Genomic DNA, 144,179 nt, shown 5'->3' with positions numbered 1-144,179 from the left:
ATGTTTTACAGCATGCTGTATTGGAAACATTGATCTGTTGAACTGCTCTGGTTATAAAGGGAGCAGCCAATGTAGCTCAGCTGCTCTGAAAAGGATGGAGGGATCTACAGCTGTCACTGTCATCTCAAGTATGGTCAGAATACTTCGTGAATTGATAGCCATGAGTCCCAAATGAATAAAAAAAAAAGGTGAATCCATATGACTTCAGTGAACAGATCTCATAGCATCCAAATGTGTGTGTTTGAAAACAAGCATTAAGAAGCCTTCTCCAATTGAACTTTGGAAAGAAGGAAGATTCTTCACCCACACATTAAAAAAAAAATTCCCAAGCTACATCAGTATTTTTAACACTTGTTAGTTAGTAGTCATCCATGCTCGTAAGTTTAGAACAGGGCACCAGCACAGAGAGCCTAAAATACACGAGTGGGAGTTGTGCCTTTGGGACAAACAGAATGGCAATTGTGCTGCTCGACACAGCAAGCTCAGGTTTCCCCGGTGTGCCCGTGCGCAGGCCTCCTGCTCATCTGCTCCTGATGCTTCTCTGTCTTTCCTCTCCAACTATCTCCACATGGGAAGGGCCTTTTGAGTGTAAAGAGCACCGTGTTTGATTCAAGCCAATATTGATCCGACGCTTCATATCCAATGGGCTAGTTAATAGTTGTAGACACTTTTTTTTTGAAACTATAGCTTCAAACGTATTTTAAAGACTTCTCTTATATTAGCCCCAATCCCACTCACTTTCCTCCAGCGTGGCTTCTTTGAGAGAGGAAACGATGTTTCCAGTTGGCAAGTTGGAAACTGCATTCTGGGTAGGATGATGGGACTGGTTCTCAACTGGCAGCTGCCAATTTGGGGGGAGAAAAAAACTACGCTGTGTGCTAATCACTAATAACTAGACTCCCAATAATTTATTTTATCTTATTTTATACATATGGGTGTTTCTTTTGCATGTGGATCTGAGCACCAGGTACATGCCTGCTGCCTGTGTAGGTAAGAAAAAGGTGTTAGATACCCTGGGTCTGAGAGCCACCATTTGGGTGCTGGGAGTCAAACCTGTGTCCTCGGAAAAGCAGCCAGTGCTCTTAATGGCTGAGCTATCGTTTCTTTCTTCAGAATAATTTTTACTAAGTAAAGAACTAATCACAGCTGTCCCTTCTAAAAGCCATTCTGTGACTCATTTTTGTCCAAGGGTATGGGCTTAGCAATGTACTTTGGGAGAACATTCTTATTTTCTTGGTCTTTGCTGAGAGACCCTCACCTCGTCTCCACAATGCTTCCTTAGCTTAAAGATGGGTGAATCCTTCTTGTTACAACAACAATTTTCACACACACAACCCTCTCTCTTCTTGGAAACATTTTTTTTTCATTTCTTTTCTTTCATGTCTTTCTTTCCAGCGTCATCCATTTAGCAAGCTCTGAAGATTTGCCCCGACCACCTAAAAGCCAAGTCACTTGGCACACAGTACTATAGATCCTCTCTCCTCTAGACGCACAAGGATGCCACGAGAATCCACCACATGAAGGGTGCTTGCAGGGATATTTCTGAAATCGTCAACTGCTTTGGGCCTGTGTTGGCATTATTGCCAGGAAGAGTCTGACAACAGTGGCCATAGGACTCAACTTGCTTGTCTTTTCTCCCGCTGGCATGGAGGTAAGGCCCTGTCACATTGAGCTATCACTATTTATTTAATTCTGTCCTTGCCGCACCTCCTCCATTTTACTCAATCTCTGTGAAAGCAAAAGGCGAACTGCTAGTCAGAAGAGTCCCAGCTGGGCTGGAAGTGTGAGTGTGGGTGCCGAACGAAGTATTATTAACACTGTGGGCAGCAGCAAAGGATCAGAGCGGCACCAGGAATAGCTTCCCGGCTCTCCTTTCCTCGCTTTGTCCCTCCAGTAAGGTGTTGTTTTAACCCGGAGACACAGGAACAAACCCTCTTTCACTGTTCCTGTCTCGTCATGTGCCTGAGCTTAGCCACATCAGTGTGTTCTATGCAGGCTTCCCCACGGGAAGCAAGTCACCTTGGGGTGGATGAGAAGGAAACCCAACCGAATGGCCAAATAGGACAAATTTTATAGCATGAGTGGGCATAACAAGCTTCCGGGGTTACCAGAAAGGAAGAGATCAAAACCTGACTTCCCTAATAAAGAAAACAACAACCCATAGTTGTTAGCGTACTTCTAGAAATGTCCAGTGCAAACTTCTTGATATGTTTGCTGAATTCGCCACTTGACTAACTAGAACTAGCTTGCAGTCTTGGGGGAAAAGCCACAACATGGTGTAGATCACCAACAAACTTTCCCCTTCCTGTTCTTGCCCTCTATCTTGTCCAAATCTCAGTGTTTTAGTTGTCAGCACCATCTCTGGAGCCCCTGCCTAAGTCTTAAATAAACTTGATGTTCAGGAAAATAAACCTTGACTGTATTTTTAAGTATGACTTCGCATATTGCTTTTCTTGCAAAGAAGTTTGACAGTCTAATAGTTTCAATTCTATGGCATTCAGTGGCAAAGTTAATTATGAATTAAATGTATTCTAATTGTAATTTACTTCCTATGCCATTATTTTCATTACTGTGTATTTAAAATTTGTTAATTTTATGGTCTTATGAAAAATAAAGATTTTTTTAATGAAGACAAGAGGTGACCTTAAGTCTCATTCTCATACTTAGTATAGCTATTACAGACACATATTGCAAAGTTGCAGATAGATTCTGAAGGCGGCACGAAACCCTGATACGAGAAACATCTGTTGAACAGTTTTGACCAGATTGCATAAGGTACCTATATTTCAAAGACTTTTTAAGAAGCCTCTTCCCTCCTTCCCCTTCCTTCATTCCATCTTCTCTTCCTCTTTCCTTTTTTGTTTTTATGAGGCAAGGCCTGGTTATGCAGCAAGCCCACCTTCTTCAAGGCTTGGATTATAAGCACAGGACATGGCAACTGGCCACAGAAGCTTCCATCTTTGAAGCAGATGCGACAGAAACAGTTTGTCTCCCGTGGCAGGTTAGCAAGCCTCATAGAGAAGGAGCAGGTAGGATATCGAACTCAGCTGCTGCTCGGAAGTACTTCTTAGAGTTAATGGGACAAGCCTGCGTGGGGAACTAAAAACCTGGAAAAAAAATCCTCAGAAAGGTAAAAATGACTCCCATCTTCTTGCTTTCTTTTAGTTGGTCTTTGGGGACACCCATATGAGCTCCATGGGTGAAAGTATTCTGATCTGTTTTGACATGAAAAAAAAAAAAACGCACGCTGATTTTCTTTGAACTTTATCACCAACAAAATTGCCCAACCCTCTTCAGTGGGGTCTACACTGGCCCAGCATCAACTAGTGGGAAACATGAGAAAGCAGGGTGGCTAAAAACAGAAAGGGAGGCAGCAATCCCAGTGCGTCTCCCAGGGTGAAGAAGTAATTTAATGCTGCTCTTTTATAACGGGCACAAGCAAATAGTTTTCATTCATGCTTTAATTAATCAGATTAATGTAAGCACTAGTTGCAGGGAATGAGTGTTTGTCTTTTCAATTTGCCTGGGTTATGAGTTGCTTATTGGGAAGTCAGCTCCATTTCAGATGGCTTAAAGGAACAATCCTGCTTATTCAAGCATACGGACAGAGCTGGTTCCAGTAAGTAATATCTCTGCGTCTCAGACTATGGCTCAGAGGTATCTGTAGAGAAAATACCATTTCTGTCAAATCAGGCAGGAACATTTGTCCCACAGAGATGAAGCAAAAAGACAATTTCCTTTGAGGCCCAGCTGGATGAACTTAGTGAGTATATCCTTACGCCACATTAGTCTTTGTGCTAAGATGCCCCATTCCCACCTGCCTCTTCTCTTTCTGGTCCTATTCCTGACTATCTTACTACATATTGCTTTTCTTAGCTATACAATACATTTTACCTGATGAAGGTTAATATTCAGGAGGATGCCTATATGTTTTTCTTTGGGTTCACCTTCTTATTTAGCTTCTCTACGATCGCGAATTATAGGCTCAATGTCCTTTATTTATGGCTAGAAACAAAATATGAGTGAGTACATCCCATGTTCCTCTTTTTGGGTCTGGCTTACCTCACTCAGGATAGTGTTTTCTATTTCCATCCATTTGTATGCAAAATTCAAGAAGTCCTTGTTTTTTAAAGGAGACAGAGACAGAGACCCACATTGGAGCACCGGACTGAAATCTCAAGGTCCAAATCAGGAGCAGAAGGAGAGAGAGCACGAGCAAGTAACTCAGGACCGCGAGGGGTGCACCCACACACTGAGACAATGGGGATGTTCTATCGGGAACCCACCAAGGCCAGCTGGCCTGGGTCTGAAAAAGCATGGGATAAAACCGGACTTGCTGAACATAGCGGACAATGAGGACTACTGAGAACTCAATAACAATGGCAATGGGTTTTTGATCCTACTGCACATACTGGCTTTGGGAGAGCCTAGGCAGTTTGGATGCTCACCTTACTAGATAGACCTGGATGGAGGTGGGTGGTCCTTGGACTTCCCACAGGTCAGGGAACCCTGATTGCTCTTCGAGCTGATGAGGGAAGGGGACTTGATCAGGGGAAGGGGAGGGAAATGGGAGGCGGTGGCGGGGAGGAGGCAGAAATCTTTAATAAATAAATAAATTAAAAAAATAAACTGTTACATTAAACTGTGAAAAAAACCAAAAAAAACCCTCATTTTACCTTGATTCTGACACGTACAGAATAGACTAATGCTTTAATGTGTGTGTAGACTAGGAGAGAATGAATTAGGAACAGGAGAAATCTTGGCCCAGATATGTACTAGTTCTGTTCCTCGGAGAGCTTTGATTCATATTCCTCATGTTAGGTGACATGGCAGGGACATGTGACAATCTCCAGTTGTGAAGAACTGGTGAAGGATGAAGTAGAGTGCCCAGAGCAGATGGACATTGACCAAGTGTGGCATGGAAGCTCTGTGGAAGATAGCCTAGATTGAAGCGCCATTAACAAAAACTCAGAGAGAGAAACTGGGGTTCAACCCAAAGACCAGGAAAGCAAAGTAGCCAGTCACTGCCTCTAACCTTGACCTCAGTCCAAAAAAGGCAATCCTGCCTGCAGGAAATCTTAGAATGAGACTGTGTTTGAGATCTGTCTTCTCTCTCCAGCTTTATAATCCTCTCTAGTTCTGGATTAAACGTGTGCCCCGCTGGGATTAAAGGTAGGGGTAATCTATATACATTCACTCCAACATATGCATACAGATACAGATATAAATGTAGTCTGTCTTTCTACACGTATGTTTTTGTGCACACACGCTCATGCACAGACACACACACACACACACACACACACACACACACACAGACAAAAAAAAACCCAACAATAAGGTCTTTAACTAAATCAGAGACAAAAGAATGTTTGCGGTAGATAGGCTGTAGACACACTGTTTCTATCCATCTGCCTCGCTTTATAGTGTGAAATTCTCATCCTGGACATGGGATCTTTGAAGACAGAGCACTCATTGATACCTTTATGAAAGAGACATCAGAGACCTCACACACCACTAATGTCATGTAAAGTCAGACAAGATGATGGCTGTCTGTGAACCAGAAGGTGGACCCTCCCTAGGCAAATACTTCCACTTCTTGCTCTTGGACTTCCAGTGTTCTGGCGTCAGGAACAAATTCCTGTAGCATACGTGATTCCTGCTGTTACTATTACAGCACACTCCAAGCACAGTTGGAGAAATGATTCTTTTCCACAAAGGTGGCTTTTTATATGAGACTTGAAAGAGCAAAGTCAGCTCCTACCTCTATGAAGAAACACTGAAGCGAGACCACAGACCTCAATAGAAGAACTGAAGTTCAACAACGGACAGAAGAAGACACAGCAAACATCTGTTAACTACTTTCCTAGATGGAACAATACACTCACAAGTGGCAAAAGAAAAATAGATTGATTAGATTTTGTGAGAATGGGACCCCTTTGTCCTTCAAAGAAGGACAAAGAAAGTAAATAGGGCACCCAGAGGAGGACGGCCTTCAGAAACTAAAGAACTGACCAGAGATTTGTGTTCAGAACAAATAAAAAGTTTCTACATATAATTTTAAAAACAGCTTAATTATTTAAAATGGGCAAATTGAAGTATTTCAATAGATATTTATTTGAGGAAAATATAAAAGTGACCGTTAAATGTAAGAAGAAGGACAATGTTAATCATTAGATGTTGGAGTTTGAAAAAGGCATTCTCCATATTCTAGGACATTTGAATGCTCCTCGGGCTCTATGTGGTGGTGCTGTTTGGGAGGGAGAGGTGGTGTGACCTTGGGGAAGAAGTGGTCACTGGATTAGGCTTGAGGCTTCAAACTTCCTACCATCCCCCGTTTGATCTCTCTGCTTCATGTTTGTGTTCCAGATGTGAGCTCTCAAGCTTCCAGCCCTAGCCACCGTGCCTCTGCATGGCCATGCTTCTCCATCACGAGGGCTTTGGACTCTCATCCTTCTGGAACCAGAAGCCCAAATACAACCTTTCTTCTAGAGGTTGTCGTGGCCATTGAAATGTAACTAATACATTATAAAATGCCCAACTAAAAGGCTAAACTACCCCCGCACACACTAAGATGTTTGTAATTATAAAGCTTAAACAATATATGAAAACAAGTATTAGTAATGATATGGAGAAATTGTAATAAACCTGTGTGACCTTGTTGAAAAATTAGGCAACTTTTCCAAAAGGCTAAGCATAGAGTTAATACGTGACACAGCAATCCCACTCCTAGCTGTATGCCCACGAGGACTAGAAGAACTTGTAAACAAATACTGGCAGTCGTATTCAGAATAGACAAGAAGACGTAGTCTAAGTGTTAATCAACTGATAAATGAGAAAGTGGAATCTGGTATGTCTACACAATGGAATATCATTCAATGGTTTTTAAAGGGGGTCAGAGGGGATGGACAAGTGGGTAAAGTACTTGCTACATAGCCATGAAAACCTGAGTTCAGATCGTCAACATCCACATAAACAAACAAGCCAACAACAACAAACGGGGTGCCGTGGCAGCCTGACTATATTCCTAGTTCTCTGGGGGCAGAGAGAGGGGATCCTTGGAACAAACCAGCTAACTAGATTAACCGGGCTTGCTAGAGTAGTTAAATCAGTAAGGTTCAGTCAGAGACTCTCCCTCAGTAAATAAAGTGGACAAAGAAAAACTTTTGGCATTCATCAGGCATGTATACATGCATGGGCTGACACATGAACACCCCCCCCCCCATACATACACAATATGGACGAATTATCACATCACATTATGAATGAACTTGAAATTATTTTGCTAAGTAGAAGAAGCTATTCACAAAATACCACAACGTATGAAATTGATTCAACTCATTTGAAACATGCAGAAGAGATAAACTGACTGAGATACAAAGTAAATGGATGGTTGTTAGGGCTGAGCTAGAGAAGAAAGCTGGGGAAATGGAAAAGAACTTAAAACAATTAACAAGGGGTTTTCTCACTCGGGAGATTAAAATGTGAAGTGGATGGTAGTGATGACCACAACAAAATCCATGAATGGATAAAGAATTTCAGTGTATACTTTAAAAATGAGTGAATTTCGTGCTATCATAATCATATCAAATTAAAGTTGTCAAAAATAAAATCAAGTAGCTGACTGGTGGCAGTGCATGCCTTTAATCCTAGCACTCAGGAGGCGGAGGAAAGGCAGATCTCTGTGAGTTTGAGGCCAGTCTAGTCTGTAGAGTGAGTTCCAGGACAGCCAAGGTTACACAGAGAAACCCTGTCTAGAAATAAATAATTAAATATGTTTAGAAAGTAAAACATGTAAGCACTAAATTTTAACTTCTGGAGTGGGTGATAAGATCTGAAAATGAAAGATCATAGGAACAGGAGAAAAATCATTGTCTTTGGTTTCTATTGCTATGACTAAAAGAAACTTGGGGAGGAAATGGTTGATTTCACTATACAGCTTTTAAGTCCATCTCTGATGGAAGCCATGGGTGGTACCAGGAATCAGGAACGGAAACACAAGCAATAACGCTGCCTACAGGCTTGTTCCTCGTGGCTCTCTGAACTTGCTTTTTTAAAGCACTCAAGACCACCAGCCGAGAGGTGGCACCCCCATAAGAGGCTGAGCTCCCCCACATCAATAACTAATTGAGAAAATGTCCTACAAGCTTCCCTCCAGCCCAATCTTATGTAAGCATTTTCTTAATTGAGGTTCTCTCTATCAGGTAACTCTATCTTGTGTCAAGTTGACATAAAACACAGTCATTAAGATGAACGGAATCACCAAAGCCATCAGGGAGGAGAATTACATAGAACAATGAGTCAAGGGCACAAAATAATACAGCAATGTCATCTAACATAAGGGTAAAAATATGACCTTGTGCTTGGTAACTGTAGCACTTTGGCAACGCAAGGGAAATTGGTTTCTGGAGACAGGAGAGATGGGATCAAATTGCAATAATCAAGGATTAAGCAAGAGCTATATCAATGACTCATTTTGCTTTGCGTCCCCTGGCAATTTGTCTAGGTACTCAGGCCAAAGACAACATCTGTCTAATGGTCTAACATTTTGACATTGGGATATGACCTTGTTAGATACAAAAGTCATATTCCAGATTCATTCAAAGTTACAGAACAACGCAAAAAACTTCTCTTGATAATTTTTGTGTTGGACTACATTTTTAGCTAACTTGGAGTACATGCAATCCTTGTGCTACAGGGTTGACGACACCTTTGAGTCTGAACAACTTTTACTTTTCTTTCCATTGTTCCTAAGCTTAATAATATTGTGCCCTTCCTGTACCACACAGTTCCCTAGTGGCAAGAATTCAAAGGTCTCTTACTATGTTAGCTCCCAGTTCCTATTCACCATCCTCAAACTGGAACTGATCTTAAATCTTGGATCTAAATGGCCCCATATTATACATTTTTAATACTATACCTAAGAAAGTTATTACACAGAAGACTTTCAAATTCTGGTAAGTAAAGCACACAGATTTTGTCTGTCTCCACTATGTAAACTTTCAATGGGAAATGAACCTGCTGATTTTTCAATGGACTATCAAATACCCCATAAGTACTGTTCACTTTTTTGTGTTACTTGAAATAAAGGAAATAAAGGCATTGTGTTAAAAACAATCATTTGACCAAAAGCATGTGGTTATATTTCTGGGCTCCAAACTCTATTTTTTTTCGAATGTAACTTTTTATTGATTCTTTTTGGATTTCACATCATGTATCTCAATCACACTCATTTCCCTGTCCCTTCTATCCTTTCAGCCCTCCCCAGGTTAAATAAAAAAATAAATAAAATTTAAAAGAAAAGAAACATCTCGTGGAACTTCTAATGTGACACAGTCCTTTAGTGCATATATTGTTATTTGCAAGTGTTAGTTGCATTGAGTCACTGGTTTGGTTTGAGGTTTCTGACTTTTGCTAAATCATCAATACTGGGCTGTTGTAGAATATTAGTTGAAGATGTGTTACATTAGTTTATGCTGTGGAACATTTGTTTAATGATGCAGAGATGTGTTGCATTTTCTTGTTGTTATTGCATTTGTTTAACTCTGTGAAGCTGTGTTACTTTGCCTGTCTTTAACATCTGATTGGTCTAATAAGGAGCTGAACAGCCAATAGCTAGGCAAGAGAAAGAATATGTGGGGCTGGCAGGCAGAGAGAATAAATAGGAAAAATCTTGGAAGGAACAAAAAAGGAGGAACAAGAGAGATCAAGGAGCGAGAAAATAAAGGGCCAGCCATGAAATTAGAATGAAAATAATGTTATAGAAGTAAGAAAAGGAAAAAGCCCAGAAGCAAAAAGTAGATGGCATAAGTTTTTTTTAAGTTAAAAAAAAAGCTGGCTAGAAACAAGCCAAGCTAAGGCTGGGCATTTATAAGTAATTATAAAACTCTGTGTATTTATTTGGGAACTAGGTGGTGGGCCTACCCAAAAAGCTAAAGAGAGCAAAACAGCCAACTACACTGGGCCCTCACTGGGTCTCCTCTTGGATCCTGTTGCTGACCTGTGTTGTGAAGATCTATAACTTTGGGTCTTCAGGACCAACCTTTTCAAGTGCTCCAACAGATCACAGATTGGGTGGATGATGGGATGGGGCAACACACCTCGCTCAGGGTCAGGTTGGTTGCTTCTATTTTATTGACACATTCATCTTTCCTTCTGCCAGCTGCCATTCTGTCTTGATTACTATAGCTTACTGGTAAATCCTAAAAACAGAAAAACCCAATAAGACTTGGTTTAAAGTTTTGATGGAAACAAAAGAGCCTTGGATATTTTGCCCTTTAGCCATTTGCTCATTTATTAACTTTTTGACTTTGTTTTTGTTTTTTTTTTTTGTTTTTTAGGTTTTTTTTCGAGACAGGGTTTCTCTGTATCTTTGGAGTCTGTATCTTTGGAGTCTGTCGTGAAACTAGCTCTTGTAGATCAGGCTGGTCTCAAACTCGCAGAGATCCACCTGCCTCTGCCTACCACGGACCAGCCCAAGCACCGGCCCAACCATTTGTTTATTTATTACTTTTTCATGTGTATGATGTCTTGTTTTAACCTCAGAAAATGCAATATGCAGTGAAGAAAATTTCACAACAGAATAGACTTCAAAATATTTCAGTTGCTGGGGACAAAGAGTCAACTTTTTTTTTTTTAAATGAAGAGATGACAACACAATGGTTTAAATATAGGCCTATGGCTTTGAGTAAAATATTTCATTTGAGTAAAATAAAACATTCAATTTAAAATGGGGTGACTTAGCCAGGCAGTGGTGGTGCACACCTTTAATTCAAGCACTCAGGGGGCAGAGGCAGGCAGATTTGTGAGTTTAAGGCCAATCTGGTCTACAGTGCAAGTTCCAGGACAGCTAGGGCTGTCCACAGAAAAGCCCTGTCTTAAACAACAATGACAAAAAAGCTGGCACGAATTAGGTTTAATAAAATTACATCATAAAAATAAAATATATGGTTATGGATAATTAACACAAATATCAACTAAGACTTTTACAGACCATCCCCTATCCACTCACTATTCATGCAAAGTTAATTTTCCTTGGTTGATGAGATGGGAGTTACTGGGGAATATTCTAGATGAAAGAATAAATGGGAAACGATCACAAAAAAAAAACTATAAATTCTGGTAAGATACCTGAGTAGGTAGAAGTGCTTGCTCCCAAACCTGATGATCTGAATTTGACATACAAAGTTCATTTCATAGGAAGAAGAGAGCAGACCCCACAAGTTGTCCTCTGACTTCTACATGCATGGTGTAGTATGTACAAGTCCACACAAACAAACAAACAATAAATAAATGTACAAAATTAGAAATTACACGTTCTAGAAATTTCTATTGAAATTTTAAACGCAAGTATTGTAAGACATTGGAAAACTCATTATGTGAGAGCATCATTACTGATATTGCCTGAACTTGGGATAAAGGGAGGCATTTTCACTTCCCCTGCACATTTAACATCCATAGACACTTTTATTATGGCCACAATCCTTTTAGGAAGCCATTTCTAGGAAGGGCATTTCCTGAGGACTTCCAATGTCATCCTAAGATGCCATGTCTTCATCACTGTCTCCTTCAGGATTGTCTTATGGCATTTGATAACCTTGAAGCCTTGTGGTCATCCCCTCACCTTCTAATGTCAAGTCCATAGTAATTCTTTAAAGAATTTCATCAAGTTCTCAGTTTCTACCATAGGAGTGATGTTCATTCACACTGTCTCCGATTTCAGACAACTCATGAGTAACTTCCACTTGGTCAGAATCTATTTCCTTTGTTTGCCTGGATTGATTCACGATTGGACATAAATCCCAACCCAAGACAAAGGGTCAGAAAAGCAGCCCATTGGCACAGCTCCAGTGAGGTGTGCTCTCCTTTCAATGGACTAGGCCTAAAAAGACTTGAACTTGAAGCTCCTGGCAACCACCTTGAGTCAGAGAGGCGGGCATGTCTAGGATGCTTTCAGCAGTAGTGAAAGGAAGCAGGACAGATAGAAAAGCCCTGACTTGTTGATGTCAGGAGTCAAATGTCAAGGCCTGGATGGCATTCTAATTCTATGCCATTGTTCCTGAGACATATGCCTCTGGATAACCAGGAATAGAGTGGGCAGTCTTTTCAACAAAAAGCCACAGCCCCGTATATAAATTAATAAATCATAAGTTGAGGTTGGCTAACAAATGTCTTTTCATTCCAAGTGATGTGGATTATTAATGTAATTGATCAGACTTTGAGGAAACCACATAAACGAAACAGCATAATATTAAACACACACACACACACACACACACACACACACACACACACACACTCCTTTTATTCTCCAAGTGCTCAGGGAAACACTAGCAGATCAGTGATGACAATGGGAAGGCAGTTTCAATCTTAGCACCTGAGATTCTTTTCAGTTACAAATAAGGCTTATTAATCATGTCAATCATGCCTAATTTTATTTTAATTTTTCTGATCCACATGGGGCTTTGCTTCTGGTGTTTCCTAAGTCACACCATAGCAGATGAACCAGGCTTCTAGAAAAATGACTTCAATCTTACTTCTCGCTGTTTTGCATATTTACAGCATCATGGAAGCATCCTGCAGGTACAATGTGCAGCCTAATTACAACGCCCTGAATGTGTGAAAGGGACACCGTCGAAATCTCTGCTTTTCACCCCATGCTTTTCCTTCATGTTTAGGATTTGAACCGGGGTTCTGTGAGGCTAAGTGCATGCGCCCACCTGATTGGACCTCAGGGTGCCCGGTGTTGGGTTGAGCATTATTTGTGAGTGTGTCTGTGAGTGAGGATAACTCTGGATAGCATTAGCATTTGAACAGGGAGAGCAAAGCAGTTGTCCTTTCTTATGCAGGTGCCCCCCCCCCCCCCCGTTCATTAATGACTGTGTTAAACAGAAACTGAGTAAGCAAGATTTTGACTTTGCCTAAATATCTAAGGGGTGGGGCTCCTTTCCTGTTTCTGGACTAGAATCTGTGGGATTCCTGAGTATCCAGCTTGTCCACTGCTGTCCCTCTGGAGCTTCAGCCTCCATAATTGCACAAACTAGTTCCTGCTGGTAAGTATATCGTCTGTTCTTCTGTCTCTCTGTTTTTTGACCTTTTGATCTATTTTTTTCTATTATTTCTATTATTACCCATTATCTATCTGTCTATCTATCTATCTATCTATCTATCTATCTATCATCTATCCCTTTATCTATCCATATATCCCTATATCTATCGGTCTTTTCCACGATGTAAGTTCAATTTTCTGGAAGCGATAGACTAGTATAACCTCTCTCTGCGTCCCAAGCAGAGTTGTTGACTTCAAATATGCATCGGAAATCTCTTTTAACAAATCACTAAATCAATAGTTTCTCAGAGTAGCTGAGGAAGTTCGAGTAAGTTGGCAGTTTTTTTTTTAACAAGAGAAATAGATTTGACCTTTAAAAAAGTTATATGAGTGCACCGTGATCTTAAATCAAAAGTATTATTTAAGATAAACCCATGAGGCACTATTCAATAAATACTCTCACATAAGAAGAGTTTCCCAGTCCCAACAGGTTCCTGACTGTCTATCTGCATGTAGGACACCTGGTCAGGTGAGCAGATTCTGTTCCTTTCTCTGAAATAGTCACATGACCCAGGCTTGGCCATCTGAAGCCAGTCTCACATTATCTAAGCCTCTGAGACTGACTCAGCTGGAGTCTTTCCTGGGGCTGTAGTTGCCATGTGGCAGTAAATTGTAGGATTTTTCACTGTTTTTCAATCTTGCTGGATATCAGTCATGATTTTTAGAATATTCCATGCCCAGAAAGTTAAGGAAGCATGGGAGAAAATGTAGTCAGCTGTGGGGAGAAATGGATATCTATTTTTGTGACAGAGTCTGAAACTCACTTTGTAGACAAATAGACCAGGCTGGCCTTGAACTTATAAAGATCCACCTGCATGTGCCTTCCGAGAGCTGGGGTTAAAGGCTTGTGCCTTCATAAACTCTTGATGCCAGCATTTGGAGAGTAGGACATGAATGTGTCCAAGGTACATCCCCTCCCTCTCATTTTTAATTCCATGAGGATTTTCTAACTTTTCCTCTTTCTTCCTTTTGCATCCAGGTTCAGCCAGTTACAGTCCACAAAGCCACCAAATACAACAGATACAAAAATAGACGCATGCAATTTCTTTAAGCGGTTTTTGTAGAAGTGCACATTATTATGCCTTAGAGACACCATCCTTTGCGGTGTCTCGGACTTCAGGACATTTACATTTTCTAAGTCTGCTCTCCCAGTTTGGAGGCTGTTCCTGTAACACATGGGGAGGAGCAGTCCCAATCTGGGGTCCCGAAACACCTGTGCATACACCACCTTCCCACACACAGCATGTTGAAAGTCTGGCTGGCTAGGCTGACAACCCGCTTCTGTGTGCAGCAAGCTCCCTGGGACCAGGGAACTTGCCACTCTTACTCCTGTGCCACCATCTTGTACTTATTTGATCTTTTTTTTTTTTTTTTTTTTGAGGAAATGAATGCCTCAAAAATTATGTTCAAGGCATCCACCTCGCTGTCTGAAATTATTCCCTGGCATTTTAAAAGAATTTTCTTGACTTGGTATAGCCTTTCCCAGTGATTTTATACATGATTTCGTTTGCCCACAAAACACACTGAAAAGATCCCTTTGATTTCTCCTGATAATCAAACCTCAGATATGAAAGACAATTCTTCCCGTTTTCCATAGGGAAGCTATAGAGCTGGTCAGGCTATCTCCTTTTACTGGTATTTCCAAGCCTACACAGACCACGTGGGCCATAAATCTTCCTTTACCTCTTGCTACTACCTTCTCAGCTGCAATCTTACCAGGAAATAAATAAAGAAATAAAGAAGGGGCTGGACAGAGTCAATTAGTGAACTCACCATGAAGGCTGGAAACCGACACTCTTACAACAGCAAGAATAAATCAGCAACCAATGCTTATCCAAGTGCTTACAATCGTCCGGCCAAGATGGAGCACCTGCCTTGGTGTTAACCAGCATTTAACTACTGGGTCTTAATTCCAGGAATTATTTCTGACTCTAAAGTCTCTGTTTGCATTATCTGTGCTTCTGTTTGGCTCCCTCCTGAGCCTCCCTTAGTCCTTGCCCGCCCACCCACTCAGTCAGGCTGCTGGGAGTGGGGGCAGGAGCAAACCACAGCTCCAAGTCCATTCCGTTGCTGCATGACAGCTCCGTGTCACCCTACCCCTCCAGCTGCGGCTGAACAATTGAGTCCAGGTGTGCAGAGACACACACCAACAAGGACCAAAGCCAGGCCACCTGTCTTTGTCGGTGACAGAGGAAAGGGTTTTTTCTAGAAGGCTAACCATTGCCAATTTGGCACGAAATCTGTCCGTAGCTTGGCGAATCTTTTAAGGAATGGTAAAGGTACTACTTTTTCCTTCCAAGTAGCTTTGAAGAATTGTTTTTGAGAATTGAGTATATGAGTCTTGCCCTTACATCATTTCCTTCCTTCATCTCCTCCCTTCAACTACTCCAGTGCAGTGTCCTGTAGCGTACCTACCCTCTCAAGTTCATGGCCTCTTTTTCTTGATTATTGTTGCAGACATGTATGTACACATACTTATAAATGCAACCTGCTGATTTCGTCTCTTGTTGCCCTTATACATGTTTTTAAGGCTAGCCATATGGTGCAGGACACCTATTTAGGAGTTTTGCCCTTGGGGGAAGATTGATTCTCCCTGGGTCTACAGTCATTAGTTGTATATGAGTGCTTCATCTAGGGTAGGGCCTTCTGAGGTTTCCTTCATCTACACTGACATGTAAACTGGTCTTGCCAGTGTTCAGGTCTTGTTTAGGCATTACGCTGTTGAGATTTCACAGGCACAGCTTTCCTGTCATATGTAGAAGATACAGTCCTGCAGCAGATGTCTTGGTCCTCTGCTCTTCCAATTTTTCCACTTTGTCTTCCTTCCTGGATGTTCTGTGAGCCTGGGGTGTAGAGACTGTATTGTAAGTGTATCAATTGTCATTGGACATATGGGGTCAGTTGTTCTTTATATTTCGACCAGGAGTAGATTTCTATAATGGTCTTTGTTGCAAAAGGGAGCTTGTTGGATGAGGAATATCTATGGGTATAAGGATGCATATTTCGAAAGCAGTTAGCAGTTAGACTGGCTTAGGATAATTGGTAGTAGTAGATTTTCTTCTAGGTGCCCTGGCCTTTCCAGACATAGATAGTTGGCTATCCTTATATAATGGGCACAAATCCCCTACTATAAAATAGGCCTTAAGTTCAATTACATGGCTGTTGCTTATCCCCCAAATAAAAGTGCCGCTACTGCAACATCAAGATTATCTTGCATTTATGGTCTTTGTTGAAGTTCATTGGCATCACAGCTGCATAGGACTATTACTTTTCTCCCTTGTCAGTTTGCACAGCACCTTCTAGAATGTACTATGGGAACTAGTTCTCAGACAGGTAGCTGAGAAGCTTCACCAGCTATATATTTGATAGAGAATTGACATTCAGAATATGCAAAGAACAGAGTTAAAAAAAAAAAAGAAACCACAAAATACAAAGGACCCAATTAAAAATAGGCTATGGACCATAGCTATGCAAACTGAACTCAAGTCCTGCTCGGTCAGAATGTCTCAGATAAGAAAGCAACTGACAGTATATGTGGATGAGGATGTATGAAAAGGGTAACCCTATTCACTGTTGCTGGAGCTGCAAAATGGTGCAGACACTCTGGAAATCAGTGCGGATAATCAAAAAGCTAAAACTGGATCTACCATATAACCCATTAATATCTCTCCTTGGCATATCACTAAAGGTCTTGACACCCTACGTGCAGATACGGATGTAGGCATGCCCATTGCTGCCCCATTCACAATAGCTGGGAAGTGGAAACAACTTCACGTCCTTCAAAGGATGAATGGGTAAAGAAAGGTGTGCTGCGTCCACAGCGGAGGTCTACTCAGCTAAGAACGTCAAATCAAGGTATTTCCTGGTGAACAGATGGAACTAGTCAGGGAGGTAACCCAGACCCAGAAAGACAAACACCATGTGTTCTTGCAGTTCCTAGCTCCAAATGTTCAGATGTGAGGATGGAACATGGAGTAACCACAGAAGCCAGCAGAGCGAGAAGGGATCATGGCATGTGGAAGGGAGGCACTAGACAGTAGAATGTATGCTGCAAATACTGGTGCTACAAATGGAAAAATGGAGAAGGGCCAGTTAGTTTGGGAAGGAAGGAAAGAAGGAAGAAAAAGAGGAAGGAAGGAAGGAAGGAAGGAAGGAAAGAAGAAAGGAAAGAAGGAAGGAGGGAAGGAAAGAAAGGAAAGAAGGAAGGAAGGAGGGAAGGAAAGAAAGGAAAGAAGGAAGGAAGCAAAGAAGAAAGAAAGGAGGAAGGAAGAGGCAAAATACAGAGAGGGAAGAAGGACAGATAAATGACACCACGGATGTTTGTAGAAAACATGTTATTGTTAACTTAAATTTTCACACACACACACACACCATTATGTCATTTGTGTTGGCACTGCTACCCAAGAGTTATAGATTTTTTTTTATCAAAATCCCAGTTTTAGGCATAAGTAACCCCCTCCTTGTAAGTTTTTAATTCAGGGAGTCCAAGGGACATGGCCTTCTGCAAAAACAAAACAAACAGAAAACCCAAAACTATACACTATTGCCCTGGGTTGCTTTCCAGAATTTTAAGGTAGTCTCTATTGTTGAAGACAGCACATGCTTCAACACAGGACTCTCAGAGGGATCGAGCTAGATATTACCTGGAAGCTAAACAGTCATCTTAAAAAAAATCACTCATGTTGCCAGATATCAACTACAAGTAAAACAAATACACCGTTGTGCTCTAAAATATTTTTAAAGCTGTTTGATACCAATTACCAAGGGAGAAAGAAGAATTATTTGAACCTATCCAAGTGGATAAGACCTATGGTAAATTGCTGGTCATTTTCCAGGGAGCCAGATTTTGCATGTGTACAATTACTTCTAGGTTCCTTCTGTCCTCGACCCTTAAAATGCATTTGCTCTTTCACTAGAGGCTCCTTCTCCCTCAACAGCTGCTGCCCCCTTCCTGGGGGCAAATTTTGAGAGCCTTTATCCATAAACCCTTTATTCTTCATTTCAAAAGTAATTGTCTCTATTTACAGCCATTAAAGCTTCTAGAATTGGAACTCTGCTGACAGTGGTTCATAGTTTTACCCCATCCAACCCTGTCACTTCCTTCACTAGGTCTTGGTTTTTAAGATGCTGCAGGATTACAGTGAGCGTTCCTTCTTTGTGAGAAAAGAATCCTTTCCTGGGTGATCGTCATGGAATTCAGTGGATTGCAATGTTCATATCCATAATTATTTACCATATGCTGTGTACACAAGTGGACAATTCAGTGATTAAAAAGATCACTAGGACACTAAAACTTTCAGATATTTATAAGCTATCAAAATGATCTAACAAATCTAAAAATCACTTTACATGTGTATACACAATAAATCGTAAGAAGGAGGATGTGTTTAAGAATTGTGGGGAAGAATGTTCTTAATCAAATGTCAAATGTAGCATAGGCAACGGGTCTTCCAATTCATTATCTTTTATTCCCTAATTTATTATACAAACTATACATTCAAAAACAGAGAAAGGAGTCTAGAGCCTTTATCATCACATACAGTCATTACTGAGACTTCTTTTTTAATCAAAATTGTTTAGTCAGTCTTCTTATTTCTGCCATTTTAGAACAAATTTCCAATTTTATGATATTATTTTCCTACATCAAATATGCAGTTATTTTTTTGTGAAACCCAATACTCATGGTAAAATAAAGTATCTTACATTCACTTAGAGACTTACTCATGATAAAAATCCCCTTATTGCTCTAAAAGCAGCTTTCCACATCTGGTTAATTAGATGGGAACTGTGGCTACAGGGCACAGGGACTTGGTTCAGAGCGCTGAGGCTGACTTGACTTACTAAAGCAGGAGATGAGAGTCTCTTAAAGACTCGATGAGCCAAAGAGCTTGCTGATTGTGGTGTGCCAGCTAGCATGCCAGCCAAATGGCGGGCTTCCTTTGGGCTGGGCCGACAACGAGGGAATGATTTTAGAATCTGTAAGGACAAGTCAGGAGGCCCTCAGGGATGCTAAAGCAGTGATAAGCTGATTGATAAACGGAGGGGCCTGTGGTGAGAAGTTAAACACAAAAAAGCAAGGAAACAAAGATATCTCCCAGTTTCACATTGCTGCACAACTACGGGGCCATAATTAAAATAATAATAATATATGATTGAAAATGGAATGCCAATATTTATTGGGGCAATGACTGTCCTGTGTTAAGTAGGTCACATCCTTTTTCTCTTTTTTAACCCACACAAGAGTTTGAGCTAGGTTGCAGTATTGTCTTTATTTTAACGATACCAGAATTACATCTTCAAGAAGTTGAACAACTTGTTCCTGATCACACACGAGCAAATTTAGGATAAGAATGTTGCGGTCTACTGAGATTTCATTACTGAAGAAAGAATTGGGTTGAAGAGGCAGTTTGGAGGAAAAAAATGGCATATTAATTATTTATGCCTTTGGCAGTCAAGGAGAGATAAGCCTTGAAAATAATATTTTGAGTCTTTTCCTACTCAGTGGAGTAGGGCATCAAAATTGAAGTAAAGCATGTTTGTATAATAAAAGCAAATATTTACTTCTTGCTTAGGTAGGTTGCAGACTGAACATAAGGCCCATATGCACAGTCAAGATTAATGCCAAGGAAGCAATCTCTCAAGGTACTCGGCTGCACCGTGTGGCCACTAAGGAAGGGAAGTCCTTATCTTGAATTATACTGCTTGCTTCGACTCCCAAAGAAAAATACCCAATCCAGGTGTTTCATCAACCAAGAGAAAACAAGGGCAAAACAAAGGACATTAATGACAGCTCAGAGAATATGCAGAAAATATGCATCATTCATAGCAAGTCCAAGTTCACGTCTGGGTTAGACCACCAGGACCCGCCTCTCTTTCCAAATTACATCTTCATTAATAAAGTGAGTTTATGGAGGCTGAGGAATTTTCTGGTGTTGTAGCAGTGAAATTCATGTTTGAAAAATAAAAAATAAAAATGTATCTTCCATAAAATGAAGGCCTACCCAAGCATGCACTGAGTTACGATTACTTTATAATGAATGAATATAAAACATGGTAAAAGTACAAAGCCAGTTCAAATGATGAGGCAAGTCGATAGTCAACAACAAAACACAGAACATACAGAATTAAACTCTTAGTGTTTCACCTAGTAAATTAATCACATGTAGATCGGGCATAGTTTCTTATGTGCACTAAATATTAAATGATGGAATGAGAGACTGTCTACCTGGATTATGTGCTTTCTTGTTATTGTTAGCAATGGATGCAAAGCCTCATGGGAGAAATAATAGTGTTTTTTTTTTCCCCCTTTAGCTTGGATGATCTGACAGTGTGACACTGTCATCCTAACAAAGTCTGTGTAGGAAAAATGAAAGGGCCTGTTGCTTAGTCACAAAACCCAAGAGTGGTGAGTGTGCACATGGGGAAACAGATTATCCGGCAGCCTTTCCCGAAAGCGGCAGAGGTGTACAGCTCCGGCACCACGGACCTGCCCTTCTCACACCTGCCTCTCCTTGATGAAACCCCGCCATAAGCCATGGGCACTTACAGGCACCTGCAAGTACTTAGTCATTTGAACGGATGACTCATTTCCACACCTAATGCATGCAGATCTGGGAAATGCAGCCCTTGAGCGGACGCTTTGCACTGAAGTACAGACTGTTGTGCGTGACTGGTGAGGGAGTCATCTTGTCTGTCTCTTCAAAACAAGACGGTGCTTGTTCTAACCCGTCTCGGGCAGCCAGGCTTTGCTACTGTCTCTCTAAATGGGTGAGGCCTATAACACATGAGGAGCATCATGGTGCTGTCCTAGAAGGTGCCTGCCGTGTTCTCGGCACCATGCAAAACACGTCAAAAAGGAAGAAAAACTGCTCTGAGAAGCTGCGGTGTTTGTGTTCGAGGAACCCGTAGTCTTGGGAAGGAACGTGGTGGTGACGGCTGGGAAGAGCTCAGTATTTACAGTGTTGGGGGGGGGGGGGGGGGAAGGAAAATGCTGCTGAAGTGGTCTCTAGGGGATAAAGAAAAGGTTTCCTAAGTCATTTACGGGAAGCGCAACGGGATATCAAGTTCATTACCCTAACCGGAGTAACTGGAGTAATTAGCAGTTGCCCAGGTGTTAGAGGGAAGTTGTGATAATCATGACAGTAAAGGGAAGCAATTTCACATGGAAGCAACAGAACCAACCGCCAGGGCATAGTCGCTCAAGATAACACTGCAGTCGTGGGGCTGTTCAGCCATTAGAAGCCACATGGAAACTGAATAAGTTCTACTGTATTCCTCCTTCCCAATGAAAGTTAAAATATATTAATGGTGCCTCATTAAAATATACCTAATTCATATATTATGCTTCTTTAGCAATTAAGCCTGGAATATTCAAGTCCTTGATATACACCCATTTTATGGAATAGGTGAATTACTTTTAGTTTGTGGAGCACAGTGTGGTTGTTATATACTTACTCAGCATCAGTGAGTGTGTGTGCATGCGCACGTGTGAGCGTGTGTGTGTGTGTGTGTGTGTGTGTAAATGCACATACATATGGGTGCACACATATGTGGAGGTCAAAGGTCAATGTTGAGTGTTTTTTCTAGTTCTATTGTTCCACATTTTCATGTTTCAAAGATCATTGACTCAACTAGGCTGGCTGACTATGAGCTTCAGGCATCCCCTTATGTCTGTACCCACAGAGTGGACTTAGAGGTCCGTGCATCATGCCTGGCTTCTTATGTGGATTCTGAGGGTATGGACTCAAGGACCTTATGCTTGTTTCCGAGACAATTCACGGTGTGAACCATTTCTCAGTCGCTCTAGTGAGAAGATTTTAAAGTGGCAGTTATCACGGTTTTAAAATCAATTCTACCATCATTTAATAGTTGCTTAGTGTATCAGTTTTTCTAACAGAAAAATGTGACCATTATCTATGCTTCTCAATTTTTAAAGACGCTTCAGAGAAAAGGGGTGTACTTATCTAAGAAAGTCTTTGATTGTCTTTCCAGGAGAGAACCATTCGTTCCTCTAATTATGAGATATTATTTATCAGGCATTGACTAAACTGTGCTCCTCTCGGGTTTGTCTTTCGATTGATCTTCAGAGACTGCAATGCAGAGCTGACTCCGGGGCTGGAAAGTCATGGGCAGCAAGAGATCTGTTAACGTGTGTTTGTTTCCCACAAAGGAAAATGCATGGGAGAAAACTTTGTTTTCAAGGACAGAAGCCAAGGAACTGAATAAAAAGGAATTTGGGGACACACCCTAAATAGCAGACGGAATCATTCTACATCTGACAGAAAGAGGGAATGACCTAGGGGTGTATGAGTAGAGTGGACACGTCTTTAATGTATCTTGGCACTTAATACTTATATTTTAAAGGACACTGTTCTAGGTGAGGTGTGCTGCTCCGTGCCTCAGGAGGCCGGAGCAAGAGGGTCATGAGTTTTAGCCCAGTCTGGAATCGCAACACTCTTCTCTAGAAAATTTCACATGAATGAAATACAAACATAAATGTGGAACTTTAAGGAGAAGAGAAACAGAAGCAGGAAGCCCCGAAAGTCCCATCCATCTTTCCTTTATCTCCCTTTCCTTCTGAAGGCGTGAGAAGCATCCGACCGCCAATGTGTACATGTAATTGGAAACACAGCCCGTGTAATGACCCCTTGCAGCCAAGCTTGCCTGTCTTACCTCAAGACAAACCAGTATTCTTTACTTCTGGTATTAGAATTCATTTACCCTGATTTGAATTTAATAACAAAACCACAGTGTTTTGACTATGGGTGCCAACCTTCTTTCTCTACAGCTGGGTATTTGTGAGAGACAGCTTGCGTCTCTGGGAACCTGAAATTCCTTTATTTTGTTTATGTTGCCCTGACGGATCCAGGATATGCCTCCACTCCTTGACCCATTCTCCTGTTGGTGAGTCCTTATGGGTTCACGTCCCAGTTGTGTTTTTCTCAGTCATGTGGTCATGAGTATTCTTGTCCCCACACATATTTTGACCACATATTTGCCAGAAGCATCCCTCGCTCCAAAGCTACACCTGTGTTTGGCTGTGGCACCCACATAGTTACATGCAATTGTCCCATCAATATCTGCTCTTCGTGAAGCCAGATTATTTTGACCACAGACTTGTTTGGCTGGGTGGATGACATCAGGAGTAGCTGAAATCCATCTTTAGAAAGGTACATCAAGGATGTTTGAGGTAGATAGTTGGTAGGGTACCAGCCTAGCAAGCTTGACCTCAATTAAAGTCTCCGGTACCCAAGAAAGTACCCAAGAAAAAAGCCTGGCTCAGAGGCGGTGCTATAATCTGGCAATAAGCACAGAGTCTGGCAGACCCTGGGAACTCACTGGCCTGTCAAATGCCAGGTTCATTGAGATAAATATTCTCTAAATGGGAAAAGTAGCAGCTGAAGAAAACCCTCATTTTACAAACATGTTTTCACTTTGATTATGTAATCCTGTGTTTCAATGCTTGGCAAGCATTTGCTTTCTTAAGTGTTTGTTTATTTATTTATTAATTATTCCCTTCCCTTTTCCCATTCCCTTCACCTACTCCACCCCCCCACAACACTTCCCATTCCCTCCTCAGAGAGCACATTGCTTTGGGGGAAGGTCCAAGGCCCTCCCTACTACATCTAGGCTGAGCAAGCTATCCCTCCAAAGAGAATGGGTTCCAAAACAGCCAGTACAAGCAGTGGCCCCGGAGTCTGCCCCAGTCATACAACTGTCATCCATATTCAGACGGACTAGTTTAGACCTATGCTGTTTCCTTCCCGGTCCAGCTGGAGTTGGTGAGCTCTCTCATTAGGTCAGGCAAATTGTTTCAGTGGGTGTCCCCATCATGGTCTTGATCTCTTTGCTCATGTTCTTACTCCTCCCACTCTTCAACTGGACTTTGGGAGCTCAGCCCAGTGCTCTGATGCAGGACTCCGCCTCTGTTTCCATCAGTTGCTGGTTGAAGGTGATAGTTAAGATATTCATTAGTCTGACTACAGGGCAAAGTCAGTTCAGGCCCCCTCTCCTCTATTGCTTAGGATCTTTATGGTTTATCCTTGTGGATTCCTGGGGATTTCTCTAGTGCCAAGTTTCTTGCTAGCCCCAGAATGGCTCCCTCAATCAAAATATACTAAGAAAAGCATACTTAGATCCACCTGGAAAGGGGAAATAGACAAGATCACCTGACAAAATTGGAAGCATGGGGGTGGGGGGAGTAGGGAGGGCAGAAGAGGAAGACAGGGGGAGAAGAGAAGAGGGGAGGAAAACTTGAGGGAACGGGATCATCAAGATGGAGAAAGGACAGAGACAAGAGCAAGGAAAGAGATATTCTTAAGTGTTTTGGAGGACTTGTGCATTCAAATAGACAATTGATTTGAATTATTTCTATTTATTTCTTGTGTGTGTAGCATATTTATGGGTCTGTGCAGTAGTGTGCATGTATTCATGAAGGGTCGGGGGTATGGGGTGATGTTGGATGTCTCCCAAGATCTACCCCACCACTTTTGAGATGGGTGGGGCCCGAAGGGGGGTGGGGCAGGGGAGGGGTTGTCCACATACCCAAACTATCCAACGGTCAAAACTAGTGATCTTCATTGAGATACAGAAATTTTGCACATTCATATATTACTTTTGGCATTTTACAAAAATAAAAACAAAACAAAATAAACAACAACATGAAAAAAAATTATGCCTGATACATATTACACTATTCTCTAAGAGGCCAGATTTTCCATGTTGAAAAAAAAAAAACGCATCTCAAAAGAACAGACTTAGGGGAGACTTTCTAAAAACCTATTTTCAATATAGTAGACAGCCTAAACATCTAATTTTGAATAAGAATTGCTAGGTTTTAAAATATTTATGATTTCTACTCAAACAACTAGAAATTTGGAAAAAATAGCGTCGAGGAGGATTGTCTGTGCACACTCGCGAGGTAGCTAGGTACCCTCACCTCACTGCTGTCACCGTGGGGACCTGTCGTGATTCATAATGTTTCCATACAGGTTTACCCCCTGCTTTCCGAAGAAATGTGGAATAATAGGAATGTTTTGTCGTTTGCGCAATTGCGTGTGTCTGCCAGTAGATGGCGGTAACACGTTGGGTGCTGCCAGCTTTTTTTTTTTTTTTTTTGCCTTCCAGGGCCGTTTTCTGATATATGTTGGGTACCATAGAGTGAATCTCAGAACAGGAAGCGGAGGCATAAGCAGAGAGGATTCTGGAAAGGTCCCTTTGTTTTCATGTCCACAGAGAACGCCAGATAAAAAAAAAAATTAAATTGAATTTGCAAATCCCTGTGGCCCAAGTCTGAAGAACTGCAGGGGGTGGCATGCTCCGTCCTAACCTTCTTGGAATGCTGGCCTTTGTTGAGCTGTGATTCCTAAGGCTCTCCATCAGGTAAGCTGACAACACATTCAATTATATGCCCGGCAGAATCTAGCTGCCGGGTCATCTTTTCATTTGAAAATCCTCTCTATGCTGCCATATTTGAGCCTAATGTTTAAATGTAAATTATTAGAACCAAAGGCATCACTTGATTTGTAAACTGCTTGCCAGTCCTTTATCTTTCAAAGGAAGCAGAGCTTCTGTCTGGAAATGGTGACTTACAATACAGACTGGAGGTTAAGGAGTGTGTGTGTGTGTGTGTGTGTGTGTGTGTTTGTGAAACAAGCAGATGTTTGGGGCTCATTTTATGGAGAGAACATCTGTTTTGTTAGACTTAATGCCAAGCTACTGGATTTCACAGCTACACATCACCTATATAAGTGTTCAGCATGTCCAGCATCTTTAAACTGTGATTGTGTAGTGATATTAGAACTATCTTTCCTGTGTTTTAGGGGTTTTTTTTGTCTGGCAGCTTTGGAAAGGCCATACATACAGGCAGTGGCAACAATGCAAAGGTGTTTGGCTATTTAGACATCATCATTTTCCTTCAAAATCTAGCAGCAAATAGGGAGGGGTTTACCAAGAGTAATATTAAAACACCTATGATTTGCTAAAAATACCCCCAAAGATTCCTATATGTTCTACAACCCTCTGTTTTGGTGTCTTTTCACGTCCCATAATCTTGATAGATGGCTACTGTTTGTGTTCTTCCTGGAACATTTTACGATTGGTTTTTATTATTAGCCCGATTACTACCAATTACCCCGAAAATCCATTTGAGACTGAATGAGAATAATTTCTATTGTGTAGAAGCTGTGGTTGTCACTAAAATATTTCACACCATACTCATAACGTTTCATTCAGCTGGCAATCACACCATTACCGTGGCACCAGAAAACCTCCAGGCAATAGTGGAAAGACAAGTTTTTAAGATTAGAAAGCTTTGCATATACATATGCGTGTGTGTGCAATTGTGTGTGTGTGTGTGTGTGTGTGTGTGTATACACATACAATGGATAGTGCAATGTCCCTTGTGAGGACAAAGATGAAGGCATTAGTGTTCGTGAGAATGTGCATGGAAATATTTCATCCCATCCATTCTGAACAGTGTGTGCCCTGCGAGAAATAAAGACCTGTGATTTCAACCCAGGCTTTGGTCTATGCTACACAAAGGGCTTAAAGAACCAGACCTGGAGGTACCTGAAGTATATTTTTCTCATCAGGACCTGAACAAACCAAGGGATCTTACTTAGTAATTTATGTTGAGTGGCAATAATACATCCCCTTAAACCATTTCAGAATAGTGTCTGCCTCAGAGAAAAGCCCTGGTCTCGCGTGTTTCAGAGAAACTCTGACTATAGGAAATAAAGAAAAGTGTTCTTTTGGAAAGGGTTTTCAGAAGGAAATGTTAATTGGCTCAGATGTAAGCATTGTACCATACACACCATGCCTTTCTGCAGGTGACTGGATGTGAGTAACTTTGTTCTTTGGAAATGCGGGCGCTGGTAGATTGGGCTGGGTTATATTCATGAATGGATGTTTGTATTTGGACCCTGAATGTTACCTTTGCTTTGTTTAGTTTCTAAAGTCACAGTGGTGCCTCAGTTGTTCATTTAGCTTAGTTGCTCACTTCTCTTAGTCGTTTGCCTCTTTTACTTCCTCTCCTATTCCTAAATGTGAAAAGCCCTTGTACACACATCTCTTCACCTTGCGAGACAGGCTCTTGGACGTCTTTGGAAAGGAAACGCTTTGATTCCATGCCATCCAAAACAAACTAGAGTATCTCATCCTTTACAAAAATGCAGTGGTGATTTCATTTCTACAATCCAGACACGTATTATTTTTTTTCCCATGTACTAGATTCAAGTACGTTCAGCTCTGAGCTGGAAATGGGAGCAGGGTTCAGGCTCCACTAACTAAGACTTTGTAGGCTCCAAAAGGACACCACCTACTACAGAAGTGCATATTCCTTGTCTCTCACAGTTGGGAAGTGGAGTCAAAGACCAAATCTAACTCATTCAGACTTCTTCCTGGTGATTTGGAACGATTTACATGGGTGGCATCCCTGGTTCTCCCAACTTGTATCTGACTATGGTTCTCTAAGAATAAGGGTAGAAAAACAGAGAAGGGGAGAGATTTTCGTGGTCCTTGGCCAGTTCCTTCTTTGGTAGAAACACCAAGGAGCGGATAGAGAAGTGGTGAGGAGGTTGGCAGGCAGAAACAGTTGCCCTGTTTCCTAAGAAAGCAAACTTCTGGAGTTTCTGTTACACTGTCAACAAGACAAGGATGAACCTACTTAGAAAACCCAAGAAAAGAAATAAGGTCTGCTCAGGGCTTGGTGCAGATGCTAGACTGTCATTGCCTCCTCTCCTCCTTCCTCTCTTCACCTGCCACCCCAGTGCCCACAGAAAGGAACAGGTATCGTTGCTATTATTAGTGCCAGTGATGAAATACCTTCTACTGCCTCAGGAAGGGAGGATGAAACCACAAGGAATTCTGTAGCTTAATAGTGGCAACTGGCGTCTTGTAAGAGGGCCAGGGCTGAACATCAGCAGGACAAATGTGTTATCCAAGGCATTGTCAGTTAGTGGTGACACTGCGGGTACTTTTCTGGAGAGTTCCTAGAACTCCTAGGAGATGGTTCTTCCTGTCCCTTGATGTCATTATGGACTGCGTTGTGTTTGTTTGTTTGTTTGCTTGCTTCCTTTCATCCTTTGGGCAAAATCAAATCCAAGGACTTTATTTCATTTTACTTGAATAGGGCTTGCTTTGCAGACAAAGGACCTCTGGGAGGATTCACACAGGCAGCCTATGTTTCATGACACATCACATTTTAAAAACAAGTAATTTCTGTGCTACTTTGATAAGCCGATTACAGCATCTAAACCTCAGAAAATGTCCTGAGTCACGAACTCTCTGGGCTTAAGGGTACAGTGAAAGGTGGGAAGGCAAAATGTGCCTGATGAAACTGTTGACAGGCTACAAGGGCCCTCCTTCTCCCCAAAGACTCCCTAAGTGCAGCTTCAGACTCCTGACAGCTGTGTGCTCCGGGGATCTCTGGGAGCTAGAGCTGGGGTGGCCTTTCAGCACCCCAGGCCTCCTAATCCTTCCCTTCAACCACCCTGGGCCTCTTTAAACTGACTCCGGTAACTGCCCTGTCAGCCTCATCTTCATGGCAGCCAGGATGACTTAATGGACTCAGGATAGCACAGAGCCGATGGATGGCCAAGAGCAGGGAGGCTTAGCAACTGGAGGGTAAGATTTCTCAGCAGGACCCACACTGAGCTGGCTGTTGCTAGTCATGTCTCTTGGCTCCGGCTTCTTCCTAGCTCCTGTGAGTTCTAAATTGCCAGGGTGAAGTTTATCTGAAACCATCTGTAACTGCAAGTAAGTAATGAGGTAATTTTTTTTTTTCCAAACAAAATGATCATCTGATGAGATAGTGGCCTTTCCTCCCCAGAGTGGCTGGGTGCATTGTTGTTTCTTCTTCTCTTCCACGCATAGAAACTTTGTGAACTTAGCTCTGTGCAATGTCTCACTTGTCATCTGAAGAGATATTCTTCATTCCTGCGCTTGTATAATGGGCCATGTTATTCAGTCTACAAATCAGAAAACAATTTGTTTTTCTGCTTTTAGGTTCCGTTTGATAAACTTCAGTTCGAGTTTGTCTTTACCCCCATTTGCATGTTATCCCGTGGGTGCTTTTCACAGGCAACCAGAATGCACCAAGATATCTGAATTCCTACCTGGTCACGTGTTCAGCAATTTGGGGAGGAGAAGCATCAGAAGGGCCTTTACTGCGTCTTGTGCCTCTGACTGGCAACTTTTATAGGTCGCCTTTCCCCAACAGTGTGTTTCACTTTGGGGTGAAGTTAGCATTTTCTTCGGTTGTGCTTTAACGTGATGGAACAAATGGTCATTGTAGCCACCAAGGTCAGGGCCAAAGAATCCTGATTTTCACTTTGTCAACTGTGCAGCAATAATAAAAGTTCTCTTGCTTGTAAGGCAGAGAAGTGCTTTGTTCTATGAACTGTCACCTCCGCTCTGGTTCTCCGGGTCTCTGAAGTTTCAGTTTTTGTCTGAATATATAATTAACCTCAGTAGAAGTCTCTAAAATTTAATATGAATACCTAATCAACTGGACACCTAAGTTTCAATGTGCCAACTATTGATAGATCTTTATTTTAGGTCCCTATCTCTTTCACTCTTTTTGAAGTTGAAGAAGTTTAAAGAAAGAAAATTCTGCCCAAAATATATGACTAAAGAAAACTTACAAAGAAAATATTCAAATGAGTTCAGATCAGCATGGATGTGACTATACCTGGGCATCTTCAAGGACTGCCAAAGTTCAAAAAAAGGTTTAAACGTCTCTTTTATTTCTATAATAATTGAATTAGGCTTTCATCCTTTTGAAGATTGCAAACAGGAAGTCCTTCATGTGATCCAGCTCCATGCTGGAGCTGAGTAAGAAAAATGATGGTGCCTACATTATTAAAGAGTGATTTAGTATTGTTTTAGTCAGTGGGTGAATTCAAAGACGGAAGTCACTCTTTAAATAACTTTGGCCGTTTTCTGCCCAAAAGTTCCCTTTAGGGACTTTTAATCTCCTGGTAGTCAGAATATTCTTTATTCTTGAGTTATGTAGAACATTTTGTACTTTCACTTTTCTGGGAGTTTGAGTTGAAGTAATTAATTAAATCCCAGTTCTTGCTCCTAAGTGGCATTGTGACTGACATGTTCTTGCAAAAGGTTCAAGGGTGCACACGATGTGGGCTTAAGTCTCTGAGAACTGGTCACTTGTTTGTTAGTTTTCTTTGGACTTCCCGATGTCTGTGTGTGACATTTACTTTTATGAAATTTCTTCTGTCTAACTTACAGTGTTCCAAAGTGTTCTAGGAAACCATGGTGGGAATGACCTTAGAAACTGAAGCCAAAGGAAAGGAATTCAAATGTCTGTACAGACAAAGTGGGTTTGAGGAATTAGTGAAGCTGTTCACTATGATCCCTGTGAGACTAGCGAGCCTGGAAGTTCCTGTCCAGTCACTCTAGAATGAGAGAACGCCATGTTCTGGTTAGGGAATCGTTGGATTGAGTGGTTTCTCTGAAAAGCAAAAAATCCTAGAGTTTAAAGAGAATTCCTCTCTCCTTATCGGTATCATCTTACGATAAAGAACCCAGTCAGCAGAAAACACCTACTGGAAGAATCTAGTGTTTTCTGTGTCATCCCTTTCCGCAATCCAACCAGGGTTTTTGCCAGGGACAAAACAAACCTGGTAGAGAAGAAACAATGGCCTGTATGTAGAAGCCACGCCGTGTTGACACTCAGACTCCTTTTGGGCAGCCGCAGCCCCTGCCCATTGCCCACTGTTGCTCCATCTCCTCCCGGATTTCTGCTTCTCCTAATGATGCTCCTACCACCATATCTCTTTCATGAGAGTCATGGCCACTCTTTCCCCCTTTGGTTGTTGTTGGTCCTTCCCACGCTGTTTACATCCCGCGCCTGGTGAGCTGGTTGGTGCCTTATAGTAAACCCGTTTCTACTCTGTGCTAAAGCTATTGAGATGTGTCTTTTAAAGCTTTAAATACAGGGAATGTGCTCGCCTTTTAGCTGTGTATTTTACAATGTCATTGCTAGTATTTATACACATCCTGAATAATATATAGTCCCAAAGTCCTAAAAGTATCTTTAATATTAGTAATTACTTAATTAATTTGTTAGTAACTATTTAGTTAAGGTAAATCACTCATATGTGTGTGTGTGTGTATGTATATATGTATGTGCGTGTGTATTACTAGAACTTGAATCTAGTGTCTCCCTCATGCTAAGCATGTGCTCTGCCACTTAGCCCCATTCCAGCCCAGGAAATTCTTGTGTTCTTCTGTACCATCAGCTTCCAAGGGCTGCACTAGGCTCTCCCACCAGTCTCTACCTGCTTATACCAAAAACTGATATAAATTAAATCAGTATAGGAGGCAAACACAAAAGGCGACTTCACCATCACTCTGTATGCTCTCGCACAGCCCAAGTAATACTGGGTTACAATTCATGTCTTTACGATGAGAATCTAGCCGGTAATGAAAAGTAAGAAAGAAAAAGCAAAGAAAGAAGGTATGGATTTGTGAGACCTCATTAGCTAAAATGTCAGCAACAGCAAGGAGTACCTTAAAGGAAAAAGATGCAGAAACATGCTGGGTGCCAGGGCCTTAGCCAGCACAGCCCCCAGCTGTGAATACTTCAGATGGAAGAGCAATGGTTGCCTGCTCCTTTGGCCAATTTGGTTGGATTTTCTGGGGTCAAGTCTAGGCTTCAAAGTATGTTTAAAAGCGCTGTAAACATGCTTGAAATATGCAGCCAGATTTTAATATCATTTTAATTAGAAGAAGGCAGGGAAAATTAAGTAAAGCTGAAGAAATGTGTGGCTTGAGAGAACTTAAAGAGAGCTGAACGCAATGACTTTCAAAACAATTTGGAGATGCTGATGACTGGGCATGTGTTATAGAAAGGCAGAGATTACTAAGGAAATAACAAACAATACACTTACATCTATTCCTATAAGGAAAATAATGGGAATAAATGAGTTGATATTTATTTCAGATAGACAAGTTCTTACCCTTACCTTTACTAGTTGACCTAACCTAAATGCTGGTTGTTGAATAGTTTTCAAAGTAGCTGTATAGACAGTTGTATACACAACAGGGAACTTTAACTCACTTGACCACAGATTCTCTGGCCTCATTATTCTGTTCTTTATGAATCTCTGCCTTGAGAATTAAGTCTTAAATAATCAGAAAGGAGTGGCTCTATTGACTGCGTTTTAACCATCCAGCTCCCAATGAGACACTTTGACATCCAAGGTTTTGAAACTGTAATTCTTGGAAGGTTTAGAAGAAAGTCAGGTTCTGTGGAACAACAAAAAAGTTAAAGTCAAACCACTTTGTTAAATTTCTTTTTTTTTCAGAAAGTGGTGTTTCCAAGAAGAGAGCAAGTTGATCTAATCGCTAAGTAGGTTAATAATTCAATGCCTTTCTAAAAAGGCATTCCGTTCTTCAGGTGACTCAGCTTTGCAGCTCCTTAAAGAGACACTTCCAGGTTAACACCTTAGGTGCTTCTCTCTGTTGGTTTGTCCCAGGCATCTCTAAGGGGACAGTACTCTCCCCTCTCTAGAGCAGTTTACATCCTGGTCTTTCTCCTACTGGGGTCCTCATTGTTCAACACTACTACTTAATGGGGCTACATAACCAGTCCCTAGCATTCTATCAATCAAGTTAGTAACGTGATGATATATAACAAAAGGTGTGCTGAGTCTTAGGTTGAGAATATCTATATTTTGACCCAGGTAGATGATGTTTCTGTGAGATGCACAAGTAATGCATTATCACAGTGTTCAAAGTCCGATTAATGATGGAAGTCTACTCCATGCTACTTGGATTTGCATGCTGGGACTGGATTACTGACTTTAGAAGGTGTCTCTTTCTATTACACACAAAATAATATAGTAGGGGCAATCTAGAGTGAAACTATAAGCAGTAAGTCAGTAAGGTATTAACAATAATGAAAGGCCAAAGAAGGGCCAACTTAAACTAGTTGTATAGTATAGAAAGTAAATTTGTTGTTCATTTACCCATACCCCTCTACCAACATGGTGTCAGCTACAAAAACGAATTTGATTTGGGTGGGCTGAGCCTTCCAACTTTATAGTCAATATCATTTCTACATTTTGAAAAAGAAAGTTCAGGAGTCAATGGAAAGTGGCAGAATGCATGCAAATCAGGATGTGACTATTTATGCAAACTGACATCGAAAAATCAAGGCGTATCACCAGAAGAAACAGGACAACCTCTTATGCACCTGTAAGGCACAATTTTTGCTTGGCACCTCGAAGCGATCTTAAATCATTGCAATATGCACTTCTTTAATGCAATGTAATGATGATGGTGTTAGACAATATGAGATCAATCTAATAAGAGGGAAAAGCTATTTTTTGACAGTCAACATCACACAAGAAAGCAATCAGGGAAGTTTTATGCACACAGAAATTATTACTGATTATTTTCTCAATTTCTTTCTTATTAAAAACCCTAAGCACTAAATATTTAAGAAACAAGAAGGGGCACTTGATGTGGGAACTTTCCACACTTTCCAATCAATTTTCTACAAATCTGAAATAGCTCTAAGAAAGAACCCATGAATTTTTAAAATGTGGAGTAGGGTGGGCACTTGAAAAATGAGTGACCGCAATGTCCCATTCAGAATTCAGTCAGAATTCTGAATCACCCACATCTTCTATGAGATACCTGGCACGTGGTAAAAACCCCACCTTCCTTCATTTCTGATCTTTTTAGGTTTCTCCCTAGGCTTCCTGCCTGCTCCAACCAGCTTCTTGCTCACTGGAGTCTTTGTCTTTAGAGGGGTGAAGACAGAGAGACCATCTCATGTCCTTGGCTCTCCTGAGAGCACTTTGCCATTGTAGCTACTATCTAAGACAAAATCTCACTTACCGGTGGCATGTTGGCTCTTCTTTGTCTGCCAAAGATGAACAGACTGGCATCTGTCCCGTCTTTCCATGCGGAGCCCTTCTTCTCTGGCTTTCCCACTGCAGTAAGTGGCATCATCCACACCTAAATCAGGCCAGCGCACAGAGTCTCTTTGCTCTATTTTAGTGTCCCTGCTATGCTCCATGACAAGAAAAAAAAGTTGCAGACTTTTTTGGTCCTTAATTCTGATCCTTGCAGAGATATGCCATTTTTACACTTTCTTTGGGTCAAAGGGTCATCTTTTAAGGGGATTTAACCAAGTCATTATTAATATTTCACTGAAAAGTAGACTTAATGTTTTATAAGTTTTCTTTTTTTTTAAAAAAAAAACCTGGCATTTGTATAAAGTTCCTGAGAAGAGGATTTGATAAGATAATTTCATGAAAAATCATTTCTACAGAATTGGATCTTCATTGGCAGATAATCAATGCCTACATCTAGAAAGCATTCAAAACTGTGTTTTCCAAAAGGCTTTCATAGTATTTATTCACCAACAAGCAGATTTAAGTAGAGATAAAGAGGACCCTGGCAAGTACCCAGTTCACCAAAATCATCTCAAAACCACCACACACACACCCTTTACTAGGATAGCACTCTTGTCTCAGGAGAATGTTTTGCAGCAGGGTTCAGTGACCTCTGTTGAGAATACCAGTTAATGCTGTATTCGCTAGCTCTAATATCAAAAGGGATGGACACAGACCTAGTGTTTTCTTGGGTAAAAGGGACCATCCAAATTAAAGTCAATGTCCTCTCTCTTCCTTTTTATCTGACTATAGACACTAAGTACCTGAGCTCTTGGGTCCTTAGTATATATCCTAGCAAGTGAGTGCAGAGAATAGCCTAACAGTCTAGAACATAGGTTGCTTGAATCATAGCCTATGTATGTTCTCAACTCCCCTAACCCCTGCATTGATCTCCTTAAATGTTGTCTTAGGGGTGGGGCGTGAGGCAGGGGTATCTATTCTGTCATTCTGCTTGGCCTTCTGTGTACCACCACTAGGTGATCTGGCCCTGGGATGTGAGAACCATGTACTGTCAGGACATTCTTGTCAGTGAAGGCCTCCTTATGTGCGTGGCCTTGGCTTGATCAAGAATCACACAGCACACAATTCGCAACTTCTCAAACCATTCTTCTCAAACCATCCTGTTCCTAAGCAGGGTTTACCACTTGCACCGATCTGAAGGAAATGATCAAAGCCTTGCCACTTGGGAGTAGAGAAAACCCCCCTCTTCTATATCACAAACCTCAAAATGGTGGCTGAATGGTGGTGGGGTGGTTGGCATTGCCATCTCAAAGTGACGCAAACAAGTTGTACCTCCAGATCCCAGATCCAAAGTTTCCTCAGGTTGCCAAGCAGAAAAGGCAATCGACTCCCAGCAGTCCGTTGTGAAAACAGTGTGCTGTCACTTTGATTACAGTCAGTAAACAGTCTGTGTTTGCCTGGAAAGAAGCTGCCTAAAGCACACAGTACCAGGAACAGTAGAGGAAAGACAGCTAAGGGCAACTCCCAAGGCTGTCAATACGGCTGATGTTATGGGTGGGTGTAAGGATGGAGGACTGGCTGTTTGTATGAATATACAGTTTGCTTTTTTGGCCAATTTATTTCAGCACAGAAAGCTTCCCATAATTCTGCTGTGTTCAGATTTAAATGTGGGTTTTGCTCCCTTGCACGCACACCCAGAATGTCTGCTGAGGGCAAAGTCATTTTGTCCACTCGAGTATTTCTTCATACAAAAATCTTATGCCCTAAGGACAAAAGCAACACACTGATGGGAAGGAAGAGAAAACTGTCAATCTAGAGGGAAAGACACTCTTTTTTCACACTTCTCAGAACAGGAGATTTCTGCAGTAATGCCTTTTTTTCATGTGCACTTAGCATGTTCTATGTGATGCTCCGGGAACAAGGGATGGATAGAGGTTTGCAGGAGGGTGATGAAGCAGGAGACAGTTTCTTACAAGGCAGCCATTCGCCAGTGGAAATGGAACAAGGCCCACACATGCGCCTTTACATTTTCTAGATGCTAACGCAAAAATCGAAAAAGGAGGAAAAGTCAAAATAATTTTTATGGATGATATGTTTTATTTAAGGCCACGAAGCAGTATATTATTATTATTATTATTTTAAAATTTGGCACCATAATTCCAGTGCTGAATCTTTTTATGTGATCGGTGGATGTATACTAAACAGACATCTTCAGAATTCAAGTTAGGCAATTGTGTTCGGTGGGTATTTATTTATTGAACCGTTTTCTGGTTACTGTAAGCATCACTGAGCCTTCTCCTCAAGGAATCTGTTAGCACCTGAGAAAGACACCTTCACAGGCAAACAGGAGATGACCTTTTAATCAATGTAGGAATCCAAACACAGTCTGAGTGTCCTCTGAGAGGCCAAAGGAAGGCACAGATGACTTTTGATTTGGATTCAGTGTGCTATGCCCCCCAAGGCAGGACTCGAACCAAGCAGAATGAGAGTATTAGAAAGCCCAAACCCGACTCGAGGAGCTTTTGGGAGAAGGGAAAGTAGATCACTTTTACTGGTGAAGCAGATGGGCTAAGGCTTTCAGAGAAGCTGGTCATTTGTCTAAATAGAAGTTCATTGATCTCAGTGGGAAGTGTGCACTCCTCAGCTTGCTTTATTGTGAAGAGAATCTAGTAAACTTAGCCTGGCTATGGTTTTATCTTTGGGGTACACAGGGTTGTAATGTGTGTTTTGTCTGGATTGAATAGGACTACATAATGAGAGCATCCTGAACCTGGAGGGAATGGCCTTGTTATTGTCATATGTCCTTTTCCTGTTTTGTCACCCTGATGGATGGACAAACTGCCTTATTTACTTAACCAACTCTACCTCAGCGCACACTTCCTTTCCCCCCTGGTGTTGTTATAAAATGTCTGCATACTTTCAAAAGCTTGGGGTGAATTGCCCAAAACTAACTCTAAATGCAAAGCCATGAAATGTTTTTAAGGAAAATAATTTCAATATGTAGTGATTCAAATAAAATCCATTGAGCACTCAGCTTGTGCCATTTGCATTGTTCCAAAAACATGGGATGGATGGCGAACTGAGTGGTTTCCCGAAAAGAGCAAATAGTCCAGTTATTTTTATTTTTTTGGTTGGGGGGAAATACATGCCACTTCAGTGGGCAGAAAAGGAGTATTTGGCATTACAAATTAGGTATGGCTCACATGCTAAGGGGATAGAGCCTTTGGAGAGGGTGGGAACTGAGGGAATTGATGAGGTGAGCGATTCTCTTTAACGCAGCACATTTTGGTCAGTATTGAAGTGAGTACCCCGGTTTTCAGCTTCCTAAGGGAGACACATTCAGGGAAACACAGCCTGTATCCCTACAGGTAGGAAGGGCAGCCAGAAGCTGGTTTGGAGGCAGCATGAGAGCTTCCTACATTTTCTATGCAGCTGCTGTAGTGTTCTGTGCAGAGCGATGTGATTAAATTTCTGTTCTCCCCAGATCGCTCTGGCTGGTAGGACTAAAATAGGCTGTATGGCAATCAGGCTGGAGGCAGGGAGACAGAGAGCTCGGTGGCTTCGGTGAAGCACCGCCATCAATCACTTCAAGGCTTCAGGTTTGGTGGAATCACACTGCGGGGCATTAAGTAGATAAGTGAGACAGAGGAAACTATGATTATCCTCTCGGAGAAGTCATTAAAGCGAGAGACACATTACGTATACGCACAGAACATTTTGTGTGTGTGTTTCTCGTTTTAAACAATACAAACAAAGTATCGCTGGCTGTGTGGATGCATGTCTGTAACCCCAGAACTCGTGGGGAAGAGGCAGGAGAATCAAACGTTCAAGGTCATCCTCAGCTGAACTAGACAGAAGCCTGTGCTCTGTGAGATCATTTCTCCAAGCAACCGTGTGTACCCCTGTCCAAATTTGTATTCTGGGTTTGTGGGGTCTTTGTTCCTCTTTTTTCCCTGCTTTTACACCATGGTCCCCTTTCCTTGCTTTGTCTCCTTTCTTGTGCCACCGATTCAATAAATGAAGCACTGTCATGGGACCTGTGATTTCCGCCCGACAGTGCCGTCGCCAGTTGCGTGCGTGCTAGCAATGCAGAACAGGCCTCACCCAGCTCAGCTGCTGCAGCAGCTTTGGGGTGGGGCTGGGAGCGCTGTGTTTTAACAAGCAGTTCTCTAGGTGATTCTGATGCTATGTCGTAAGTGCCCTGCTATCAGCTAGATGAGAGGAACTAGGTGGCCAGAAAGGGCCTTTCCAATCCCTAGTTGTTCTACTGATAAATCCAATATTTACTTTTGGTATAACATTAAGGAATAATACTCGAGGAAAAAATGGGTTATTCTCAAGAAGTGCAGATTCATGCTTAAGAATCAGTCATTTTTGTTTTTCAATACAGAGTTTCTCTATGTAGTACTGGCTGTCCTGGAGCTTGTTCTGTAGACCAGGTTGGTCTCAAACTCAGAGATTCATCTGCCTCCACCTCCCAAGTGGTAGGATTAAAGACCTATGCCACCACTGCCAGCAAAAATAAATAAAGCTTTTAAAGGAAATACTTAGATGAATTTAAGTTTTAATTATTATATATCACTTTTTAACCCATGGTATAAACTGATGGGTTTGTTATTGTTGTTGATAATGCTATTGGTTTTTTTTTGGGGGGGGGTTGTCTTTTTCTTTTTTTTTTGCTATTGTTGGTTTCTAGATCACAATCAATAGAAAGGTCAAGACAGGGAGAGTCTTTTACATATGTACCTGATATACCACAAGCTAGGACTCATGGGTTAATGAGCTGCTCTTTTAGGATGTACATTTAGTTGTGATTCTCCTGACTACAGCAAGCTGGGAGCAAAGCAGGAAATAAAATTCTATACGACTAAAAGAAGCTTCAGCTTTTAAGTGACCACAGACCACCATGAAGGGAGTCAAGTGTGCTCCAAGGCGAATGGCAGGGACACCGGCGGCCAGCTGTGTGGCTGACTGCCTAGGCGCTGCTCAGGAGTTCACGTCCCGTCATCTCGAGAGGTCATTTGGCCTTTTAAAGCCATCTTCGTGATAACCATCTCAAGGCTCAGAATCAACTGAGCAGGTGCAGATGGAGCCGTTACCTGGTTACAGAAGGAGAATAGGTGTGTCCCTTCCTCATGCAAACACTGCTCAGGAGTCCTGTGAGCAGCGTTAAGCCTGGTCAGTTCCTCTACAAAGTACCCAGGGGGCCAGGTTTTCCAGGCCATTGAGTCAGGGCGATTTTGAACAGGGAGGTTCTGAAGCAGTGTTACGTTTAAACACTGTGTTGAAAGAAAAGAAGACAGCATGAATGGTAGAAATGAAAGGACAAAACAAAGAGGCAGAAGTATGGTCAACTCACAAAGATCTAGTACAATAGAGATATTAAAGCCCGGGGAGGGGACCTGAGAGACAGCGTAGTCGGTAAAGGACTTACTGTGTAAGCATGCAAGACCTCAGCTCGGGTCCCAGCGCCTACATAAGAAGCTGGGCATAACAGGGTTTGGGTGTCACCCCAGTGCTGGAGCCCTGGGGTAGGAAGGGAGACAGGTGGATTCCCAGCAGCAGGTGGCCAGCCAGTTTAGCTGATTTGCTTTTAGCTCCGGGCTCACTAGAAGAGCCTGTCTTTAAAGATTACATGGTGAACTGCTACACTCTGCAGGACTCCAGGGACTGAACTAACTAAGGAGGTGAGGGGATGAAGGAAGGAAAAGCACATGGTCCCCTAGAAAAGCTGGGATCAGGTAGGCTGGGCTCTCACATAGAGAAGCTGCAGTACCCCCGAAGTTCAGTGTGTTTATTTTATACAGTTGAACATGGAGGTGTGGTTATTGCATAGAGCTAAACAAGGAGGAGGGGCTATTGCATGCAGATAAATATGGATGCACAGTTGTTGTACCCCGCTGAACAAGGAGGGGGTTATTACAGATAAACAGGGATGCAGGGTTGCTATTTACAGCTGAACAAGGAGGAGGGGCTATTACATACAGATACACACAGAAGCAAGGTTATATACAATTGAACAAGGAGGGGGTTATTACAGATAAACAGGGTTGCAGGGTTGCTATATGCAGCTGAACAAGGAGGAGGGGCTATTGCATACAGATACACACAGAAGCAAGGTTATATACAATTGAACAAGGAGGAGGGGCTGTTACATACAGATATACATGGAAGCAGAGTTTTTGTATACAGTTGAACAAGGAGACAGCTTTAGCTAATCGTGGTAGGAGCAATCTGTAGGGAAGCAGCCTTCAGGCTGTAAAGACAAGGGGGAGAAAACTAAGGTAGACATGCGCACACGCTGATGCCATTGGCACATGGACCCGAGGAAGACAGCCATTTCTCATGGGTCTGAGGCATTGGGGTCCCCGACATGGCCATGCCCATGAAAAACCACATACATTCACACAAGACTTCAGTCACTCTCTGTACATACCTGTTCACATACGTAAGTAAGAAGTAAGAACACAGTCATAGAGTCCCTAACCACAGAACTCTGGGAATTAGGACATTATAAAAATTTAATAAGCTGCCAAATTACACTGAAGGGAATTTAAAAAGTTCAACTTTCTAGAATATTTACCTCTTGATGTTAATGGCATCAAATGTAAAATTAAGAATTGGTTAAGAAAAAATAAATTTATGGTATATATGTCTCGGGCTCTACAGCTGGTACTATTGACCAGTTTCAGGGTAAAATTCCCATCATGCTGTTTGAACTACTACTTCCTCATTTGTGTCTTGGGGTCTCTCCCCACAGTGTCTAGAGTGCTGAAATTCTAATAAGATTGGGCTGAAGGTAGGCTCACCATTTAGGAAGGCTTTCTCGGTTCAGTGTGCGGCTGGGTTCACATGAGAGCGATGGGTAGGAACCACTGTACCACTTCCTAAATGAGATTCACTGGGCTGCACTCCTTTCCTCCAATAGCAGACTGACTTGATTAGGGCTTAGACGAACATCTGCTAAATTGGCTTTGGATACCCATCGAGTACACTACTTAATTGTTTCTTAGGCTCAATGCTAAGCAAACTTTCATCACTCCAGTTTAGTTCTTAGACCACGTTTGTCTTTTTACACAGAAATTTCCGGAATTGCTTCTGTTTTGGCGAAAAAGATCAAAATCTTGAGATCCATGGTCCATTCCTGTTTTCTTGACTGCTGGGTTAATTTGAGCTGGATTCTATCCTGTATTAAATAATGAACGCATATCAGATTCCTCATAGACATCGTTCTTTCAACTTCTCAATTTGATGCCTGTGTTTCTAGGTCAAATGTACCTAAAATATTTGTTTAAAATAATAGATACCCGGATCCTGCCTGACCCCAACTTACCTCTGGAAATCTGTATGGGGGTGGGAGAAGGGGGAGGGAGGGAAGGAAAGAAAGGGGGAAAAAGGAGAGAGAGAGAACATGAAGTTGGGTGTATAGAGAGATGGAGAGGATATGGAAGGCGGTGAAAGGGGTAAGGATATGATCAAAATATATTGTACAAAATTCTTTTCTAAATAAAACAGGAATTAAAAAAGTTATTTTTTAAAAAGTAGCCTAGGGACTGGAACAATGACTTAATGACACAGCACGCTCATAGCACACAGATATACATGCAGGCAAACCACCAGAAACCACAAGATAATAAATGCAATAAAATGTTTGTGAAGTAGCTTCATGGAGCTGGTGATGTGGGTCAGCAGGTAAAAGGCACAGAGCCTGACTTCCTGCATTTGAATCACAGTCCACACGGGGGAAGAATGCCAACTCCAGCCTGCTGACCTCACTTCCCATGTGCATGGCTTTGTGGCCAGCAGCCTCTTGTATTGTGCACATGTGCACACAGTAAATGTTTCACAAAAATAAAAATCAGCCTAAGTCATTCTTACACTGCAGTTCAGAACTGTTTTAAGGTATCAAATGTTAGATCACAGTCAGTCTGTAAAACACAGCTCACTGTTAAAGGCAAGTGAGGAGGAAGCCACGTTAGGATACAATGTAGTCAGGGTTGGTGGTACAGGCCTGCCTCAACCCAAATACTTTGGGAGCCTGAGACTGATCACAAGTCCAAGGCCAGCCTGGGCTACACAATGACTTTAGAGCCATCTGAATCTGATCATTGGTTGATATTTTGTCTCAAGAAGTAAAAAAGAGACAGGTGTGGCTACACATGCTTATTGTCCCAGAACATTAAGAAGTTGGGGGATGGGGGGCCTGGAGTTCTCAGTCAGATTCAGCTACAAAGTGAGTTTGAAACAGTCTGGGTTACACGAGACCCTGTCTTAAAATACTAAATTATAAAAAGAAAGAAAGAAAATATACAATGCAGACTGGCGTGGGAGGCTGCCTCCAGAAATCCCTGCACTCTCCAGTGGGCACTTGGAATTGGAAAACTCGTCCTCCTACTTGAAGCCTAAGCTATCAGATACGTTTCCTCCTGTTGGTAAATACAGCTTTGCAGAGGTGGGGAGGAGAGAGACCGCAGATGAGTTAGAGCCTTCTGGACTGGGAGGTTGGTGAGACTCACCTCTCCTCCTCACCTTATACCCCACCTCCGCCCCGTCCCCGGGGAAGCCCTCACAAATACTTAGGCAATATGACTAAATCGATTTCTTGGTTATTTAAAGTCGTTCTCATTACATGTCCAACTAGAGGCCCGAGTATTTAAAATCTAATTACTTGTGAGCTGTGAAGGCGAGGGAAGCCATGTTCAGCAGGATTGTTTCTGGGACAATGAAAACACTAGTGGTCATTGGAGGACTCGTAATTTCAGCGTGAAGCCTAAGTTCAGATACGTAAGCTGCTGTATGGTAGCGCCTGTCACACTTCCGACATTTGACTATGATACCTGAGAAAACCGATTTAAGGGATCGCATTTGTAGTTTTGGCTCATGTCTCTGACGTCCATGTTTGGATAACCCTGTTAGTGAATTTGGGCCTGTGATGGCAGAGTTCAATTTGTTCAAATTTTGGAACAAATGCTGGTTCACCTCATGATGGCCAGAAACAGAGACAGGAAGAAGAAAGATCAGGGTCCCAATAACTCCTACGTAGCTGTGACCCTAGTAACTTAAGTTCCTCCTAGTAGGCCCTGTCCAATGGCCCCAGGGCCAAGGCCCAAGCTTTCTGTACATCCATCTTTGGTGGATATTCCAGATCTGGTCTATAACACATGGAAATTGTTAAAAAAAATAATATCTGTGATACTATTAGTGAAGCTAATATATTAAAAAGTTCCAGCTTTTGTGGAAAACCTACTTTACATAAATTCACATACGTGTATACTTATGTATGAACATATGCACATATGCTAATTTAAAATCCTATTCTAAAAAAAAACAATTTTCTGGATACAATCTTCACTTATATGTAAGAAACTGACATCTGGATTGGTGACATGTGATGTCACACACCCAGAGACTGGGAGAGCTGTGCTGTTGCCACCATAGAGGAAGAGGCTGGAGAGCTAGGTGCAGGCCTGGTCACAAGGTCGTTGTCAATCTCTGCTAACGTGACTGTAAATCACTGAGCGCCCCTGACAGGGTTTAATAATATTCTGTGTCTGGTGACAGGACAGGACGAAAGATTGGTGACTTGGGAGAGAGTTCATCTAAAGACAGAAATTTTAATTAGGTGTTATGAAATTTTAAAACAAGGACCTACTTTTTTTTGCCAGAAAATGGAAAATGAGGATTTCTTGATTTGGTGAACATTGTGGAGGGGGATTAAAGCACATATTGTTTTAAGAAGCAGCTTCTGAGTTTAGACTAGCTACCTTGTTCTGGGAAACCACGTTTATTGAGTTAACCTGTGATTAGTCATTGATATGAGAGAGAGAGGGAGAGTGAGGGGGAGGGAGAGAGAGAGAGAGAGAGAGAGAGAGATCGATCAGATAGTTTAAGTTATTATAGCACTCTGGTTTAACAGGCTTGTCTACCATTTACCTTCGGAAGCCATTGAATGACGTTTGTCTTATCTTAATATCTTAATGAGTCAATTAAACCACCTTTCAGAAGGGGAGAAAAGTGAGGGATTAGAATCTCTTAGCTCCTGCTGTGGTTTTTGAGGTATTGGAGGGGAAAAAAGCCAAGGGGAAGACGTAGAAGGGGCGAGGGGACAAGAAAGTAGCAGGTAGGACAGATGCCTCCACGAGCCAGCGCGTCTCTAGAAAGACCAAATGAACCAGGGCAGCTGGGGCAGAGAGCCCCACCCCCGCCCTGGGATCCTGGCAGCGGTTCCTGGCCCTGTTTCCTGCAGCATGCCAGGGCATGTTGTCTAACAGGATCAAAGGGCCTGCTTTGCATCAAGCTGCTTTTCTGATCAAAAGCCATAGGTAAACCCAGTCCCCAGGTCAGGACCCAGAGCCAGCTGAGGGCCCAGCGCGCCCAGCTAACACCATTGTGTTCTCTTTCCACGCAGACTGTGGAGCGAGAGAGCTGAAGTCAAGCACACCAGAGTTAGTCAGCAGTGACATAACTGTCACGGATTCGTGGAGGAGTGACTTACTGGGGAAAGACCACAGAATCCCTTCTAGGGATATTGTAAGAACAGAGGAGATAACTCCCAGAGGGGCCTGGAGCTTTTCCAAACAGAGGTGCTGTGTCTCTCAAAGGTATCGAACCTACTCCTTTAGAATAACTTTGTGTTTGTGCAAGGCGAGCTGAACTTTCTATTGCTGGCCAGGGCAGCTGTGCTCCGACAAAAAGGAGGCAGAAAGGGGCACCCCCTCCCATTAGTGTGTTTCTCCCAATGGATAAGCAAATGGAAGAGGCCTGGCAGGGATGGCCTTGGGGCATGGAATGACGCCAAATGCCAGGAAGAGAAATTAGCCCATCTCGATTTCTTTTTCTTTTAAGAGGGACCTTTGTGTTGGGCATTTTATAAATTGCCTGGCATTGTGTTTATTTTGAATTTTATTATATTTATTTGGTAATTAGACCCAGCGCTCACCTGTTTCTTCTGGGTAGAGGACATTCGAACGTGTGGTTAGCATTTGATGCGAGCTGGCTTCTGGACTGGCTAAGGTTTTGAACTGACCAGAAGTACTTGTCTATTTGGTATATCAGCAGCCGCTAACTAGGGAAACTGTCTAGAATGATTGTAGTCAGGAAAAAGGTTTATTAGACATAACAAGCAGTGCAGAGGTTGTTTGGGTCCAAGAGCTGAGCCGTCCATCAAGAGCCCAAGGGTAAACATGTCTCTGTGATCGGCCACACTCACTGTGTCAGCTTTGCCCTCAGAGTGGCATCCGCTGTGGTTGGAGGCAAGCTGAGCGAGTGTTAGGGATACTACTCTGATGTAAATCAAAAGGGGGGGGCATGCAAGGCAGAAAACACGCCTTTCTCTTCTTTTCTAACCAGCATAAAACACTTTAACAGACTGCACCCTGACAAATCTTCCTGACATTACGTTGGCCAGGACAGGGTCACCTCTCATTTCCTTAAGCACTGATTGCAAAAGAGCTTAGAAGAGGTATCCAGGGTGGAGTGCGCACAGGGGCTCACAGAAAACCTACTGCAGTTTGCAAACATTCAGGAAGAAATGTCAAGAGCTATTAAAGCCAGTAAGGCTGATGCCTGTAGAACAAGGTTGGCTTAATTGTTGTCATTAGTTGGTGCTTGTCTCCTCGGTTTATAAGCCATCAGAGGAGGACAAAGTCACAGTCAACATCAGCCCCTATGAGCTAATTATGATTTCCTAGATAATCATAGCAAAGACAGAGTTGGACTTGGGCTTTCTTCCTGTAACCAGTTCTCCCCACATGATATGAGTCTGTGGAAGAAAAAGACAATAATAAATCCACTTGTTAAGTAGGAAATAAATGAATAGCATCATGTGCTGACAAGTTACGTGCTTATCAGTAGACAGAGAGGGAGCATCAGTAAAAGAAAGTCAGGGTTGCTTTGGTATTCAACAATGGCCTGGTACCTTTGCCACAGAATCACTTTTCTTGATGAGTTTATTCAGACTAAGAGAGGTGCCAACGCCCTTGATTAGACACTGAAAGACACATGCCCAAGAAGAGCATGCCTCGGGCTAGCATGCCATTTAAGACAGCTCAGAAGTTCCCTGCATATATATGAACATGTTGGTTACATATGTGACTACTATATCTTATCATGCATCTGGAACATCTGTATCTAATGTTTATCATCAATGTTTTCCTGTTTTCAGTGTTCCCTGCTTACACAAGCGGGGTTAGCGTTCTCAGCCTCTTAGGTGGAACCCATCTATTTCCAATGCAGATTCCACACACAGTCATTCCCTAGTAATATGGCTGCCATCTTAGCTCCACGTCAGCAAATATGAGTGAGAAATCTGGTCATTTCACGGTCTTAAGAAATATGAGTTTTTTTGTCTGAACTGTCCAGATTTGACTATTGGCTGCTCAGCTTACTAACTTTGAAATTGAGACAAGTTGTATAGCTGACATGGACTTACATTTATTGATATGTAAAATAAGAATAAATAATATCAATAGGGCAAGCCCATCCGTAAATTTGCAATGTGTCTAAATAAGGTCACAGGCACAAATTGCATTGGCGTATCTGTTATGTAGAAATCACTTAACTGCTAGTATTTAATCTCAAAGTCATCTGGTTAGGATGTCATCCCAGTCAGTTATAATTTCAAAGCTCTTTTGAAATATGTAAAGTATGATGTAACCCGAGCTTGTGGCTATCTAGTGGTTATTAATACAGTGTGCCAAATACTCAATCTATATATTCAACAAACCATTCTGCTCTTCTTTATAGTACTAACAGTAATACTCCAGTAAATACGGGACGGTATTAGTCTGTAGTAATAAGAGTGGCGGGGCTGCGTCCCCAGCACTCCGGCTGCCCACATGGCTAGCTTATGCTCCGAAATAACAACACACAAACTGTATTCATTTAAACACTGCTTGGCCCTTTAGCTCTAGCCCTTACAGGCTAATTCTCACATCCCGATCAACCCATCTCTAATAATCTGTGAGCACCGGTCTTACCGGGAAAGGTTCAGCATGTCTAACGTGGCGGCTTGTTTCATTGCGTGCGTCTGCCAGGGAGAGCGGAGCATGGCATCTCTCTGAGGCGTCTGCTCCCGAGAGCAGAGCTATCACATCTACCCGGGAGAGGGGATCATGGCGTCTCTGCTCCAGAGCAGAGCTGTCGAGTCTGAGCTCACTTCCTCTTCCTCCCAGAATTCTGTTCTGTTTACTCCACTCACCTATGTTTTAACCTATCAGGGCCAAGGCAGTTTATTTAACCAATGACCTTCCTCCATCATTAGTCCTAAGTGAGAGTTCTGCTGGAAAGAGTAGGTGTAGGTATCATTCTGAGGTCAAGCTCGTGTTTAGCTTGTCTACCACCTGTGAGCCCCAGAGTCAATCCCCAGCAAGCAGGCATGAATGCGCGCGCGCACACACACACACACACACACACACACACACACACTTAGTCACACAAACACATGTGCATAAACACACACATACATGCACACTCACACAAACACACATGCACACACACACATACACACACACACACACAAAAGAAGTAAAACCTTTTATTCAGGTTGAGGAGGATCTAGGTAGAGTGCTACCTAGGATGCGTAAGGACAGGGTAAGATCCTCAGTACCACAAAAATAAACAGTTTTCTTTAGCAGTAGATGTTTAATTGGTTCATCTTATCTTTTAGACTCTGCCTTCCCTATAATAATCTCTTTTGTGGATACCAAGAGCACAGCACACATTTCCTTTGGCAATGGGCCCAGGCCCTCATATTAACTCATTCATCATCAAGTACATGGAAATACACTGTGAATTTCTTTTGCACGGGGCGGCGGCGGAGGGGGGGGGGGTAAGATCTTTTGAGTTATGGGACATAGAGTAACTTTCCATCCTTGAAGAGGGTAAATTTGCAGCTTCCTGATGTAACAGACTGCAACTAATCGATTTTGTCTGTAGCATGCAGCATCATAAAAAGAGAAAAAGACACTCACAGAGATGAAGAGAGGGAGGAGGAAGGAAAAAGGAAGAGAGAGAGAAAAGGGAAGAGAGAATATTAACAGGTTATAGAGCTAACTATGAGATTTTCCAACTGTCTTTTCTGGAAAATTAGTAAAGACGAGAACCCAGGGACCACACAAGTGGTAGTGTGTGTTTTGCCTTGAGAGTCTGAACGTTCCTCAGCATGTCCCGACCGTTTACTGTGTGATTTTTCTCTGACTCTGATCCCTTAACAGCTAGCAGGGTGTAGGCCCATGATACTGGTTGGTCTTACATACGTTCATTAGCTTGTGATAAAGTCATAGCACACTGACACGGGAAACAAAACTGAATTGCCCAAATTAATTTTTCTGTAGTTATTTATATACAACTTAGGTCTTAAGAAAATCCAACAGTAAAATAGCTAGATACAATACAATAGGACAAAAATATCCCCAAAATGAATTCAACAAAAAATAGAATATACAGATTTTTTTTTTGTCTCGAAGTAACACGTGTGTTTGCATGTGACCATTTCAGAAGACATCACTTAGTTTTTCTGGGCCCCTTTCTCATTTTTCCTTAAGATGGCCTTTTCAGCTCATTGTTGGATCCAATCCATGACCTCTAATTAACATATTGCAAGCTTCTCTTCTTGTGTTTGGGTAACCACTCTGGCCTCATTGCCTGGTACCCTCTATGTCCCCCTGCCTTCAAGGCTGGCAGCCATGTTAGATCTGCTTTTTCATCTCTTCATGTTGCTCCTAAATGATGCTATGTGAGGTCTTTGCCCCTTAATCAACATTTTCTCAGCTCAGACAACTTTTCTGCATCTTAGACACACGTTTTAATTACCTACCAGATGGCCCCCGGGCATCTCCAACTCAATAGGTGCTGATCAGAATTTATTATTCTGCCTTACAAATCTCCTCTGCTGCTCTCCTGGGCTATTGTCAGCTGTGGCTTACTCCAGAGACCTGGGAATGAGGTGCTGCTCCCAAACTTTGTTCTTGGCATCAAGTCAGCTACAAAAGCTGCTGGTTTTCCATGTCCTTAAACAGGCATTTGCCTATGGGTTTTCTTGCCGTCTGAGTGGCCTGCTCTCTCTCTGGGTCACTGTGCTCACCGTTTAGGTGTATTTTCATATGCAGATGTCACATGAAGCCTACAAAGTATGCACCGCCCTTGCTGTAATTCTCCCTATTATAGTGACGGGATGTGGAGACTAGAAAGGATAGCAACCTGCTCTCATCCAGCAGAAAGACTGGAGTCCATTTACAATCGCCACCTCCTTGCCTGCTCACATAGGGCTGCAGGTGCACTCTCCTCTCCCCATTTCACCGACTGCTTCCTTCTTGAGTACTTTTGCCAAAGACATGGCAGGAACTCTTTAGGACGCTTTATAGGGAAGACTGTGAAGTCATAATCATACCAAGATCCCATTTGCCTTTGTCAATGGCAGGAACTCTTTAGGATGCTTTATAGGGAAGACTGTGAAGTCATAATCATACCAAGATCCCATTTGCCTTCGTCATGGTTTAGCATTTGCACTGATCATGCAGTAGTTGCAGGGGTTCAGCAGCTATCTCAGCAGGCGTGCAGTCAACTACATTGATCATACCACATACCGCCAGTAAGAAAAAAAAATGTCAGACCACATAAGAAACTTCTGATGAAACAGTAAATCTCAACCCTAAAGAAGCCACAGTTTTAATATTTTATATGATGAAATGGAAGAAATACCCAGAGTATTTCTGCTGGACACTAGAGCTGCTTGGTTGTTTCTAGAAGGAGTCCAGGGCAATTATAGGAGTCAAGAGTCAAGCTATTCTGCTCTTCTCTTTCTGTCTCTCCATTTCTCTATCTCTGTGTCTCTGTGTCTGTCTCCTCTGTCGTGTGTGTGTGTGTGTGTGTGTGTGTGTGTGTGTGTGTGTGTGTGTGCAGTCATGAAACACCATGATCATTTGAATGAATAAGGGCAAATAGTGATACTCAGACTTGGGTATTTGCCGCATGTATTCTTAAAAATGAATAAAAGAAAAGCTTGTCACTCAGAGAAAGCAAATGATAGCACTTGTCAGTGTTAAACTGGAGTTCCCAAGAGGAATTGGAATTTGGGAGAGCTCTCACCTGCCCCTGGGAGCATGACAACCCCCAATACATTCTGACTTTTCTCATGTGATCATGGGCAACATTAAGGAATGTGCTTTGGGGTGTCATATGACGAAATTCATCAAAATTGGGAGGATTTGCGTAACAGTGTGCTGATATTTCTAAATACTTCATTTATGATCAGATAAAGATGCATAATTGTATAAAAGATACATTCAAAAGACAAGATTGATTAAAAGTTTGTGTATTTCTGATTCCAGTGAATGAATTATCCTTTGTAGAACATTGATATGATACCAGAGAAAAATAATCACAGTTCCCGAGAAAGGAATAGACGGTTCCCTAGAATTGTCTACTTGTGGATATGCCAGTAAAGGGATAAAGGAGGCTACCGAAACTCATACAGGAGTCATACAGAAACCATTGCTCTGAGATCTCTCCCTACCTGTCTTCCCATAAGGCTGCCTCTGACTTGCTTATCTTCAAGTTGATTGTGTCCCTCCACTTCAATGCTTACCTAAGCAAGCCGTTGAAGACCCTTGGTGCACCACACTCTAACCTTGCAGGATGAACTCACATCAGTCTTTTGTGCAGATTGGTGTCAGCCTTAACGAACTCCTGACAGTACTTACCAAGCTCTCCATGTTCCTTTTCATCTTTGGCCCCTTGCATGCACACATACACTTTAGCTCGGTGTCTCCAGTGATGTATCTTCCAACCAACCCTTTCCAAACTGTCGCTACACTGCCATCACATGCCAAATCCTGTTTAGTTTCGAAAACCTATCACTTCCTGAAGGAAAATTTACAAACCATACCTCTCCTTCCTTTGCCTGATCAGAATAAATAGATCCAATTTGTGAACTTTGGTAGCCAAATGTATATGGTTGTGTATTAATTGCCTGTATTAACTTCTGTTAGCGTCTGTATCTTGCAGTGGTTCGCCATCTCCTCTAGGAAAGGGCTGGTCCATGGAATGTCGCTGGTTCATATTATTCCTGTGACAAATAGCTCCTGAGTACATGGTCCAAGGGTTCCTTCCCTTCTAGGTATCAAATTCTGTGATCAAGTTCTACAAAAAGAAGCACTGAGTGTCAATTTTTGTATTAACTGGCAAATGGGTGTGTTTGTTTTGCTAATACTCACATTTGAGTTCTTTGCTTTTTAATCAAGAGGGTCATCTCCTTGGATTTCTCTTACCTTTTCTGCTCCTGAAAAGATAGCTCTGGAGACAACACAGCATATAAAACTGATTATTTTAATAAATTATAGTGCACATATACTCCTGAATATTATATACTCCACATCAAGGCTTCAATAGGAATTAAAATTTAAATATCTGTTCTGACATGGATATAAAGTTATGTAAGGGTTCTGTATAATAAGCTCCCAATGAACTAGAAAGAAGTGGAAAAACATTTTTATGAGAACTGGAAGTCAATGGGACTTTACAATACAGCAAAGTGGTAAGAGAAGTTAGGGGATCCTGGACTCACTGGATATAGAAGCTGGTCCAAATATTGGCCACACTCTAATTCCCCCACATCAGGGAAAAGTGGAGAACAGGGACTAATATGTCTCAGGGCTCAGAAAACTGTCTGAGAATTTCACGGACCCTTCGTTTTTATGATTTTTGTGGTAGTGTTTTGCTCCATATCATTTTTCAGAAATCAGGGTGAACTATGGAGATTATTGAGAGATTTTCACGTTTGGCATTTAAAATACAATTTTATTTTGAAAGCTGAAGGTTTAGAAGCTTTCAGTGGAACCAAATGCAATCAATGTATAACCAGTCGTTTTTTAATGACAAAGTATTAGCACCTTTAAAATAAGGTTCTTTTAAAAAATCCTTTTAAATTCTCTCCCTCTGTCTCTCTGTGTTTGTATGTCTCTGTCTCTCTCTGTGTGCGTGTGCGTGCGTGCGTGCGTGCGTGTGTGTGTGTGTGTGTGTGTGTGACACGGAGAACAACTTAGGGTATTTGGTTCTCTCCCTCCCCATGCCGGTTCTGGGAAATGAGCTCAGGTTGTCAGCCTCTGCAACAAGAGCATTAGCCACTGAGCTTTTCTGAGGTTCTTCCATAATGCCGTGGCTTTGGCAGGGCTAAACGACACAGCCAGGCTCTCTGAGGGTGACTCTACAGAGTCCCCAGATGCCCACCCCAGATTCAGCATCATTTCCTCTCTGTCAGTTCAACATGATGCTCAAATATAAAAGGCACTTTACCCAACCAGGAAAGCACCATGTTTGCCCCACTATGGCTTTTCTTATTTAGCAACTGGGATGGTCCATAGGCACTGAGTTCATGACCAGAGCTGTACAACAGGGAGATTCTGATTCTCTGGGTATTAAAGACGAACAGGAAACAGTGACTTCCACATTTAGAAGTGTAGCGGTGAATATATTTAATCCCCAAATTTTCGAGGCAGAGGCAAGCAGATCTCTGTGAGTTCAACACCAGCTTGGTCTACAGAGTGAGTTCCAGAACAGCCAAAGCTGTCCAGAGAGAGATCCAGATTTCAAAAATCAAGAGATGCACAATCTAGGATGGGTTCAAAGGGACGTACTGAAAGCATTAATTCAGTTTCCTGCAGCCTGCCAAGAGTACACAGCACAGAATCAATGGTTACTTTATCTCTAAGTAAAATGGAACTGTTAGCTCCCTTTCTAATCCATGTGCTACTTGATCTAGAAAAATAAATAAAGCAAGACAAACAAAAAACTCAGAGTCACTAAACAGGTGCCTTACAAAATGAGTGAAAGAAAGAACTGACATTTGACAGGGCTCAATGTGATGGCACAATGTTATAAATGCTAATTTAAACACCTCTCAGGTTGAGAACAGTTCTTGCCGCTGGAACACATCAGGGAACTAGTAATTCCAGTCCAAATTCAATAAAAATAAAGCCATATCATCTGTCCTCTTTACTAAACCAGCCAGGTTTTCTGATTGTGTGCTTAGTATTTCCACACAGCAACTAGCCAAGCCCCAGGAAGGGGACTTAGGAGCAAACTGCCCAAGAGGAGAACAGATGTGGCACCTGGAGGGGGCTGGGAATGGAGGCAACTTCACAAGACTTCGACAGTTAATTTCAGGCTGCAGCAGCACATCCTTCTACAAGATGACTGATGGACACATCACAGTTTGCTGTCGTGGTTTCTCCTTTCCTTTTTGGAATTTAAAGTGGTGATTTTTGTGGGCAATACAAATAAAGTAGCTGTGACTTTGGTTCCAATGTTCCTATCACCAGATTCCTGTGTTTTTGACAGTTTGTCATAATTCCTGCAGAAAGTCATTACTTTCCTTGAGAAACAGAGCCAGGGCCCTCCAGCCCCTTGCCTTCTCTCCACTCCTCTCACGTCAGGTGAGAGGCTTGTGTCCCTGGACTTTAATTCCCCAGGCTTTTTGGAAGCTCTGGGCCAGTAGCTGCCCCAGCACATCGAGATCTCACTTAGAGAACAGTTAGCTTGGGAGGATTCTTGACACATAACAAGGAAACTGATAGGCAGAGCTGATGATACGTACCATTAATAAAGTGATTTTTCCTCCAAAGAGCTGCTTTTAGAAACAATATAAATTAACTCATTTATTCCTAGCAATCACGAGAGATCAAATTTTCCACCATCCCCCCCCTTTAATAGATGAAGACTGAATCAATAGGGGGCACATTATCCAATATCACACAACCCATAAGTGACAGAATTACAGTGCAGAACCAGGAGTGTGGTCTAAGAGTCCATTTGCCAGAGTCTTGCTACGCCTGCAAAGTCCAGTACAATATCAAAAATTGTCTCAAGTAGTTGAAGAGCAGTAAACCCAAAGAGGTACTGAAGATAGCTTGCTTAGCTAATCCAATGACTCCAAAGGATCCAAAGAGAAAAACTAAACGACAAAAAGATTTGGCTTAATTTTAAAAAGGAAAAAGGCTGGGGTGATGCCTCAGTTGTTAAAGTGGTACCCCTACAAGCCTGTTGATATGAGCTCAATTCCCAGAACCCACATAGAAAATGTCAAGCATGGGCACACTCTTGGGGTACTAGTGCTGAATGCAGAAACAAATGGCTCCTGGGGCTCACTGACTGACCAGTCTACCCTCATCAGCGATCTCTCAGCCAATGAGAGACTGCCTCAAAGGTGCATGGCATTTCTGAGGGTGACACACAGGTTGTCCTCTGGCATCCACACATGAGTATACAAGTGCACGCACATTTGCATCTACACATGAGTATACAAGTGTGTGCACATTTGCATCCACACATGAGTATACAAGTGCACGCACATTTGCATCTACACATGAGTATACAAGTGTGTGCACATTTGCATCCACACATGAGTATACAAGTGTGTGCACATTTGCATCCACACATAGGTATACAAGTGTGTGCACATTTGCATCCACACACGAGTATACAAGTGTGTGCACATTTGCATCCACACATGAGTATACAAGTGTGTGCACATTTGCATCCACACATGAGTATACAAGTGTGTGCACATTTGCATCTACACACGAGTATACAAGTGTGTGCACATTACATCCACAAATGAGTAGACAAGTGTGTGCACATTACATCCACACATGAGTATACAAGTGCATGCACATTACATCCACACGCAGGTATGCAAGTGCACGCACATTACATCCACATGCAGGTATACAAGTGCACGCACATTTGCATCCACACATGAGTATACAAGTACATGCACATTATATCCACACACGAGTATACAAGTGTGTGCACATTACATCCACAAATGAGTAGACAAGTGTGTGCACATTACATCCACACATGAGTATACAAGTGCATGCACATTACAGCCACACGCAGGTATACAAGTGCACACACATTACATCCACATGCAGGTATACAAGTGCACGCACATTACATCCACACGCAGGTATACAAGTGCACGCACATTACATCCACACGCAGGTATACAAGTGCATGCACATTGCACATTCCATCCACACAGGGACATACAAGTGCATGCACATTTGCACGTACATGCCTATCCACACACATGCACACTTACCCACACATGAACAGTAGTGCATATGTACACACATAAATAAAGGAAGATACATATGTATTTTTAACAGACAGAAATCTTTCTGAAAGCACTGGCTTCCATTAAGCCACTGCTGCCAAGATGTTTCTCAGTGATTCAGTTAATGATGCTGACAACCAGAACATGGTTGGGTTAGACAAAATTTCTTCTCTATTCTGCAGTGTAATGGATCAGGCATGAATCACAACAACTGTGCTGCTATCAACACTTACTTGGGAAGTTAATATATTGTGATGCAGGAAGTGTGGTGGAAAATGATCCCTTAAATTGATTGACAAACATTACTGTCATTGTTCTGTTAGCAAAAATGTACTATAATACATTTGGACTCAAGGTCTCAGAAAAGATGATTTTTAATGTTTTATTATTTCAATCAACCAATAGACCTTATGTATTGTGTACAATTTGAAATACGCATACATTGAAAATGGCTACATTAAGCTAATAAGTACTCAGAACAGGCTTTTGCTCTGTTTATTAAATTTATTATTTTAAATTACTGAAGCATATTGGAAATAACAGAAAACAATTTTAGATGCTGTTTCTCAAGTAAAATTTGTAACCAATCACCAAAATAGGACAATATTTTCTTTTCCCCAAAGCCAATGACCACAGGTTTTTCTTTCTTATTCCTTCTCCGCCTTTCTCTTTCTTAACACTTATGTGTGGTTTCTGTCCACTTAGGCAATTCTTATGCAAGAAGCTAAACGCAATTAAATGTGCAGGATGAAAAGATGGCCCAGGCACTGCTGGTACCCCCAGGACCTGAGAGCTTCCGCCTTTTCACGCGAGAATCTCTTGCTGCTATCGAAAAGCGTGCTGCAGAAGAGAAAGCCAAGAAGCCCAAGAAAGAGCAAGACATTGACGATGAGAACAAACCAAAGCCGAACAGTGACTTGGAAGCTGGGAAGAACCTTCCATTTATCTATGGAGACATTCCTCCAGAGATGGTGTCGGAGCCTCTGGAGGACCTGGACCCCTACTACGTCAGTAAGAAAGTGAGTGCTGATTTTACTTGGCCAATGCTTTCCCAATTAGATGTGCAAAGCAGGGCTTATGTACGTTAGAGAATTGTAATTTTAATTTGTGAAGGATTCTATAGCACTCTTTACTATCAGACATCTTGAAGCACAGTAAAGCAAACACAGGAGATTAATAAGAAGTTAAATAAGAGGAATAAGCATAAACAACTTCAACCATTTCACAGTATCAAGACGAATGGGGAAACCTGAAGTTGACAGCGAAGATAAGTATCTGCTATTGCTAACCCATTTAACTGCTTGATAGACAGCAAAATTGTAGTCATGAGGGCGAAAGGGGGTGGATGTTCTACTTATTTTTTAGTTCATTCTTGGCTTGATGTTTCTTACAATCATCTGTGTTCTAGAAGACAGTGATCTACATCTCTCCCTGTAGACAGATAATTTATGCAGATGCATGTTTACCTAGCCATACATTTTTAGTCTTTATCTCTGACCTGGCATATGATTAGGAACTTCTACAGGCGTCACTGAAATTGTACTAAGCTAAATTCTAGAGCCACCTAGAAATATTTAAAACATCGCCACAAAGAAAGAAATATTAAGATTAGAGGAGAAAATAATAACGAGGATAATAACAATAGCAATATTAATCCTCACATAATTTAAAGGAACAATGTCTATGTTTATCCGACGTTCAAAATAGCTTCGTAGTTCTGCCAGAATTAGACAGTTTCTATAGTTAAACCAACTTCGTGAAACTCGTAGAGAGTCTAAATAAAGGATACTGTTTAAATTCCTAAATGGATATTTTGTCTCTTTTAAATCACGATTTATAGCTTGCCTTCACAACAATAAAACAGTTCTTTGTAAAGATTACCATCATTTTGAGTTGATGACTTGTGAATTAAGAAAGAAACAAAACACTTTTACTTGACAAAATAGAATTTTTTTAAAGGCAGTGGTTGAAGATGTTGCATCCTTTAAGTAGTACACAATTTGAAGTTATTCATCCTGGGGATGGAGAGACGACAGTGGTTCAGAGCACTTGCTGTTCTTATGGAGTACTGGAAATGGTTCGCAGCACCCACGTCGGGTGGCTCATGACTGTCAGCAAGGACAGGTCCAGGGCCGTTGACCTCTTTCTGGCCCCTGTGAGCATGCTCACACAAATGTATGCATATAAACAAACACATACATACAAATAAAATAGATACTTAAAGAAGTTCTTTCCTTTTGAAAGGAAGGCATTAAATATACATCCATATGCTTCCAATTAAATATACATTCTTAGGTTTCTAAAATAAATTTCCGTGTTTATTGCAGAGATGATCAAGAAATATTTGAGATTTGGAAACTCTGTTGTTATAAAGTATGAATAATAATAAGCGACTCCTCTCAGAAATTGGGAAAATGACATAATTTGAGGAATCCTGGCCTAAAATATGCACTGGCAGCCAAATGTGCTGTCACACACTTGAGAGACAGAGCAAGAAGGAGTGTGAGCTCAAGGCCAGCCTGATCTAAAAGTACAGCCTGAGCTATAAACCCCAAAGTATATGTTTTTTTTTAAAGTTATTGTAAGAACACAGAGTATGCTTTACTTTGATAAGATAAAGGTATTATTACCTCTTTTAAGGAGGCAAACAGTTTGATTATTCTTATGGCTGGGTGGAGTGGGGAGTAGAAAAATAGAGATATTATCCAATGAAGGGCTATGTTTACGTACATTGAAAGAATTTCCTTCCCAAAGACAACATCACCTCTTTGTGAAAGGACTACCCTAGGCTACCTAAGAGATGATATTAATACCCTCCCCCACCAATTAATGCAGTAAGCTGTTTGGACTCCGTGTTCAACAAGGACTCTTCTGTCCATAATTTATTTTCTCAAAGATTTCCTGTGGGACAAGCATCGCTACAATTCTTTTCCACATGAGAAAAATAACATACCCATTTTATTGTATATTGATTGGCATCTGAGGTTACAGGCCAGGCATCCAAGCTTGGTTCATGTGAATCTGGCACTAGAAAACAAACCTGTTCTCTGTGCACTGGAAGGGACAGGCATTTCTCACCCCAAGTGGAAACCATACTTGGATCATGATTCACTGGCAGTGATTCTGAACCATAGCGAGGTCTCTGGACAGCCCCTTTACTGCCGCCTGCCCTGGCTTCATTTATGAAATATCTCTGAGGTTGAGGATTTAAGCAGCTACTTTCAGGAAAGTGACGTGTGATTCTTAGGAGCCAAAGGGAGGAGCTAATGCATGAACTGAGAATTTTACCATAGCACGAAGCCATGCTACTATATGACAAGGTATGTAAAAGGCAGCATGGAGCTGTGGGGCCTCAGGTAACAATTTGCTGTCACTTATTAGTGACGTATCTTAGGGACTAATATAACTAGATGAGTAATACCACAACGTATCTTAATGGCATTTAAGTTGGCCAGGTTAACGGCTTAAAAATAGTGGCGTGATAATAATAGCTAACATTTGTTGGGCTCACCCTGTGTGAGGAGCCACTTGGATACTCCAGTTCATTTCATACCAGTGAGGCAGGGAGGCAGTTACTATTGTTAGCTTCAGTCTACAGATGGGAAAGGAAAGCCAAGGGCAGTTCCTTAACTGACCAGGGTCACTCTCCATCAGTGGCAGACCAAGGCTTTGAGCCTAGTCGGCTCAGCTTCGGAGCTCTTGACTTCTGATCAAACTCTCTGCTGGAGCAGTGAATGTCAAGAAGGATTCTCCAAGATTGGTTGCAACATTTTTTTCTTTTTTTTTTTTTGCTCAGTGCTTGATGCCGCCCTGCTGCCTTGAGGTGTAATATGCAGCTTCCTTCACAATGCCAAGAATTTCAGTGAGCTTATGAGTATTCACCCAGCAGAAAAGAAGGAAGCAGTGTTCCAGAGTAGAAAATAACTGTTGCCACAAACAGGCCACAGGGTTTGCAAGGATTTTGGCACTATGCATCAAACCTTTTCAAGGTGCCTCACTGCTTATTACTTAGAAACCTGACTTTAGGGCTGGTATTCTTTAGCCACCACCCAGCCACCTGTTGTGTCCTCATGTAATTTTTGGTGTAGGTACAACATTCAACAGCATGAGAAAGCTCCACATTTCAAACATCTCCATGGAACTCGGTCACTACGTAGAGAGATAGAATTTTACTCCTTGTTTCTCAGCGCTCGGGGTGTGTGTTCTTCGGTTCTGTCCTATACCTGAGCAGTAAATTCGGGGCAGATGTACTGCACTCAGCAACCCAGGATCCACTAGCACGCAGACAGGCTCACCTTGCCGGCCAAGACAAAGTTTTCATGCTTTAAAGGACTGTTCATCCCCGCTTCCTAGATTTTTAGAGATATTTTAAAATAAAACTCCCTTCTAATGTTGCAAATAGAAATTGCTTTTTTTTTTTTCAGGGAAATTGTTTCAAAGCTCGTGAGTTAATGCACTTCAAATTATTGGGAACTTTTACACACCGTGGCTGATGTTGATGCCTAAATGGCTCTTGATTGCTTGACTGTGGATGCCGGACGATCCACTAATGCTTTTGAAGTTCAAGGGCAGGCTTAGCAAGGTGCAGGATCACTTGCAGATACTCCGGATACTAGCAAGGGATAGTTTTCTTGCCTTCCTCTTAGAATTTAGAGAGCACAGTTCATTGAAAGTGGTTAGTCTAGTAATGGTCGGCTCCATGGTCGCAAACACAGGAAGGTGGAGAGAGGATGGCTTGCTGTCCCTGCCCTCTCTGCTCACAGTATAAACACCCCCGCCTGCCTCTTCAAACAGAGTGTGTCGCTAGTCACTGTGTATGGATGGATGCGGCCTTAGTTAAAGGGAGCAAACATGTTATTAAGTACCTACAACAGATGTCGTGAAGGTGAACGGCGCCTTCAAGGTAAACCCATATTTAATTAGCACAAGTGTTTATTTGCAAACGGCACCATTAAATACGTGGGAGAAAGGCAACCATAGGCTGCAGGCTCTTTGTGCTCTGTCGCTTATGAAAACATCTAGCCAGGTTCTCCCGGGAAGGAGCCTGACGTGGAAATTGCTACTTGATGGTGATTACAAGCCACGTATGAAGAGTGCAGAGTAACATACGAAGACCTGTTGGCAAGAGAGACGGCTAGGGAATTATGAGAAGGTGGTGCGATTTATCTAGGAAAATGGGAGCGGGGAGGTGATCTGGGTTTTGAGAATGAAAAAAAGGATTGAATCGTACAACTGCCCGAGTGTTAGAATTACCCGAGGAGAATGTTTAGAATCCCTCAGTGTCTGCCCGTCTCCGAAATTCAATTATTGACAATTATTTGAGCAAGGAGGTGTTTTCTAAACTCCTTTTTGAACAGAGGGGGCTGATGGATGGATGGGCTTACCTGGATAGGGGCAGACTCTCCGCAGGGGGAGCCTTCGTCCTTGATTCTGTGAGCATGCTCATCAGAGTCACAGCTCGGCGAGACTGACAGGCTCTGAGTGGGACTGACAAGTGGACTCAGTGGATACAGCAGTGACGACTTTAGTGGTAAAAAATAAAAAATGATCCACCCTGGGGGATAGGCAGGTAGTCATGGGTCTGCATAGCTTAAATGTTAAGGTGATTATTGCACGCTCCAGATCATAGACTTGAACTGTGGCGTGGCCTTTGCGGTCATGTATTTAAGATGAATTTTCAGTGCAGCTGTCTTTTTCTCAGCCTAAGCTACAAATCAGGTCCTTCTCTGCCCACAAAATCAGGTTCTATGACTTATCGAAATGTCTTCAATCAAAAAAAAAAAAGAAAGAAAGATGCCACAGAGATGAAGGAAGGCGACTGCAAAATTAGGGTTAGCCCTTTGATACGACTGAACTATCAGAAAAGATTATTTTAACAGTTATGCATACGGAATAATCTGAGAAGTTACCGAAGCTGGAGACAGATGGCAAGCCTCAAATAGAAAATGAACTCTGTAAGGCTGTATAATTTGATTTAAAAAAAATGCATAGGGCTATCAGTTTGCATCAACAAGTTTAGAGGCTTAGAGACAGACCACGTACTGGCCAAATGCACCTTTATTGTGGCTATATGCTTAGAGGAGAAACACATAGCTTGTATCTAGAAGAAAACAGGGTATTTGTTAAGTTCCAACTCATCTAAACAAACACATTTGAACGAACAAATCAGGTAAAAGTTCTTGGTGCGCATTGTAAATGCTTCAAGTAAGCCCACGTGTCTAACTTAGTAATGTCCCTTGTGTTTTCTTTTTCAGACTTTTGTGGTGTTGAATAAAGGGAAGGCGATCTTTCGATTCAGTGCCACCTCCGCCTTGTACATTTTAACTCCGCTAAACCCCGTTAGGAAAATCGCTATTAAGATTTTGGTCCACTCATATCCTTTTCACGCGAATTGTCCAGATGCTGCTTCCAGCGGTTGATTTCCAATGAAATGCCTTTTCTCGTGGTTTAATATTTATAAAATTTATTTGCAGAGAATAGTAACACTGTTAGTTTAAGGGATTGGTTTCCATTGGCCGTCTGTTATCTATATAACAAGTTTATCATAAAATTATTATCATGGCTCGAGAATCAAACAGGAAGTAATGCTAGCAAGTGTGTCACTGGATCATATTGTGTAACAGAAATGAAAGCAAATCCTTTGCGCATTACTAGCTTCAACTCAACCATTTATTATTACTAAAGAGGTTTAGCCTATTACAGTAATTATAGTGTATATACTATATATACATATATATATATGTAGTTAGTGTCACTATACATATTGACAGATACTCCAAAATTCATGTCTTAATTGCTTGTTTATCCTCAGCAAAAATTTATGTCCATTTCCCCTCTCCTTCCTTCCTTTCCCCTTTCCCTCACATCCACCATTCCTTTCTTGCTTCTTGTTTCTTTTCTTCATTCTGTAAATATTCAAGTAGCTAGGCTATATCTATGTACTTGGATAACATTATGTCAAGAAGTCATCAACCTTCAAACTCCTTTTGAGCCTGGGTTGTGACTCAGTGGTAAAATAGTAGCTCAGCACGTTAAAGGTGCTGGGATGGATTCCCAGTATAACCCACACATGTGCAAATGATAATAATAAAAAATACCTGTGATGGGAAGACTAGGCATACATTACGATAAATTCTAAAGTAATGACAAAATGGGTTTAAAATGGTGTTTAGTAGTGGGCATTTTCCATAGAAAAATTTGAAACAGGCATATATAAAGCAAAATACATTATCCTATGGACACAGAAAATAGGAGATAACCTGTTGAAGTACATATGGATTCTCCATTCTGAAGTTTGATGTCAGAAAGTGTTTATATTTTAAAATAAAATTATCTGTCACATGAACTTCCCTGTAGTGAAATCTGTATTGAAATAGCAAGAGCAATGTTCCTAGCAGAATAGCCAATGACAGGACGTGGCTAGCACAAAGTCACACCCCCTCTCTCTGCTGTACCTGAGAGAGAAATGGGTGCCATTGCTGTCATCACCGTGAGCCTGCTGCAGCATCTGCTCATCAGGGAATTCCTAACCTGTTCAAACTGTTTAGAAAAAAATACCAGACCATAAGAAAGGATCTGGCCTTTCTCATTAACCTTTGTCTTAACCCAGCTAAATAAGATTCATTTCACGGCTAACTTGGGCTTTTGCATCTTTTGTGTTGGGAGGGTTTTATGTGTCTATTGACGTTTATTCCTTAACTGCAACCTACTTTGTTCAGCATGCTCATCATGTGCACGATTTTGACCAACTGCGTGTTTATGACATTGAGTAATCCTCCGGACTGGACAAAGAATGTAGAGTAAGTACGACCAGCTTCTTGGCATGAAGAAAACATATTCTGTTTCTCTGGCAATCCCTTGGTGGTAATGGTCTGACTTGGGGCTCCCACCTTTTGAAGTCAAGGAAAACGCTTCTGTCTTTTGATTCTATAGTTTTGAGAACGATGCCTCAACATCAATTTTTATTATTAGCCCTTTCAGAGGTTGCTAAGAAAGTGTACTGTGCCATTCTAAGCTGGCATTTGTCAGTGATTTATATTTTGGCAAAGGATCATTTGGAACATTTTAAAATACTTTCTAGATGGTATTGCCATAGTGGATCCTGTTCATAGGTTAAGGCAGCTCTTTCAACGGAAATACCAGGTACCATTTATGATGTACAGCCAACAAAATGGAAACAGTCACAAAAGCTACTGTGTAAAACATTTTCCTATAAGACTCCTATAATGGAGTCATCTAGGCTCATATAAATTTCACTTAATTTTAATACTAAAAGTTAAGTAAAGGGAATATTTGGATATGAATCTTTTTATCTTATTTTTATGTTTATTTTATTTTTGTTTTATTTATGTGTATGAGTGTTTTACCTGCACATATGTCTGCACACCATGTGTATATTGTGCCTGAGGAGGTCAAAAGAGGGTGTTGCATGCCCTGGGACTGGAATAAAGAACACAACCTGAGTCTTTTGGAAGACAATCATGTGTCTAGCTTTGAGTGTCTCTTTTTAAGGGAAACTTAGAGATGCTATACACACTGTAAAAACAGTCCGCGCTATATGTGTTTTCAGCTGGCACATCTCTGTCGAGTAACTGTGCAACTTTTCTATTCAGCTACCTGTAGTAGTTTTGCATTGTGGTAGGGAAACAAGCAAAAGAGTGGTTGTCACTGCAAAAACAATTTTAAAAAAATTTAAAAAGTGAAACCAAAAAAAAAAAAAGCAAATATATATGGACTCCAAGGAAAAGAGAAGGCAGTAAGATACCTCGGTTCTGAGGTGAACGCAGAGGTAACATCATATAGTATACAAACATCCAAACTAAAATACAAGTCCATACACGTATAGCGTGGTAAAATGCATCTCTTCTCAATACTCAGCTACTTTGTAATTAGCAGTTCTACTTACTGCTCCTGTAACCACTTGAGCCTGGTAGGGGTGGAGGATAGAGGAAAATGTACTCAATGTGATGATTTCTGCATCTGTTTCTTTGTTCCTCCCTATGAGGGAACATCTCACGACAAGCCGTTCACAGCACTGATCCTACTACTTCGCACATAGAAATGATCTGTAGGCTGTAAAACACAATGAGTTGCCATAAGAAAATCAAATGCTTCTATGACTTAGACGAAATGCTTTGAAAAATAAGCTCAGATTGTACTTTTCAAGAACATGGTGTTTAAAAACAAGCACGCGCCACTATTTTTGGAGGAAACATAAATAACTTCAATTGTCATCACTCAGAGAAATGGGCTAGGGCGCACAATGATAGCCCACAAACTCAAGAGCTGTTCCCCCTTTGAAAGCTGAGAGTAGAAATTCAAGCAAGTTTGAATACAAAGTTAGAGTTTAGTGTATCTGAGCTCTAAGGATTTCAGGCAAATACAGACACCAGATCCTAGACAATGAATACATTTTATGGGATCATAAATGTATACCTGAAGGAGACACAGAGACAGATGGGGGCAGTTTTAAAATTCTATACCTGACGCAAGAATAAAAAACAAAATCTAGTTTCAGTCTGCTATAATAACCTTAAATGAGTTTAGCCATTAGAAAACTTGGATACAAATATTTCAGTAAAGGTGCATGAATCCCCATTGGGATGGCTGTCAAAGAAGACACCAACAATGTGACTACTGACGGTTAAAATCTGGCTGATAATTTTCACCTGTCCACTAGCAGAACACTGCCCGTAAGGCTGACATTCTACTTCTGTGGATACTCCAAGAGCTCAAGCAATGATAATCGACTAAATATGGGAAACTGCTCTTCCTTTTATGAATGCCTTTATTAACTCCTTGAGAACTTCATACAGGGTATTTTGATCATATTCACCCCCAACTCTTCCAATAAGTTATTGTTCTAAAACATAGGTAGTTTAGCATCAACAGTTTTGAAGAATATATTTATGACAAATATATTATTGTCTCTTTAGTTTAATTCTTCACTCAGTCTAATAAGAATTATTAAATTAAGGTTCTTGGGTAAGTACGAAAAGAAACCAAGTTTTGGAAGATTAAAAGAAAAAGTTAGGGTTTGCCATGCTCAAAATTATTTGCTTTACTTTCTCTTGACTGTTGTTGACTTGGCCTTGGCTGCTTTTCCTAGGTATACATTCACTGGGATCTATACCTTTGAATCCCTTATAAAGATTTTGGCGAGAGGGTTCTGCTTAGAAGATTTCACATTCCTTCGTGACCCATGGAACTGGCTGGATTTCAGTGTCATCGTCATGGCGTGAGTAATTTATCTTTATCTGATAAATTCAAAAGACTGAAAATACTTGTCATATACATCAAGCTAAGATACGTTTTGAATACAGAACTTTCTCACTAGTCAACTCAACTCTATGACATATACATTATGATAATATGCATTAAACTAAATATCGAAAGGTAGATAGGTCTAGCAAATCGGCAACACATGGGATTATTTTATTGTTCCATAGTCTTTGAGCAATAACTGCAGTGACTTCATATCCTGACATCTTCTTCATCAAAACCAAGTTACTCATTAACCACAAGTTAATAGAAACTGCTGTGCTGTGATAACTTTTGCAAATAATCATCTTTATGTAAATGAAAATTGCATTGAAATAAAGCAATATTTTTTTTCCTTAAGGGCAGCTTTCAGCTTTGGCACCCTGAGCTTCCTATCAATTTTGTTTGTGTATCTCCAGGGGCTCTAGACGCCAACCCAGCAGTAGTTACTTAAAATGAACTTTGCCAAAACTATCTGTAACTCTGATTTAATCCTACAGGTATGTAACAGAATTTGTAAGCCTAGGCAATGTTTCAGCCCTTCGAACTTTCAGAGTCTTGCGAGCTCTGAAAACTATTTCTGTAATCCCAGGTAAGAAGAAACTGGTGTAAGGTGGTAGGCCCTTATATCTCCAACTTTTCTTGTGTGTTATTGTGTTTGTGTGTGAACTCCCCATTACAGATATGTGACAGAGTTTGTGGACCTGGGCAATGTCTCAGCGTTGAGAACGTTCAGAGTTCTCCGGGCATTGAAAACCATTTCAGTCATTCCAGGTGAGAGCTAGGTTAAACACCGAGGCTGACTTTAAACCTACCCTAATAATATTGGAGTTGCATCGGCCTTGCTGCTTGTTATTCAGGTCTGCCACATTCGAGAATGCCAGAGAGTGTTTCCGTGTTAGTTCGGTTCCTTACAATGTTAGCAATTTCAATTTATTCATAAAGTCAGCCTCTGAGTTTAACAGAAAGTTGCATGAGACATCGACATCTCATTGATGAGTGTTGTCGTAACCCCTCTCTTGCATTTAAGATGTATGTCTTCTCTTCTGCATCCTCATGAAGCTTTGCTCTCAATGGCTTTACTAACTGCCTTGTATTTTACCATGTGCTCGAGATCTATTCCAAAAATAGATCATCCTTTATAAAGGAGGAAAGGTTGTGGAGCAGCATGTGTGCGGCATGGGATCTTTACAGCCCCCAAATTCCCTTTGCCTTTGAATCACCGCTTCCGGCAGGCTGGCATAAAGAATGGGTTGGGAGAAATATCTTCATAAAACACAGTGATTGAAAGAAAAAGTATCCACAATTGAGTTTCCTACATGTGTTGTGGCAATATGATATCACACAGGCAGAACTTCCTGAAGATTGGCGGACAGTGGTTCAGACCCTTCTGGCAGCATGGGGTTCATATAGAAACTCAGCCCTCCATGTCTTCCCAAGTCGTGAGGCTGTCCATAAAGCTTCTATGTCCATGTAGCTGAGCTGCCATTCATGGGCTATGTAGAATGTATGCCTCAACTAAGAAGAAATCTTGTCACATATCACACGATCCCTCAGCTGACATATAGTTCTCTCTCCAAAGGTTTAAAGACCATCGTGGGGGCCCTGATCCAGTCGGTGAAGAAGCTGTCTGACGTCATGATCCTCACTGTGTTCTGTCTCAGTGTCTTTGCGCTAATCGGGCTGCAGCTCTTCATGGGCAACTTGAGAAATAAATGCTTGCAGTGGCCCCCGAGTGATTCTGCATTTGAAACCAACACTACTTCCTACTTCAACGGCACAATGGACTCCAATGGGACATTTGTGAATGTAACAGTGAGCACGTTCAACTGGAAGGATTACATCGCAGATGACAGTAAGAAACATTGCCTTAGTGTTGCGGAGGGAGTTTTCAACTATAAACAATTCAGACTCTATACACGAAGTACTTTCCGGGTAGACTTTATTGGTGAACTTTTGGAAATAACATCAAACTCTGATGAATTCTTGACAAATTTTATTGCAAATAAATCAATAAAAATATGGGGGTGGGGGGGGGAGTGCACCTGTGTAAAACAGCACATACAAAGAGGTCAGAGGAATTATGGGAGTCAGTCGCTCTGTCATGTGTGTTCTGGGGATCAGATTCAGGTCCTCACGGCCAGAAGCAAACATGTTTACCCAGAGTCATCTCATTACACCAGCCCCCAACTCCACTGTGTTTTAAAAGTAAATAGAATTTCGTATGAAATCAAATTGATTATTGTTATATCAACAGGCCACTTTTATGTTTTGGATGGACAGAAAGACCCTCTGCTGTGTGGAAATGGCTCTGATGCAGGGTAAGAAAGATATAACAATAATGACAGTGATAATGAAGATGTGAAAATTTTATATTAAAATGGTGGGAGAAGCTGGGCGGTGGTGGTGCACGCCTTTAATCCTAGCACTTGGGAGGCAGAGGCAGGTGGATCTCTGTGAGTTCGAGGCCAGCCTTGTCTATAAGAGCTGGTTCCAGTAAGGCACCAAAGCTACAGAGAAACCCTGTCTCTAGAAATCAAAAACAAAAACAAAAACAAACACAGAAAGATCGGAGAAATGCCTTATGTGTAAATAATAAGAGTAGTTACCTCTCTAGGAAGTGCAGTCTTTGAACTATAGATGATCATGGTAAGAGTATTTGTAAAATTCTTAGAAAATAAATAAGCCACACCACCACAAGGCTGGATAGAGAGCCAACTAATTAGACAATACACTTACACAGAAATCCGCAAGTTACTATTTTCCTCAGCTGTATACATAAATCAGTCCAAACTGGAAACACCCAAGGTGTCTTTGCATATCTAAATAAACACATAAACTGTTATAAGCACATATAACTTAATATTGTTAAGTGATAAATGAATCTGAAAATAGTGTTCATAAGTGAGAAAGGAAAAAATATCAACATGAAAGAGCCATACACTCCCAAGATTATAATCACACGATGTCTGAAAAGGACAAAACAGCAAAGATGAACAAAAGATCAGAGTTTAAAGGAACTCTGGATGGGGAGTGAACTAGGTGAAGAGTACAGTATATTTAAGGTGGGAACAGTACTGTATAAGATATATATATATACATATATATGTATATATATATATATATTAAGTATTTTTCAAGTCATGCAACATAGGGGGGACATAATTGATGCAAACTTTAAAACTCATTGGGAGATCTGGGGATCCCAAGATGAAATTAAATTAAAAAAAACTATGACAAAAGAATTTAAAGAGAGCACAAATATATGAAACTATCTCAAGAATGTGAGCTAAAAAGAGAAGTGGGCAAAGGTCTTAACTTTAGGATATGAGCAGAGTCTGTGACAGCAGAGAGAAAGGAGCAGTTGCCTAGCAATAAAGTGTTGCCCACAGTAGCATGGATGGCCAATCTCGAAGCCCCTGTGCTATACACTGGTGTTGAACAACAGAAAATGGAGAGGGATGGAGGGAGCCTGGCTGCCCACTGGGAGAGTGACAAGTGACAGGCAAGTGTCAGGCGAGGTCTAGTATGGTCGTGGTGCTGAGGGTTTAGGGCATGAGGTAGGGAATGTGAAGCTAAATAGAAACACAAACGACTACATGTAGAGATATTTATGTGTTTACGTGTGTGCGTGCTGTAAGTCAGAATGCACACAAATACTTACTTTCTCGTCCCATTACCCCAGGGGTCCAGAAGTACTGATAGCTGAGCAGCAATAAACACCAGTTGCCACCTAGACTTTGATTTCTGGTACTGTTCTCCTTAAGAGGAGCCAGGCAGTAGTGGCACACACCTTTAATCCTAGCACCTGGCAGGCAGAGGCAGGCGGATCTCTGTGAGTTCAAGGCCAGCCTGGTCTACAAGAGCTAGTTCCAGGACAGGCTCCAAAGCTACAAAGAAACCCTGTCTCATAAAAGGAATAAAGAATCGGGGCTAATTAGAGGAATGCCCAATACTAGTGCTCTCTTGGGAATTAGAAAAAGATTAGTCGGATCTAGGAAGGCAGGAAAATGTCAATGTCAACTACCTGGGACAGTAGGGTGCTAAGGCAAAACTGAGGACTTATGAGTAAAGATCGTAGCTAAGGATGATGTTCTGACATTAAGACCCGAGCATCATGATGCAGGACATTCTACTGTCATCATAGTTATAAAACTGAGTTTTAAGATGTGCGGTTATTTCAGACAGCTCCACGGAACTGGCTAACAGACCAGCTTGCTGACTTCCTTCCCACCTGCCGACACTTTCTCCTTAATTTTAAATTCTTGATTCTTCCCACTTGGTATAGACTGCATAAAGATGACATCGGGGCAGGGGAATATCTGGTTGCTATACTATCACCTTTCCAAATGGCCATAAATTTGACTCCCCTGTTCTTCCATTTTCTGCTGGCGTCTCTTAACAAATTTCACCTGTGGAGCAATCCGCTAAAATGTTCTGGGAATGAAAGCCTCATCATAGATAATAACTTTGGCTTTTGACAATTTCTATAAAAAAAGGAGTGATTGGTGGGAATAGCTGCACTTCCCCTCACACCCCTACATTGTTTCTTTTTTTCACAGACAATGTCCAGAAGGGTACATCTGTGTGAAGGCTGGGCGAAACCCCAACTATGGCTACACAAGCTTTGACACATTCAGCTGGGCCTTCTTATCTCTGTTTCGACTCATGACTCAGGATTACTGGGAGAACCTTTACCAGTTGGTATGAACTAAATTTATATGAGTAGGATTTGTGTTGATGAACTTATACAAATTCCAAGTATTGATTTATAACATTCAGGGTTATGAAGGTAGTAATATTAGAGTAGATGCACCTAGAATCCTCCCCACTCTCCCCTCCTCCCCCCTTTTCCCCCTTTCGTCCTGATCTCTCCCCCACCCCCATCTCTTTCATATTGAAATGCACATATGCAAACAATATAGAAAGTTTCTTAGATAAAAGGCCCTCTGCTATGGGCTTTGTTCTGGAAGTATAGATATCTAGGGCTAGATAACAAAAAACCATATTGAGAGTTTCTTACATGGAGCATTAACATTCATATATGTACATGAGCATACTCCTATTATGGAAGTACATGTCTGGAGAATTTCTTATGTGAAAGTCATTTAGCTGAATCTGTAGAAATTGGGGGAGCACGCCATTTATAGCATTGTCCTTCATTAGGAACCCTTATAACATACTTTGATATAGTCAAACAAGCATTATCTTGAAATGTTTTTATGTCAAATGACACAGCAGTCATACAGCTGATATGATTGATACGTTAATGTATAGATATTTGCTCACTTAATAACAAATATTACTTGGTCAAAAAGTTACATATTAAAAATCATCGATTTCCTGATTATCTAGCCATTGTAGTGTGATTTTTATTTGGGGATATTATATTAAAACATCAATTAAATTATTGTTTTTCTATACTAGACATTACGTGCAGCTGGGAAGACCTACATGATATTTTTTGTTCTGGTGATTTTCTTGGGCTCATTTTATTTGGTGAACTTGATCCTGGCTGTGGTGGCCATGGCCTATGAGGAGCAGAATCAGGCCACCTTGGAGGAGGCTGAGCAGAAAGAGGCGGAGTTTCAGCAGATGCTGGAGCAGCTGAAGAAGCAGCAGGAGGAGGCTCAGGTATGAAGCGGCTGTCAGCTCTTTCTTGTTTTAGTTTCTTACTAGGAATCTTCAGCCGTCATGACTAAGCTAGAGCTACCATTCTGTATTGTATGTAGCTATTGGCATTGGAAAGCTGCAAGATACTCAAAATTATTCATAAAACTGGGGTCAAATGAACTTTTTGCACATCACATAACATAAAGAAATTACCTAATAGGTAGGAATGCATTAAGTATAAGACTTATTATGCAATATTTTCATGGAAACCGAGGTTGGGATTTAAGAGATATAATTGAGATTTCCAAACAAACAATCTTGTATTCCAATAGAATACAACCTTCAAAGTTATATTGTGAAGTTAATTCATCTTTAAAGTTTACCAGAAACCTCTGCAAATGATTGCACTTCAGAGTTCTTTGGGGTTTCTATATTACCAAGATAGTTTGTTGGTCAAATTAAGGTACCAGAAACACATCTGAAATCAAGGAACAAAATTTTCAACGCTGAAGTGTATTTAATGACTGAGTAATGTAGATGTAGTGGCTAAGACAGATGTAATTGGAAGAGACGGGAAGACAGGTGTGGATGGAAAGGTGCAGGGTGCACTCAAGAAGAAGGCCTTTCTTTCATGAAATGAGTACTGAAATCCTCAGATGCTTCATCCTCTTCCTTTCTTATTTTGTTTGCTTTTGTTTTCGTTTTCCAGGTTGTTTTCTTAAAAAAATTAAAAAAAATTAGTGCATTTCCCACAGAGGAGCGAGGAGTCAGATCTCCACGTAGGGGAACAGATAGTTTGGGTGCTGGGAATTGAACCTGGACACTCTAATAGAACAGCACACATTCTTAACCACTAAGTCATCTCTCTAGCCCAGTTGGTTGTTGTCTTGCAGAGTCTGAAGTGGTCTTTATGTGTGATGGGTACAAGTTTTTGACATTTGCTAGAGCTGGTTTCCCATCTGATAACGGGTTTAAAGTTAATGTTTTTAATATGATGAAGCAAAACTCATTACTTATTTCTTCTTTTTTAGATCTAATGCTTTTGGTGTAGCATCTACACTACCTTTCAAATAAGTACTTTGGATTTCCCCTCATATTGCCTCCCAAAGTTACGTAGCTGTCTGCATTCCCTTGTGCCCGATGCCCATCATAAATAAATATGTACATGAAATGTTAGTTGTATGCATTCCGTTTTGTGTACATAGAAAGGTAACCATTTCAAACCCATTTAGGGAATCTCTGCTAAACTGACTTGGCACTTTTGTCAAAAATCTCTTGCTCAGCCAGGCAGTCATGGTATACACCTTTAATCCCAGTACGTGGGAGGCAGAGACAGGTGGATCTCTGTGAGTTCAAGGCCAGCCTGATATACAGAGTAAATTCCAAGACAGCCAGGAGAAACTTCCACAGAGAAACTCTGAACTATTGTAGTTTTATATTAGGTTTTATGGAGGATCATGTTCCCACTCTGTCTTTGGTTTGCTTTTCAAAGATATTTTGAGTCTTTGTAGTTCCAATCAAGTTTTAAAATAAGTTTCTCTATGCCACACTGCATAGTGTCTCTATCACTATCTTCAAGTTGATCTTTTGCTACACTGCCCAATTTGCTGTTTTTCCATCTTGTGTGTTTTTTATATCAAACACTGTGGCTATCTCTAATTAATATTTTGAACATATATAGCATTTTTTTCCTGTTTAAAGTTCTGAAAATCCTCAAATGAATTCTGGAAAATTTATTTGAGGTATCAATGGATATTTTTGCATTCCTGTAAAAATTCTTGGTCTCTGCCATGAGACAATTTTAACATGAATTAGCAGTTTGATGCTTTCATATCTTCAAACATTTGAAGATTTGACAGATAGGACCAAAGTAGTATTTAACATAAAGATGTTTAATTACCTACAGTGGAGTGATGACCTCCCTAAATAATACCCAATGGGCTTTAAAATGAAGTGCTTGCTAGTGCAGATGGCCAGTACATGTGTAACGCTGCATAGGTGGAGGATGCTTTCTCACCTCAGGAAACTTCATCTCTCTCTCCCCACTCCCCCACTTCTCTCTTCCCACCTGACATACATACTCACACACCACAAAGTAGTCTTAGTACTCAAGGTGGATCTCAAAAGGGCTCCAGGGTTCTATCTTGTTTCAACCTTTCCTTATGTGCCTTTCCTGTGAACGATAGCCACCTTGGTTTTCCTGTGGTCTCAGCTCCACCTCCCCCACTCATGATGTCTTCTTTTAGGAGCCCAGGATGGTAATTTAGGACACTGATGGAGCTTTTATGCTTTTCTGTTTCCCAGTATTTTAGAACATCTTGACTAGAAGTCAGCATCTCCAGGACCGTCATTTTATCTATTTTTCTATTGCTCTGATTGTTTCAGGAGAGAGCTCATCTGGCTCCCACTAGAACTGCTGCACCAGAAGTAGAGGTCCAACCAAAGTGCTCTACCTAACAGCATTTTTTTTTGAGTTTACTTTTTTTCAGATGAATAGATATAGATCATTGAATTATTCTTTGAATTACAATGCATAATTGGAATTTATAGAATCAACATTTTATTTTTCAACTATTCTGAGTTGTTTGCAGATGCTACATAGATATAAGAATAAGTTTCTCCTGAAATGCAGTCACTTTGGGGCAAAATAGACAAATTAAAAGACTTTAGTCTTTCAAACTTCAGAAATGAAATTCTACGTTAGGTTTGGGGTATGTCTAACAAGAGATTAAAGGGGCTGGTTGTCTACTTCATGGTTAAATCTGCTAAAATGTGTCATTCTCCACTCAGTAGCCCATTATTGGATTGTAGTGGCCAAATCACCATGATTCAATGTTGCATTCACTTTTATCACCTGAAACACAGTTCGGAGAAAGGGTTATTTTGGGAGGAAGTCAGAGTACCAAGTTCATTTTTACTGATGACATGGTTAATATGGCTAGTGAACGGTGGGTGGAGAAAGGGAAGGAAGGCTCGGTATACCGTGAAGCTTGTGTGCCGAAATGAGGCCCAGGTCTTGTCGACAGCCTAGGTCCCTTTAGGATTTGCCATCTAGCCAATGTCCTCACGAAACACAGCATGGCTTTCATTTCTTACTCAATGTTTGTCAAAGTTCCTGTAGGTTTAATCATTTCTGTAAATGGGAAATGCACGCAACACAGCGGCCTCACCAAATCAAAGGCAAGTTTTGAAAATGGGAAAGCTAACATTAGTCAGAAATGTTCTGTCCTCAATCACTGAAATGTACTTGATATTTAATTTGTGACATTTAAATTTCAATATTATCCAGTTTAGCCTACCCCAAGCTGTATAGGTCTACTGGCAAAATATTAGAGTAAGCTATAGGATACAATTTGAAATTATGACATTTAAGATATGTAATATAAATTGAATAATTATATAGTTAGTGCCTTATATCTTTGACCAGGATTTCAACTTTATCCAACTTTTAAAATGAAAAAATAGTCATGGGGTTGTATTTTCAAGGACTTGTAGATACAGTATACATTACAGCATTTATTTTGCGTCATAGAGAAATGTCCTAAGAAAAGGTAACCTACATAAACATTAAGCACTAACTGGCTATTTGTTATGAGAAGAATGCAGGATGTTAGTTGTGAGCGATTGGCTATGAGTCTGAGCGAGCAGGACGTTGGCAGCATTGCAGAGCTGGACACAAACAGGTGCGTGGACATGAGCCACGGCAGGAAACATCTGCCTCTGAGGAGTCAGGGGAACAAGTGGCCGCTTTGAGCTGACGAGTGACACGGAAAATGTGTTGTGTCGGAGGCCGCTTTTGTTGCCATAAAAAAGGAATCTGTTTTGGTTTTGAATTGTTTGAACCATTACTCAGAATAGGCAGGGAAATCGTGTCCTACGCAAAACAAACTCCAGAAGTGATTGCCATTGAATGACAGCTTTAGGACTGTGGCCAGAGAGTCCCACGACGACTTCCTACGTTTCCAGGGACAAACAAGGCTATAAATGATCAGCACTGGCATCCTGTGCTTGTGTCTGTACAGAGAGAAAAGGAAAACTTTGTTTGGACAGAACAAAGACACATATGTGTTCATATATTCAGCAATATATATCATGTGCTTCTTCTGCATAATGTAGGATGGATAGTATTTAATCTGCTCTCAACAGGTGCTTTGTTTATCTCTGTTAGTGAACATACATAGTTATATTACACAGCATCTTCACTATTCATTGTCATCATGGATGACTTAGGAAATGATGGATATCAAAAATGAAAAATTGATGATCTTACACAGTTTTATGAACAGCTACATACTGAGTTACCGTTTCATTTACATATGAGCATTGTCTCATAGCAATGCTTAAATGAGCATGGGCCCAGCGCTCAATAATATCCACATACATCCATGTTATATGTCCTGTATTGCTGACTCCAACACGCAATTGTAAGACTCTACTCTATCCAACTGCCCACTGAGATCCCACTGACCCAAGAAATGTCTCAAGATAGTGTGTTTCACTTTAAGGCATTTTTTATTTTACTTAACATAAGATTGAAAAACAAAATGACTGAAGAGGGCCTGCCTCTTCTCAGGAAAAAGAAAAACAGCACACAGGGCTGACAAAATTTATTAAATGGGGTTTTCCTTACTCTCCTCCGAATGCTCACTGCCCTTATGCACACCGTTTCCACACAGCCTTCTGTGGGATCTGGAAAATCAAAGCTAAGCTGGCCCCCCTCCACTAGTGTCAGGTGATTGACAGTAAGATGCCTTCTGAGGTTTGCTCATCAAGTGCTTCCTGAGGACTTTCTGAGTCAGAGGGAATACCAGACACTGGAAAGAAAAAAACCCCATGCCTATGTGACTTACACTTCAAGAGGCAGATAGACAAAATAGCAGATACATTAGAGTTATTTACATCTAATAATGACATATGTAAAAAGGTGACCAGCGTTTTCATAATTCCCCTCCTTTCTACTCTGAGCTTGGGTTTAAAAACAGGAACATATTTAATGAGCTCTTGGCTCGAGACATGCTATGTTGTTCCATAGCCTCACTAAGTCGTGGTTAAATCATTTCGAGCCTAAAACTATTATGAAAGTGCAAAACATTCACTACGTTTGTACCACAGAGCTGTGTTCGTTTCATTGATGAAACGAGAAACACAAGATCTTTAAGAATGCATGACACTGAGATCCACAAAGAAAATATATGAGAAGTTCTCATAATCTTAAGAACAAATCAGTAATTTATTGATTGATAGGTTTATCGTTTATAGCAATAGTATGAAATTTGCAAACATTTAAAATTTCACAGCTGGAAGTGCTGTGCAACACTGTCTGGCATGAAAACACCGCAGAGGTGTGGACCCTAGGATTAGGTGTCAGCCAAGCCAAAGGTGAGAAGGGACTGATTGGTCCACTTCCAGCTCTTTCACCTAAGGTACAATAGTCACACATTGAAAGTTTACCTTGGATTTACCAGGATGGCTTCACATTCCCAGTCCTCCTTCCTCTGCCTCCCAAGTGCCAGGGTTACAAATGGACACCACCACATCCTGAGCTTTAAATGTCACAAAATTAAAAGCAAAGCAAACAAAGGAAGCAGGACCACGTGCTTATTCACAACCACACGGAAGAAAAACGATCCTGGGGAAATGGGACGGTGATCAGAGAGGGTCTAGCTCCAAGGAAAGGGGTGCCCTTAAGGTAGACAGAGTTCTTCCAGGTCAGCAAATGTCTCCTGAACTGAAGCTAACCTCGAGAGTTTCGTATTAAAAACCAGTGCAGACAGTATGCTATACCGCGCTGTTCTGGGTTCAATGGACTTTGTACTATGCCATTTAAAAGGTAAAACCTGTTGCTAAGTAAACCGAAGTGCAGAATTCGCCCTCCCGGTTGATGATCATCAGGCAGCATGCCTGCCTTCGCTTCTGCTTCCAGCCCTTTACTGCAAACATCTCTTGGCCTCGATTCTCAACAGGCGGTGGCTGCAGCCTCGGCGGCATCCAGAGACTTCAGTGGGATAGGAGGGTTAGGAGAACTTCTGGAGAGTTCTTCAGAAGCTTCCAAGTTAAGCTCCAAGAGTGCCAAGGAATGGAGGAACCGGAGGAAAAAAAGGAGACAGAGGGAGCACATGGAGGGGAACCACAGAACCGAGGGGGACAGGTTTCCCAAGTCGGAATCCGAAGATAGCGTCAAGCGAAGGAGCTTCCTGTTCTCCCTGGATGGGAACCGGTTGACGGGCGAGAAGAAGCTGTGCTCCCCCCACCAGGTACCGAGGTCTGAGAAGCAGTCTCAAACCTGCTTCTCAGTGTATGGTTTTTTTGGTAGATCTTTATGGTGTTTCCTTTGAGTGACAGGGTGCTGGGCATCATCCAGTTATGTAAATTTATATCATCGGTTGTCTTAGAAAGGGTATTTTAAAAATTAGGACAGGCAATACTTTAAGATAATTGTCTTTGAACATTTCACAATTTTGATAACTTTTAATTAATTAATTTATTTATTTGGCACAGCCTGTCTCTTATCCATTTCATTGGGATTGTATTGGAAGCTTCTGTTCAGTTTTCCCATTTTAAGAATGGATAAACCTGGCTTTTTTATGAAGCTACTGCTTTGATTATAGGAGGTTATATTATAACGTATATATGAATTCTGGGAAGGAATGCCTCCTGATTTGCCTGTTTTCTTTAGTGTGAAAACTCTACTTAGACGTCTCCATTACCATGGTATGGTACATACAAGGGAAGAATTACAATGTAGCCTCTCTTGAAGAGGGACACCAAAGTCAGTTAATTAGCTGGATGGCCAGCTATCCAATTCACAGTGCCAGTGTTAGTATCATTGCTTTTTTTTTTTATGTCAAAGACAATAAAATAGTTTCTACTTTTTTTTTTTTAACTTAAACAAGGACTGTTTAATACAAACAGCAAACACTACTGGAAACCGCAATAAGTACCATTCTGGTTTGAGGCTTATTTTATCTGATTGAACATTGCGTCCTATAAATTACAAAGGTTCCCAATTATATTAATTTTGCTCAAAAATTATACCCTAACGTCAATGCTAAACAATCCATTTAAAGCAAAAACAAACAAAAAACTGTAAATCAGCCAAAGAGTACTACATCCCTTAATTAAGGAAGAATACTTTAATGAAATTAAATGTGACAATTGTAAAGTTTTACAAAAAGAGTGGCAACCACAAATTTTGCTTCAATATAGCGCTTGGTTATTTCCCTGTTTTGATTTTGTTTTCTTTTAGGCAGAATTTCACGATATCGCCAGGTCTCTCTTTGAACTCACAACTTTAAACTTGCATTCACTGTCTTAAAGAGCTATGCAAACATTATATAAGAATCTCATGTAATTAAGGAAAAGTAAAAATTGATAACTTCTAATGAAATAAACTAAAAAATGCTGAATAGTTTCAATTATTTATGAAAGCACATGCATATTATTGACATTTGCATGACAATTGTATGTCTTTTGAAAATGGGATTTCCCTTCTTGTCTAAAACTTTCTATATTAGGTCCTTCAAGCAGTAAGTATTTATTAAGCACTGTTTTGGCTTCTTTTCCAGTAGCCAGTAGCTGTGGTAAAATACTCTAACAAAAGTAATGTAAGTGAGAATGGGTTTATTCTGGCTTATGGTTCCAGGTTATGTATGGTCCATCCTTGTAAGGAAGTTAAACGGTCAGGAGCTCGAGAGAGGTAGTCCCTGGCTGCAGAGTCAGGAAAGAGAACCATGATTCATATGCTCGTCACCCACTCTTTTTTCCTTCAGTCTAAGATCCAGCCCATGAATGGTGGCTCTCATGCATACTATTGATATTCTCACCTCAATTAACCCAATTAAGATAATCCTCTACACTCAATACAGAGGCCCATTCCCTGAGGTGATCGAGAGTCTATTAATTTGAGAATTAGCATTAATCATCACAATTATCATTGATGTAACAGAAAGAGCTCTAGATGTTGAAAAAGCCGTAATGAAAGATTAGATCCCATTCACTGATATAATGGAGCTTTATTCTAAAGGTTGAGTCAGTGGGCATATCAGACAGGTCATAGTATTTGGTGTGGTGATGAGTACTGTGGGAGCAAGAGCCACATGATTGGAAATAAAATTTTAAATCAGATGGTTTGAAGGTGACATTCTCAGATTTGGTGGGGTCATGGGAAGGAACTACACAATGATGCTTCCTTCCAGGTCCAATGGAAGGGAAGCTTCAAAATCTTTATGTGACGATATGTCCACAACTCTCATAGAGCACCGAAGCTTGGGTGACTGGTGCCGAGGGAACCCCAGAAAGGCAGTGGCAGAGGAGAGGTAGCTGGTAGTTGATATGTTAGCACTAAAAGCAAAAGCAGCATGCACATTTGAACAATTCGTTTTGTGTTTGTAGATAGATGGATAAAGATGACAGGTTTTGATGGAATAGGTGGGTGGACAGCTGGACTGATGAGCATTGAATCTACAAACCCAACTCAAAAAGAAGGCATCCATACAAGGCTCAAGCAGAACTAGCTGGAAACTCTTTGCAGTGATAGCTTTGTAGGCATCAAAGGTTTTGTCTTATAGAAATGAGAATAAAGGCAGCAGGGGCAGCAAGCATAAGTGGACTGGGCATACTCTTCAGAACAATATTGCTCCTGAAAAGGTCAAAGCAGAGGGAGCATAAATTATGGGCACCCTATCCTTCTCTACTGGGGTGAATTGAAATGGTATTTTACATTTATTGCATTATTTATTTTTATAAACATAATACGTAGTCATTGTGCAACATTAAAAATTCGTTCAACATATATAATGGAAACTCCTGTCTCTCAGGATTTTGACTATGGTGTTTGGTCACACTGGGACCATTTATTTTTAAACCAGAGGCTTATAGCTATAACCAAATATAGTTGCAGATATATTTAAGTTGTGCTGTGGCTCAGATGAGATTTTCAACCAATAGTCTTTCAATATAGTCTACTCAAACACCTGTTAATTCCCTGGGTCTTCATCATTGTTCTCAGCCCACATTGGGTTTAGATCCTATCTGCAGGGTTGATTCAATACTTACACTTTCTCTTTATTATTGAAATTAAGAAAATATCCACACGCTTCTTCTTAGTACAGAGGGAAATAAAATAAAGCCAATACCTGTAATTTTTTTTTTCTGATGGGCACGAGGCATAGAATGGCCCTTGAGCTCAGCAGAGAAGCTCTTTCTCCGGAGTAGAGCTTGCCACAGCTGCGGGTATTCCCTTAACTCTGCCACATCTTCAAGGGTGTTATTTTTGGTTTATTTTCTCTGAATACTATTTTTGTAATCTCCTTTTTTCGGGCTCTGTTGTCTTGAAAGCTGTGCCCACACCCATTATTATACTTTCCAAAGAGTGAAAAGAAGTTTCACACAAACGCAAAGATCTGGAACGCCTCTGGAAAACACCCTGACAGAAAAGCACGCCAATTAGCAGCATGCTCAGATATGTTATCGTGGTGGAAACATGCCACATACGCCCAAGCCGTGTAACATAAGCAGATTTTCACTTTCCAGAGATAGTTTTAGAACACAGGTAGAGTAAGATGATTACACCTTACCATCCTAGAAATTAATGTAAGATGTACTAGAGTAAAATGGAAGTTTATGCTTCTCTGAGTATAGAGATCCACCTGGGTTTGGCATCAGATGGAATGTGGGTTAAAAATCCAAGTTATTAGACTCACTCCTGCCATGGCTTTTCTCTGTCTTTGTCTCTTTCTCTCTGTGTCTCTGTCTCTGTCTGTCTGTCTGTCTCTCTTTGTGTGTGTGTGTGTGTGTGTGTGTGTGTGTGTGTGTGTGTGTGTAGCAAACACCAGAGACTGAGTGTAGTTTATACAGATCTGTATGTTGGTGTATTATCTGGAGACTGGAGTATGGCATTGAGTTCATCGTGGTTTCCGAGAGAGCCTTGTGGGGGAAAGCACAAAGGGCCTCATACAGAAGAGATAAGAGGGGACCAAACCCTGTGATAGGTAACTCAGAAAAGCAGTAATTCATTCACAAGGGCTCCATCTCTGAACACTGCCCCATTATGGAATAATTGTGTTTCCTGCAAATGAATGCTTGGTACATATGTTTAAATGTACTGAGTCAGAATTCCAAATTTAATTTCCTGAAAAGGCACATTTTCAAAATACAAAGTGATGCATGTGTAAAGTTTCAAAATACTCATTCTCTTATAGCCAATATTTATTATGTAAGTTGGATGCGAGATTATGCTTGCCAGCATTCTTTATTAAAAGGGAAGACACAGCGTTTGAGTCCTTGGAAAAGGAGTCAGTCTAACCCCTGCCTAACAGCACTGGAGGCACACGCTCATTGGAACTGCATGCTGCTGAGACACAATACAGTTTACACACACCCCACATCTGCTATGTCCTATAGAGAACCTACCCAAGAAAAGACACACATCAGAAGGAAAAGTACCTTTCCAGAATTCCAAAGGACAAAGTCAGTCATCTGGGAAAATTTATAAAAATAAAGCTAAAAATGGGACCCAAGAGAATCAGTCTTGGCTAATTAGGCAAAGAAATATTTTAAAAATTCTGAATCTGATTTTCTCATGTTTTCTCCTCTAAGATTATATTTGTGTTTTATGCTGGAGAGGAAAAGGGGAGGGCAAGCTAGTTGCTGCCAGTGTGTGTTTAGCATATTGACATATGCGTATATTAGTTTCTTCTGTTTTGATTTGATTTGTTTTCTAGACAGAATCTTGCTACGTAACACAGACTAACCTAAAATTGTCCATCCTCCAGCCTCAGCTTCAGTGCTAGTACAATAAGTGTGAGCTTCTATGCTCCACACCTGGCTACATGTATGTGCATGTGTAGGAAGTGTGTGTGTGTGTGTGTGTGTGTGTGTGTGTGTGTAATTACAGTGGTTATGAAGAAAGGTGGGGCAAGGAATAAGAGCAAGAAAGGAAGCAAAAAGAAAGAGCATTATTAATGGTCAGGAGAGCAAGCAATATTTCATTGCCTGCCCAGGGGGATTTAAAAAAAAAAAAAACAATCACCACACTAAGGCCATTCCCGAGTTATCAATGCAGTTTAAAAGTTCATTCAGAGAGTCAAAGAAGGAACCAAGTTATATCCCATTTTCTGCAATTAGAGAGCAACTTACCAGTTTATTTGCAAATATATATGATAGCATATGATAAATGTCATTGTGGCCTGGGCACATAGCCCAGCAGTGTATGCTTGTCCAGCCAATAGTGAGCAAGGCAGAGGGTGCATTGCCCAGCACAACAAGTAAGAAAAAAAAATCAAGAAAGCCATGGCATCTTCATTTTCATTTCCCTAGCTCTCTTTACTGTAAGTAACATGATGTCACAAGAACCACCTTCTTTGATCCAGTCATATTATATACCTTAGTTCTTTAAGCCAGTGTTAAATTTTTAGTAGGAAGGCCACCACAGAGAGCATTAAAATCCTCTTACATTTGCTGTGACACCCGGGCCCTCAGATCAAGTGGAAAATGTTAAAAAAAAATGTGGACGGCAAGTTCTGTGACCTGCCTCTCACCATCGGCTAGAGATAAGCCCTGAGACCTTCCTGGTAGAAGCCAGAAGGGAATAAAGACACAATGATACCTTTGCTAATACTGTAGTTATCCAGGTGATTTGATAAAAGTACTTTTAGAATTTGGTATAAGTATTTAGAATCTGAACTGACACTCTCAGTTGAACCTTTTTTCCCCTTCCAAGCTGCAGGCTCTTCCTACCACAGCACTGAGAAGGGGCAGCTGCCTGCTGGTTAGATCTCCCCACTTCGCCCACTGTATTGTGAGAGCGCTCTCCCTCTCACAGCGCGAGAATGAAGCATAGGTGAAAACACGCATGCATTTAGGCAATAGTGAGTCAGGACTCTTGGAGTGGTGTGCTTTATAATTAAGTGTGCACTGACTGTTCGCTGTGGTCTTCCAAACAAAAAGGACAGCCGTGAGTGAATTCCATTACCTGTACTTAAGAGCAAGCTGACACCAACCTAAAAGCAAGTGGTTTCTGCAATCTTAAGATATTTTATTAAACAATTATGTCCCACCCCGCCCCTGTCCCCGATCTCTTCCTTCCTTCCTTTCTCCTCAGTCTCTCTTGAGCATCCGTGGCTCCCTGTTTTCCCCAAGACGCAATAGCAAAACGAGCATTTTCAGCTTCAGAGGTCGGGCGAAGGACGTGGGGTCTGAGAATGACTTTGCCGATGACGAGCACAGCACCTTTGAAGATAGTGAGAGCAGGAGAGACTCACTGTTTGTGCCGCACAGACCTGGAGAGCGACGCAACAGTAACGTTAGTCAGGCCAGTATGTCATCCAGGATGGTGCCAGGGCTTCCAGCAAATGGGAAGATGCACAGCACTGTGGATTGCAATGGTGTGGTTTCCTTGGTGGGTGGACCATCAGCTCTTACGTCACCTACTGGACAACTTCTGCCAGAGGTGATAATACATAAACCAGCTACTACTGACTCTTTACTTCAATTTGAAAAAAAAAAAAAATCCAGGCCCGGGCAGTTGAGCCTGTTCTGGGATCCTACTTCCTCCAAATGAAAGTGCTTAAAGATATCACGTGATTAAGTGAATAAAGAAAACAAAACAAAATAAGAAAGCCATTTGACTTGTGTGGAGCTATTAGTTTTTTTTAGGTTAACAGTACTCAAAATGTAGAGTTTGAAACAAAACACCAATCTGCAACTATAGTAGATTTAGCGCAAATACAAAATAATTGGCACTTTCATAATCAGATCTTCATTATTAACTTTTCCCTTAAATTATGTGATCATCCCTCACCTCATATCTTGAAATGTTTGTATTCTCAAAATTAAATATTGTAATGGTTGATGTACTGACAATGGACAGTTTGGGACAACTGTCAATATTATAGTTCTATCTGAAAAATTATTCCAAAATAAAAGTGGTGATTATAGAATGGCAAATGGCCAAAAAGAAATCTCAGGAAAGCACACACATTTCATTGTACATCTGTGTTTGTGCATGAAAAAAAAAGGCCCATATTTGTCAGTTTGTCGATATAGCCTCAAAGAAAATAACCCAGCCTTGAGACTATATAATAATATTTAGCTTTGTGGAAAGAGTGACCTATTCCTTGCTGCTATACGTTGAAAAATAATTTGTATTTGAATGAAAACTAATTACAGCATGCTGATAAAAGTTTCTGCCCCGAACTTTGTCATGTTCAAATGCTTGTGTGGAACAAATTGCTTTATACAATTGCATCGAGCCAGTGAACTCTTGTCAAAGGACCTGTGGTCTTTTCAAATAATGTGCTTATAGAATATAATAATCTACTCAATGTCATATTATTACTTGAGATTGCTGCCTTAAAAAGCTTGCATGAAGCATGACTTTCCAGAGAGATGCTATACATTCTTATGGTATCCTTGGAGAAGGGTGGTTTGAGCCATCAGTATTTGGTTTGCAGGGCACCACCACTGAAACGGAAGTCAGGAAGAGAAGGCTCAGTTCTTACCAGATTTCAATGGAAATGCTGGAAGACTCCTCTGGAAGACAGAGAGCCATGAGCATAGCCAGCATCCTGACCAACACCATGGAGGGTGAGCTGCACAGTGACTTCTCTGAACACCTCTTCTCTTTGCAGACCCCTTAAGGGCTTCCCACACCTAGAATTGAGCTACAGATATACTTATGTGAAAGAAAACATCTTTTATATCGGTTATAAAAATGAATATTGACTTATTCCTCTTTCACTTGGATCCTTACCTTGCCTGCAGAGTGGCATTCCCAATCTTGTTACCCTATCATTGAGGTCTTGCTCTAATGTTACTAGGTAACAGAGTAAACCCTTTCTCCTTCAGCCTGTACGTGTCAATGATGTCAGGGTAAGAGAGTGACAGCAATGAGTTTGGCAAAGCCAAGCCTGTTTTCCATTCAAACGAGGTCCCTAAAAAGTGCTTCCTCCATCATCCATATTCACAAATATAAGGTTACTCTAAAGTACACCCTACACAAATGTTTGGTGATTTCATTCACTGTTTAACATCTCCACAAAATTACTTTCAAAAGTTCAATTTGATAGTGATATTGTTGTACTTTTTATTCAATTATTAGTTATTTTGACATAGAATATTAAATTTAAAGTACTTTTTGTATTTAAAAGGAGAAAGAAGGTCAATACCAGTATGCTATTTAATGTGCATTTTATGGAAATAAGTAATAAATAAGATTGTTTTCTATACAGTCTATTAATCCTAGTAACATGAACTTGTATGCCCAAAAATAAGCATCAGTTTTATCATGTCATTTACTATTCATTACAATTAATTTTTACTGCTGTTTACTACTTTTCTCCTTTATTACCCACCAGAACTTGAAGAATCTAGACAGAAGTGTCCGCCATGCTGGTATAGATTTGCCAATGTGTTTTTGATCTGGGACTGCTGCAATGCATGGCTAAAAGTGAAGCATCTTGTGAATTTAATTGTGATGGATCCATTTGTTGATCTCGCCATAACAATTTGCATTGTATTAAATACCCTGTTTATGGCCATGGAGCATTATCCCATGACTGACCAGTTCAGCAGTGTGTTGACTGTGGGAAACCTGGTAAGTCCTGTAGGGGAGGGAGCAATGGAACATGGAAAAATATCACCCACCCCCCACACCCTATGCTGTTCCAAATTGAAAATGGTATTTTCCTTCTTCACAAGAAAAGACATCTAAAGGAATATTATGCACACCTCAGATAGGATCTGAACTGCAACTTGTGTTGGGGCTGACTATGTAGGGCAACAGCCATGGTGTCCTAGAGTTGCAAAGTCCTCACACTTTAGAGGATCACGTATGGGGAAACTCGCAAGGTTTGCACGGACAAGGGCTTTACAGAAGGGCTTTACCATGTGCATGGGAAGAATGGCCAAAGAGTCGATTTCTATTTTTAAAGGTCACAGCTGTTTAGAAGTGAATCAGTTCATGATAAATAGCTTCCGTGGTAATCGTCCAATAGAAAAACTAGTGGGTAAAATGAATTTGTAGGGCTTTCAGTACATGAAGGTAGCTAATCATAGGGAAGATTGCACTTAGGGATATTTTCCCTGCTTTTTAAGACTTTAAAACTAGCACAACTTAACCTGTTCTTCCTAGAATTTGGTGGTGACAACATTGACTCATCTATTTCAGGATGACTCATAGCACTCAAAAGCATTTTGGCAGCCTGTAACGTATCTTAAACATCAGCCTTAAGCCTTTGACCCATGAGTAACTCAGTAGAGAGCTCATTGCCAATTATAAAGTATGAATAAATATTCTGATATTTAATCATCAGTAGGCAAATCCCTGGTCACCTTGTGTTCCTGTGAAGGCTGCTGTGGCCTTGCAAGGCTCCCTAGATGGTCCTGACTGGGACAGTGAGGGACTAAAGAAAAGACAAATAGATACAACAGACACAGATTAGCTGGGGTTGGGTAGGGTGGGCTCCCTGCTAGAGAAACTTCAGTCCCTGGAAACTCATTGTGTTTATTATATAGAGTTGGGCAGAGAGGTGGGGTAATTGCATATTGCTCAACAAGGAAGCAGGGTTATTACATACAGATAAACACAGAGGCTGGGTTATTATGGACAGCTGAATCAAGGAGGCAGGTTTCTGTGTGTATGCAGTTTTCTGCATCCACTATCGATGGACCAGAGGAAGCGCTGCCATTCTTTTGAGCCTCACTGCCAGGAAGAAGGCTTTGCCAGTTTTTCCCATGGGTCTGTGCTCAGGGTGACTCATGTCAACAACCCACATTCACTCAGGACCTCATACACTTAGGCTTCCTTTGCTTTCCACAGACGTCCTTGAACTAAAACCACCCAAAGACTTAAAATATTTTTATCTATTTGATTTTAGTTAACTTCCTCTTTAGAACATTCAATACTGGTCAAATTTTGGAAAGCTGCACGGAAGGAGATTTGGATTATTTAAAGATGCTCGTTTTCACTGGACATTTTTGCATCCATCTTCAGGAAAATGATTTGAGATCTGGTTAATTAAGATCCTGAACTTGGCCTATGTATGAAATTATTTAGTACTATTATCATGCTGCTATCAGTGCCTTTCAGAAGACCCACATGATCTTGAACACATCTTAGACACATTCTGAGCATCAAAGCACATATGATAGCAAACCCTGTGCAGCTTGAGAAGCCCCAAGCCCATTTCAGGAATAAAAACTCTAAGTACCAGTTCTACATTCCCCCAGAGTACCTGAGCTCACGTGTTTTGCTTCCTTCTGGGTAACTGGCGACTCTACCCTTGTCCTAGCAATCAAGCCTCATGGCGCACCTGGAGTGCATTGTGCACCATCACAACTAAGCTTCTATTCTCACGCAGAATTGAGCAAAAATGCACTTGTGTTTTAGCCATCCTTTTCATTCAGTTGGGCTGAACCTGCCTTTGTTTCTGGATACTGGTGTACATTTCCCCCTAAAACCATAAAACACAGACATGAATGATAATTATACATCTGTAACCTCTGTGCTACATAAGTTTTTTTATTTAACCATTTGCATTGAGACATAAGTTTGCTCTTACATTTGAACGCATCAAACTTCATACTCATTAATGACTGTACTATATAAAAGACAGTAAGAGAATGCTAGTATCTTCTTTTTCTTCCAATGAACCCTCAATACCTAATATCCAGAAATGCTTCCCAAATGCGGTGTGGGATAAGTGATTTCTTACTGTAACTTCTGGGACGTGCATACTTTGTAACCAGAGCACATAGACGTCTTCCAAGGACTCATAAACGGATGTGGATGTGCTTGACTTGAGAAGGCCTGACGCTGATTACATGATTCTTTCTGATCAAAGGGGGGTACAATCAGGGCTTTAAATGGAAGGGCTCTCCAATTGTGACTATTGAGTGTACTCTATGAATCAATCTTTCTTGCTTTAAGGCAGACAGGATATTATTCTCATCAGTTTTGCATTAGAATTCCCAAATCCTTAGGGATAGAAAGTCCCTAATAAGTATTACACCTTCAAAACAGGATGATCGAAGTAGACAAGGTAGCGTACATTGAAAATCCTAGGTCAGCATGGTCGACTTAAGACCCTGGCTCAAAAGAAAAGAGAGAGATGGAGAGAAGGAGAGAGGGAGAGACATGAAAGGGGATGTCCCACGGTTCTTGGTAATTAAGAAGTACTTTAGAAGTGAAGCCTTGAACCACGTGAGTCTCATCAATGAAAAGGCTAACTTACTGTAAGTGAAATACTTAATCCACAAAAATGTTATGCTCATTCTCCCTTCCTTTTGGTTCTACATCATCCCCACCCTCTCTTCCCTGGAGTTTCTCTTTGATAGTTGAGTTTACATAGGGCATTCATCAACACCTTCCTTTTACCATCTCCAGCACGCTTGGCGATGGGGAGGGAGTTGCTTCATTGAATGGGAAAGGTGAAGGACCAGACCCTGTGTAGGGTGAGGGTGCAGCTAAGGATAAAGGAGCTGGTCTTTCAAGTAGGTTCACACATGTTCTGCATCTCTCCGTTCTAGAGTAGCTCACAGGTTTAATCAAGAAAAGCATATATTTCATTTTGAGTTCCAGTCCAAAGATTTCATGTTGGGCATGTTTCTGAAACAGTCACTTCTGATTTAACCAGCCTGGGAAGGAATAGGTGTGGCCATTTGGAAACATGGCAGTCCTGGGTCCTCACACAGGTGGAGAAAATGATCCCACCACAAAGAGGGGGAAAATGCTGGGAAGACAATGGCATAAATATGCCTATAAGTCACCTCATCCTCTCTGTGCTGTTTGACTCAGGAGAACGTCCACCTTTTCCTTCAGCTTTGACAACTACAATGCTATGATGCTGTTTTCTGACGATTTCCTTGATAATACCAATCACTCCATCCCTGACACTTTCCAGGACCTCTATTACTGGTTATTGAACTCCTTATATTATTTATGATTTTTTCAGTCAATATTTTTACATCCCAGCAAGTTTAGGGATGATACATTCTGCAGCATGAGCTTTATTCCATTCTATGTGCCTAGCTGTCATAGGCCATGGATCGAGAATTGCTGTAAGCACTGTGTGGTCACGGCTGAATAGCCACCTTTCCCACAGTTTATCAGAAGGGCTGCCAGCCACACTTCAATTTTGTGATACCTTTAACAGTCCCAGAGATAGAGCCACAGGGACATAACTTTTCCTTTATTTCCCATATCTACTTGATATGACCGTCCATTATTTCTTCTCTCAGGCTATTTATCTTTTTCCCTTAAAACCTTTAAAATATTTCTAGTACTAATGCCTGTTATTTCCTGTATAGTCATCCTCAGTCCCATCAGAAAAGCCTCGACACAGACCCACACACGTCACGCAGTGGCTTATCTATTTCAATATTTCTCCATTCACTGTTTTCTGCATCCGCATCTAGAGGCTTCTCACTTCTCAGTTAATATTCTTCCCAGTTCCCCTGCCTCCTCTCTGTCTTCTAACATGGCATTGAGCCCGCAGTAAGTACTTTCTTGTACTCTAAGCTGTGGTTTTACCATCTGTTGTGAGTTTCTCAGTGGCAGACCCTGGATTGCATTTTGTTTTGTGTCTCCCACTGCGTCTATATTGGAGTTGCTCAATAAACAAATGGCTGGTTGTTCCTACTCCCAGAGAGGCTGCTTCAGGCATCAGGCTTTGGTAAGAATCACACACACTTTAGAGTCAACAGACAGCATGACCTGACTATAACTGTCAGTAGAGATGAATAGTATAATCTCTGGAAAAGTACAGGGCTCCGAGCCTTGTTTTTTATTATTGAAATGGGCGTAATGGTACTCATCCGTGAGGTTGCTGTGTAGGTCAAATGAGGTAATGTGGAAGAGTCTAGCATTGTACCTAGCATCTAGCATGGACTCGCTGAACAGCTTCCTTCCTCCCACATGTATGTCATTAACCTCTTGAACTTTTCATTGAAGTCTTGACGGAAAATATTTCTGCTCCCATCCCTTACGTTTTCCCCAGGATACTGGGAAGTAGGGGAAATTAAACAAGTGTGGACTATTTGGGGAACTTTCCAGAATGTAGATGGAAATTGACATTTGATGGCCTTCCAGTGTTGACGCTGTTGTATATGAAAGCGCAGAATGACAGAGTTTGGGAAGCAGGATAATCAGGCAGCAAAGCACACGCTGATGGCTTCAAGTCTGAGTCTCAACACAAGAGTTCATTAGCTCTAAATTATACATTATAGGTGATAGATGGTTATATTTTGTTGGGAGTTCATTAAAATCCACTCATTTATATAAATGATGATTTCAATATACTAGTCTATTGTTGCTTAAATAATTATGCAGTGACTTATATATGAAACCATAAAAGTGTAGGATAAATTAAAAACAAAAGAACAGCAAAGGGTTATGGGACCTTCTGTTTTAACTTTGATCAAGGAGTCCACCTTTTTTGCAATCTGTTTCCAAAGTAGGTAAACCTTACATCACCTCCCTGTTGATTGGGTTGATTCAATTTGACTATCTGGAGACCTACAAACCTCTGTCAAGTTTCTCTCTGGTACTCCATATTTTCACAGGAGGCGGCTTTCTTTTTTCTCCCAGCCATTTTAAGCTAGTATAGGGATCCTAGAAACCAGAGAGAGAGTCTATGTACACATTGTATTACGTTAGAGAATCTCTTCCTTGCCAACTTACCTGACTAAAACCACAGGAAAATACAACAGCATTAGCAGTGCTTTGGGGACCCCAACTGGAAAAATTGAAGGGGAGATGCCTGTACTTTTGAAATGAAAATGCACATTCAACTATCCTTAAGGAGAATTTTCATCGTGGCATTGCATTTTGGGTGAATGTCTGACTTTGGGATATCCATTTGCCAGCTGCAGGAAGCTAGTCGTCTCAGCAGACATGAAAGGATTCGTTTTGATTTTTTGTAGAAAGAGATATGGAGAACCATTTAGCTAAAGAGTTTTTAGCTTGTTTTAATGCATTTATATCATTAGGGTGCCTATTTTAAATAATATCTGTTTCTGTTTCGGGAAGTTTTACAAAAATCAAATCTGCAAGAGTTAGAACTGATTTTTAAGTTCACCAGGGAGCACTATTTGTAAGAGAGAGAGAGGGAGGGAGGGAGAGAGAGAGAGAGAGAGAGAGAGAGAGAGAAAGAGAGAAATTCTCATGGTGAACTATTGTGTAAAATAAAAACATCATTTTTCAAAATGTGTTCCACCTTGCTCACAATACATTTTCCTTCTATATTTGTGAACACATGACTAACAGCAGTTAAGATATGTTTTTTTTGGAATTGACATTTCCTTTTAAAATATTTGCACAATTTAAAATGAGATATTGGTTGCATTTATGCTTTTAATAGAATGAGTCTGTATTCTTTTTCAAAGGTATGCTGGTTTAAGACACTAAGTGTTTCTCATAAATTTATTTTGACAGAGATTCTCGTAGATAAAGGGAACTTCGACGTTGCCATCATAAAACAGAGCCTTTACCTATACAGAATAAGGATAACTATTTTAAAAGATTGGGCAATAATAATTTCATAGCCCTTTATACACTTATGTTCTTATTGCCTGTGGTTTCAAGTTTGAAATCAGTGCTTAATGTGTTTTGTTTTATTTGTTTCTATTGTCAAACACACATTTTTTTTTGGAGCCGCTCACCATATTACTCTTAATTATTCATGTGCAATACTGAGGATATTCTCCTGCTTGCTTCAATTAAATCTATTAATCCATTAACTTTAATTCTGAGGCAGGGAGCCAGAGACCATTATTACAAAACGATTGTGGAAGACGCTCTTTAGTTTCAAGAATGTTCATAAAATGCAGAAACCAAATGCTACCCCTTCAAGGAAACTACAAAGTTTAGAAGTAAAAATGTATATGTTTACCAATTTCAAGTAATTTTTAGCAACCTCCAATAATATGTGGATTTCTTTCCAATAATGCATTGTGTAGCATTACAGAAAGTCAACGAGCTGCTGTGTGGAAGCTGAATGGGCCCAGTGACAATAATACCACAACCATTACCCAGTGTGAGACTGAAAATGCGCACAGCGAAAGATCTTAAAGTTTGTTTTCCCTAGAAACCCAGCTGATTTGTTAAATATGACAAATCTATTTAGCACAATTGCTGGCTTGTGGAACAAATTCTAAGGCAGTATTGATTTGTTTGATTTAAACGTCAGATGTTTGTATTTGGGCCGACTTAATGCTCTTTGTGATTCCCGCAGCTCAGCACCCATGATTCACCCATGCTCAGCACCGTTCTCTGTCTCTCTCCAGGTCTTCACTGGGATCTTCACAGCCGAGATGGTTCTGAAAATCATTGCCATGGACCCCTATTACTATTTCCAAGAGGGCTGGAATATTTTTGACGGAATTATTGTTAGCCTGAGTTTAATGGAGCTTGGCCTGGCAAATGTGGAGGGGTTGTCCGTGCTTCGGTCTTTCAGACTGGTACCTCCCTGTTGTTCATGTCCCATCTCTCATTAGCATAGGACTTACTTTTAAGTGTCTGTTTATGTAATGATCATAGTGTTTAAAATAGTGTTTTTAATTACACCAAGTCGATATCCTCAGAAAATGTACAAACATGACCTTTGAAGATAAGTATAATTTATTTTCTAAGAATGATAAAAAAAATAACAATTGAAATACTCGACAATTCGACATGTAGGAGACCCACGTGTTACAAACATATATGTCCTTTCTAAATCAGTTTTATATTCTGAAATTATTTTGACTTCATATTTGTAATGTAAAGAAAGAAAAAGAGAAAAGAAGATTAATAAAAATGTTAAACCCCAATTAATAATGCCGGGTTTTTAACCATGCCCACTCATATTAGAGGAACACTCCTCTAAAGCGTGTGGCAAGCCAGGAATATTGGCACCTATCGCTAATCCCAGCACTCGGAAGCTGGAGGCAGACATCCTAGTTCAGAGGTACCCTCAGATATACCATAAGTTTGAGGCCAGCCTGGACTCCATGAGACGGTCTCCAAAATCAAGACAAAACAAAACAGATTCAACATATACAAAAATGTTTGATGCGTTTGGTGTTTTAAACAATGATATCATGAATCATTTTGAATTATGGCCAAAAATATTTACTAAAAGTACATATGTTTTTGTTGGAAATTAAGTATATATATGTTATATATATTTATATTATATATATACACATAATATGTATTTCAAATTGAACGAAGCTTTTGAAAGTCAAATTAGCTTATTTCACACCTATTTTAAGATAAAGAAAATTTAATTCGTGCTTTCAGCATTCCTTCTCATTTTCTATAACAGAATCTGAGGTGACAGTTGATGTTTTAACAGTGTCTGTGTAATTAAAGGAATAATAGTTTTCATAGGTATACCTTTCAATAAATATGAAATGAAAATTATATAGAAAATTGCACTTAAATGATATGATTTGTAATCCAAATATTATTATCACTTTTGGTTTGGATCTATGTTATGTGTGACTCTCAAAATAATAACCTGGCTTCCAAATGTACTCAATTTCATATTATTTTATTACAGCTCCGAGTCTTCAAGTTGGCAAAATCCTGGCCCACACTGAATATGCTCATCAAGATCATCGGCAACTCGGTGGGCGCCCTGGGCAACCTGACCCTGGTGTTGGCCATCATTGTCTTCATCTTCGCCGTGGTCGGCATGCAGCTGTTTGGAAAGAGCTACAAGGAGTGCGTCTGCAAGATCAACGAGGATTGCACACTCCCACGCTGGCACATGAATGACTTCTTCCACTCCTTTCTGATCGTGTTCCGGGTGCTGTGTGGCGAGTGGATAGAGACCATGTGGGACTGCATGGAGGTCGCGGGCCAGACCATGTGCCTTATTGTGTTCATGTTGGTCATGGTGATTGGCAACCTTGTGGTACGTATGGACTGCAGATGTTCATAGATAAGAATTGAGTTTGTGCTGGGGGTAAAACGGTGGCTTAAGCTGTAAACACATCTCTAATTTTAAAACCAGTGGCTGAAAGTCAAAGCCCCCTACAAGCAGCCATTGAAGGACCACATTATTTAAATTCTCTGGAGTTGGAGCCCCTGTCTGTGACAGTGGAGTAAAGCTGACCTGCTGTGGAGGAAATGAGGGTGGGAGGTGCATTTAATGCCTGCTAAGATCAGTAAATACTGCCTTTACTTTTTCTCTTCTTGTCAAAGATGTGTTTTCTTACCAAGACTAACTGTATCCTGATATTATTTTGATATGATAATCTCTTTGAACCCTACAAATACAATTACTTTATACTGAAATGACTTTTTACAGGCTCATAATTCAGATTTCTTTCTTTAAACGTATAGGTTAGACCCAAATTCTAAGACCAAATTTTAATGAAATAAAGAATTGTACTTTAGCTGTGGTTTATAATTACTATAGGGCATAAAATGTGTTCTTATGTGAATTTGCTTTATGAAAAGAAAATGACTTATTGTAGTTTGAATAATTACACACACGCATACATAGAGAGAGAGAGAAACAAACACAAACGGATGATAGATGTCAGATAGATGACAGATGATAGATAGATAGACAGATAGATAGATAGATAGATAGATAATAGATAGATAGGTAGGTAGATGATAGATAGATGATAGATAATAGATAGATAGATGATAGATAGATAGATAGATAAATAGATAGATAGATGATAGATAATAGATAGATAGATGATAGATAGATAGATAGATAGATAGATAGATAGATAGATAGATAGATAATAGATAGATAGGTAGGTAGATGATAGATAGATGATAGATAATAGATAGATAGATGATAGATAGATAGATAAATAGATAGATAGACAGATAGATAGATAGAGATAGACGATACAGAAAAATTTAAAATACTTCCAGCCATTGCTTGGATTCTAGAAGACCAGGGACAACCGTCTTCAGTTATGTCCCCACTGCTGAGTCCACCTAGCTTTAAATTTATTTGCGGTGACATAAATGGCCCCAGTTAACCGCAGCAGAGAAAAGAAATGGACTTGATTGCAAGAGAGAGATTTGCCCAGAGAAGGGCGGTGGATAGTGTAGTCGGAGGGTGGCAGCTGGGAGTGATCAGTGTGTGTTGTTCACATGCATGAAATTGCCAAGAACAAAATACTTAAATTCCTGAGTCATATGCAAATATTGAGATCGTCTATAAAGTCACACTAGGCCTTCCCTTTGAAGGGTACATTTCAAAAGAATGATCTGGGGATACATGTACTTTTTCTTAAAATAGTATATTGGAGAGCCCTAGATTCTGAACAAAATATGATGTATAGCTAGAAAACTGGGAAACCTGCTTTACTTTTGCCTCCTGCCGTGTGAAGGAACTCAGTAATTACACTTTAAGCCAAAAATAGCCTGTAAATAAATCTCCTTTTGTGTCAGACATCCTGAGCTATCCCTGTATTATCCCCAGATCCCCAGGTATTCTCTGCTGTGAGCCATGGCAAAACTCGACAAAACCAAAGAGAGAAGGGATTATGTTATATGAGTCTGGCTAACCCCTAGAACATTTTAGAATTTTCTCCACCTTCTATGCTATTTGGACACATAAAAATTTAAAGCGTATTTGAGGGGAAGTAGGTTAGCCCTTATTCAAATTGCTTTATCTGCTATTACAGTCTATAGTCACCAAACCAAAAAAATCTGTTTCTGCTCGTTGTTGTTTTGTTGTTGTTGGTTTTTTTAATACAAAACAGCAGATTATTAAATTTGTTACATGGACACATAAAACTAGACTTTCCGTAGACAAACTGGTAAGAGGAAGTTACATAATGAGAAATAAAAAAAATATTTTTTTTTCTCATGACAAGAGCCACTCTAAGTGCGATTCTGTCTTTTCACTGGTGAGTCTGCGTAGATGTGATTTAATTCTATTTTTTCTTCCTGCTATTCTCACTGGAGAAGGGTGCCCAAGTTACCAGTATCCTGTTAGTTACCACAGGTAGGAGTTATGCTCTTTAAATGGTGTTTGATTTTAATGTGGAGCCTGCATTCAAAAGGATTTGTGAAACCCGCTGAAGCAACGACCTGGGCTCCCTGTCCACTAAATTATTTCTAGGCATGTTTCAGTATTAACATGGAACTTCTACTGTTTCTCCGTTCAGGTTCTGAACCTCTTTCTGGCCTTACTGTTGAGCTCCTTTAGCTCAGACAACCTCGCTGCTACTGATGATGATAACGAGATGAACAACCTCCAGATTGCAGTGGGAAGGATGCAGAAGGGAATTGATTATGTGAACAATAAGATACGGGAGTGCTTCCGCAAAGCCTTCTTCAGGAAGCCCAAAGTTATAGAAATCCATGAAGGCAACAAAATAGACAGCTGCATGTCCAATAACACCGGCATCGAGATAAGCAAGGAGCTTAATTACCTCAAGGATGGTAATGGAACCACCAGTGGAGTAGGTACCGGAAGCAGTGTTGAGAAATATGTAATCGACGAAAATGACTACATGTCATTCATAAACAACCCAAGTCTCACTGTGACCGTGCCCATTGCCGTGGGAGAGTCTGACTTTGAAAATTTAAATACGGAAGAGTTCAGCAGTGAGTCGGAACTAGAAGAAAGCAAGGAGGTATGTGTACTTCTCAGTCCAGGTTGCACTGTTGGCAGAACCCCTGCAGTATGGCTTCTCTGAAGTGTTTTGAGGTGCTTTATTAAGAGGTGTTAATGAGCTGGGTGTGTAGCTCAAGGGTAGAATGCTTAACAGGCAGGAGGTCTTCTAGTACCCAACACCACATGCAAAACAGCTTAACGTTGTATTGGTAATGTTGGAACATCATGAGAAATTGGTAAATTCATTTAATTATAGCTTTCCACGGGAAATCACCATTTGAGCAATTAAAATGTTCGCTTTTCTTGATGGCTTGAAAGCCCAATTTAAAATGTAACCCTGAAAAAAAAAAAAGAGAGATACTACTTAACACTTTTGTCCTTTTAGGAATATCAACGAACTCTATTTTAACGGTGGTCGTGCTATCACTGTGAAAGTTTTACGTAGTCTTTACTCTGAGTATTTCATTTACCATAATAGAGTACATTATCTAAGAAAGTATTTTGCTTACTAAGAAGGTACAAGCAGCACTGATTTTTTTCCCTGCTAAAGATGAGCAAACCTATAACATATTCGATATTAACTTGAAACTACTGAGGATTATAGAGAAACTGCAGATGGAAAAAAAAATTTTTTTATTTTATTTTATTGAGAAAAGGAAAAAAAAGTTTCAGCCTCCTCCCAGCCTCCCATTTCCCTCCCCCTCCTCCCACCCTTCTTCCCCTCCCCCCACTCCTCTCCCCCTCCCTCTCCAGTCCAAAGAGCAGTCAGGGTTCCCTGCCCTGTGGAAAGTCCAAGGTCCTCCCCCCTCCGTCCATGTCTAGGAAGGTGAACATCCAAACTGGCTAGGCTCCCACAAAGCCGGAACATGAAGTAGGATCCAAACCCCGTGCCGTAGTCCTTGGCTTCTCATCATCCCTCCTTGCTCGCCATGTTCGGAGAGTCCGGTTTTATCCCATGCTTTTTCAGTCATAGTCCAGCTGGCCTTGGTGAGCTCCCATGTTCAGAGTCCGGTTTTATCAGGCTCATAGTTGTTAGAATGAAAAAAAGAAAAATTTCTTATGTTCTACAATTTGAACTCTCCTGACAATAGTGACATTGGTTCAATTAAAATTTTTTTTATTATTTATTTATGGCCTTTGGACTTAACAGCTGGAAGTTAATCTAGCACAGATGGAGTTATAAGAGATATACTTTAGCTTGAGGCTGTAGCATCCTCACCATAGGAATCAGACGAGTGATGTTTGATTTTCTAAATTCTCTTGAAACTTTTGAAAAGCAAGATAATTGCTCTGAAATCCTTATAGGACGTTTATAGCATTACAACATAGTGTTCCTATTTATTTCATATTTTAAGTATTTCTGGAAAACTAAGAAAGGCAGCAAACTAATTTCCAGAGTTACACTCAAGAGTATGTGTAGCACATTTAATTCACATCGCTCATCCTAGTAAACTAAGACTAAGTTCCAGCTTCCTTTCCCATCACCTGGCATAGACTGATTTAAGAAAAAACACCAAATAGCTAGCAATCATTCACTGACCACTTTATCCAGTTTTGTCAAAGACAGATTCTATCACATGCTCCCCAACAAACTCACAAAGTCTTTAAAACTCTACTTTGAAGTTTGACCTTACAGGACTGTGATAAATTCTTAGGTGTTTAAGAATGGAGAAGGCTGCTAAATGAGAGAAGATTGAAATAGGCTTTCTATTTGGGTCACATCATGAAAAGGAAAAAGATATTATTCTGCAAAGGGAGAGCAAGGACCGAGAACGAGCTCCGACCCACTACTAAGGTGGATAGTGAGTGAGAGACAACAGGAAGGGTCTCTTGGTATGTCTGGAAGCTTCTGATTGCATTTCAAAGTAAGTCAGAGCTTGGAATTGGCTACCTGGTCAAGAAGGAATATTCTGGAACACAGAAGCAATTAGGAATTGGCACCTTAGGAAAGTTTGATATTAAAGTGCAAAGCAGGCTAGACTGAGAGATAATGGAGATTATCTTACACCTTGTTATAGCACCGAGATGAGGTAATTCTGGCCTAAAGTAATAGGGAACGGAGAGTAATTGGCAATTCAACAGACGGAAAGAATCTGAGGAATCCAAAAAGTGGTGATTCTGCTGTCTGAAATGGTCTTTTGAGAAAGGTTACCAGGTTTGTGTGGAAAGAGTTTAATTAGGGATTTAAGCTTTGCACTTCACACTCATGGATTCTACATACTGGGGTTCAGTCAACCTCTGATCAAAGACATCACAGAAAAATATATTTGCTGAATAGATACATACTATATTTCCATTGTTCCCCGAAAGATTACAGTGCAATAATTATTTATATTTCATTTTGTACTACAGATAATCTAGATATAAGATACTGTGTAGGTTACCTGTGTGTTCTTCAGGTACCAGACCAGTTAATATGCAGGATGTGCACATCCCATTGGTTGGGATTTTTGTAGAGTCCTGGAACCAATCCTTTGTGGACAGCAAGGGGTGCTTGGGCTGAAGGTGACAGCATTGGGCAGGGTGTGAGGTCGGAGCTAAAAGTAGAGCAGATAATGCAAGACTTTAAATTATTTGGTTCCCTGAAAATAAGAAAGGCCAGAGAAATAATTATAAGCCCAAAATAGAATACAGCTAAGAACACAATTGCCTGACCAACCTAAGGTCAAGAAAAGACAGCAAAGCCAAAGAAAGAAATTTCCTTTGCATTAATAGCAGAGACCAATGACAGTGGAGTTATGAAGAATAAATATCTCCATTTTCGTCTGCTGAAAAGCTGGTTTCAAGACATTTCAAAAACTCCATAAGATCTATGGATATTTCTTTTTTGAAAAGCTTAAACATCACATCATAAACTTGGAATATTAAGACGTAATTCCTCATCATCAATTCTCAGAAATAGTTTGCTGCCTAAACAAAAATTTATAATTGGATAATTTTTATAATTCTATCCTCTTTCAACCAAGTTTTGAATTCATGAAATCTAATTGCAGAAGTTAATGAAATTTTTTTAAATCTATAAATGTTAGTAGGAAATAATTCATGAAAACCTGAGCTTATGCATATATTTTTATGCTTGGTTAAGTTTTGAAATGACTCTACAAAGTAATATTAAATATTGCTTGCACGTGGAAGCTGTTGAGGTGGCTTAAAGATTAAGAGCACATGCTGTACTTACAGAGGACCTAACTTTGTTTCTCAGCACCCAGGTAATTCCTGTTCCAGGGGATCTGACAATCTTCAGGACTCCAAAGGCACTGCATATACATGGTACACACCCATAAATGCAGGGGAGACACTCACATACAGAATATAAAGTAAAGAAAATAGATTGCTGTGAAAATGGGTGGGCAGGAAGGTGAGGGAGAATCTGGGAGAAGTTGGGGGAGGAAAAAGAATAGGCTCAAAATTCTTTGTTCTATTTTCTGAAAAAATAAAGTAAAAACCGCTATTACATGTGTTGCTTGAACTCAAGTTCTGTTTAATAATCAATAAATTCTACATTTATTTAACAATAAATTTTATGTGGATGAAACATTTTAAGTAGTACCCCAAAAACTTACCCAAGAGCAAAAGGAAAATTCTCATATATGCTAACACATAACACGTAAGATGGAACTTAAAAAAAATAAGAAAAATTGGTATACTCTAACATTGCAGGACAGATTTAGATTAATTCCACCTAAATATGACTTTGGTCTACCTCACACATGCACATACCTTGAACACACCCTGAACACACACACACACACACACACACACACACACACACACACACACACAATGTTTTGATTTGTTTTCGCTAGTATCTTGACCACACTAGAAGGAAAACCTTGAATTCCTCTTTGGATAGCGTGTAGCATCCTTTGGCTTCGCTCACAGACTTAGCAATCATTAGGCTGAACACAGCAGAATTTTATTACATTTATCCTTAAACAATAAAATTATTTCACAATTGCATGCATTTTTTTCTTTCTCATTAGGTAGTAAACCAATCAGCTTAGAGGGTTTGAAAACCCTTGCTACTCAGGTATTTCCACTCATCTGTAATAAAATATGACTGGTAACTGCAGCCAGAGATAAAAAAATACCTGAAAGTGTTCAAAGTCATAGGTGTAAACTCTAGTATTTTATATATTACCAAATGTGTACTCCGTAAATGTGTTCATCATGTATGTATGTATATACCACTTAGGCTGGTATAGAAGCAAACCCAAAGCTTTGTATAAAAAAAAATGAAGGCTCGCATTTCAGAATACTTATATTTTTTATCTTAAGTAAACTCCTAATTCTTCAAATAGTATGGCAATCTCTAATGTACAGTCTTGAGGTATTTTTTTTATGGTTTTAATGTTCTCGTAATCATGATCTAATTTAGTGCTTAAAAGATTACTGGCTTATCTTCCCCAAGGAAAGATTTAGAATAAATGCTCTTAATGATCATATTCTTAGCTGAATTCCCAATTCAGTCTAGCAATATCCTATTGTGACCTTCACTTCTGACCATTCTTACTTCTCCCAGGCGTGAGACCAAGCTGGAGCCGTCAAGAATGCCGCTCTGGTGTTTTTTAAGCCGCCAGAGGCTCGAGCCATCACTTTTACCCAGGTTACCAAAGCAAGTTGTTCTTACAGTCACCACGTAAACGAATTTTGACTGGCCTGCATGCTCCGCAGCTATAATCCTTCCCCTGCCGTGGCAAGGAAGTGCGAGGCTGGCCCAGCTGCTCTCTGCTGAAGCGTGTGGCACATCACAGCATGGCCAGGCGAGACGGGCAGTCCTGACGTCATACTTAATTCTGCCGATGGGCTTTCCACTTTAGTCTTTTAGATTTTAAAAAGCAATAATTGCATGCCCGATAATTTCTTATAATATCGATTTTAAACATTTTAGAAGTGCTTACAGTTTGATATAATGAAGGACTTAAGAGAGCATGCATATTTTTATTTGTTTTTTTTAATTTCATTAAAATAAGACCACAACTTTTTTTTTTGTTATTGATGATTCAGCCCTTATATGCAAACTGTGCCACCAAAATACGCCTCCAGGGCCTTTTTTGGTGTGTGTGATAATACTGCCATTTTCAAGTCATTATATTCAGATCAGTGGTTAGCACTTTCAACTGAACCAATTCCTGTGCTCCAGGGGGAGGTTTGCATTCATGCTTTCAGAAAGGCTCTGAGAAACGCAAAGGGCAGCAGTGAGATCTTGGTATAGACAGATATTAGTCTGAACACGCATTTAGGTACCATACAGTTTGGACTTCGAGTAATTTTTTTTTCAGTCCATCATCTGAAAACACACAGTGGTCATCATAAAGTAATCCAAAATAAAAGTCTATGCCGCCAGCAGGAAACACGCGTGGCAACTGGATCACTAAGTCATTGCACTAATGTACTTGTTCTCTTTGACTTGGTATCTCCCTGTGTATATTAAGGCCTTCCCAAACGTTCTATTCTAGACCGAGTGTGCAAAAAATGAAAAAAAAATGGTACTTGGATCATGTATTGTTTCTGATGGTTGGTTGTAGTTTTCTGAGAAGCAGGGTCATCTCCTGCGATGGCTGTGGCTCTCTGGTTTAGCTAAGGCTTTATTACTCTTTTGACTTAGCTTTCTTCTGTTGGTACCATTGCTGATCTCAGCCAAAAGGAGGCTCTGGGAGGAATACTGCCCAGAAGCCAAACATTGCAAGCCAGCATCTACTTCTAATTTAGAGTTGTTTGCAAATTTAATTTATACGTGCATTCTTTTGTAGGGTCACTAATACTTAGTTGGTTAGTACAACCAATTCAGAAATATTTTTTTTCATGAAAAGTAGAAAAATATAGTGCTAGTGATTTTGCAGAATAGAATGAAATAGTATTGGGAAGTTGTATGTCTTGTGTTCATTGCAGGAACACTTGTTTCTGAAGCTTTTGTGGAGATGGGTGTTTGACTGAGCTCCTGAGCATTGGACTTACAGGGAAAAGCACTGTGTTGTTTTCAGGCATTGATGGATGGGAAAATGGCTCTGGCTTTCGATATCTTGCCTGTGTCCTTCAAACAACCTCTCAAGAGGCAAAGATGAGTGTGTGAATAGCGATTTTATTCCATCTTGACCTTTAGGAAACTGGCTTGGTGTTCTTCTACAGAGGAAACCCCAATTAAGTCTGGTTCTGATGGAAATGTTTGTCTCCCTTCTTGATATAAGTGGCCTTTATCTCCTCCTTTCTCAACGCCCTTTGACTTCCTCTTCATCCACCATGTAATTACTTTCCATTTTCCATACCATGCTTTTATGATGGCTATTTTTACATTAAAGGAGCACTTCAGGGTACTGTTCATTTAACATATGTCAAGGAGAAACCAGATGGTGGCAGTTTATATTTGTTAACCACTCAGTACGTGGTTCAAGAGAGTTATTTGTTTTAGTCACTTCTTGCCTTGGACGAGCAACAAACGGCCCCAGTCTATGGCTGCTTGTTGTTCATGTAATACATTTTAAATCAGGATATGGATTTTCATATTCAAATTATCAGACCAAGGCTCTCAAAAGACTCTCTTTAGCTACCTGTATGCTAAAATCAAGATTCTTCAGAGTAATAATGGCTCAATTTTTTGAGGCAATCTGTAATGGCTGAATCTATTATTTTGTCTCTTGAACCATACAGCAGTTTGTAAGAGTCAAAAATCTGAGCGCTGATTGAAAACTTCAAGAAATGTGAGCGCATTTCAGTGGAAGTGGGCCAGTTGCTAACATTCTCTTCTGTCTCAGAAAGCTCAATTCTGTTATTTAATTGGATAAAACCTCAGGAGCACTATTCATCACAAGGAGGAAGTGCTCTATAACATCACGTGATCTGGGGGCATGTTCTCATGGCCTGTTTGGTTGCTAATTCTGTGATTCTTCTGTTGAGATCACCCATTCCTCTCGGTGTGTGGTAGCTGTAGTTAACCTTGAAAGCGTCACAATCAGGTACCATGTTTAAGGGCATGGTTCTTGGATCAGCGAGCAGCTTCCACAGCATTGCGCCAGGCTTCTGCTACAGCCGGGCATGTTTTCTGCGGCTGAGTTCAGCCTGGAGAATGTTGCATCTCAAAACCTGCTTCCCGGCGTGCATTCATAGAGCATCATCCCTCTGTAGACTCAGCCGCCTCTGCAAGGGATGGAAGACTCTAACGTTTAAGGGCCTTGTAACATTGGATGGGTTAAGGAGAAAATAGTACAAGAGAACAAGATTGAGCTTGTACTATGTGGTTTTTATATGGAAGCTTTCTGTTGTTATGCCTCTATTTTCATTATGTGCTTATTTGTATTAACTACCTCAGAATAAGTATTAACTTTGGCTATTTAGAGTATTTATGTCATTTTTAATATGGTAAATTTCATTTCTGGTTTCTTTGCTTTTTTAATATCATTGTAGTATCACAACTCTGGCAATATAAATGAAAGTAAGTTTTTCTTTGTATTTCTTATTAGTCACTGCTTTTAAATGAATCATATACTTCCAGTTAATATGGTAATCCTTTTGCCATAACTATAAGAATTATGTCTTCTACTACTGTATGAATTCCATAGTGTTTGGTATATAGATTATTTATACTATAATGGTGTGTAGAATTAGCATAGACTGCTCTTATACCAATGTATAGAATATAAAGAACTTAATTTTTTAGAATGTAAATCAGTGATTTTTAGTGCAGATGTGAATTTCTTCATATACCCAGTGACTCAAGAGTGCCAAGTAGTATATTGGGCAGTTGATGCTGCTCAATCTGAACTCAGTTTATGGCTTCATTTTCTAATGTAAGTAAAATCGCTACTTTTGAAGTTTTCACATAGTTTATACAAGATTTTCATAACTTCATGGAGTAAAGCATTCACATTTTCCTATAACCAAAATCTGGCCTATGGGGCTCAAACGATGTTGTGGCCTTGCTCCCCAGTGAGCCCTCAGCTGGACGAGTGCTCTGACTGTGCCAGCTGACCCTGTGCCAACCCTCACAGAGGCAAAGCCTCCTGTAAAGACACACTGAGGAGACACACACTATCATGCCATCTTTCTACCTTTGGTTCCTGGAAGTCCTAAGGACTTGTAAGGAATCCCTCTGAATATTCACTGGGAAGCTTCCCGGGCCAAAGCTTAAGAAACTTAGCAACCAGAAAGCATCACGGATGGCCACGAAACAGTTTTCCATGAACTTAGTTTCTGCTCCTTAGACAAGAATGGAAAGAGGGCCAGGGCTTTTCCCCACCGTTCTGAAGACATGCTGAACCTCAGAGCCCTTGGAGATGGGGGGGGGGGGGGGATAATAGAATACTTTTCTCCCTACTTTAAGATTCAAGTGTGTTATCTCCAGAGACAATTGGATTTAGATATTATGATATCCAAGCTTGTTGGGTACAGCCATTCATTTATTATCTTAAGGGAAGACAATGGTAAAATTGCAACCAGAGGTTCACACTGGGCAAGGTTAGTAACTATTATCATTTGTGTCATGAAACATTATTTTAAATATTTGTATTTGAATATAAGATACCACTATAGCATAGGTGAGATATCATTGAAGATTAGACATATTGCCAATGGCAAAATGGAAAGTGAAGGATAAGTATATTTTCTTAAATTTTTACATAATAAAGCATATATGCATGTATTTTATTATAATGCTTATAATAGTCTCCCCACAAACTTTTTTATTGAAAGTCTGCTGATATGATAGAAAAACATTTTGAAAATGTTTCTAATATTAAAGCATTTATATTCATAAAAAGCATTTTCTATAGTTAGACTTCATTCAAATCAATTTATTCAAATAATTTATCATAGACACATATGAATTTATCTAAACATTATAACTCTCTAGAAGAGAAACAAAATGCATTAATTTACTCACTCTTCATGAGAGCAACATAAAGATTCCATATCTATTCCATATTTGGTTATATATTTTATCTTTTAATAGATAATATGTATGTCTACTTGGTCTACACGTGTAAGTATATGTTTGTATACATATTTGTGTATGTGGTGTTTGCTCTCTCTGTATATAAGCACACATGCACATGTCTAAATGGGCATATTTGGCCAAAGGCAATACGTGTAATGGGCTAAGTGGATGGGGAGATGTGACCGAAGCCATCATGTAAGAATTCATGGAGGAGGTGGACCGTAATCATGCATGGAGGAAATGATTGAGGCTGCTCGGCCAAGAGGGAGAAGATGAAAATGGACCTTTCTCTGAAACCAAGACTACTCTAGTTTCTTATCCGTGCTGTTGACACAGTGGTATAATTGCACTCACTTATCAAAAGCCCTAGCATTCACTGTAGCAGCCGCTGGTGCAGCTGAGTTGCTGATATCAGTTTTCCAGTGTGGTCTTAGTTATAACAGAACTAGTTACAACTATCCCAGTGGCAGCTTTCCTAGGCTTTTCATTTCTTTTCTTTTTCTTTTCCAAGAATAAAAAATAGCCTGGGTGAAAGAAACAGAAACTGTCAGGAGGAGGTCTGTCTCAGCTTTCCCACATTCCCAAAAGTCAAGGAATTTGATGGTAAAAATTCTTATTCAATAACAATCCTAAGAGCCATCGGCCCAAAATGATGAGACAGTTCACCTACTTAGCATTCAACTCACCTGGAGGGACCATATATTAAATTATATTTTGACTTAAAGCCATTTTCTTTATATACTTAGTTGGGCATGGTTAGTGTTGCCTTCACAATCACAACACAGAAAACACTATGCTAATGTTACTCTTCAACTTTTTATAGTTCACATCCAGAAATATTCAAATCATAATTAGCAATGGGATTTAAGGGAAGCCAGGAATTATAAGCCAAACTTCTCCCAATAGAAAGTGTGTTTGGGGAGTCATTTGGGCTTTTTTAGGATATCACATTAACTATTCCAAAGGCTAGAGCCGTGTGACCCAAACACTTAGCTGCTGAAAATTAATGGGGCTTTGAAGCCATTAGCAAGTCCATGAACTTCTCTTCTACCCTGAAAGCTTTACGTCCCCTGAAAGCTTTGCTGTATGTCATGTCTTTGCCTCAGTTTTCATGAAACATTGCACATCCGTGATGTCTTCCTACATGATCTCAGAAAACGTATTGAATATTTATTCCAGCAACATTAAGGTGGCTATTCTTGCTGTGTGCCGTGTCACAGTGATTTATTTAGAGGAAAAATTTGCAGCCTGATCATACCTTGCACTCAGAATGAGCTCCTAATAAAGATTCCAGACAATGTCATTTATGGAGAAATTTCCATTTCATTTAGAATTCTTTGGCGAGTGTTGAATTCATTTATGCAGTTCAAAAGAGACTGAGAGGGGGAGATCCATCATTTTCTGCTAGTAAAGTGAGGAGAAAATTATGTAAGCTAGGGAAAATATAGCTCAAAGCCAAGCCATAATGAGTGTGATTGATGGTAACCTGTAGCCCTGCCTTGCTAAAATTACAGAAACACGGACAGTCCTTAGAAGCAACTGACAGTGCTTTTTGCCCTCTGAAACTTCCCATCTAAAGAGGTGGGAGTTGTGATCTGATCTGATGCATTTAATTAAAATACTCATTAGCAGATGCGAGCACACTCAACTTTATGAGACTCTTCTTGCTGTGGCCGGAGTACTCATAATTGTTTGAACGCTGCGCTCATGCACAAGTGAAGATTCTAAAACAAGTCTGTCTTTCCATGCCATCAACACTAACCATTGTCCTTTCTGTCTGAAGAGTAGACATCGCTCATGTCACTAGCGCGTTATCATTAATAGCATTATGGAGCCATCCTTAGTCCCCGCCATCTTCTCCCATGTGACAGAGTGCTTCCCGATCCCTTGTTTAACGAGGAAGAGATTTACACCTTTACATGGGCTTTGTTTCCAGAAATTAAACGCAACCAGCTCTTCGGAAGGAAGCACAGTTGATGTTGCTCCACCCCGAGAAGGTGAACAGGCTGAAATTGAACCTGAAGAAGACCTTAAACCGGAAGCTTGCTTTACTGAAGGTAAAGAACCTCTAAGGTGTTGAAATGTCCCATCATTACAGGATCTGGATAGGCCTCATTTAAAAAAAAAAAAACATGTAAGAGAAATGGTGAGGGCATATTTATTTCTGTTTCACTTGTCTCTTCCAAGGGCTCTGTCTTAAGTCGCCTCAGATCTTAGATGTCCAGAGACTACAGCAGAGACTGTGCCTGGACAAAGGGAAGTGTTCTAAGTGTGGATGTTGTTTGGTTGTTTGTTCTGCGTTGCGTTTGTTGTCCTTATCTTTCAGAACATAATAACATTTGAGACGTATGATGCTCCCTGTCATACCCACGCAGCTATCCCTTTAAAATATGCAGGGAGTAGGGTAACTAGATTTGCAGCTGCTGCACTAACGACATCCCATTCCTCCCAGTTTCAATTTTGGTTAATGTGTGCTCTGACCAGAGCTGTTTGGAGATGGTGCCGTGTTGTAGAATGTTGGTTAATGTGTGCTCTGACCAGAGCTGTTTGGAGATGGTGCCGTGTTGTAGAATGTTGGTTAATGTGTGCTCTGACCAGAGCTGTTTGGAGATGGTGCCGTGTTGTAGAATGTTGGTTAACGTGTGTTCTGACCAGAGCTGTTTGGAGATGGTGCCGTGTTGTAGAATGTTGGTATGCCACCATGTCATTCTCACAGTGATCAATTCATCCTGCACAGAAATCAATGAAGATTTATTGATCCATCGCAGTTGGATTCAACATGACAGGCAGTAGCTCAGAGAGAGCATCAGATTAGACAGAAATTGGAAATCGCATGAAGTCTAAAAGGCGGAAGAGAATAGAGCAGAGTAAGAGACACTGGCTGCACGGGGAGTCAGGGGGTGACGAAGAAGAGAGCTGAGGCCAAATATAAATTAGCTTGAGAAGTCTGTCAGTGGCTGACACCTGGGGAGACAGTGGGATGTTCTGTCCTTTAAAAGAAGGGAGTGAAAACCTGGGTTGCGTGGAAATATGAATAAACAACTTTTCATATCTGGCTTTGCTTCCAAACCAATGCGATGAAAAATGACTCAATTTTCCTCTGTGACCTCAAGGCAAAGAGACTCTAACTTGGATTAAAACAAGTTATTTTTTTATTCAAGCAAATATACAGAAATTCCATCAATTCTAAGCCTGTAAGTTTAAATATGGCTCATTATATATGAGAGGGTTGAAACAAAACGAGACAATAAAGCAGCCAGTGTGACCTATAAAATGATGAACTGGAATTGGGGTGAGGGAGAAGTAAAAAAAAAAGTTATTTTTTTTGAATTAATGATCAAAGCATATTTTTCTTAATTATACTAATGCTGCCTTTTAGGGTGTATTAAAAAGTTTCCCTTCTGCCAAGTAAGTACAGAAGAAGGCAAAGGGAAGATCTGGTGGAATCTCAGGAAGACCTGCTATAGCATTGTGGAGCATAACTGGTTCGAGACCTTCATTGTCTTCATGATCCTCCTCAGCAGCGGTGCTCTGGTGAGTGAAGGAGTACTAGGGAGAACCAGGCTCTAGGGGAGGACCTGACTCTGGAAATGCAAGCCGTGTTTGCTTAGTGTGGGGATCAAAAGAACACGTGCATCTGTGCCATGCAGAGCTGTGAACTCTCCACAAAACTTTGTTCAAAACAAGCCAGAACCAGGTGTAGCAGGTTTTTATTTTGGGCTGCCAGCTCACAAAAAAATGATACACAGACTTATATATAATTATAAAAGTACAGCCTATAGGTTAGGCTTATCCCACTCAAATCAACTCGTATCCTTTAATCTACATTCTTTTTCATGGCTCGGTTAACTTTCCTCTACACTGCCCATCCTGCTTCCTCTCCATCTGCCTGGGGAGCCGCCTTTCTTCTTCCCAGAACCATGTTCTAAAGTCCCAACTATACCTCCTGCCTAGCTATATAGCTATATTGACTGTTTAGCTTTTTTATTAAACCAAGCACAGTGTCACATCTTCACACGGTGTAAAGTACTATTCCTCAACAACCGCGAAACAGTCAGAAGGAACTTCGCCTCTGGTGTTTTTCAACAGATACTTTCCTCACTGATACACCAGTTGCAGAGACATTTCCCTGGCTATGCTAGCATCACAGTCAAATGTCACCCTGTCTGCCATAATTACTATACTTATGGATTATCTGTGTGTCTTGCTTTAAGTTTAATAAACTTACTCTTTGAAAATAAGCAATGAAATCATAGAAAATGTTGGAAGAAGCCAATTCTACCCTTTATGAACTGAACATCTTTTGTTCATCCTCCATGAACTGAAGCATGTCTTTTTGCTGTGATTGAGGTAGATACTTTTGGGTGAAAAGTAGAGATAAAAACACACATGCGGTCAATGAAGATGCTGACATTCTTTTGCTATTAATCCCCAGCTAGCTATAACCTTTAACTTATTCTGATAGAAAACATTTGTGTGATCCTAGCCAATACTGCTTCAATCATTGCTTGGTTCTTGATATTAGACTAAAAATATTTTAAAGCATTTTGGGAAGGCAGGCCATTCTGGTAATAAATAAGGTTTTCTTGATTCACAGGCCTTTGAAGATATATACATTGAGCAGCGAAAGACCATCAAGACCATGCTGGAGTATGCTGACAAGGTCTTCACTTACATCTTCATCCTGGAGATGCTTCTCAAGTGGGTGGCCTATGGGTTTCAAACCTATTTCACCAATGCCTGGTGCTGGCTGGACTTCCTGATTGTTGATGTGAGTACCAGAGATGATGTCTAGGAAGTACTTTTAAAGAAGGAGGCTCCATCGTTTATATATAATTTCCATGATTGAGACTTTGAGTCACTCATGCTGATGTAACTGTAGAGATTAAAATAATAATAATAAACCTACAGTAAATTCCCCAATGAGAAGTAGCTCACATGCAAGAATAGAGGGCATGCCCCAAATGTAGAAGTGTTAAGATGAAATACACACATAGAGTCTTCTCTGGACCACAAGCTGACGGCTGTGGTTGCGTCATGTAAGTAAGTCTTAGCCGATTGATTGGATCTGAGCAATTAGCTTATTAAGAGATCATTTAAAAATCTCCAGGGGACACTGTCATGATAGACTGAGAGGGGGTAGGAATTGAGAGATTTGTATTTTAAGTCGCAACTAAAGTAGTTATTACTAAGTAAGAATAATTGATTCATTTACTATACTCCATCAGACACATATACAATGAAATGCTTCTATATTGTTAAATCAGTAGTTGGGTATCCCAGTAACCAGTGAGAAATTTACCATGGAAAGAGTAAGACAAGGTCTGCTCTGACTGACATAGGCTCAGTGGTTAGAGAAACATCACAACCTGGAATCTGTCTGGCCTGCGGACTGTTTTATCTTTTCAGTCTAACCAATGGGGTCACAGTATGGAAATCACAGCCAGCTGGTGTCCTGTAGTCTGTGATGTCTCACAGTTTAAGGCTGTACAGCGTCCCAGTGGAACAAGGCACTCCAAGTCCTATGTTCTGGATGTGTCTTAGCAATAAAAAAAAAAAAGCACCCAATTTTTAGCTTAACTCTTACAGTATGAATCAGTGATTTCTGTATGTGATCATCCACTCAGTAGAGCAATTTTAGCAAGCCTGGGTCTGTTCAACTACTATTGTCTCTCTTCTTACATATACCCACTCATCCTACAGCCAAAATGTGTTCAACCCTCTGAGTTCATCAGAAATCTTCCACTAAGTTTCTTTGAATACACCACAAATGACTGTCAATCTCCACGGCTGGTCTTTCATGGATAATAGAGATTTATCTTAGGTTGTCCTGGAAGTCTCTGCACACAGGGAAGTTTAATGTTCTTTCTTGTGTAGCTGGGGTGGGTCTTGAAAGCTGGCCTTTCTTGTAATCAACACATTAGGGAACTGACGCTTAAATAATTTTCCTGAAATAACTACTAGTCACAAAGCTAACACTGTGTCCAAATTTCTTGATCCTCAATTCAGATCTCCCTTTTCCTTCTGCATCTCCTGTGTGATTGTTCATATATTATTCTTGTCGTGTATGGCAAACATTTACTGATGAGGTAACCTCGTGGATTTCTTTCTCTAAGAAAATTAAACTTCTCAAGGTCAAGGGTTTATATAATGCTCAAAATATGTAATAGTGACACTTTTAATATTCTATTTAGTAATATTTAAAGGAAATAAGACAATTATGCCAAAATTATTTGTCTTTTACTGAGTAAAAAATTACCGGATTGGAACTGATTAGTTAAACCCTTCTACTTCCAGGCAAGTTGTTTTATACTATATTTTTATCCGTTAATCCCAAACAAGATCTAAAATATATAAATTAAGGTTATCAGTTGATAACAACTTATCTTCAAAGGACTGAATCGACTGAATTACAGTTTACACTAGATTAACACTATTTTTCAAAGTATAAGTATCTTTTTTATTTTTATTTTCCTTTTCATGTGTATACATACTTTGGTGGCATACATGTCTGTGGACCACATGTGTGCCTGGTGTCCACAAAAGATGAAAAAGGAAATCATATCTTCTGGAACTAGAGTTAGAGCTGGTTGTAAACCACAATGGGTGCTGGGAATCCAACCCAGATCCTCTAGAAGAGCAGTCGCTACTCTTAACCTCTGATGGAGCATCTCCCCAGTCCCAAATAAAATATCTTAGAAGTAAATTGCTGATCCTATATCAAACAGCCACAGAAAGTTAGGATTTGGAACAAGGAATACTTCATATCTTTGAAAAATGCATTCATATACTTGAGTCATGTTTCTGTTTTTAAAAAAATGCAACCTCTTTCAAATCCTACCTAAATGTAAAATGAGGCTACAATGATCTTTTTAACCTCTTAAAATTAATCCACTTACTCAGTAAATCTCTTTGAAAACCTGATAGGATTCTCAAGGTGTTGGAGACAAAGGAGATAGGTGGAAACAGGCCAACTTCTAGCAGAAACTGTACTCCGCAGGCAGGGGGTATGGTAAACAATCTCCAATTAGGGAAACAACCAAGTGTAAATGAAAATTATTGGTGAGCAATAGCAAGGGGTCATGGATAGGATGTGACTCCGGATTGGGAGCAGGAAGTCGTTGTCAACTGCTGTCCAAGTAGGTGTCCCTGAGAGGTGGGCAGAGAGAGGCAGCCTCCCTTCAAAGAACAGAGAGCAGAAAGGCAAAGAGCCACTTAGCTCTGTTGTGAGGATGGGAGGATAAGCGTGGAAATGCCACGGACAAGAAGAAAACTGCTGTGTTTGCCTGGGATGAGACACAGGGGAAAGACAGAAATGGGGTCTGAAGGTACTGAAGCCATCACTATGTACTGTAATTATGTGTGCAGTACCTGCTGATGGAGGCTTGGGGAGTCAAGTCATGCAAGGATGTAATCAACATTTTTAAATGACATTTGTAAATAATGGAAGTGGAGAGATGGATGACGAAGTTGTTTAGTCTTCCAGTAAAGAGGAGATTTGGTCTTAGACCAACGTCATGATTTGTGCTATATAAATTGTGGATAGGGTATGGAGTAAGTTTCATACACAGGTTTTCTTCTACCTTAAACACCTGAGTATCAGGCAGAATGAGCAACTGGGAGGCAGACTATCAGAAAACAGGTTTGGCACACGGGCAGAATGGTGGGTCAGGAAAGGGATGTTTATCAGATACTCAGGTGTAGATGGTCAAGATAGTCAACAGAGAAGCCAGGATCCCATGTGTGAATTTAGGGCCTTGCAAGATAGAGATGTTTTTTGAAGCTACAGACATGCTTTCACTGCAGAGTGGAAACTAACAAGGGACCGCAGAGGTAAAATCTGTGCTTTAACACAGTGAAGAAGTTGGGCAAAAGACAAAACAAAACAGTAACAAATAGTAAATTAGACTGAGCTGTGACAATTTAAAGGAAAATCAAATGTCTTTGGGGATTTTTTAAAGGAAGACATATTCCCCTCTAAGTTTTCACGGGGATTTAGAGGGGTAACCACAGAAAACAGAAGCTAGGACATAGAAAGCAGAGGTCAGTGGTGTCGTGGATAAGAGATGTCACATGGAAGAAGTGGGTAAAGTTCTGAGTGAGAAGAATGGTGACAAAGAGGTCCACAGACAGCAGATGGCTCAACTTAGAATAAGACGACCATCTTAACCCATGCTTCTGTGTGCCGCATGATTGTACAAGGCAGATGACTCCATCCATTTGGGTAGCTGTTTATTACCAAAATGATCTCATCTTCAAAAAATGCACAATGTGTTATAATATTCCAGAACTATGCAAACTATTTTTTTACCAATGCTGATGGGCTAAATGTGTAACTGAATTAATATTTACTTGAAAAGTATTGAAAACAACTAGAAGGCGTGTGGTCCTTGCAGATTTTTATGCAAGCATAACATCATCCATCAGCAAAATCATCTTCATCACTTGCAATTACAGACATCATAAACATATGCAATCATTGTCATAGTCAAACAAATCAGCATTTCAAATCCAGGGTTGCAGTTGATTAAAGATGATGTGCCCATTGACAAAGACACTGTGATTTGGTCTTTTTTTTTTTTCAGCATCAATAACATGCAGTGTGATTTTGTTGTAATCACCTTAAAGGATCAAAGAAGTAAATATGAAGAGATCACATGATTCAGATCACTCATTTTTAAACAAACAAAAATAGTGTTTTGAAGGTTTATGGAGTTATTTTGTGCAAACCAGGACTTAGAGGTACTACATAGCGCTCCCCGGTGATGTATCTACCACACTGGATGTATCTTTTGCCCAGAGATGAGTATTTAGGTCATCGTCTCACTATCATAGACAAAACTGCAATGATCAAGACGCAGGCAATTTCATAATTTGAGAGCCTTTGTGACTAAATGTCCTATGGTATACACCCCATTTTTACTGGTAGTAAGGTCTCTCTCTCTCTCTCTCTCTCTCTCTCTCTCTCTCTCTGTCTCTCTCTCTCTCTCTCTCTCTCTCTCTCTCTCTCTGTGTGTGTGTGTGTGTGTGTGTGTGTGTGTGTGTGTGTTGTGGGGGATCTCATGTTCAGAAAGCAATCTGAGGCTTCCATCCATAAGCCCTTTCCCAGCTTACATCACCAGTAAAGAAATAAGCAAACAATTGAAGATGAAACAGAATGACGAATGGGGAGAAACTTTGCTATAGGACACAGTCCACATCTAAGGGAACAGAAAGATGCAAGGCTGGGGCTGTAACTTATAGAATGCTTATCTAGCATGAGTGCAGCTCTACATTCAATCAGAGAGGAGAGAGGGAGGGGAGGAAAGAAGGAGAGGAGAGATGGATCCCAGAGGTTTGGATACCTCCTTTTGGCCATGTTTAGTGGGAAAAAATATCAGTTCAGGCAACGAGATGTGGGATTCTAGGAATGTATTGGGATTGTCCTACATTCCTTTGTTGTATTAATCTTTTTCTGGGGAGACAGAGACAAATATCAGCTCACCTATGGGGGAGCCAAAGGCAGAGCGGATTATAATTTCATCAAAGATTGCCTTGATACTAGTAGTTCATTGGGTTTTCTTACAGAGCACAGGTAAAGCAGTTTTAACCAGGAACATAGACACTGCACAGCAAAATTCCACCCCATCATGAATGGTGCCCTCATGGGAACTGCATGACAGAGCCTGCTTTCAACTAATCTTTTGCTTTCTATATATCCCCAATCCCTTCCAGCTAAGGCGGGGGGAGCAGAGCAACAATAGCTGGCATCTCAGGTGAGAGTCTTGGACCCTCCCTTTTTCCCCTTATGAGGGAGGGAGTGTTCTTACTACAGGCCTGACAACTGTTGCCATGGTTATCAGGGGCAAAGTCCAATAGTAGTACTCCATTGTACCAAAGGAGAAAAATCAGGATACAACATTTTATTTTTCTGCCCTTATGTATTTCCTGATGACATCCTATGAATGAAGGTAGCAGATAGTTTTGCAAGGCTAGTGATATGGAGATCTTATTATAATGAAGCAGAGGACAGTCAGTGATCTTCTGGGCTTCTAGATGGACCCAGGTGGTTTAGCATACTTCTGCTCTAGTTCAGCTCTGAGACTCTGTCATTCCATTATCAGTTTTTGGTAGGAATGCAGCTGGCTTTTTAAAATATGTATCCCTTTTGTCAGAGGACAAATTGGGGATCCTTTCTTAGCCTCATTAATAACAATAATAAAATAAAACAAAGTTAAAAATAAAGCTCATGGGCAAATTCATTACTGGCTCAGAGAAGTACTGTAAGGCAGGCAACTGTAAATCCTGGACTTTCCCAGCAAAAGGAGATGAAGAAGAGGAAGAGAGAAAGCCGTGCCATCCATAAGAAGCTATGTGATAGAAGGACTAGGGGAAGGCATTCGAAGCATGGGCAGGCCCAGGATGCCAGGGAAAGCATGCCCAGCCTTTGACCAGTGCAGGGAAAAAGGAGAAGAAGGATCTTTGTTGTTTTGATTGACGTAGTAAAGCAGACGGACACATCGCTGAGGAGCCACATAACAGCCTGGCGATGCTCTTCAAGTGGCTGAGTGGGGCGAAGGCTTCTGGGGGAGATAAGAACATTATCTCATTACAGAAAGAACCATTCTCCTCAGCTCCTTGGCATGGCTTTAGGTGAATCGACCTTCATGAGAGGCGGCCTCCTGGTCAGGTGATTGACAAGCCCAGCTGGATTAATTCCTAAGGGAGGAAACAATAGTACATAATGTTCCAGTCTGTGGAGCAGATCACACTGTTGAGTCTCCACCCAGGGCCAGAGCAATAGTGCATTCCTTTGACTAGGAGCAAATAGCTTTCCCTCAATGGGCCTCAACAGAGTCCCGTTAGCCATCCTTAACAGCCTCCGAGTTTCCGATAATGTTCTTTTCTTCAATAGTGGAGACCCTAATCGCCCCAGGTATCTAACTGGGTCTCAAGGGTTGCAATCAGGATACATATTCTACCACATTTGTCAGTTTTCTGACCCAAACATGAAAGTTAGAAGTTTTTTCTTTTTACCAAAGCAGCATGTAAATAGTTCCACAAAAAAAAAAAGGGGCTTTTATTTTCAACTAAATGCTTGCGTGGAGAAGAGAGACAAAACAAGAATTACAATTAATCTTTTCAACATACAAAAAAAAAGAATTTAGACTGTAAAATAATTTGCAAAGCATACAATTTAGTAAATATAATAAATTATAAATATACAAAAATATAATAACATATAAAATTGTATGTTATATATTATATACAATGAATTATAAAACAAAATTTTGTATATATTATGTATTATAAAATGTATGATTTGATGTATATAGTAAATTGAAAATATGTGTAATTACATATGTGTGTATATATACCCATGTATATGTGTGTGTGTGTGTGTGTGTGTGTATCCATTTCTATAATGAAACTTCAGATATTTAATTCTAGGATATTCACCAGAAGGAATTAATTTCTGTCTGGGCTGGAGTTTTAGTCACAACTTCACAGGTAGCCTGCAAACAGGGTATTCATTTCATTTAGAGATAAGAAATTAGAACTCTCTCTGGCATTCACCACCTGTGACTAGGACAGAATCAAAGTCATCTCCTGTTTCTGGCCAAGCTCAAGAATTAGAACAGGTAGTTTCGAGGTCCCTGCCTCTAAATCTATTTAAACTGTCCTCATCTTACATACCCAGCAGGCTGACATTTCAGGTTCCATTTTTCTGAGAAATTCTGTGATAACCCACATGCCACTCAAACACTTTTGTATTCTTCTTTGGAAAACCTCAATTGCATGAAGCCCTCATAGCCTTTGGCTGGGCCACAGGGCAACCCAAGCAGTGAGGATTGTGCATCTACACTCTGATCTCTTGAGCAAGTGCAGCTCTCCCTCTTGGCTGTGAAGAGAGCATTTCATTTTGCTCTCTTGCATGGCTGGACAGGGTGGATGAAAGCAAGCAGTGGTATCCGCCTTCATGGATACAGACTTGGGAACGGAGGCCTCGAAGGATACAGAAAGAATATCAAGTCAAATGACCTCCCCTACCCCCAAAAGGATGTGTGTCATTTACTGTTGCATATACTTAACTAAAATTCAACTTAATTACAAGTATCAGAAAGATGTGTGATCACTATGAGAAGAATATTGTATTATTAAGAAATCCACACCTGACAAACTATTTTCAGATAAATTTTATCCTTATTAATCCAGTGCATTGTTGTTTGAACTTTATAAATGATATGCCAAATTTATCCAACGAGAACACAATGGCTCCACTAATTGATATCTAACCAGACCATATTAGGTACATTAAGAACAGAGTTTCACGTCCACCTTTTAAAATGCTTCTGTGATACAGAGGCAGAGATCAAACACCTAGCCAGCTGACCAGCCCTGGTTCCTGGCAAGTATCTCTAGGATTCACAACCTTAAAATCATACAACTCAGGAGAGAAGTCTTAAGTTTTATTTGGTAGGGTAATGCAACAGGATTGGGCTTTTGAACTAAGCCCTGAATTATCAATGATAAAAATATACACATATTTCTCAAAGAAGCCTGTGACATGACATCCCTCTAAGTGCTAATAAGTATGAATAAGTATCACATTTTACTGGTCGTGAACACAGAGCTAGGGATGAGGCAGGCAGCTTCAGAGGGTGTGGAAGACGAAGCCAGAAGGGTGCTGGTCACACGTCCATTGGCTGTCACTGAAGAATGGACAGTATATGCTGTGCCATGATCAAACACTTGATTTTGTAGTAGATTAACAGTTTCATTTCCCTCTGCAGGTTTCTCTGGTTAGCCTGGTAGCCAATGCTCTTGGTTACTCCGAACTTGGTGCCATCAAATCCCTGCGGACGCTGAGAGCGCTGAGGCCCCTCCGAGCCTTATCCCGCTTTGAAGGCATGAGGGTAAGAAAAGCCAACGGTGCTCTCTAGAACTCAAGTCAGGTTTCCATGCAGGACGTGACTCAGATACACAGTGATCCCCGCAGAATTAGATAATTCAGGGCTAAAGCCACAGAGAACAGCAAGCCTTTCTTCTGGAAATTGCCGTTTATTTAAACACACACCCAGGAATTGAGACAAAGCAAATACCAGCATCTGGGACTTGAATTCACAATTCTTGTCCCTCTCCCTCGCATCCCGACACACACACACACACACACACACACACACACACTCCAACTTCCATGTGTCACTATTATTTACATTGCTCGGTCACTTTGGAACGACTATTGGCAACATTCATCCCAGCTGAGCTTTCAGTAGATAAATTTTTGTTCTCAAAAGGTATCAGTAATAACATTTTAAAAAGGCAATGCTTTATTTCTTGAATTAAAGTAAGTCATAGCACCCAGCAAAACTGGTATATCCCTCACATCTACCGTGAGTTGCCAAATAATTAGCTACATGTTTCTAACAAGCTGGCTTTGCTCCACAAATCTTCGAAGCACACATCTTGAGTGATGTTCAGTTTTTCCACAGCACCAGCCTTGTCCTCCCCTGCTCTCCTCCTGAGCAAGGATATCTTGTCTCAACAACAGAAAACGCACGCCTGCCACGCCTTCAGGACTGCTTTGCACAGAAGGCCGGCTTTGTTTAATCTGCTTTGCAAAAGCACGTGGATATTGAATTTCTTCAAGGCCATGGGGTTTTTATGTTAGGAGGTGGTTTGTTTGGGGCAATAAACCCCTTCAGCCTTGACTGCAGAATTTACTCATCCTGGAAAATGAAACCACCCTCCAGCTGCTCTCGCAGCACTGTGAGCGGAGACACACTTGGCTTGCCCGCAGCAAATTCTATGTCATTGCTTATGCTAACAAATTCATAGAAATCTCTTCTAAATAGCAGTCTGATGCCATCTCAGCCTTCCTGATGCTTCAGAGCTTCGTGTTGAAAACTTAGTTTGTTTTATTTTTTATTTAAGGTAGATTATTTTTCTCATATAATATGTGCTGATCACAATTTCCCCTCCCTTCCCTCAGCCCAACCCCCTCTCCAACACCTGATACACTCCTTTCTATCTCTCAATAGAAAACAAACAGGCTTCTAAGAGACAATAATAAAATAAGGCAGAAAAAGAAATCTTAAAGCATTGAAAGAAGATAAAACAAAGAAAAGAGTTCAAGACGCAGATATAAATACAGAGACCCACTCTTCCATACACTCAAGACTAAAATCACTAAACAGGAAACCTTAAAATATACACAAAGGACCCATAGAGTAAAAAGAGAGAGAATATATATGAAATGAAAAATAAGATAAAATTTTAAAAAAGAAAAAAGTCCTGGCGCAGCATTATAAGACAAGGAACCTTTAAAGATACTGTTGAATTTGTTTCCTGTCAGCCATCTACAGCTGGGCTTGCCTCCTGCCCATAAGAGTAGATTGTTTCCTGGTGAGACTCCCTTCGAGAAAGCTAGGTTTTCAGGTGGTTGTCAATTGGAGAAAGCTTCTGAGTTATAGATGGGGGCCTGTGTCCACTTCTCCTTTCAGCTCTAGGATTCCTCTGGAGCAGACCCCCGCATGCCCCATGCATGCTGAATCAGTCTCTGTGAGTTCGTATGTACATCAATCCTATTGATTTAAAGGTCTTGTTTGTTTATTTGGTGTCCTCCATCCCCCACAGCTCCTACACACTTTCTGCCTCCTCTCCTGCAGGGTTTCCCGAACCCTGGGGGGAGGAATTTGATGGAGACATCCCATTTAGGGTTGCCTGTGTGTTCCAAGGTATCTTACTCTCTGGATAATGTCTGGCAGTGGGTCTCTGTCTTTGTTCCCATCTGCTAAAGGGAGAAGCTTCTCTGGTAATGGCTGAGCAAGGCACTGATCTGTGAGTGTAGCAGAATGTCATTTTTTTGCTATGTTTTTGTTTGTTTGCTCAGAACAGTATTGTTTGGTTTTACCCGAGCTCTCGGGTTCTTGGTCACCCAAGCAGTGCCGGATATGGGTTCCATCTCGTGAAGTGGACCTTAAATCAAATCAGTGTTTGGTTGGTTACTCCCACAAATTTTCTGCCATTATTGCACTAGTATATCCTGCAGGCAAGACACCATTGTAGATCAGAAGGTTTGTAGCTGGGTTTGTTTACATTTCTATACATTTCTACTGTGGTATCCTACCGAGTACCCTCCTATACCAAAGATGCTAGCACATTGGCATAAAGGCTTTATGTAGGCACCAGCTTTAATTCTCCATGTTCAGTGAGTTGTGTAGGTGTTGTCTTCAGCGATGGGGCCTCGCCACCAGTTTTAACGACAGCAACTAGGAGTCTTGGCAATAGCTTGAGTGGTTTGGGATTCACATGGAACTTTGGTCAACAATCATATTTATAGTTTATAACAGAAAGGAATTATCAATTGAATAAGTCTGAAAACTTACAATTTTCCTCTTATCTGAAAAATATTCTAAGATTAGTACTTTTTTTTTTTTTTTTTTTTTTTTTTTTTTGAGACAGGGTTTCTCCGTAGCTTTTGGTTCCTGTCCTGGAACTAGCTCTTGTAGACTAGGCTGGCCTCGAACTCCCAGAGATCCGCCTGCCTCTGCCTCCCGAGTGCTGGGATTAAAGGCGTGCGCCACCACCGCCCGGCTTAAGATTAGTACTTTTAATTCATATGGAATACCTAAGATTTCAGCCAAATGTAGCCACATCTATTTGAAGATAGAATTTGTAGCAGTATGGAAGAGGTCATTGTACATAGTTTTAATCTGGAAAGAAAACTAGCAAGGATAATCTACATGACTTAGTTTCTAAAGGAAATAAAATTGGATTAACAGGAAAACACTACAATTTTGGATTTCAAATTTTGATGCTAGTTTACCATTTTTTCTGTGAATTTCTAAAATAATGTTGACTATACTTTTAAATAAGACAATAGTTTCACTGAGTAGGATACTTAGCAGAGTAGTCCACTATTGAGTAGAATAAGTGAAGTTAGAAAAACTACTTTTGCTATCCATGAGATCTTCAGTGTATCTTAATCTTTCCTAGATTCTGAGAAAGAAAAGGTGGTTGGGCAATTTCTTCACTAAACAGGTCAGCCTAGCAAAAAAGATTAATATAGGCTCAAGGAGAACATGTAGGAAATTGACAAGTAATAATAATAGGATCTGTTTTCTAGTCTTACATCTAAAGAGAAATCTTACCTCTGCCTGTAATTCATTCTATGTCTAAAAGATAGAGATTTTCTAATACAAAACAAAAGACTTTGAAACCCCTAATCCTCACCTTCATGATCATATAAATGTACCTGACGTGAGGAAACAGATTTTGTCTTTTACGCACTTTACCTGTGATGGGGTTGCGTACTTAATCTTTCAGATCATCATTAATTCACTCAAGTTCACAAAAATTAATATACTACTGCAAAGAATTACTACTGTTGGCATTTAATGCATATTCCTTCCTCACCCCCTTTTCCCTAGTGTGCACTTTCTGACTCCATCTTATTCTATTTTGTCTATTTCTTTTCAATTCTGTTGTATTTTGCTTGCCTTTCTTGCTTATCTCTTCAGCTGTACTGTTCTTTGCTTCTACCAGTCAATATGCAGTAGAACACACACACACACACACACACACACACACACACAAACATTCTAGAACTTTCTGTCTACCCAGGTACCCAATTAATCCCTTCCAAATGTGCCTGAGCGCCGAATGCATATGCATCTGCAACAGCTTCCATTTCAGCAAGCCATGGCTCTCCTGTCCCCCCACAGGTGGTTGTGAACGCTCTTGTTGGTGCAATCCCCTCCATCATGAACGTGCTACTGGTGTGTCTCATCTTCTGGCTGATATTTAGTATCATGGGTGTGAATCTGTTTGCTGGAAAGTTCTATCACTGTGTTAACATGACAACAGGCAACACGCTGAACGTGAGCGAAGTCAACAATTTCAGTGATTGCCAAGCTCTTGGCAAGCAAGCCCGGTGGAAGAACGTGAAAGTCAACTTTGACAACGTGGGGGCGGGCTACCTGGCGTTGCTGCAAGTGGTAAGTGGCTACTGTGCAAATCTGATAACATTCTGTGTTGTTCTCTGAATAATTCATATTCAAAAGTAGGATAGGAAGGTAGTTGATGATGCTTCTAATTAATTATCTGTCTGTGAGGGAGACATTACAGTGATTTTATATCCCCCAAGAATGCAATCTTAATGTTTTCACAGAATTTATTTCTTCTTCCTGTGTTTTTCATGTTATATCACTGACAATTATTTCAATTTTTTAATTTTATGTAAAAATTGTATAGATTGAAATATGTTACATATCATATTTATAAATTAAATGCATAAATTTTTAGCCAGATATTTCCATAGCAATGTGTAAAATAATATGAGGTCATTGTACATGTGAAATCTTAAGGGATACATTGTCAAAGGTGTAATGTTTATTTTTTTAACTTTATGACAGCACAGTTGCTAGTCAGTTATTAGTGAAAATGAATTGTGTTGGAATACGACCCAGGCTTCAACCACAAATTTTATCTTGTTGCTGGAAGGAATTAAGATGGGATTGAGATGGGATTTTCATTAATCAAATCTCCAGGTATATTTTTCTATAGAAAAACCAAAAAAAAAAAAAAATAGAATTTCTCCAAATGGAAGAAAAGAAAACAAATTCTAAACTCTAAACACAAATTTTGATATTCGGTAGTAGGGAGGGATTTCATAGAGCCTCATTTGACTCCTTTCAATACCTGTGTGTGTAGAAAATGTCATGGTGATGTATGAACACATACTTAAAACAACGCCATTGTTTTTATGTCTGGCAAATGCAATACAGTTAGGTGAGATATTCATACATATTCTAATATGTATTGTTTACAGGCCACATTCAAAGGCTGGATGGATATTATGTATGCAGCTGTTGATTCGCGGGACGTAAGTAGCTTGCAGACACTGCTCGCAGCTTCTAGATTATCCCCAGTAGACATTGGTGAGAACTGACCCGAGAGACCCAGAATTCTACAGTGCGTAAACCCAAAGTATTTACCAATGCAGGTAGAAACGGTTGTTTTAAGACAGGTGCTTATCTGGTGATAGTAGTTTGGTCCCGGGAGGTACGATATGTAATAGGTAGTATGTCTAACTCTACAAAGCTGTCAGATTACATGGAAAATGAGATATCACATCAGCCCTGCAAATAGAGCTATTCCAACTGTTAGATGCATTTTTTATCAGTGTTATTTGTTCTGTAGAATAGTTGGCAGGAAGGTTATAATGGAAAAACATGTTGGATTTAAAAAGTGAAATTTTCAAATGTCATGCTACTTTGAGAAAATAATTATATTGTAAAATAATATCAGAAAACATGATAAGACATGCTCATAGGAAGTAGCAACACTCACTACATTATTTAGTTGAAGTGTCCACGTTGCTAATAGTATTCCGTATTTTCACTATTGTTTAGGTCAAACTCCAGCCTGTATATGAAGAAAATCTGTATATGTATTTATACTTTGTCATCTTCATCATCTTTGGGTCGTTCTTCACTCTCAATCTGTTCATCGGTGTCATCATAGACAACTTCAACCAGCAAAAGAAGAAGATGAGTGTCTCCCATGGCTCACCCTTCCCTGCTCAGAGCTCCTGTGTGGCACCCAGCCAACCAGATACTTGGAGTCATGACTCCAAGAGATTGGATTTCTATTATTTCCACTCTTGCTCTGTAGCCATTTAGGCTCCAGTCCCTACTCAGTGGCTTCTCTCCTTTCACCCTCTGTGCAGCTATCTTTCTGGCCCAGAAATATAACCATTATTTCAGGACATCCAGTGGTTACCCAGCTCTTAGCATGGCTTATGGAGTCTTTCAGGAATTACCCTCACCAATACCTCAGCCTCCTCTTCCCCCACACCTCGTTTTTCAGCCCTGACCCTGTTACTTACTCGTTCCCCCATTCATGCACATCATCAACAGAACTTGTCAGATGGCAACAGCAGGAATCTTTCTGACCTTTTCTGAACTCAGACACACACTGCTGTCTCCGTGGCTTTATATGTGATATTTTCTCTTCCTGAGGTGCATTGCCCAGCAAACTCTATATTATCCTTTAAAGTCTTAAGCTTAATCCTGACTCTCTCAATTTGATGTTGTGTCTACAATAACTTTTCTTCCTTCTTCCTGTTCATTTACTTGTTCTTTTTTTTATGCCTTTCCCCCTTTTGCATAAGATTGCACATTTATCCACCTTCCTTTCCAATGACCTACCCACGTAAAAAGTATGACACCATGTTATATACCTTTGCAATTCTCATACCAATCACATTGTTTGATGAACAAAAATGCTAAAAACTGTTGCATACAGCAGTAAAACTCTCAATTGTAAGAGAGGAATAAAAGATATTTGGCTCACTGAAAATAAATATTTGAGTACTTTAAAATGCATTGTGAATATAATATAATCTAATTAGGATGCTGTATTAATCAGAATTTTGCATGCTTATGGGCTTTGCATAATATTAAACTCTGCAGTATTTCACATAAATGAGAAAAGCAGATTAATGAATCTATATTTAGCAAGATAAAATCCACTTAAAATTGAGAAAAGATCAAAGGAGGACTCAGAAGTACTTTAGTTATAATGTTATTGTGACACAGCTTGGGATTGTAACCAGGTTATTCTGTGTGTTTACTTTGGAGGTCAGGACATCTTTATGACGGAAGAACAGAAGAAGTATTACAATGCAATGAAGAAACTCGGCTCCAAAAAACCACAGAAGCCCATCCCTCGGCCTTCGGTATGAAGGGTATCTTGTATTCATTAAGAGTCTAAGATGATATTTTAATGATAGTGTCTAGATCAGAACACAGAGGGTGATACCACCAATCTATAGCACGATTCACAAATCTTATACTGTGCGGTACAGTCTACAGATACAAACTTGGTAACAAGTGTCAAGTTCCTAAAATTCTGGGATGTTCTGAGTAGCTAGTGTGTTGAAATCTCCAACTTAGAGTTCCCAAGAACTGGCCCTGAACCAAGATTCACTCTCCTGCTGCCAATGTGTCTGGTGGCTACTCCTCTGACTTTATTTTTCTTTTTAAGTAGATGGAGGGTCCCAGACGACCCAGCCCACCACCATTCCCTTGCTCTATGCTCTTGTTTCCTCCCTAGTATAAATCTCATTTTAGCTTTTCCTTCTGTTACTAGCTTTTAAGGTATCACACAAGGTAAATACTTTTATAACATTTTCATACATGTGTATCATTAGACTCTGTTGTAACTTTCCTCTTCTGCTGCTCCCCTTACTTCCTCTGCACCCTGCATTCTGGTTGCCTTCCTGCACCCCCCCCCCAATAGTAAGCTCTTTCGTTTTCACATCACACTCATTTCATAGCTCCCCCTACCCCTTCCATCCTCTCCTTCCTCATGCTTCCCTGTCTATCTAGATTCATGGTATAATTTCTCCATATTATCTATGACTTGATATATATTAAATTTAGGTTCTACACAGGAGAAAACCATTTGTCTTTTGGGGTTCTCTCACTCTTGAGACTAGAAAACATTTCCAACTTGCTTAGAAAGAAAAACTCTCTCAAAAACTTTGTGTCACCAGAAAGAGAATAAAGATCTTTCAAAGGCATAGTGTGCAACACTTACAAACGTAGAATGGCATGATGATGATGGGTCATGCTCAGAGCTGCACCCTAACTCATCTACCCTCTGAGAAAGGTCACTGAGGCCCATAAGGTAACTGTACTCCTGACCACAAAGCCTGTGGTCATCAAAACTCTCCATTGAAAAGTTTCATGAACCCTCATCAGTGACATCATCTTACTATGCATTGAAAGGTATTTGAAACTCGGAGATGTAGTACAAGGAGGAAGGATGGGAAGACACTGAACCCGGAAAGGAATGAATCTGTCTGCTTCACCAAAAGTCACTGATATCTGCAAACATGCTTGGTTTATGACCTTGAATTTTTTTCCCATAAGCCATGGGATTTTCTGTGTGTATTATAAATTATTTTTAGTTATCAAACAAAACCAGATTTGCACTTGGATTTACATGGGACTTTAAAGGCATATGTCTCCTGAAACAGGTATTAATTAGGCACGCATTTTTCATGCATTTCTAAAAAGCTGTGTGTGGGAGGCATTGGGCTTATGCATATGTCTGTGCACCATGTACTTGCCTGTACCCATGGAATCCAGAAGAGAGAATCAGATACCCAGGAACTACAGTTACAAAGAGTTATGAGCCACCGTGTGAGTGTTAGGGATTGAACCTGGGTCCTCTGGAAGACCCAACAGTGCTCTAATCCTTTTATGAATTCTTGTTGAAGCATAGATAGGAAAATATGATGGGGGGACAGATAAATTAGCAAATTAACAAATAGAATTGAATAAGTATAACTAACATAATTTGAGGGAAAAATAAGGAATAACAGAAAATTCTTGAAATATTTAAATGAAGCAGATTATTAATTGAAAAGTCTGTATTTACCTTTTCATACATCTTCACTACTGTTTGAAATCATCTGTATAAAAACTTTCATGGTTAAACAAACAGGCTCTACATATTTTTAGCCAGCTTCCACCAGTTTCTGGCTTATTCAGTTCTGTCTTACTAGGTAACCCAAATAAAGCAAGTATGCTCGTTACTGGCATGTGGTACGGTTCTTCTCATTTTACAAAAAAACAATAGGAAGTAAACTGGAGCTTAAAGACTGTTTAGAGTATCTTAAGGAGGGTGCATACATGAGAGCCTCGTCTGGATCTGTGATGTTACCAGATCGCTATTTATGTGATGTATTCAGTAACCTTATCTTCCCTCTCATTCTAGAACAAATTTCAAGGGATGGTCTTTGACTTTGTAACCAGGCAAGTCTTTGACATCAGCATCATGATCCTCATCTGCCTTAACATGGTCACCATGATGGTGGAGACTGACGACCAGAGCAAATACATGACCCTGGTTTTGTCCCGCATCAACCTTGTATTCATCGTCCTATTCACTGGGGAGTTTGTGCTAAAGCTCATCTCCCTCCGATACTACTACTTCACTATCGGTTGGAACATCTTTGACTTTGTGGTGGTCATTCTCTCGATCGTAGGTAAGAGCACTTGGACCACAGAGACATGCTCCTAGAGAACATTTCCTCCAAATCCTGCTGCAGAAATACAATGGGAGAATAATGGAGTGTGCAGAAGGATAATTTCAATGCTATCATATTTAGATAAAATTTTGAAACTTGACTTTCTTCACCAAGTTAATGGGTCAGAAGTTAAAGTATTAGTAATGGGTTCGGGGGAAGGGTGAAGAAAGCAGGAAACAACTCAGCGTATCCTCTTCATGTTAGTTACCTTTCTCATTGTTGGGACACAGTAATCAAGAGGAAGTAATTTACAGAGGAAGGGCATATTCTGGCTCACAGTTGTAGGGATACACTCTATCCTGGTGTGGGAAGCCTGGCATGGGACACAAGGTCAGTTGGCTAAAGTGTACCTGTATTTGAGATGGAGAGCGAGAACAGGAAATTGAGCTGTGGTATAAAACCTCAAGCCCTGCCCCCCACCAATGACCCCATAATTTTTCCCCATAAGTCTTCAACTCCTGAAGATTCCACAACTTTCCAAAACAGCACAAGCAGCATCATGGCAAAGGTCCAAACTCTTGAGCCTGTGGGGAATGGCTTACACTCAAACCACAACATTCTGCCAGAGGTAAATAGGCTTAAGGATGAGGCACCTGACTTTAAAACACATCATCATAACACAGCAGTATCACTGTCTCACTGCTGTGAAGACACCAAGGCAACTCTTACACAAGAAAGCATCTAATTAGGGGCTTGCTTACTGTTTCGAAGAGTTAGTCTGTGATCACCATGACAAACAGGTAGGCATGGCACTAGAGCAGTAGCTGAGAGCTTTACATCCTGATCCTTAGGTAGCAGGCAGAGAAGGAATGAGAGATTGAGTCTGGTATGGGCTTTAAAAACCTCAAAGTCCACTCCCAGTGATATACCCACTCTAACAAGTTTGTACCCCCACTCCAACAAAGCCACACCTACTCCAAAAAAGCCACACCTACTCCAGCAAGGTCATACATACTCCAATAAGGCCATAGTACTACAACAAAGCCACACCTACTACAACAAAGCCATATTACCCCAACAAGGCCACACCTCCTAATCCTTCCCAAACAGATCCACTAGCTGGGGACCAAGCATTCAAATATATGAGCCTATGGGAACCATTCTCATTTAAACAGTACTATATATAATTAAAAAAAATTAAGCAATAGCCAACACTGTCCAAAGCATTTAACAGTCTTTCAGAAGTTAGATAAATGACATTTGATACAGCTCTTGCAAAAAGGTGGGGTCTTAACAGGCAGAAAGAGGAAATGAGGATATTATAAAACTATACATTTAGAAACTATAGGCCAGATATAGTCAACTTTTCTCAAACTAAAGAATGCCACTGCCATTGGGAACAATGAATTAAGTCATTTTAGAAATAATCTTTATTTCTAATTGCCATATTTCATGTTTAGCAGTAAAGCATAGTAACTGGGAAGTATAACCAGAAGCTGCCATATTAATATTTTATATTATTTTGGAATTTACAAATATCAGCATTGCTTCATAATGTTGTATTATAGAGTTATTGAATAAAACTCTAAATCATTTTTAAATGCCAATATTAGAGTGGATTCAAAGGTTTAGTTAAGACAAGTTTTTGTAAGGTTATTTTTTAAATTAGACATGCACAAAAAGCCAGACAGTAGTAGTGCACGCCTTTAATCTCCACACCGGGAAGCACAGGCAGGTGGATCTCTGAGTTCGACACCAGCCTGGTCTACAGAGAGAGCTCCAAGATAGCCAGGGTTACAGGGTTACACAGAGAAACCCTGCCCCCTCCCCCCGAAAAAAGAGCCATATACATACAACATTTATATAAACATCGATAAACTCTTTGTTCATTTGTCTTCTGTGTACTTTTTCATAGGCATGTTTCTGGCCGAGCTAATAGAGAAGTACTTTGTATCCCCTACCCTGTTCCGAGTCATCCGCCTGGCCAGGATCGGCCGAATCCTACGCTTGATCAAAGGCGCCAAGGGCATCCGCACCCTGCTCTTTGCTCTGATGATGTCCCTTCCTGCGCTGTTCAACATTGGCCTCCTGCTTTTCCTGGTCATGTTCATCTACGCCATCTTTGGGATGTCCAACTTTGCCTACGTTAAAAAGGAAGCTGGGATTGACGACATGTTCAACTTCGAGACTTTCGGCAACAGCATGATCTGCCTGTTCCAAATCACCACCTCGGCGGGCTGGGATGGACTGCTGGCCCCCATCCTCAACAGTGCGCCTCCCGACTGTGACCCTGATGCTATTCACCCTGGAAGCTCGGTGAAGGGGGACTGTGGGAACCCATCTGTGGGGATCTTCTTTTTTGTCAGCTACATCATCATATCCTTCCTGGTGGTGGTGAACATGTACATCGCTGTCATCCTGGAGAACTTCAGCGTCGCCACAGAAGAAAGCGCAGAGCCCCTGAGTGAGGACGACTTTGAGATGTTCTATGAGGTCTGGGAGAAGTTCGACCCCGATGCCACTCAGTTCATAGAGTTCTGCAAGCTCTCTGACTTTGCGGCTGCCCTGGATCCTCCCCTTCTCATCGCAAAGCCAAACAAAGTCCAGCTCATTGCCATGGATCTGCCCATGGTGAGCGGAGACCGCATCCACTGCCTGGACATCCTATTTGCTTTTACAAAGCGTGTGTTGGGTGAGAGTGGAGAGATGGATGCCCTTCGAATCCAGATGGAAGATCGGTTCATGGCTTCCAACCCCTCCAAAGTCTCCTATGAACCGATCACCACCACTCTGAAACGCAAACAAGAGGAAGTATCTGCTGCCATTATTCAGCGCAACTACAGATGCTATCTTTTAAAGCAAAGGTTAAAAAACATATCAAGTAAATATGATAAAGAGACAATCAAGGGGAGGATTGACCTGCCTATAAAAGGAGATATGGTGATTGACAAATTAAATGGGAATTCCACTCCAGAAAAGACAGATGGAAGTTCCTCCACCACCTCTCCTCCTTCCTATGATAGTGTGACAAAGCCAGACAAGGAAAAGTTTGAGAAAGACAAACCAGAGAAAGAAAGCAAAGGGAAAGAGGTCAGAGAAAATCAAAAGTAAATAGAAACAGAGAAATGTCTTTGTAATCAATTGTTTACAGCCTCTGAAGGTAACATGTATGTGTCAACTGGACTCCACGGAGAGGTCCATGCCAAACTGACTGTTTCAACAAATACTGAAGGTCAGTGCCTATACCAGACAGTGGCCTCTCTGTCGCCGCCACTCTGTGAGACAGGGTATCAACATTGACAAGAGGTTGCTGCGCCCACTACCAGCTGACACTGCTGAGAACTCCCTTGTGAAAGTGACCATGACATCACCACCAAACACCGCTAGTACATCGCTCCCATCCGCTCTATTTTTAACATCCACATTTGCCATATTTTTACAAAATCTGTCCCAGGGGATCTTCCTGGTCCCTGATTCATAGTCTGTTCATAACACTATGTCACTATTTTTGTAAGTGTCGTTTACGTTAAGGGAAATATATATATATATATATATATATATATAAGAAGCCTGTGTTCTTAAGTCCACAGATTTCTCCAGTAATCATAAAAAAAATATTTTGCCTGAGAGATAAAGTTATTGCTCAAAACTAATTCTAATGTTAACAGTTTCAAATACTTCTACTTTCTGGATGGCGTTAACTTACAAGTATTTTACTCTTTTATGTTTGTTTATACTGGAGCAGTTATGTGCCTGTAAAGTCTCCCCTAATGTTTGGAAGATTATTTTTATGCAAAATATTTTGTTTCAATAAGTGCAAATTGTATTCTAAGTTTCAGAGTTCTATATTTAAGTTTGGTTAAATGACCCCATCCCCACACAAAGTTATCTAATCTTTCTGTTCTAGAAAAATCTATCCAAAGTACCCCTTTAGAGTAGTTGTTTCGCTTTCTGTGGCAGTATTTCTTTGCCATCTTCCACTCTCAGCAAAACTGACAGTTTGTGTCAATTAAATACCCTCTGTTATGTAAATAGTTATTTTATCCTGTGGTGCATGTTTGGGCAGATATATATATATATATAAACGTATATATAGCCTAATACACAACTTCTATTAAATCAAATATGTACCACAGTGTGTGTGTCTTTTGTAAGCTTCAAACAGGGAGGTATCTTGTACCATTCATCACACAGAAATAGCTGGAAGGCTATCACTAATGCATGTTAATATTGCCTAAGCTGCTCTATTTTAATCAATCCATTTATCACACGTTTTGGTAAGAAGAGTCACATGTTGGTGGTAGAATGAATTTAATCTGCTCTCTGTCTACCTGTCAAGAAAATCTCATTGATATTATTTTAAAGCACCTTTATTTTTGCATTGTTAAATCAACTTGAGTATCACAATGTGTCTTTATTGATTTCAAGGAAACACACTGTATAGGGCCTCTCACTAAAACCTATACTTCATAGTTTCCTAAAAAAAAAAAAAGAGTCCAAAATTTGTTTAAATATAAATAATGTAAAATATATCAGTTTTCTTTGTCAGCATTTGTACATAAGAAAATTATTTTCAGGTTGATGACATGGCAATTTATTTTACTTTATCCTTTTGCTTTTTATTTTTAATCAGAATTCCAAACTTTTGCATCCAAAAGACTTTTCAGCAGATAATTTCCTAAAATAAAAGTTAGACAATGGGTTTTGTGGATTTCTTTGTTATAATATATTTTCTACCATTCTAATAAGAGATATGTTGGTCAAAATCTCTAACCCTGATCATTTTCTACCGACTCTGGTTACCTGCAGATAATCCTTCACTCATGGAAGTTTGTTTTTTTTTAACTCAACTTTTGTAGTATTTGCATATGCAGACTAGGCTTATTTTTTTAAATTCTGCTGCACTAAAGCTATCATGGATATAACATGGGCTCTGTCCTTTTTAGCCAGGAACAAAGTGACAAAGTTGTACAATTATCTAACATGATATAATTCTTTTCTTTTTTTTTTTTTTTGCACAAGCCAAAAGTTTAATGTTCATCCCTTTTACAAAACTATTTACTGTAGTATACTGATGAACTGCATGCAGGGAATTGCTACTCCTAAAAGAATGGTGAGCTACTTCATTATTGAGCCAAAAGAATAAATATTTCATTTTTTTAACTGTATCTCATTTGTTGAACTGAGTTTTTTTTTTTAAATTATTATTGGCAGGTAAAATTTTACACAACTAATGAAAACCTGTATTTGATTTGACATTTGTACACATAAAAGTTCACATGAGTTTTGTAACACCCTGTTACATGATCTACCCAGAAGTTTGTCAAAATAAAGACTAGTTAAAAGCCGTTTTGTGAACTGTTTACTTCATCGAAGGGCCAGCCCGCATGATCCAACCTTCAGGTTCAGCAGTATTTGCAGCACCCCTCACCAGTGGCTGTCTATTTCAGTTAATTTATTGACTTGCCAGGAATCCAGTCTCAACACCTCTGGATGTACATGGTGTCATGCCCCAATATCTTGGTGACTAACATGCCACTCGTGGGCTTTATTTCCTTACTGCACTCCCACGTATAATGTATTCCTGACACTAAAGTATCAATGGTATTAAGAATGTAGGTTGCTGTCCCAAGGACCCTTGCATTTTTGTCAACTCCTAACCAAGCCTTTATCTCAGTGGGAAACTCAGGTTTTAACAAGTGTGTTTTATGATGACTCAGATCTAGACATTTTTCATTTTCCCAGAATAAATGACATGAGGTCACTGATGGGATTCATCGGCTTCTTTCTCCACAAGTCAATCTACAGGCTTGACCGATACCAGAGGAGCCAAAGATTGATTTGCAAAATCCTAAGTCTTTGGAAGCTTTTTGATGTGTAAGCAATAAGTAGGCTTCTGTAGCGGTCAGTTAACATGTATTACATCAATACCACTACCTTCCAAATTAATTTACAAAGGCTTTATATGGAAAGAAAGCACCTATAGAAGATGCCTTCTGAGCTAAAGGTTGTTATGCAAACATTGAGGTGTGGATGTAATTCTGTAAACTTTTAAAATGGTTGCTTTTGTGCATAACAAAGTCCTTCCAGGAAAACTTTTATATTGAAATTTTGTTTGAGAAACAACAGTGACGCAACCAAATTCCTCCTCCCGGAAGCAACAAGACCATGAAATAAAGGAAACTTAGCTTTATTAACCAAGAATGTTGGTGTGAATGGCTGTCCTTTTGATTTGGAAGAGTGTCAGGAAGTTGGGCATTCTGATTTTCAAATACTGAACTCTGTAAAATGATGCGCCTTACGGGCACTTTTATTAAACAGGATGTAAGGAATACCATTCCTGTGCATGGCATCCACTCAGGGTACCTGCACAGGACGTCAATGCTGACATTTTATGAAAGCATAAAATGAACCGGGCCAGCAGCCCTGACACGTGACTTCAGTTCCATTTTTGGCATCAAATTCAATGTGTAATCCACTCCACCTCACGCTTTCCCTCTATTCAAGTACGGTGACCTTGTATCAAGGGTTTTTTGCTGTTGTTTCTATGCAATGTTACCAGAGAGTAACGCACTTTCCCATTTGGCTTACGTGGGTACATGGGAGGTGGAGGACAGTTTTAGCAAAGTTTGAGAAGAAAACAGTGGATTGGGCAATCTGTAATTCTAAATGGTGGCTGGAGGAAAGAGACAGAGCAGGGAAGACAGAAAGTCAGGCCCAGAAGTCAGAGAAGCAGTGAGAAAGCCAAGAGCATTGGAGAAAGCATTCTCTGGCTTTTGGCCATTATCCAGGGAAGGCTTTATTTGACCTTATCGGTCACAGTCAGTCACTGAGGGAAGTAAGAGTAGGAACTCAAGCAGGAACTGGAAGCAGAAACCACAGAGTTTCTTCAGTCATGGGCTTATGTTTCGCTAACTTTCTAATCAACCCAGCTACCTGTGCAGGAAAGAGTACTGGCTACAGTGGACTGAGCCCTCCTAAGTCCATTAATACTCAAAACACTATTCCACTGACCTGCCTACAGACTAATCTTGGCTAGGCAGGTCCTCAATCAACCTTTTTCTCTAAAGTGACTCTAGACTGTTAAGTTGACAATGAAAACTAACTAAGACAGCCTGAAAAATATCTGGTAAGTCATAAGAAGAAGAAGACAAGTATACTATGCAATCAAATATTTTCCTGAATAATCAATAACTCAAGTAGAAAAAACCTCTAAAAATGTGTATAGCTCTTGAACATCACAATTAACACCTGGTGTTTTAGACATAGCAACATTTTCAAAAGTGTAGTGAGTTTTGCAAATGTACAGGTCTCGGTTTTAAATGTGTTATATGTTAGGTCAAATGCCTTGCAAAGGTCAAAGACTTTTCAAGAACTGCCCTCATATAGACCATGCCATGTTTCCTTGTTTGAATGGAAGTGAGTTAGGCTTTTGTGGGTAATAAATACTTTGGAATATATGGGGTGACTTAAGATAAAAGTTCTAGTTTTCTCTCTTGAAAATCATGAGGCAGCTATCAGACAATGCCCCTAACATAGAACTAAAAGTCCAAATAACCACAGTTACCTGGAAAGAGCAAAGAGACCTTTGTGGAGAACAAGAGGCATGGTGAGCGATAGGATGACAGTTGTGTGAACCCACTCACATTATCTGCCATAACCAGGCAAAATTATCTTCTGCCAACAGAATCTTAAGGAAAAAAAAAAGTATGTAAGCTGGGCAATGTGGATCACATCTTTAATTCCAGCACTTGGGAGGCAAAGGCAGGCAGATCTCTGTAAATTCAAGGCCACCCTGGCACCCTGGTAGAGTGAGTTCCAGGACAGTCAGAGATACACAAAGAAACCCTGTCTTGGGATATATATATATATTTCAAAATGTGTGGCAAATGTAAATCAGCTGATTAGCCTCCTAGCAAGTTAGCTTAGTAAGTTTAGGAGATTTGAATGTTTGTCTGATTGGTATTAGTGAAGTGGGCATAAATTTGTAGAAGACAACTAGACGGTACATCATGTCCCTTTAGCAGATCAACATCAGTAACTTCTCTCCTAGGGCCTAAGATCGCCTCATTTACAAGGTTCTCACTGGTTTCTGGTACCAGATGTGAATTCACCTCTATGAAGCCCCACATCCAATCAGAAAGCAGTTGGTTACCCCAAGCAGCCTTGCTTCCCTTGGACCAATAGGCCAACACATCTGGTGAAGGTCTTGGTATTGCACACAGGATCCACTGGAAGAATGTTGACTGTCATTTCTCCCAGCAGGCCTCACGGTACCTGCTGGCGCCATGCGAGCTAGCCAGCGGGGAGGAGGGAGCTTTATGCTGGGATTTCTGGCCCTCAGCTGGTGAGAGGCAGTAACTAGACTCCACAGAAAACATACCTTTATCTGATTTTATTTTTCTTGTTAGTTTTGTTTATTGACACAGGGTCTGACTCTGTAGCCCAGGCTAACCCAGATGGAACTTAGTAGATAGTCTACACTGGCCTCAGACTCCCAGTGATCCTCCTGTTTCAGTCTGTCAACTACTGGGTTCACACCCAGCAACAGACTTTGTTTTTAGTGCTGTAATTTCAAATTGTATGCAAAATTTTGTTTAAGCAGAAAAAAATGGGCACATTTTTTTCTTTTAAATATTCATGCTATATCACAGCAATGCTGCACGATAGAGGGAGTATTTGGCTTTCTAAGGGTCATTAATATTTGAATCAACGCAGTACATTAGAGAACCAGAAACACAGTTAAACTTAGCACAGAAGGGGGAGGGGTGTGGAAATACACACCAGATGCTAGAAAAAGAGCCCTGGAGTACAGCTTTCCTGTTGCTGAGAAAAGGGTATATGCATTGATTTGGGATAATAGAATTATGTCAAAACACATAGCATTATGTAAAAGTGTACATAATTTTGCAAATTGCTTTAAAAGCAGGGAATTGAGGTCTTATTTCCTCCAAAATGGCCTCTCCTGAGCTCTTCGAAAATGTGGAACTCCAAGCAGCTTCCCTAGAGGACACATGGTTGTCAAGGAGACAAGGAGGGCCCTCCTCCTCTACCCTCTGAGCTGAAACCAGCCGGGCTGGTTTGGGAGCCACGTGGGAACACAACAGTCAGCCTTTCTGGGGCTGGCAGTGACCATCGAGCTTTAATCTGGTGCACTGAAAGAGAAGATTAAAAGAACACACAAACACACATATAAACACACATGCACACACAAATGCATATGGACATACACACAGCCACACACACACACATGCACAGACTCACACATACATGCACACATACATATACATACACACATACCCATACAATGGCATAAGAACCTGAAGAAAACTTTAACCACCTACGTACTCAGCTGATATTTAAATAGATCAAAGTCCTACCTTTAGAAAAGTCATTTATTTCTTCGAGGCTTCAACCAGGGAAAAGCTACTACCTATCTGAAATCATTTACTCTCTCTATTAAAAAACAATAGTTGTTAGTATTTTTTAAAAGACATTATAAAAGGGATGTTTAAGCTCTTTAAGAAAAATTGCATATCAGTGGATTTATTGGCATCTGCCAGTCAATAAACCCAGTAACGCATACAGCAAGATAAGCACAAACCAAAACTTGAGAATGATTAAAACATAAATAGAAATATGAAATACCACATTAAAAAAAGAAAAACCTCTCCTTTTTCAAATATGCCCTATTTATGTTACTAAGTAAAACAAATTGATTCAACTAGATCTGGAAAAGTAATTCAAAGGAAAAAATACGAGCCAGTATAAAGGCCATAGTCTGCTAACCATTTAGATCACTACAAATAACAAAGCAAAAAGTATTAATAAGTTTTCTGTACCCATTAATAGATTTCTCTACTGATGCAATAAATCAGATCGAACTGAACTGAAAAAAATAAAACAACAGGTTTATTTGGGCAAAGCAACTCCCAGGCAGGTTCTCCAATCCCAGAGATCAAAGCCAGAGAAGTAGAAAAGCCACACACCCGAACTAAAGCAGGGAGATTGTATAGCCTGCAAGTGAGGGGTGATGATGTGACCACCACCAGCTGGGTTTACTCCCACGTATGGTCAAAAGTTGGAATGCATAGGTGTGTGTGGGGGGGGACTTGGACTGCTGGGGGCAACAGGGGAGGACTTTGTAAGAGTCACCAGGAATACAGAGCTGTGCCTTTTCTTTGTTGGTGATTCTCTGAGAGGGCAGGGTTTGGAGAGAGAGAGAGAGAGAGAGAGAGAGAGAGAGAGAGAGAGAGAGGATTGTAGCTTTCAGGATCAGACAGAGGCAAGCTGGAGGCTCCAACCTAGCAATTATATCCATGTAAACTAATTGATTGTGGACAGCCACTTCTCTTGAAACTAAAAATCCACAAGAAAATTCACAAAATTCTTTTTCTGGATATCTTATGGAGTCTTTTATATAAAAGTATTGTGTGTTAGTTTATATAATATTCAATCAACTGTGACCCACAGCAAGACAGGGCCCTGTCTTCTCCTGATTAGGCCTACCTACAGAGAACAGAAACTCCTATACCAGAAGGGCAGCCCAAATGGTCTCTGAATGCTAATGTTCCCTTAAGGCTCACAAATAAATGGATAGAAGCAGAAATAATCCTCCTGAATGAGGTAACTCAGAGTCAGGAAGACAAATGTCGCATGGTCTCTTTCACATGTGGATATTAGCTTTAAATATTTGAGATGTGTGTTTAAGTTGGAGCAGCCACTGGAGTTGGGAGACTAGTGAAGGTCTGTCTTAGTTAGGGTTTCTATTGCTATGAAGAAACACTATGACCACAGCATCTCTTATAAAGGAAAGCATTTCATTGGGGGCAGGTTTACAGGTTCAGAGATTAGTCTATGATCATTATGGTGGGAAGCATTACAGCGTGAAGGCAAACAGGGTGCTGGGTAAGGAGCCAAGATTGGCATCCAGATTGACAGGCAAGAGAGAGAGTGGGCCAGTCCCTTCTTCCAACAAGGCCACACCTACTCTAACAAGGACAAACCACCTAATAGCATCACTTCTTATGAGGCTTTGGGGGCCATTTTTATTGAAACTACCAATAGTGTCCTTGAATGGTATTTCAAAGCTAGTACCAACCTGGAGGCGTTATTTCTACAGACTAGTTTTCATAGCATTGAAAAGGACTGTGACCAGTTCCAGGAGAAAAAAAAATGTACCAGTAGTACCACCAGTTAGTGAATACTGTGGACTGGCTTGGCGAGATATGCCCACTGGTGAAATAACAGCATGGATGCTTTAGAAGTGATCAACCACTTCATAGCTGGGATTAAAGCCTGATCTACAAGACAGAATTCATACAGGGTACTGTTAACTGAGCAAGAATAACTGGTTAATTGGTCATAATCCCTAAGAGATAACCTAATGCATTAGTATACTGGTATTGGGCATGGTGATAAACTGCCCCATAATTCTTAACTTTATTCCCATAGGCCGGCACATCTCTCACATTCTCTCTTCAGAGATGGCAATTAACACTCACATTAGGTCAACATGCAAAGAATAAGAGACTGTGGCGCATTCAACTCTAAATACAACATTTTATTTGTCATGTGACACTATTTCTGGGGTGACATGAACAGCCATCTACCAACTCCAGTTAGGGAACTGATGATAGACCAAAGTAAAGACATCACCGATGACTAACATGGTCAACCAAGGAGTTTTATTATAGCTACTTATAGAACACTGATGGGGGTTTATTTACAGGAGCAGACTCAAAGACAGCTTTATCACCAAAGCCCCTACCAGCGCGTTTGAGAGCCCATGAAAGCAGGCAACCTCGAACACACCACACAACCTCCAGACAGTTCAACAGGTTAGCAAACATCCTCTCCAAGTGACTTACTTGCTCTGAGCCTCTTCCAGGAAGCTTGGCTTTCCCCAGTCACAATAGGTTTGCTTATATTTCCTCTCTCCCACTCTCAAATTTTACTCCAAGACTCTGGTCTAACTTTAAATATTCAATGATCTCTTAATTTGTAGTTTTCACATGAGAGATAAAAGAGCAGAATTTATTCAGCTTCTTCAGATACTATTTTTAAGTAATTTGAAAACAGAGAATGTCATACACTTCTGAACACTGGAATTAGGATTCATTCTTGTGTATACTAGATGCAAAATTATTTTCAGATATAATTCTTATTTGCATGTGTGAATTGCCATAGATTTCAAGATTGCAGTAGATTTTAGGGCAGCACATTTCCAATTTTATTTATTCTCTGCATTGGTATAGTATGACTTTGGGGTCATTGGGTTCTATTCTTCTACTTTATTCTCCATTCCAAGTAATATGATTGCAATTCTTCTTTAAAAGGAGAGAAAAGGAGGAAGGGAGGGATGAAGGGAGGCAGGAAAAGAAGAAGAAAGGAAGGAAAGAAAGAAAGAAAGAAAGAAAGAAAGAAAGAAAGATTGATTCATTTTTAACAAGAGAAGTTCTCTGCTTTGGACAGTACATGATAGGGACAGTAATCATCATAAAATAAAATGATGGGCACCATAGACCAATTTATAAAGATCCATCCTCTCAGCAAAAAAAAAAAAAAAGATCCATCCTCCTCAACTTGTTTCCTGGAACTCATCATTGGAAATGGGTTTCTTGTGGCCTGTCAGCTGGAAACAGGCTCTGTGCAGAGGTTTCCAGATCTTTCTACTTCAGCATGTTGCAACATGTTCATTTGCTAATGGAATACATTGGGGAGGAAAGAGTTTGTTTCATCTTATAGCTTATAGTCCATCTTCCAGAGAAGTCAGGCGAGGAACTTCAGGCAGGAATTGATGCAGAGACTGGCTCATTCCATATGACTTGCTCAAGTTGCTCTCTTATGCTATCCAGGACCAGCATCCCAGGGGCGGCATCACCTACAGTGTGATAGGCACTCCCATATCAATGATCAATCAAGGAAACGTCTCACAGCCTTTTCCACAGACCAATCTAGTGGGGCATTTTCTCAACTGAGTTTCCTCTGGCTCAAATGAATCTTAACATATGTCAAGTTGAAAACCAGCCAGCACACAACCACACCTATTGAGGCCAGAGTTGGAAGAATAGGATTGCTAAACAGTTAACTGGTTAACTTTATCAACAGCTTCTATTTTTAGGTTAGCGGTCTGTGTTGGTTATCATTGCTCTATAGTAAGCCTTGAATTATTCCCTGCCAGAGTCTATGGATCCTGTCCTGACTGACTATGACATCCAGACCCATTAGCAATTTCTGAGTTGAAGTACACTTCCTATTAAATAGCAGGGTGGGAAGAAGCACTCTTAGTAGCACTTTGAATTTTCCATCGAAGTCACTGGAAGAGAAAAAGGAGAGCCAAGCAAATGAAGATGGATTCAAAGACTCTGAAGCTGGCAGAATTCTAGAGGAGTGTGCCCTGGGCCTGTGGGCTGATTTAGCAGGCCTTGCCCTGAAATCCTGGTGACCTGAGTTGGATTCCCAGAATTCCCCTAAAGGTGGGAGGAGAGGACAAACTCCACAGCACCCTGTAATCTCCACAAATGCACCATGGCACACTCTCTCACACATACACATCATACAACCTCTCTCCCCCCTCCCCACTCTCTCTCTCTCTCCTCCCCTTGCCTCCCATCACACACACTCATGCTTTTGGAAACACAGACAAAAATGAACAAAATTTTTTAAAAAATTGGAAGTATGTACTGAAATGAAAACATAGGCAATATTGGTTAATATATGACTTTCAGAAAATAATGGTTTTTAAAATGATAAAAGTAAGATCTACTATGATTTCTACCTTACAGTCAAAAAAACAAAGAACTCTGGGATTCTGGGAAATCTAAGGAGGAGCCTCTTCTAGGTTACATCGTGTGTGTTAGGTTAGATGGTCAAAAGCTATTTCAACTCCTCCCAATGAGGAGTAAATCTATATTCCCTGTGGAATGCTTTTGTGTTCTCTGACTCCCCTAATCAAGAGATTTCAACAGATGAACATATTGAAGAATTTTTACTGTGACCTCAGAGGAAAGAAGTCTCTTTACCTGAATATTAACCATCCAAAGATCACTGTGCATGAAGAATGTCCAAGGTAGCCAAGTGGTCAGGCCACAGGGAAGAAGGGTTTTCAAGACACTTCCAGTCTGTTGTCCTGTCACGCCGCAGGTAGATATGAGGCAGAAGAGTCAGAACGACAGTCAGTGACTATGTCCCCGGCATCTGACTGCACATCTTTCTTTCTGAGTATGAGATGGGATGAAAGAGTGAGAAGCCCTTGGTCTGTTGATTACAGTTCCTCCAGTGGATGCACAGCAGTGAGCAGCAACCCTTAGGTGTGGCAGCTTGGATACTCAGTGACCTTAACACTTCTCCAGGGGACCTCTAGAGTCACAACTATTTGCCTTCATTGCTGTTGACATCCCACACTCAATGCTGGTGTGCAGAACTGCAGATGTCCCAGTGTGTGAAGCCAATGACAGCAAGTTCCACAGTGAGTCCTGTGTGAGGTCACATTTTATTTTTAATTCCTATTGTATTTAAAACTGTGCCAGATTCAGCCACAAAAGAAAAAAAAATGTTTCAGGAACTTGACCACTGATTTGTTCAAGATTTTACCCCCATTTGAAATCGGAAATGACTGTGTAACAAATGGCGAGTACAGGAAAAGCCTTTCGCTGCGTATGCAACCTGAAGAAAAACCGTTGGTGTCTGAGCTGCAAAATAAGCCACCTACATTTGCCATGGAAGACAACTTTACTTGAAAGAACAGACAGACAAGCGGGCTTATTCAGACTTCAGACACTGGAACTTGACAGGTGGGTTTTTGTGTTTTTTTTTTTTTTTTTAACTGAATGAAATAAGGTGTCACTTCAAGGGAAACAGAAGACACTATTTTTTTTTTTTACTGATAATAAAATTCAAAGCTTCAAAACAATACAAATTTTAGATACTCCTATTTGCTGCCACGAGCTTGACAGCTTCCCAGGCAACTTTTTTTTTTTAATGAATTTAGTGATTACTCTGGCAAAGGTGAATTTAGTATTACATAATAAAAAGCATTATTGCTGAAAAATCTACAGAAGTAAGTGACACTGTCTTTCAGTTGACGAACACAAGACTGTGGGTTATGAAGCGTTCAAATTGCAAAGCTAAGACAGGGGAACTGGTACGCATCTATAATCCCAGCACGTGGGTAGTTGAAGCAGGCAGATCCACAGTCAATACTAGTTTGAGTCTGACTGTAAGTTCAAGGCCAGGAAAACTGCCTCAAGAACAGTTTGCAAACAATTTTCAGTAGGTTATATATGAGATGGGGGCATCAAAGTCTGATGGTAGGAGAAGCTTCCAGTGCATTTCCACTTAGCACATCTTAGAGTAGCTTCAAAGAACAGTATTGACAGGTGTCTGGAAAGCCATTAAAATTTTCCTCCATTTTCTCCCCGTTCTTCATAAGCTTTAGTCAAATCGATATATTGATGGGATAGAAGGAGGTACAAGGATGCAGCTTTTTCCTATTCAATCATGCATTTGAGAGATGATGTGAAACATAAAACAGCTCCCCTTACTTAATATTCTTTGCTGTGGAAAGTGAGGTCTTATTCAGATACACAAACATTGTCACCCGTATTGCTATTTAGTGGTTATGTTATGTTAAGTTAAATCAATAAGTGCATATACTTTCATTTTTCTGGGTTTTAATTTCTAATTAAGCACACAGCAATACAGGTAAGAACAAACACATGGCCGTTTTCAAGGTTTTTTGAGAAAATTGAGGAATCCTGAAAAACCGTTAAGATTTGCTGAGAAGCAAAACATCAGTCCGCATGCGCCATGCACCGAGTGGGTGTGCATACTTTCACCGTGAGTATCATATGGGCCACCAACATACACACACACACATACACCTATGTATAAAGAAGCGTGCCCAGAGTCAGAAGTTAACCTCCAATCAGTCTTCTACAGCCAGCGTGCCTGAAATCACATATGTACTCAGTGTCCTGTGGCCCCACTGATCGTTAGAGAAATCATTGTAGAGATGCTTCTCTCCTTTAAAAATTCTACACATCTTTTATACCAACTGTAAAAAAAGGAGGGGGGGCTTCCTGGTTATATCAACAAAGGAAACACCTCAATATTACATCATGGTCTTATTATCAAATGTTAACACAGTAGTGTTTTCTTTTACACTGTGTTCTGTATTCACTAAGCAGGAGAACTAAATATCAAATCCCTGTTTCGTGTGTACAGCTCTAACCTTGGACTGAGTGCGCTCACAGGGTTACCGCTAGTTCCTGGCTGGAAAGTGGATTTAATTCCTTGAGGGGCACTTAATATTCTGTAACAAGATCTTAGGAAATGTTACAATCATATTATTGCATGAGGGCATACAGTAAGTCTACAGTCAATGGGCTTTATGGAAAAAAATCGTGAAATATGCAACGATATCAGGAAAGGCGTTAATTTTTTTTTATTATGCTTGAATTCATCTTTAGAGAAATTTCTAACCAATTTTTATCTGAAGCCTCTCTGGAACAAAGCCTTCCTGAGAATGCTGTTGCTAACTACAATTTATTTTTAGTGAGAATTGCAGATAACCCCTTTGTTCTGTTTACAACCCACACGCTCGTGAAACAGTCCCTCTTTTCCTCACACACAAGTCAATTGCTGCAGAGGTCAGGGAAG

At 40.5% G+C, this 144,179-nt stretch overlaps 1 protein-coding gene across 9 annotated transcripts; it reads left to right on the top strand.

The window, feature by feature from the left end:
* Positions 1–25,282: 25,282 nt before the first annotated feature.
* Positions 25,283–133,070, top strand: Scn3a (sodium voltage-gated channel alpha subunit 3). 9 transcript variants are annotated; one of them, XM_041631658.1, is made up of 27 exons: positions 25,283–25,489; positions 55,817–56,130; positions 61,366–61,484; positions 62,821–62,910; positions 65,220–65,348; positions 66,054–66,145; positions 66,954–67,226; positions 67,629–67,692; positions 69,934–70,075; positions 70,799–71,005; positions 76,948–77,238; positions 83,085–83,285; positions 84,436–84,568; positions 85,339–85,577; positions 92,267–92,440; positions 93,526–93,882; positions 96,113–96,583; positions 107,430–107,550; positions 108,873–109,027; positions 110,091–110,264; positions 118,267–118,389; positions 122,200–122,472; positions 123,306–123,359; positions 123,889–124,026; positions 125,112–125,216; positions 127,265–127,535; positions 129,433–133,070. In XM_041631658.1, the coding sequence occupies exons 2-27, from the start codon at positions 55,867–55,869 to the stop codon at positions 130,626–130,628; spliced, it is 5,856 nt and encodes a 1,951-aa protein (XP_041487592.1). In that variant the 5' UTR covers positions 25,283–25,489; positions 55,817–55,866; the 3' UTR covers positions 130,629–133,070. The 9 variants fall into 9 exon arrangements, with proteins under 9 accessions (XP_041487592.1, XP_041487590.1, XP_041487589.1 ...); XM_041631656.1 differs by having other exon boundaries at positions 83,085–83,294; XM_041631655.1 differs by having other exon boundaries at positions 83,085–83,381.
* Positions 133,071–144,179: the final 11,109 nt, after the last annotated feature.

Source organism: Microtus oregoni, unplaced genomic scaffold (assembly GCF_018167655.1).
Source record: "Microtus oregoni isolate MIOR12 unplaced genomic scaffold, Mior012 000037F_ref0000500, whole genome shotgun sequence".
In the NCBI taxonomy this organism is placed as follows: Eukaryota; Metazoa; Chordata; class Mammalia; order Rodentia; family Cricetidae; genus Microtus; species Microtus oregoni.
This window is presented reverse-complemented; position numbering and strand designations above follow the sequence as displayed.

What these genes read in the sequence shown, in the direction of transcription:
- Scn3a (XM_041631653.1), top strand. Translation starts at nt 55,867, where the DNA reads ATGGCCCAGGCACTGCTGGTACCCCCAGGACCTGAGAGCTTCCGCCTT. An exon ending in ATTAAGATTTTGGTCCACTC is followed by an intron (nt 61,485 to 62,820) that starts ATATCCTTTTCA and finishes ACTGCAACCTAC; the next exon opens with TTTGTTCAGCATGCTCATCA. An exon ending in TGGACTTCCTGATTGTTGAT is followed by an intron (nt 110,265 to 118,266) that starts GTGAGTACCAGA and finishes TTCCCTCTGCAG; the next exon opens with GTTTCTCTGGTTAGCCTGGT.